This window comes from Manacus candei, unplaced genomic scaffold (genome assembly GCF_025592945.1).
Source record: "Manacus candei isolate 608988 ecotype Guabito, Panama unplaced genomic scaffold, ASM2559294v1 h1tg000257l, whole genome shotgun sequence".
NCBI lineage: Eukaryota > Metazoa > Chordata > Aves > Passeriformes > Pipridae > Manacus > Manacus candei.
Genome location: NW_026138305.1, coordinates 108,711 through 252,889, shown reverse-complemented (window position 1 = coordinate 252,889; position 144,179 = coordinate 108,711). Strand labels below are relative to the sequence as shown.

General features: G+C 44.4%; 2 protein-coding genes across 10 annotated transcripts in view; one reads left to right on the top strand and one right to left on the bottom strand.

The window, feature by feature from the left end:
* Positions 1 to 16,045, top strand: part of KCNJ15 (potassium inwardly rectifying channel subfamily J member 15) — a 24,107-nt gene extending 8,062 nt beyond the window's left edge. For 2 of the 6 annotated variants that reach the window (XM_051775153.1, XM_051775150.1), the window contains exon 2: positions 13,932 to 16,045. In XM_051775153.1, coding sequence (XP_051631113.1) covers positions 13,948 to 15,078 — 1,131 coding nt within the window. In that variant the 5' untranslated portion in view covers positions 13,932 to 13,947 and the 3' untranslated portion in view covers positions 15,079 to 16,045. Of the gene's footprint in view, positions 1 to 2,956; positions 3,083 to 8,483; positions 9,723 to 11,523; positions 11,837 to 13,292; positions 13,559 to 13,931 lie in introns of those variants that run through there. The other 4 variants (XM_051775151.1, XM_051775152.1, XM_051775154.1 and 1 more) reach the window with 4 other exon arrangements.
* Positions 16,046 to 52,657: 36,612 nt separating this feature from the next.
* On the bottom strand, positions 52,658 to 118,066 carry ERG (ETS transcription factor ERG). 4 transcript variants are annotated; one of them, XM_051775157.1, is made up of 10 exons: positions 117,926 to 118,066; positions 86,317 to 86,534; positions 71,177 to 71,328; positions 68,011 to 68,214; positions 66,963 to 67,043; positions 64,977 to 65,048; positions 59,425 to 59,493; positions 59,030 to 59,086; positions 57,124 to 57,171; positions 52,658 to 54,168 (listed from the first exon to the last, which is right to left on the bottom strand). In XM_051775157.1, exons 1-10 carry the CDS (start codon positions 117,941 to 117,943, stop codon positions 53,648 to 53,650), a joined length of 1,440 nt encoding a protein of 479 aa, XP_051631117.1. In that variant the 5' UTR covers positions 117,944 to 118,066; the 3' UTR covers positions 52,658 to 53,647. The 4 variants fall into 4 exon arrangements, with proteins under 4 accessions (XP_051631117.1, XP_051631116.1, XP_051631119.1 ...); XM_051775156.1 differs by lacking the exon at positions 117,926 to 118,066 and adding an exon at positions 86,731 to 87,119; XM_051775159.1 differs by lacking the exon at positions 66,963 to 67,043.
* Positions 118,067 to 144,179: the final 26,113 nt, after the last annotated feature.

Genomic DNA, 144,179 nt, shown 5'->3' with positions numbered 1-144,179 from the left:
AATGAAGGGGAAAATAAAATGGTCGAAAAAGCAGATAGGAAAGAAGATTTTCACCCTGGAAGTCTGAGGGATTTGGCCATGGGACAGATGAGAAGGACTCTGAGCAGGAGGTGCACTGGGAAATGGTTAATTATTAAATTGAAGCTCTGGACTTGAAGAAAGCTGCCTACAGACGAGTCATGCAGCAAGTGGAAGTGCTTTTTAGAAAGAAAGTGCTTTTCCTTTGGGAAAGGCTGGGCTTGACAACGAGTCACCAGAACTGGGAATGAAGGAGTTTTCTGCTTTGTCTTTAAGGTGCCACCTGACTGGTGGAGTGACAGTCTCTGGACTTTCAGAAATGTCACTTATCTTAACCCCATCTGAAATGTGCTGCTGCAATTTGAGATAGTCAGGGTCCTGCTCAGCTACTTTTTGCAACCACTTATCTTTAGCAATTACCTACAAAATACCAATTCCTTTCAACAGCACTAAAATAGAACATAAACAGCACTAAAACAACATAGAAAGGTCTGCTAGTTACACATTTCCCATCAAGGGTGGTTTTCCATGAAAATGGAGGCTCGATTAAATTAAATATTACAGGAAAAATACAGAGGGTTAGAGATCAAAAAGGTTGATATTTTTTCCACTGAAAAAATGATCTCTTGTGGGTGATGTACTTGATTTCCTCATAGCCCAGTTATTCTTTGTGCCTTGGACTCCTCAGCCAGGCTGTATTTCCACTGATGGATCGAGCCTTATTACAGAAAGTAATTGGGGAACGGTGGTATTTCTTATTCCCATAAATCAGGCTGCTTGGAAAACATCAAAGCGACTCGTGAAATTCATGGCATCTGTAAAACTTACCAAAAAAAAAAAAAAAAAAAAAAAGAGGAGGAAGAAGTTGCTGAATGTTGTAGAACCTTAAAAATAAATTCGCGGCGTTTTCTGGACGTCGTCGGAAAAATCTCCTCGGCAGAGCAGGAACAATGTTCTATTCAGTCTAATCACCCCAGTGATCAAAGCTAGACCTTCCCAAGCTCCCAACTGCACAAGATTGCAGGGATGACATGGGATCATAAAGGAACAGCCATAAAGATAAGGTGTGTGTAAATAAACAGGCAAAACAGCCCCCTTTGAGCATAAGGAAACGCAGCAACTTTGAAAAACAGCGTGAGATTTTCTCTTGTTGGGGGCCCATCATCTCTGTTTTTATGGAGATTCCCAAGAAACTGTAAGACAAAGAGAAATGATGAGGGAATTGCACAGTTATGTCCCCAAATCCCAACAAATCCCAGGACAGGCTCTGTTCTCTGAGTGTCACTTGTCACCGAACCAGGAAACTCGTGTGGCCTCTACAGCTCCAGAAGGCTCAGATCGTTCATCCAAAAAGCTTTATGGACTGAAAATGCAGGTTTGGATGGAAGATCTAATGAATCCATGGGAATTTGGTAGGGCAGCTCAGACTGAAAAAGCCTTGAAAACAAACTTGAAGGGTAAAAAATTTTCCATGTTGACTTTGTGGAAGCGAAATGTCGCGATCGGTCGCTTCGAGGCACGTTTTGTTCCTCACCTGATTTAAATTAGACCCACACATATATCTCTGGAAACATCAAAGCAAAATGAAAGGTTTGGTTTTGGTTTGAACTAACAGCCAGAATTACCCTTGTTGTTTTTTTTTTTTTTAATTTTGCCAGAAAGAAAAAGTTGAAACTTTTTTTTTTTTTTTTTTTTTTTGCTTTTGTTTTGTTTGTTTTGATATTTCTGGTTTGGCCAGAAAAATCCAAAAATATTGATGTGCACCAGTACATTCTTGCTATTTCCTCCCTTTCAGAAGCCACAGTCTCTGCAGTAGACTGAGGGGTCTGTGTCATGGAAATTGGCAGGGATCAAGCAATTTGGGAGAGCAATGAGGAAAAACAAATATTCTTTTCCCTCTGATTCCTTAGGAGTTTATCTGGAAGACACACAATCCTGGGCTGTGTGACCTCCCAGTCAAGAAACTCAGGAAACAGCTTCTTCTTAAAAATATATATATTATTATTCTGATTTTTGCACATGTGTGAGTGACAACAAGCTTCTGTACAGTGTGAGCATTTTGCTGATGGAAAGGATAAATAATTAACCCAGCACATTTTAATTTCCATCACCTAAGAGGGAAGGGATACAAACCAGCCCAGGGCTCTAAATCCATGGGTTAATTTCAGCTTAACTTGGCAGGTGAACAGAGGCTTCAGAAATTATGTCCCAACAAGCTCCACGAAACTGGGGAGCTCTGGAAGTCAGAGAGGATTTATTAATTCCCTCACTGAGAAGAGGAAATCAAGGGGGACCGGCCTTAACAAGACATCAGAGAATCCCCACAGAGGCAAGGGCAAGGAAAAGGGTTTGGATGGAATTTTTGTGCTGTTACAGCCCTGGGGGTCACCCTGGAGGTGCCAGAACAGGAGGGAACAGCGTTTTGGTGGCTCTTCCCTCATGTCCTGAGGGCTCCTGCCACCCCATGAGCCACACAGCAACCCTGTGGGAGGGAAGGTGGAATTCCAGCAGCCTTCCCTCTGCCAGGCTGCTCTGGGGAACAACAGGAGCCCTTTGTTCTTGTCCACCACCTCTCACACAGTCCAAGGCCAGGTTGGATGGAGCTTGGAGCAACCTGGTCCCGTGGAAGGTGTCCCTGCCCATGGCAAGGGGGTGGAACTGGATGATCTTTAAGGTCCCTTCCAACCCAAACCATTCTGTGACTCTATGAAGCTGCTGGTAGCCTAAAATACCCTGTTAAAGGGAGCAGGGAGCAGCTGAAAACTGTAATTTTCACTTAAAACTCCCCAATGATTCTCCCCATTAATCTTTGATTTTCTTCCATTCCTCTCCTAAAATACCAATGCACTCAGGAGTGCTAAGTAGTTCCCATAAAAAGAATGGAATTCTACCAACCAGAAGTTTTTGCTTTTTAATTATTAATTTTTAAATCTCCTTCGCACTCCACAGTTGCAGCTCAGAGTCCCAAGCAAAGCACTGGGGCTTGGACCCCGTGCACCTCAGGAACAGAGAGTTCTCATGGACAACACTGGGATTCTTTCCTGTTCCTACTCTGAAATAACAGGTATAACTAAATTCCTCCTCCTGCTCCAGGGGGTTCTCCCCTTAAAATGTGCAGAAGCAGAAAAAAGGGCATTTTTCCATTTGTTGCAAGGAGAGCCTGAAAGCTTGGCACACAAGTGAGCCATGTCCTGGAATTTGGGTGGGTCTAGGAAAAAGCACAGACCTCAGTGGAAAACATATACTGGGGTGTGTGTGTGCATGTGTGAGAAAAAGCCTTTTAAACCTTAAATTAACCACATCCATGGATTGGTCAGGAACAAAAGAAAAAAAAAAAAGGAGAAAAGTGCCCTGAAATAAAACCCTTGGGCAGCACTGAGGATCAGCAACCCTACACCAACTGGAAAGTGCCACTGGTGGTTTTAGTTCATCCCTGATCACCTCAAAGAGGCAGGTGGAAGGCCCTGGTTTATATATTACTCCAGAATTTAGTGGGTTTTAGGACCCCCCATGACCATTTCTGTCCTTCCTGGAGCTGTGGCCACTATCCATGAGGCTGGTGAGGAGACAGTGCTTGGGTGGGACAGGAGTAGGGCCAGGGATGGAGAAGAGGATGGGGACAAGCTGTGTAAGGGCACATAAATATTTGCCTGTGAGATACCACATGCCCTGATTTTGTTGGGCACCATTGAATTTTCTTTCCAGCATTTGAAAGTTTTAACGCTCTGTTTTTGTTAAGTAGCTCCCAGACATTTGTTTGAGATGAAGCTGAGTTTGATCTCTGTTTATCAGACCTGGACAATCAAGGGAAATGGTGCTTCATGCAATTTGTAGTGCAGAGAAAACAGTAGGAATGGACATTTTTGAAGCTGTTGTGTCCCTCAAAGAGAATACTGGGCCCACCCTCTAATTCACAGTAGAGTAATTCATTATAAAAAATAATTAAGTTATCTACATATGTCCCTGCTGTGCCAGCAGCATCACCTGTGCTTTGCCTAAGAGAGAAAGACATTCACTTTAAAAATAATTCAGATTTGGGTGAGGGAAGTGGATTTTTCCTCTCCCATTTAGCTAGGGTGGAAGAAGAGTTGCTTTTTGAAAACATTTTGCACAGCATGAACTTGTTCACACAGGCAGGGCAATTCTTCATAACCAAATAACTTCCTGAGGAAAATCAGCTTGTAACAAGTTTTAAGATGACGACAAAACCATCCTTCTCCCTTGGAAATGTGCTTTGTAGGATTGCAAAGATCACCAGTCCAAACTCACTGCTGTGTCCTGGCCATGCAGAGAAGACAAAAATTTGGCTTATTTAGCATTTAGCTCTGTATTTATCATTACTCTACCTGCGTGAAGCACAAATCAGCTGCACCACACAGGTAAGAGAGACCCAGAAACTCTCAGAGGAAAAGCTTTACTACTGTAACAACATCCATCTTCCTGCTGGGTCAGGGTGTGCTGTTTTAGATTTGATTCTTTCTACATTAGGAATAGATGAACAAAAGATTACCAATACTCAGACCTTGAAAGAAAATTATTTTTTTCCCTTGACAGCTTCCTGGCCTTTTGCAACCCTACCATTACTTTCAATACTATTGAGGTTTTTAGATATTTCAAAGGCCTAGGAATTTAAATATTTTTTATTTTTTTTTTTTTGGTGGAAGCTTCTTTTCATAGCCTGGTATTTCAGCTTTGAGATGTGGCTGCACAGGAATGGAAAATCAGGAGCACGTTTCTCTCTGCAGTGTTTGTGAATATGCACACACAGAGGGATATTTGTGGGGGACTAAAGCCATTCTTCATGAGTCTGTGGTGTGGGCTAAAGGAGAGCTGTGATTTATGGGAAATGTGGAGGGAACACATCCAAAATTGTGCCTGACACCCCAGAGGGAGCCTCACCCCCCAGCCACACCTACCCCGAGCTCTGAGAGCCCTGGTGTGCAATGACTAATTAAAGAACAAACCCCAACTTGACTGGGATGCAGGGTGATGAATTGACATCACAAAGGGTAATTAAAAAGGGTAATTAACTGTATTTGTACCACAGGGTTGGTAGAAAAGCGGGAGGTGATGCCCCTGAGACAAGGCTGGTGCTGGGACCTGGTGCCTGATGTGGGGTTTGAGGCTTCGGGGGATTTGTCGCCCAAGAAAATAGAGGCACAAACCACTCTGAACGGCCTGGAATATCCCATTGCTGCCTGATAAACATCTTTCATCTCCCAGCTGTGGGAGCTGAGAAAGAGGGAGAAGAAGTAGCCCTGGGGAAGACAAGTTGCAGCTGTTTTAGCCAGATTTTGTGAACTGCAGCGAAGTGCTAACTTTTCTCCCTGCCTCTTGCATAACCATGACTAGGCACTGCTATTCATTTCCAGCCACCTGCTGGCAATTTAAATTAAAAATCTAGAGGAAGTGTCTAGTTTGGGGTTTGTTTGATTGCTTGTTTTTAAGCAAAACCAGATTTTTCTTAGACCGAGGAATGAATTTTGGAGGGGAAAAAAAAAAGCAAACAAACAAGAAAAGAAACTGGGGAAGTTTTCTGTCCCACTAACACTTCTTCAGGTCTGAAGCAAAAGCAGCAGATTTCAAATCAGCTGGAGGTTGGCAAATCAGTGGCTCTGAGTTTAACTTTATTATTATTATTATTATTTTTATTACTACTACTACTATTATTCAGTGGCAGAGTAGGTGTCTGCCAGATTAGGAAGTGATGGGTGAGTTCTGGGAAGATTAAAAACAGGGTACTGTCATTTACCTGCTGTGAAATAAAGGAAAGCAAGGACACAGCCAAACTCCAGTGAGCAGGGGCTGACAGTCTCAACAAGATTATCATGGAATAATGGAATAGTTTGGGTTGGAAGGGACCTTAAAATCATCCAATACCAACCCCTCAACTTTCCTCTAGACCAGGATACTCAGGGCTCCACTCAACCTGTCCTTGGACACTTCCAGGGATCCAAGGGCAGCCACAGCTTCTCTGGGTAACCTGTGCCAGGGCCTCCCCACCCTTCCCAATATTTAGACTCAAACTTCTATCCTTCAACTTAAGGGCATTCTCCCTTTTCCTATCACTCCATGTGAAAAGTCCCTCTCCAGCCACCTTTTAGGCACTGGGAAGCTATTTTGAGGTGTTCCTTAGGCATTCCCAGTCACAGGTTTGTTCTCTGGTGACCTGGGAGGGGATTCCCCTCCCTATGAACTTTGTGAGGCTCAACAACCTGAGCAGTAAATGCCTTCAGACTCATTATTTTCCATATTGGTACCTCATGAAGCTGCCACCATGTGACTAAAACACCAGAAGGAAACACAGTTGTCCCTCTCTTGGGTACAGAAACACGAAACTCTTGGCACATGAGCTGGGGCAGGCAGATTATAGACAGGTGACTTATACCAGGCAGCACATAAAGAGCCATAAAGTGAGGTAAAATATGGCTTTTGAGGCAAACCCCCTCAACCCTCTTGAGCCCCAGCCCTGAAATCAGAGACAGGAGCAGCAGTGCAGCCTCTCTGGTTGGAGCTGTGTTCTGGAGAGGTGGCCTGTCCAGGCTCTGGGATGGGGAAGGCAGCAGGAGCTGTGTGAAAACACACTCCCACAGCAATTGGAGCAGCTGGCTGGCAAAGGGCCTGCTCCCAAAAAAGGAATTAAGTACTTAAGCAGGACTTAGGTAGGCCTTAGTTGACTAAGTGAAAAAGTATTCTGCAGAAAATCCCTGCCCAGCTCGTGTTCCGTGCTGGAATGTGTACAGGTGCCTTCCTTTCTGACCCTCATTCTGCTGGATGCCCAAGAGCTCCGTGTTTGGGCTTGTCACAGAACACCCTGCACAACACCAAAGGGATTGGTTTATCTCATGGCCAAGTAAGGAGAGCCAAAAATGAGGCATTCCTTGGCTTGCCTTCAGTCTTCTCCCAATATATCCCCTGATCCTCTTCTCCACCTCCCTCCTGCAGAGCAAGGCTCCCTGATCCATGTGGCTGCTGCCTCTTGTGTTCCCAAATCTGATCATTGGAGGAGGTGGAGGTGAGGCTCCTCCCCCAGTCCGAGGCTTTTTTCCCAAATTTCCACCCTTGCAAGGGAGTTCACTGATAAGGAACTGGGAAGATGGGGAGGAGAGACCTTGCACTTCCTAATGAAGCTGCATCACTGCATGGATGAGGATTTATAAGGTCAGAAAGCAGGAAGGCTTTGACATTACTCTATGAATGGGATGTTGTGGTGCTCATGGAGAGTGAGACCTTCAGTCTCTGCACCAAAACATGCTGATGTGTTCACACTCTGTGTTCCTGAAGCAAGAGACACCAAAACTGCCTGAACACGGAGGCAGAAACATCTCCAGGCATTTTTTCTTGGCTTTTATTTTGGAAATGGCTGTTTTGTTTTGACTGACACATTAAAGTGTGTTCACCTGTGATCAGCCTCAAGGAAAACTTCAGCCCAAAGGGGTGAAGTTCTGCAAAATTTGAAATCATTGAAAATAAGAGTCCTCCCTGCCCATGGCAGAGGGGTTGGAACTAGATGATCTTTAAGTTCCCTTCCAACCCAAACCATTCTGTGGTTCTATGATTTTATGATATAATGGAGAGGTCAGGAATAGGTGCTGTGACCCTACACTGAGATATTTGTTGAACATAAACCAGTAATCTTGAGAGAAACAGCTCTGCTGCCACCACTACACACTTGTCTGGTGGTGGTGTAAGCACAACTAGTTTGGATCTTTGGATTCACAGAGGGTGGGAAAGAGGAGAAGAACAGGATGCAAAGCAAAATGGGGGAAAACAGGATAATGAGAGATACTGTTGTGGAAAAGAGAAAGACCTCAGGGAGAAGGAAGGACAGGATTTAGCTACTGAAAGCCCCCACAGGTATTCTGGCAGGGAAGAGTGAAGAAATTGTGGTAGTGACTGCAAAACAGGACAACATTAGGCTTTAAGCTCTCTGAAGGTCTAGTCCTGGCTTTATATAGGGAAAAGACATCACTGCCATCCTCCCTTAGCTCAGTTCCTTCTCTGAGGTGTTGCTGAGATGTTTAATGTTCCCACAACAGGCCAAAAATGTAACTGAAAGTGGAAGTGCAGGGTACGAGCTTGTTAAGCTTCATGCAACAATAAATGTCCCTTTCAGCCTTGCAGAGCAGTTCTGGCATCCAATTTCCCAGAAACAGAGAGGACAGGATTTCAGGAGTCTGTTTAGACTTGCCCAGGTAGAAAGAGCCAGGCATGGTTTGCACAGCAGGAATGAGGAAAGGGTAAGAGGGTGGGAAGAGCATCACAGCACAGGCAGGTTTAAAATGTTTAACTGTGCTCCCAAGGTGTTTGAAAAGAGTTTGGAGCAACAATACACCAGCAAGGGAGACATTCAGAAGGATTTCATGTTGCCTGCCCTACTGAAGAAAAGCCATTTGTTAAAATAAAAAAGCAGGGCAGGTTTCTGGGGAACCTATTTTTTTTATTTTTTTTTTTCCAACAGTGTTGTGTAAACCATATTACTGAACACAAAAAGGAGAGTTTCAGAAAGTGAGGAGCTTATTTACTTCTTCCTGGAAGAAGCCTTTGGTGTCCTTGAAGGTTCCTGGACTGAAGGTTGTGCATGGCCAAGTCCCCTGTTTGTCCACAGAGCTCAGGGTGGATGCTGGAGGGCAGGTTTTTGGAAGGGTGGATGCTCACTTGTGGTGTGTCAGCTGCTCAGACACTTGCAGGATGTGCTTTTTCTCCACTTGGAGGCCTGATCCAGAGATCTGGAAAATCACTGGGAGCTTCTCCATCGGCTTTGAGTCATCTTTTGCCTTCTCTCTGCCTTCTTGGTTGTTTTCCTGTTTCTTCACATCAGTGTAGCTTCCAAGGCTCCTCTGTGTAAATAAATAATTACTGCAAAGCTTTACACCCTACCCTGGGGAACAACAAGATTCCCATACAAATATCCCCCAGAAAGGGACATTTGTACACCACAAGACTTCTCCAGCTTTAATTATTCTTCCATGCCCAGATATCAGCAGGGATGAAGATGGATTTGGGTTTTCACTTCCTTTAACGCTGCTCTGCAAAGAGTTGTTGCCTTGGCAAAGCATCCTTTTGCAGCCTCTGCTTCCCTCCCTCTGCCCCTGCTCCCTTTGTATTCCACAACTCAGCCAGGGAGCAGGATTTTGCCTGTTGACAGTTGTACAGCATAACCTGGTGCTCAGCCCAGGGGGAGGAGAGGAGGATGTTCATGCTAGGCAGAGCACTGAGAATTCAGGAGGGACTTTTGTAACCTACTGAACCACGGCAGACCTAGGAAAGATCTGAAGATTATGCAGTTCTTTTCCATGTTTTCTTTCCTCACCCCTGCTCTCTCTCTTTTTTTTTTTCTTTTTTTTTTTCCTTTTTTTTTTTTTTCTTGCTAATGATTTTTGCCAGTTGAAAAAACAATTCAAGTTGTGCCCCCGTCTCAGAGTGGCAGTGAAGCATGCCTGAGGATTTGCTCCAGTGGCAAAGCAGATCTGATTGGGAAAAAAAGCAAACAGCAGAGGCCATTCGAGCAAGTCATGCTCCTGAACCCTTTCAGTCAGTGGTGGCTGCCAAAAGAGGTCTTGCACAAGCAAATCTGGCTTCATGCAGGAGGAACATTTTTGCATGTATGCAAGCTGGCTCTGACTCCCTGATAATGTGGTCTCTGGAAGCAGTGTTAATGTGCTTCTTAGATCCCTGGCTGCTGGAATTACCTTAATATCAAGGTATTCATGGTTTGGTATGTAGCTTTATGTTTTATTGACTTTGTCTGCACTGAACTCCCTGACGAGCATATGCTCTGCTGGGGAGTCACCTCTGGCTGTTCCAAAGGGCTGGTGAGGAAAGGAGGTAATTCATAGGGCATTAGAATGCTAAACAAGTCTGAGATGATTGTATTTTCTTCCCTCTTGAAGTATGTTTCCTTAACTGTACTTCAAATCACTTTTATTTGCAGCTACACTTTGATTTACAGTAACAAAAAAATAATTTATCAGTGTAAAATCAGCTAGGGAACAGACAGTAGGTGTTCTTTTAATTTAAAAATGGATGTTATATTATTATTCAGCCTTGTTTGCTTATATTAGCTTACTGTGCTAGACATGCTTTATGATTTAGAGTGACTATAAACCAAACAAACCGAAGTGTTTTGGCAGAGGTGCTGGGCTTGGCTGTCAGGGCAAAGAGTCTGAGGTCCCTCTATGAAATATAAGATGGGAAATGGCAATGTAGGTGTTGTAACATGTTTTTTTACACACAGAGACACTCATGAATCATTTATTGCGGGATATAGGACTGGTCACTTCACTCAGGAAGCAGTGGGGAAGTGGGGGCAGGGGAAAATCCTCCTCTGAAGCCCTTATTTATTTATTTTTTTTCCATGGATGGTTTCATAAGAGTTTCTCCCCCTGACAGTGGTAAGGGAGGGGAGCAGGGGCAGCACTGCCACTGTGACAGATCCTCCTCTCTTCCCATATCAGTGGGAAGGGAAGGGAAGCATTTCTGCAGGGAAAGGAAACCAAGATGAATTTCCCCGGGGAGGAAAAGAGTACTAGAGGAATTCAGGATCACACAGGAAAAAGTGATGCAAGAGGAAAAAAGAAAAAAAGAAAAAAAAAAAAGAAGGAAGCAAATCAACATAAAAAAAGTACCCAATGACCAAAAAAAGCACCAGAAATTGGCTGGGATCCATTTCAGGAAATCTCTGTAAAGCTCAGTAACTTTGTCACATAGAGAAATCCAAATGATGGGAGGAGGCAGAGGATGATGGGGGAGCTCTGATCCAGCCTCTTTCATCTATATTAGACTCCAAAATGCTCCACCACGCTGACCTCACACGTGGAGATCAACATTACACACAGGGACAGCAGGGAGGGACAGAGAGAACTTGTGACTTGTGAATGGAAACACAACCTGGAGTGTGACAGACACACCAAAGCTTCTCTTCTCAGGTTAAACCTGAAAGGGCAAGTTTTGCAGCTGTCCCCCTCTGTGCTGGTGTAGCCCAGGGAAGACACTGTGCCCTGCAGCTCCCTCACTGCCTCCCATCTTCTGGGGGGGGAACTCTTCTGCCACGGCATTTTGGTGTCATATCTGTGGTATCAGGTGTCCTCCAGCAGGTCTGGGAATGTGGCAGGATGCAGTGGCAGGATTTGCTCCATTTGGGGCTCCTGGACAGGGAACAACGTGTTCCAGGGCAGAGAAGAGACAGGGGCAAGAGAGACTCTTAGCAGGCCCTTACGTGGGTTGAACCTTGTTCTTTACTGTGAGGGAGGTGAGACACTGGAACAAGTTGCCCAGAGAAGCTGTGGCTGCCCCATCCTTGGAAATGTTCAAGGCTGGACAGGGCTTGGAGCAACCTGGTCTGGTGGAAGGTGTCCCTGCCCATGGCAGGGGGTGGGACTGGATGATCTCTGAGGTCCCTTCCAACCCAAACCATTCTATAACTGTGGTTGTTCCCACCTCACTCTGGCTGCTCCAGGTGACATCTGGTCGTGTCACCCATCTCCCAGATGTGAGGAGCCCTTGTGAGGATCTCTCATCAGTGTGTGGACCCAGCTGGTGCTGCAAATGAAGAGTGTGGTGCTTGTTTTACCAAGCTTGGCACACGGTGGAAGTATCCGAGGGGTAGAACTGCTGTCCCCACCCTATCCACTGCATCCCAAACGCATATTCCCACCACTCGTGCAGTAAACAGTGTCTGTGGAGCCCTGTCCCTGCCCCCCCAGCTGGAGCCCACCAGCAGGAGCCCCGAGGAGGGAGGTGGAGCCTTGGCTGTCTCCGTCCCTGTGGAGGAGGAGCTGGCAGCCCTGGGGAGTTGCTCCCAGGAGCAGGAGTCCAGGTAGGCTGAGCAAGGGGGTGGGATGGGGATGTGTGTCCAGCACTGGATGAGAGAGGCCAGCCATCTCCTGGCCTGGAACTTTGTGGCAGGGAAACTTGTTCTGGCGACGTGGAATTCATGGCTGAGGGGAACTGTGCTTGAGAGGGAGAAGTGAACTTATTTCAGGACAAAGTTTTCCATATGTTTTTCATCCATGTCTTATCCAGGGTGAGGCTTGGTGAGGGGAACGGAGCCTCTTCCTTAAGCATTTCCCTGACAGGTTTCCCACTGCAGGTTGCACGTATTTATTGCACACTGGCAGCAGTGTTTGACTCTGGGTTTGCCTAAAGAGCAGTTGCATGTATAGCCCTTCCCACCCCCTGCCCTCCCACCCCAACCCCCATCCCAGCCCCCCCCCCGTTTCCTCCCGTTGTTCTTTTTCGGATCACTTGAAGGTTTTTTCCTGTTTATTATCCGGACATGCTGTGCACTGTGTGTTGTTTGACTGTCACATAAGGAATCTCCTACTGAGATCATGGATGCATTCCTTTCTTTTATATATATATATATATATATACATATGTATATTTATATATACACATGGCAATGGTTCCTAAGCTATGGAAGAGAAATGCTGGTGATTAAACCAAAACTGGAAGGAGTTACAGTTGTTAATGGGAGCTAAGTTTAATTACCCTTTCCCAGAAAACCTGCAACAGTGTGATGATATAGTCCCAAACAAAAATTCTCCTTAATTGACATAACAGGAAAGTAACTTCAGTGAGCAATTATGCTGATGTCCTGGGCTGGCACATGTGTGTGCCACAAATATATCTTGTACTTCCTGCAAAATTCTTTTAAGTAGCTATAAGGAAGACATTATTTTTTTCCTTTTTTCTTTTTTTTTTTTTTTTTTTTCAGTGGCTCACGAGAACTAATCACTTACTTGAGGCTCTTTTTGAGGAAAACAATGGAACAAAACAATGCCTTTTTGTAAGACCTGCCAAAGCACAAAGGATGCATGGGATGTTTTTTTTCTTTGTTGCTTTTGTCAGCAGGAAGTTTTGTTGTTGGAAACGACTATAACATGCACTGTCCTTGCTCTACGTAATCGCTGTCTGGTCCTGCAAGCCGGGTCTTGTTAAGCTGCCTCATCCAACTGGCACAGGCACCGCTCTGCTTCACTCTGTGGGCTTTGCTCAGCCCGGAGTGTCCTCACACTTAACGCTCCACCCGGGCTGATGCACAATAAACAAACTTCAGGACTCGGGTGGTCCAATGATTGCTGGGTTTGAGCAGGTCAGGGCCCACCTTCAGAACGCTGACTTTATGAATTGCCTCCTTTTTATGTTTTTGGGTTTTTTTTGTTTTTTTTTTTTAGCTTAAAGTCGCGGTGCTGTGCAGCGCGAGCGGCTTCAAAGGGTCGCATTCAGGTGTAAATGCTCCTTTCCAAAGCTCGACTTTGATGTGCTCAGGTCTGCTTTGTTTCCCTCTAGGTTAGTTGTAGGTTCGTGTAACAAAAGAGCCAGATCCGACTGAGTAAATCACTTGTGGAAGTTAATTGTTCACAGTGAAAGCTGGTCTGGCTCATTCTGCCTCCGTCGCAGGAAGAGACAGAGGTGGTGCTGGATCTGCTCTCTGAACCCAGCCTTGACGCGATTTTAACTCTGATCAGATGTCTCTCTTCAGGGCATTAAAGAAAACCTGCTCACTAATCAAAAAGAGCCTCTTCTCTAGAGAAACGTAAGGAAAAAAAAAATTATTTAATGCCTTTTACAGAAATAAAGGACTAATGTAAAAGTTCAGCTCTGTCGAATTTCTTTTGCAGGCTGTCATAAACAGAAACCTTCTCCACGCTTGGCAGTCAGCAGAACCAAAAAATGATTTTTTTTTTTTTCTTCCTGGATTACAAAAAAAAAAAATAAATAAATAAAAAAAATCAAATTATTTGCAATGTCAGATACTGTATGATGCTAACTCTGCACTCCAGCTGTTTTTATTCACTGTGTGCTGTGTTTAGATCGTGTTTGTGCCTTCGCTCCATCAAATGGTTTTTAAGGATCAGCTGTGGGCTTCGGCTTGGTTGAGTAACAGTCTTCTTTTGCTCTCTCCTCAGGACTGAAGCAGTGAGAATGGAACCCACGAAGATCAACATGTCCCGTGTCCCTCTGGTGAACGGGGGCATCGACTCTGCCATGCTCAAGGCGCACAAGCCCCGGGTGATGTCCAAAAGCGGCCACAGCAACGTGCGCATCGACAAAGTCGACGGCATTTACCTGCTCTACCTCCAGGACCTGTGGACTACAGTGATAGACATGAAGTGGAGGTACAAACTCACCTTGTTTGCTGCTACTTTTGTCATGACCTGGTTCCTCTTCGGGGTTATCTACTACGCCATCGCGTTCCTCCACGGCGATTTGGAGATGAACAAGTTCCCCCCGAAGCGCGAGCCGTGCGTCAAGAACGTGGACTCTCTGACTGGGGCTTTCCTCTTCTCCCTGGAGTCACAGACAACCATTGGCTATGGGTTCCGTTTCATTACAGAGGAGTGCCCCCACGCCATCTTCTTGCTCGTGGCCCAGCTGGTCATCACCACCCTGATTGAAATCTTCATCACAGGTACCTTTCTGGCCAAAATCGCGAGACCTAAAAAAAGGGCAGAGACCATTAAATTCAGCCACTGTGCCGTCATTACTAAGCACAACGGAGAACTTTGCCTGGTGATCAGAGTGGCAAACATGAGGAAGAGCCTCCTGATACAGTGTCAGCTGTCTGGGAAGCTCCTCCAGACATACGAAACCAAAGAAGGGGAGAGGATCCTGCTGAACCAAGCCAGTGTCAAATTCAACGTTGACTCCTCCTCGGAGAGTCCGTTTCTCATTTTGCCTTTAACCTTCTACCACATTTTGGATGAGAGCAGCCCCTTGAGAGACCTGACACCTCAGAATCTCAAGGAGAAGGACTTTGAGCTCGTGGTGCTCCTGAATGCCACGGTGGAGTCCACCAGTGCTGTCTGCCAGAGCAGGACTTCCTACATCCCCGAGGAGATCCACTGGGGCTACGAGTTCGTGCCTGTGGTTTCCCTCTCTCCAAATGGAAAGTACGTTGCGGATTTCAGCCAGTTCGAGAAGATCAGGAGGAGCACAGATTCTACTTTTTACAGCATGGACTCTGAAAAGCAAAAACTAGAGGAGAAATACAGGCAGGAGGATCAGATGGAGAGGGAACTGAGAACAATGTTGTTACAGCAGAGCAATGTTTGATTGAATGGACAAACTATTCTGATCAATCCTTTTTGCAAACTGAAAAAAGACCCATACTCTGTGCTGTATGTCTGCCATGAAACCAGCAGGGGAGTCCTTTTTTAGCTTTGGTGCACAGTAAATCAATCCCTTTGGCCGAGTGGTTAATCAATTATTTTTTAATTAGGCAGGATTTCTCTGTGCACCATCACGACTTAGCAAAGTCGGATTTTTGCTAAGTCTGTGCCTTCTGCCACCACTAAAAGCAGACACAGCACTTTCCTTTTGGAAAGTGAAACTGGATGCACTGTGCTGATTCCTCCAAATATTTATTTGTCGTGGTTTTACTGTGAACATGCACTCGCAGAGACGGCACACAGCACTGCTCCTTTAAAATACCTATATTTAAAATGTATATTCTTGTACCAGGCATTGCCTCCCGGGGGATTCCCGGCACTGAGAGTAAGTTGAGCGGAAGAGAAAAGCGGTTGGATGTGGGAAGAGCCTGCAGGGAGGGGTTAAAATCCTTAAATCTTGAAGGAGGGTGACAGAGTAGTGCTGGGTGGTGAGGAAGAGAACTCGCTCTCTGTCTCTGCTGCTCACAGCTTGTTTAGTGATTGTTTTATGATCACTCACTTTTTTAACCTTGCTGATGCCTGATTTATATATAATAGCAAAACATGAGGGAGATAAGGGCAAGATGCACAGAATCACAACAGTGATCAACTAAGGTTACAGCTGGCTTTGAGACACCTGTTTTTTATCCAGTGTAAATAGTTTGTAGCAGCAGCATAACAATACAGTTCTACAGATTGCTTGCTTTGCTATGGACCATATTTAATTCTGGTTAAAAGAAAGCTGTGTAACGTCTGTAGACAATATTTACTTTTTTTTTTCTGGCAACCATAAAGGACAAGCATTCCTTTCATCCATTTCATTTTTTTTGGTCTAACTAAAACCATTCCATTAATAAAGGAATTAAATTCGAGCAGTTCCTGATGTCTTTGTGGCGTGGGGAGAGGTTGTAGAACCTCAGAGGTGCTGAAAGGGTGCTTGGTGCAGGTATTTGCATGTGACACAAAGCCTGGGGACTCTGCAGGTCACCTGCAGTGGTCACATTGCAGGTGGAAAACCAGGGAGCAGTGGTGTCCATGTAGTAAGTCTGTTATTATGGGTCAGCTTTTTAAAGGGACTTTGAAATAATTTCTGGCTCATATCATTTTGGCAGCTTTCTGAGTTCTAGAGATTTTTCTCCCCTAAAGCTTTGGCAAGACAAAGATGTTTTTAGTGCAAGGTCTGGGTCTTAGGACCAGGTCTTGGCCTGAGAGCCACCAAGACCAGCATGAGAGAGCAGGGGATGTGGAACTAGATGATCTTTAAGGTCCTTTCCAACCCAAAACATTCAGTGCTTCAATGATTTTTGACATCATTACACTTGGCAATACTGTGCTGAGCTTCCCAGCACCGTGTGGCCTGGTGGGATGAAGTCCTACAGTCTGCCATACAATATTCTATACAATAAATAAATCCAGTTTGCAGCAGAAAGAGGCTAAAGTTGAGAACAGAGGTGCCCCTGGCACCAGGAAGGCATGTCAAGAAGAAAGGAGCACACACTGCAGGAGTCTGTGGGTGTCTGTGTGCAGAGGGGTGATGGGGGTGGTAAGGGGGGCTTGAGAGGATTAAAACTACTCATTTATGTAAGTGAGGAGCTCTCCTGTGTGAGAAATCAAACACAGAATCATAGAATGGTTTGGGTTGGAAGGAACATTAAAGATTATCCAGTGCCACCCCCTGCCATGGGCAGGGACACCTTCCACTTGCCCAAGTTGCTCCAAGCCCCGTCCAACCTGGCCTTGGACACTTCCAGGGATCCAGGGGCAGCCAAAAACCTCTCTGGGTGACCCGAGCAACACCCAAGTTCTTATTTGAAGAGAGACTTAATCCAAGAAGGTTCCCTACTCACCACAACAGGAGCAAGGTTTCCCAAACCACTGTAACTGCAGGGCCTGGCAGCATTTGTGGAATGACTTTCCAGGTGGTGTTACCTGGTATTTCCAGGTGGTTGTCAGACAGGATTCCATTTTTATCACATATGGAGGATGTCAGTGTTTAAATTATTGGTTGTTAATTTTCAGTTTTCCATCAGAAAAACCAAAGAACCCAAAGAACGCTGCTTTGGGATGCTGAGGTGAAAGTGTGTCTTAACCCTTCCTCTGCCAAGCTTGTTTTAAAAATCAAACACTCCAATTCTTTCTTATCCAGGCAAGGACTCAGATCATTCCTAAAACAATTGTCACAGTTGTCTGTTGGCTGTAAAACAATTCACCTACAGCAAGTGAGCTGGTTATTCTCCAGAAATCCCTGCTGTTGGGCTGATCCCTTTGCACAGCATCCCAAAGTTCAGTCACTGTGCTCTCAAGGCCATTCCAGTCATTAGTTATCCTGAAGAAAAAGCATCTTAAGCAAAAAGCCTTGGGAAAGAAAACATCACAGAAGTTATTTTCTCTGAACTTTTGGTCCTGCAAGGAAAAGAGAAAAAAGAGGAGACTGAGAAGAGGAAGAGAAGAAAGGAGAGAGGAGGGGAGGGGAAGGGAGAGAAGGGGAAAGGAGGGGAGAGGAGAGGCAGAGAAGGAGAGGAGAGGAAGAGGAGGGGGAGAGGAGAGGGAGAGGAGAGGGAGAGGGAAAGATAGCTCTTTCTCCATAAAAAGAAAGAAGAAAATTTTCTTTACAATTATCTGAAAGAAGGTTGTAGTGAGAGTGGGGAGTCGGGCTCTTCTGCCATATCCCAAGGGAAAGGATGAGAGGAAACGGCCTTAAATTGTACCAGGGCAGGTTCAGATTAGGGATTAGAAGAAAAATTTCCCTGCAGGATTGTTCAGGCATTGGAATAAGTGTCCCAGGGAGGTGGTGGAGTCACTGTCTCTGGAAGTGTTCCAGAGGAGTCTGGATGTGGCCCCTGGGGACGTGGTTGAGGGGTGATTGTGGTGGTGCTGGGTGATGGTGTGACTGGATGAACTTGAAGGTCTCTTCCAACCTTGGTGATTCTGTGATTTTGGAAATCTTTGGCAAAACCAAGACAAACCTACACCAGGTAGTGAGAGAGTGTACAGTAGCATTATATACACACATCAGTATAATATTTATTAATTTCAGCTTAGGAAAACAGCCTTACTCTGCAGGAAGCTGAAGTTTTCCATCCTGCTTTCATGAAAGTGTTACTTCCATGACTGTCCCTTCAAGCTGGGAAGAGCAGCAGTGGAACAACTCAACTGCAAAGTGTTGAACTGCAGCAGAAAAATGTCCTAACATGTGGATCTGACCTGGATCACCAGCAAACCAAAACCTCTCACTGCCTGGGGCAGCTCCTCTGGTTGTGTGAACACGGCTCTGGGGATTTACTGAGGACTGGCAGGATGGGGAGCCAAAAAGCAAAACTTTGGTGGCCATCCCAAAACTACCTCACCCAGGAGCAAGGACTGTCCTGCCCAAGTGGTGATTGAGGGGTGTGAGACCCTTCTTGTCTGTCACCTGCTTGTCCTGAGGGTGTTGGGGCAGAGCACCCACAGTTCCAGCAGGTTGGATCCCTGCACAACTGGCAGCAGCACCTTCTCATCCTGCTCCCCATCCCAAAAATGGAGGGTACCACTTGAGGAACCACTGTCCTTCAAAATGTACTAACTTTTTTGAAGCAATTTAAATCAAACCCTAATCTAAAAATTTCAGTAGTGGGATCCCATGTCCCTGTGCCAACTGGAATATCTCTGTCAAGTAAACCCTCCATTCCAGTCGCTTTCTAGAAGTCAGACTTTTTAAAAATCCAATCATTCACTCTTTAAAATTTACTGCAGGATGTGACATATTTAGGCTGCTTTTATTTGTGAGTTATCAGTGAGCAGAGCATTTTTAGAGTAGTTTTAGTTGTCTGGACTTGTACAGCAGACAGCTGAGTGGGGACTTATTTCAGCTCGTGGATGTTTCTGAATAATTTGCCTTGGCTTGAATAATTCATTGTTCTCATTTTTTTTTTCTTTCTTTGTTTTCTTTGTTTTGGTGGGAGTTTTTTCTGTGGAGGTAGGTGTTTGAAGAAGCATAATTTCACTTGCTGTTGCTTCCTTGCAGAGGCTGCAGGCTGCCTGTGCCGGAGTCAAATCCATCAATCCTTCACTAGTGTTTCACTTCATCTTCCAAATGGATGACAATGTCTGTGGAGAGCCAAGAATTCGACAGGGGGGACGCAGTGGTCTCCAGAAAAACGTGGTTCTCTAATTTTCTGAATAAAATCAGGAGGGCAAATAGCTATTAAGTCTAAAATCCACTGGGGGAGGGAATGCAAACTGGGAAAACAGAGGGAAAAAAAACCCAAAACATGCACAGTTATGCCCATCCATATGACTGAACATTTGCTACTTCCATAGGATGCCAGGTTAAAAAAAAGCCACCTCAACTCTCTCAGATTTGCTGGGATGACTCAAAGAACTGGGAAAAGGGAATGCAAGCTCTGTATTTGAGCAAATGTTCCTGATGACTCCTGCATGTGTTTGCTCGGTGTCAGTCTGATGACAGCCCGATCTTGTGAGAGAACAGGTAAGATTCTGCGATGACTCCATCAAATCCCTGATGGAGAGAAGTTTAAAGAAGCTCAGTGTGTGCTCCAGCTCTTGCTTATTCCTTGTTATTATTCTGATGGGCTGCAAAGCAGTCGTGTCCTGGTCACCCTGATGTTGCTGGGATTACATGAATAAAGGAATGTTCCCCTGACCTGCCTGGTCAGCCTTCAGCAGATATTCTCTGCAGATATTAGATTACCAGAGCAAAGCCCTCTTAATGCAATAGGTGCTGCTTGAACATCCTGTACCTACATGGTTTGAAAGGGCTTTTGGAGCATTTCCAGGGTGCCATATATTCCCCCAGAGTTTGAAGTTGCTTTGTCCTGTGTTAGGACATGGTAGAGAGAGAAAGTAATTCCACGAGTAGCACAACTTGCATGTGATCTTTGCATCTCCTCTTAACAATAAATTCCACAGTGGTCACTGTGCACTTCCCCATGTCATGTGTGTTGAATTCATTCCTTCTTTACCGAGGGTTTATCCAGACAAACCAGGACATGCTGGCTGACACCAGTTATGCTGAGAGGAGGAAAGTGTTTAAAGACGTAGGATTTTTGACATTTTGCCCTGAGTTTTCCACCGTGGACAAAGACCTGCTCTACCTGTCTGCTCCTCTGCTCTGCCCAAGGTCCTCCATCCCATGGCAGAATGGAGCATTGCCTGGCACTGCCAAGGCTCCAGTTGAGATCCAAATGTGTGGAAGGCTCTGATGGAAGAGTGTTGGTGTGAAGATCCAGCTCTGTGGAGCTGTTTTGGTGACTTTCACACTGAACAAAAGTGTGGCAGTGAACAAAACATGGCAGTTTTGAAGTAGTAGTTTATGTTGCAAGCAAGGCATTATTGAAGTTAAATAAGTGTTTCAGAACTAGCATTATCATGCACATATTTTGAAATACCTGGTACAATATTTGTAAGTACAACTCTAGCACATGACAGGAGTTTTTAGAGCACGGGCTGAATTCCTATTGCTTTCTGGCCAATACTAATTTTAACCTTGTGCATAAGATTAATATGCATGTAATTAATAGATGAGTGACAAAAAAAGAGGAAGAAGGCAAACAGAAAGAGATTTCTTCAAACGTTGTCTTAGGACTGTTGGAACATATTTCTATCATTGTTTTGATTTAATTTTTATTACTGTGGTAATAAAAAGGGTGCAGCAACACGAAGCTTTCTCCGCTCACCCTCACTGTATATCTGCTCTGTCTTGGGAACACTCCAACCTCACATTAAGACCCACTGAGTCCGAGTTTCTACACATCAAAAAGGGCTGAGGGAAGGATTTAAAAGAGGTCAGATGGCTCCAGAACTCATTAATGGCTTTTCCAGTACAAATTGTTCACCTCCTATAGACCTATTTCAATGTTTTTTCCCTTCTCTTGTTCATATCAAGCATCTAATTATCCAATGTTGGTTAGGATCATAATTTATTTATCTTTCCTTTGCAACAGAGATACAGACTTGAATCATAAGCAGAGTATGATTTCACTTAACGACTGCGGTTGAGCAACGATCTTCAAGTTGGGTAATTGTTATTCGTTTTTTACTCGATGAAATTGGTAAAATGCTCTGTGAAATGTGCCCTTTGCTGTGCTCCAAAATAAGAAAGGTCTCAAAATAAACATCAAAGTCCAAGATCTGGGATGAATTAGGTGATTCATGCTAAATGACCAATCTCGCCAGTTATCGGAAAGAAAACTCAGAGGTTTATTTTCAGGGGGGGGAAAAAAAGCATCATAAATGTTGTCCTGCTGGTAGACAAAGCTCAGAAAGAACAATGTATATGTCAGGGTGGTTCTTCATTGCAAAGCTGCAGACATTGAGGTGCTTTCCTGTGAGAAACACAGGCTTAAGCAAAGTTTGCTTCCCAAAATGTGCCCGGCTGATAATTGTGTGACGGAATCACTGCCTTCAGTCTCAGAGCAGCACCATCAGGTGTCTGGGGAAGGTCAGAATGGAGGCTAAGCGTAATTCCCAATGAAATCCCCAATTTCTTCTTTCCTCCTTCTCCTTCCTGCTCTTTCCCATGGATACATCTTTGTCACGCTCTGTAACCAAGCGCCCTGAAAGAGCAGTGGGTGACAAAAGGCAGCCCCACGAACTCTGTATGAACACGAAGCATCTCTAAAAGCTGCAGATTTGGGTGCATATTTTGACAAAAAAAAATCAAGGAAAATGCTTTCCAAAAGACAGGCAAGAAAGAGAGGAAGAAATAAATATCTTCCCTAAGTGTGTGGCACTTCAGAACTGAAGTGCCACTCCAAATAAGTTGCACTTCAGTGTAAGGCAAATTGTGTTTTCTCTCTAGAAAATTGCCCTAAACCCATTTTTTTACTTATTCCTGGGTGAGTAGGATAGCTGATGTTTTCTCCTTCAAGCAGAGTGCTTGAGAGCTTGAAAGACACTCAAAACTAATGTTTGGAGAACCAGAAATGCTTGAACCTTCTGTTATGTTGGAGAAAAGTTTACTCAGCTGCAAAATGTCTATTAATGGAACCCTGATTGCTTAACCCAGGCAATTTTATTTAGACCAACCTCACAAACCCAGGCAAATCTTTCATTCTGAGGGGAAATAAGCAGGCTGAATTTATCCCCTGATAGACTTCTTCCATTCCCCACTTCTCCAGAAAAATGAGAGCTTGTCTTCACGTGGAGTTATTCCAGCAAAATCATTCAACAACTCCAAGTAACTCAGCCCAGAGTGACAGCACATGTGGATTCTGGGAGACTGGAATGTGGGTGTCTTTCCCTGCATTGACTTCACCGACTTTCATGACCAATTCTGTCAGAAATAAAACAGAAATAATCACATTGCCACATGACTTGCTCCATTTTACCACTCTCCCACTCTAAATTTACGACTCCTCTTAGTCCAGATGCATTTATTTGCATGTGCAGACAAGCCCCAGACTGCGAGGAATGGCTCCAGTTTCGCTCATGGAAGTGGTCCTTCCCAGGAATTCTTTCTGGGTGTTAATGTCACTGAAATCCAGAGGCCAAATTCTTGGCTCCAAGGGTCCCTTTCCTGCAGCATCCTGGCGTTGCAAAGAGGCCCTAAAGCTGATCCAACCATCCAGCTGAACTTTTTCTCTGGCACAGGGAGAAGGATCATCAACACCAGGCTATTTCCACTGGAAAAATGAGCTTCATTTTGCTCAAGAAACGAATGAGCTGCAATGAAATTTTACAACCCCCATAATAAGCCCATTATCAAGATGTGACAAAAAAAAAAGAAAAAAAGCTTTAAACTTCCAGTAGTTTCATGCTCACCCAGAGGAATTGCAGCCAGCTCTCATTCTGTTTTGTGATGTTCAGTTGGTGTCAGATACAGGTTTGTTTAAACATTATATTTTACAACCCTAAATTTGGCTTTTTAGCTGGAATTTGAACTTAGACTTCATCGCTAATCCACGGTCAGTGACTGAGCTGGTGTTTCACAAGTTTGCCTGTGGACTTTTCATGTGTTGGAAGTGCCTATTTTTAAACCTGCCATCTGATACCACCAGCCCATTACCAAATAGTCAGCTCATACCTGAATACAGCTGCTAAATAATAGTAAATCTGCCCGCTTTGCTTTTGCTCCTCTTTAGAACAGGAGGTTTTTGAGCGCTTCATTAAAGCAGTCAAGGTGATTTACTGTCATTCTCCTTCATAGCTGTGGCACAGAATAGCCAAAAAAAGCAGGGGGAACAGAGCAGGTCAAAGCTGGAGGTGTCAATCCCTGGTGTCAAAGCTGGAGACCTGAGTTTTACTTCAGGGAGGTCACAGTTAGGTCACATTAGGCATGTAAACATTTTTTAATATGTTTGATGCCACCTCAGAAATGGCATGTGGCAGATTTTCCGTCTCCTCCAGGAGGCAGTTCAGTCTCACACTGGTGTTTGTTCTTTGAGACAAACAGTGTTACTGGCACAACTTTTGTTCCCTTTCTCAGTTCCCTTGGTCAGCCCATTCCTGCCTGCTGGGATTTCCTCTCTGGTTATTTTTCCATGTGTCTGCTCAGTCTCCATCTCTCCTTGGCCTCCTTCTCTATCAAACACTTGTGCTGAGGCGGACAAGTGAAAATTCATTTGCTCCCTCAGCCTGTCAGTGGAAAAGATGGATGGCTGCTGCTGAGACCTGTGGCTCGGTCTCCAGATCCAGGATGGACAGGACAGGTCATGTATCTCACTGAGAGCCACCCCTGGGATGCAGCCTGAACCTGTCCAGAGGTGCCACTTGAGGCATCCCACGAATAACCGGGAAGTGGAGCCTCTGAGGGGCTTTGTGTTTCATAGAATCATGGAATGCTTTGGGTTGGGAGAGACCTTAAAGTTCATCTCGTTTCAACCCCCTGCCATGGGCAGGGACACCTTCCATAGACTGGGTTGCTTCACCCCCCTGGCCTTGAACATTTCCAGGGATGAGGCAGCTGCAGCTTCTCTGGGCAACATTTTCCAGTGTTTCACCATCGGGTTTTTTTTACTTTCTCTGCATTTATTTAGCTGTGTGATGACTGGAGCCACTGCATTGCTCACATGAACTTTCTCTACCCAGGTTGGACAGTGTTTGAGAAGAGCAAATCCAGCAACTTAATGCTTCTAAACAGCAGTTAAAATGCACGATCTCGTCCTCCTTCTAACTAACTTCTGCCAGAGAGCTTTCTTGGGAATATTATGTTCACAGCTAGGTCTGGGAAACAGACAGCTGGTGCAGGGCAAGAATATGTTCAGTTATAACCACATCTCTTCTGATGAAGCTTCATCTAAAATACTTTCCATTTCCAGGCAGCTACTGAGCGATTTGAGGGGGTGATGGAATAACATTCTAGAAGGGTTGAAAGTGCAAACAAACTGAGGGGCTGGCACTAAATGGAAATATTCTAAATGTGAAGAGCCCAGCTCCAAATGAGGGTTTGGGTTACAGAAATAGAGTGTTTGCTGCTGGGGATGCATTTCCAGTCCCACTCCTTGGTCACTGCGTGTCACAACACTGAATATGTATGGACAGGGTGAGCTGTAGCACAACTAATTCAGCTGCTGGCAAAACATAGCAGACCACACATGACCCAAAGTCCCTTGAAGTCAAGGGACCTTTCCATTGACTCCCAGGGACTCTGGGTCCATGCTGCAGTGATGGTGAGCCAAGCTCACTGCTGGAAAAAGTGATGGCAACTCCATGGAAGCAAATGTGGCTGTGTTTTCTTGTGCCAACAGTGAATGTGGCCTATAAACTTTATTCTGCAGTGATCAGAGGCTGCATAATTCATCCAGTGGCTCATAAGGTAATTAAATTTTCATGGCCATCAGCATATCAGCCATGTAATGTACCCAATTATGTTCTGACTGTGTGAAATAGTTCTTTTCCACAATCATTTATTTAAATGCTCCCACTTTCTTGCTGTTGTTGTTGAAGCCATCATGGTTTGCTCACTCTCCTTATCTAAAACGCTGCCTAATCTCTGAAGCTTTCCCTTTCACACAGTGGCAACGTAATAAAATTGAGTGTGTCATTATGAGTCTGGTTTTCATTTACCCAGAGTGTTGATAGAGGAGAAATGAAATCACATGACTTGGAAAAAAGAGCAGGGTGGAAATAACTCTGGACATTACCAGTTCTAGTAAATGCAGCAATAATTCTGAGCTGGCTCAGCACTGGCCATTTTCAGCTCAGGCTTTTGAATTCAGAGGAGACCTTCAAAGCATTGCATTTTGTCTTCTCTTTGCCAGAAGGTCTTGGGCATTAATCCCTCGCTCAGCAATAGATGCAAGAAAGCCATGGAGACTGTAATGGCAACATTTGTGATCATAAGACCACACAGACAAAAATAATAAATAGGAGAGCAAAATGGAGTATTTCTGGTATTTCTCCCCCTTTCTGCTGTTTTATTTAAGTCCAAAGGCTGATTGCTTGTTTTATTGGATTTTTTCACATTAGCAACCCGACAAATGACCATCATCTGTGGACTGTGGCAAACAAAATGCTCCACAGCCTTCCATCTCTTTTTGGCCAGCTGAATGAATAGCCTTAATCCAGATAACAGATGTCAAGTAAGGTATAGTTTTTTATGAACACATAAAAAATATATGAAAATGATTTACTTTACATTCTGGCAAGGGAAGGCAGTGAATGTAATCAGGGTCCCCAGAGCACTTACAAACCTTATCCTAATATGTGTCTGGGCAGGAGGAATTTTGTGGTAGTGCAGAAAAATGGCACTTAGAGGGAAGCAGAGGAACATTGCACCATTTCACTCTTGTTCTTATAAGCACCAAGGAGGAGGAAAAACCCTATTAAAAATGCTTATTGCACCTGCCTCCTTCTTCAGTCTGGAGATTTCTTTGCCTTCGGGGAGCAACCACCCCTCAAACAGTTAATCTGGCATTTGGCACATCCAAGGGCTCTGTGGTGGAGGAAGGAACAAGTCAGTGATGGGTGGAAATCTCTGATAACACCAACAAAAAGGTGACCCCTGTTGCTTTTCGTAAACACGATCATCAGCAGGCTGGTAACAATCTACCAGCTGCCTGAGGAGCCATGGAGAGTGATTAGTTTAATTAATACCGAGGCTTTTATCAGAAAGGAATGATTCAGCCCAGCAATTCCTCATTCATGTCTTCACGAAGGGGAAGGCACAAATTCCAGCATCATTTCCTCTTCTTCCCATTGTTTGCACAGTTGGGCTTTGATTGTGTCCTGGGTATTGCGCTGCCCCGGAACTGAGTTTGCTGGAATATCAGAGTGAGAAATGCTTCTCTTTCAGAAAGGAAAATGCTTTCAGCCTGTTAAGAGCCTTCACAACTGCATTTTTAGTATTATCAGTGTATCCCAGGAGGGTTTTAGGTTGGGGAGGTTCACAATTCAGGATGAAATCTGTCTCACGTGTCTCCTGTGTGGTGAACTGTGCTGTCAACATTTCTGTCACCCATGGGGTGGGTACCCACATGGACAACCTGCCATGAGGTGGGCTGGGTGTGATGGTCACTCCTCCAGGAGCACAAAGAATGGGAACAAAGGGGTGGACATGGTACTGGATGTAATTTAAACCATGCTACAGGAGATGGACACTGAGTCTCCCTCAATATAGGTTGGGATTGGAGCATTGGCATAATCATACTGTCCTAGGACAGTTGGGGTTGGAAGGAACCCTAAAGATCATCTAGTAATAACCCTCCTGCCATGGGCAGGGACACCTTCCACTAGCCCATGTTGCTCCAAGCCCCATCCATCCTGGACTTGGACACTTCCAGGGAGTGCCCACGTGCAGTGTTTTGCTGGCTGATGTCACATGGGTGATTTAAGCCCCTCAAGCACATTTTGGAATTTGTGACCTGGTGGTTTGGTGCACGTGTGGTCTCTTGCTACTGGCCCCTCCATTTCACACCACCCTCCCCTCTTCAATCACAGTCAGTTCTCCACTGGTCTTATTATTTTGCTCCAAGGGCAAGCCCTACATCACCCTGGCTTTGACAGCAGCAGTAATCAGTTTTTGGGCTGAGTGCAGCTCTCACAAGCCTTTGTAACAGCAGTGTGATGAGCCCAGTGACCTCCTGTCTGCTTAAGGAAAGCCCCCCGAGCACAGAGCAGAATTGGGAAATATTTTTCGTGCCTGTGACAAGTCTGTAGGAATTCTTAATCTGCAGCTCCCCCACAGCTGCAGGCACCCCTCCAAAATGGGGCTGTCTTGAGGTATTTATAACGTGTCTGTCACCAGGGTAGCCAAGCACCACGTGGGAAGCAGCACCCAGGTTTGCAGCTGATGCAGCTCGTCATGGTTGTGTCTCTCTCCCAGGTTCCCCACCCAGGCATTCACTCCAAAAGGGCTTGTTCCAAATGTTTGCTTCCTCGTGGGAAGAGTGGGCAAGCCTGGCATCTGCTGCCCTGCAGTGCAGCATCCCCTCCACAGAAAAAAGGCTTCTAAACAGGGCTTTAATTTTTATGTTTGAGAGTTTGGGCTATCACGCAGCAGACTTTGGATGCTACAGCAAACAGGCACATTTAACTGAAGAGTATTTCTCCAGCTCTCCAAATTAACTTTCAATGCCTAAATCTACTGATCTTGGCAGGTGAATACTATGCAAAGATCACAAACCACTGTAGAGCCTTGCACTTGATCCTACAAAGCCATGAATAGCTTTCCTCTCTAATCTCCTTTCTGACCAATTCCAAAGGTACTTCAACCTGAACTAACTCTCTAACAGCCTAATCAGCCATTTCCTTTTCATTTTGTCTGCAGTTTTCATCCCTTCCTTGTGTTCTGCCCAGTATTTACCTGGAGGAGAGTAATCTTATCTGAGAGGTGAAGTTGCTGCTCTTCAAAGTAAATATGCAGCTTGGACTGGTGGTAAATCACCTGATAAAGGAAAATCACTCCCAGGCAGTTCTGGTCTGATCCAGATCTGACCAAGGTAAAGGTAAAGACCCAGGATTCCAGAAAGCAGCCAAGGAATTTGAACATTTGTGCTGTCTAATTGGAATATATTTCTGAAACAAAGTCACCCAGCGCTTCCCAAACCAAACTCCACTGCTTTTCATAAGCACTTGCACGTCTGAAGTTTGACAGTTTTGCCAAATATGTTTGGGGAAAAAACACTCGGGGGGGAATTTAGATGCAAACAGGTGAGAATTCAGGGCCCCATGCCCACCCAGCCAGACCCTCACCACTCCCTTGTGGGGTTCAGGCACAGGGACTCGCTGAGCTCCAGTGGCTGGGGAAAGCCTTTTGTGGAAGTCTGAGCAGGACTGGAGTTTTCACACACTTTGGTGAATGTTCACAGGGCAAATTCTCCCAGAGGCAGACAATCCAAAGGCTGGGAATTTCGGACAGGAATTGCTGACGCTCCATTTCTCCTTTAGCTCCCTCAGGTTTCAAACTTGGAGAAAACAGATCTTCGGGGTCTAAAGCAGCCCCTCCAGTGCTCCCTTTCAGCTCTGCCTCATTTGCTGAACCCTGGAGTTCCAGGAGGTTACAGACACAGATTCCATTGCTGATTTCCCATGTTTTCCCTAGAGAGCAGCCTTGTTGACTTCCAAGGTATTGCCCACAAAGCAAACAACTGCTCCCACTCCTCTGGCCCCCACCAGCCCCGTGCCGTGCTTGCTTTGCCCACACTCTGCTCCACAGAGACTATCACAAAACCATGGAAAATTCCAAAATTTGCCTTTGGAATTCCTGCGTGTTTTGAGCAGGGGAAGGGGCTGGGTCTGCATCCAGATTAAGTTTAGATTTGGTTTGTGGCTCGAAGCTGACCCGGGACTGGAGTTCACGTTCATAATTGAGGAATGGAAAACTCCTGGGTTTGTCTGATGAGGATTCTTACCCAAACAGCTGCTGTCATCAGATTTGGGGCTCACATGAAACAGAGCAGGACATGGAGTATCCCCTCAGCATCCATTAATTTCCATGGTATGACCAGAAGACCAGCAGTCAAACCCTAAAACCAGGCTATGTGAGCCTTATGATTTTCTAATTCTTTGCTGAACAGTACCCACTAAAATGAGTTTGCTTGTGGGGATCAAACCCCTGGATATGCAAAAGTTATTGTGACTTCTGAACTCCTTGTGATGCCCAGACTATGCCTAGGACTGGGATTTGTCCTAATCTTGCTGGGGGGGGTGGTCTTCCACTGCTACATCTGACACACACTCACAGAGAAGATGAAGTCCTCAAAACTACTGAGGGTGGCATCTCTCCTAGCTTACAGAAGAAACATTTTGGCAAGAACAGCACCACCTGTCCCCAGGCCAGCAGAGTCAGATGAAATATGAATCAGGTCCTCCTGGCTGATGTGCTCCAGCACTGCTAGAAACAAACTGTTTGCTCTTTTATCAGTGCAGCACACAGCACCAGTTTTCCATTCATGCCACTGTTGATCCAAAAGGGAAAGAAGCCAAACCTTTCACTTTTCCACTGTTGTTAAAGCACAAGCATTTTATTTGGAGACTCTGAGAACATAATTGTTTAGAGTCTTAAGTAAGATTTCTGTGCTGCCAAAGATATCCATTCAGAAACCACAGATCAGCCCACTAAAGTTCTTAAGACAGGCATAAACATCATGAGACCTTAAACTAAACAAAACAAAAAAATTCCTTCTTTCTTTCTTCTTTCTTTCTTTCTTTCTTTCTCTTTCTTTCTTTCTTTCTTTCCTTTTCTTTCTTTTTCTTTCTTTCTTTCTTTCCTTCTTTCTTTCTTTCTCTCTTTCTCTCGTTCTTTCTTTCTCTCCTTCTTTCTTTCTTCCCTTCTTTCCCTCTTTTCCTCATTCTCTCTTTTCCTCTCTCTTTCTCTCTCTTGTTCTGCCTTCCTCCTATTTCCCTCTTATTCTCCACTTCTCTCTCTTTCTCCAGTATTAATACTCTAAAGCTTTACTCTGGACCATTCCAAGTAAGGAAACTTGTTTTCTAGTGGAAGCTGAGACTCAGCTATAACCACCTGACTCTAGGACATGAAGTTTTTACAAAACGACCCCCAAATATTGGGAGACTTCTAGTGCCATTACAAGAACCTGCCACATTTACCCGCCCTAAGAGCTCCACATAACTTAGAGAGCTAACAAAATTCAGCTTCACGCCATTTATTTCATTTATTTTTGAGCCATATCTGGTGAGAGCAATTTTGTGGCTGTTTTTATTATTTGTTGTCTATATTAGAGTAAAACCTACAGGCTGTGGTCAAATTCAGGATACTGGTAGACTGAGAACCTCAAAAGCTCTTAAAAGATGAGATGAACAAAGGGAGGAAGAACTGAGAGATTCTCTCTCCCTCCCCCTCCCCAGAGAGACACTGTGTGGCACAAGGGATGCAATGACTTTCCCACGCTGCCTCAGGAAGTCCCTGGCAGAGCCCAAAACTGAACCTGGGTGCTGATTTCCAGATTTGCCTCACTTGCAAATCCTTCCTATCAACCCAAAGCCAAAGGGATGAGAGCAGCAACACTCAGACAGCAATGAGAGGGTCCCTGTTGAGGTGTTCCCAGGGCATTTGTGCAGCACAGACCCTGCCAGGTGAGCTGGGACCCGAGGGTGACTTCAGGACTTGTCCTTACACACAGCACAGGGCAGCACCAGCATGTGACCTGCAGCACTCAGTCATTTCCATCCTCTCTGCACCCTCCAAGGTGGCTCATTTTGGCCCAAGAGGAAATTAAGACATGAGTGGCTTTGCTTAGTGTAGCATGACAGGAACAAAGGAACAAAGTTCTTGAAAGTCAACACATTACTGAGGAATATCTCAGACCTGGCAGGAATATCTCTTTGATTAAAGAAAAATTTGTTTGCCTCTAAACTTTCTGTATTTTAAGGAATCTGTTTGATTATCAGGACACAGGCTGGGGATGTTGAACTGTTTTCCACATACCTGGGAAACTATCTAATGCAAATAGACTTTATGACCCCTCAACTACATATTATTACGTAATAAACTTAATGACTTTATGAAGGTTATTAAGAGAAACTGTATGAGCTGTCTCAGGGTCCAGGGATAGGTATTGCATGTTTTAGTATAAATTATTCTGCTGAAAGTAAAAAGGGGGAAGTAACCTTCCAGTTTTCTGGGTAAGGTGATTTAAGGTCACATCAAAAGATAGCAAGTAGTGCTGTTGGGTTCAGAGGTCTAGTCTCCAGTGCATTGAAAATTATATATTAGTGGAGCTTGGGATCAAAAGATTATGGAACTAAAACTCTTTTCTGGTGGGAGGTAAGAGGGTGGGTGAGCACAAGCAAGTGATGGGTTTGTTTTTGTGAAGGAGGAGAATGGGATGGGCTTCCCTGGGAGCAGGGAAGGGCCAAGCCTTAGGAATGGACTAGAATCAGGATTTCTGTTGTTTCTTTCATCTGGGGTGGATTTGACTTAAGGAAAAGTCGTTGGCTTTGCAGGTTGTGCTTGTTAGTGACGAGCACCATCATTGGGATCAAAGTCAGAGTGGCCAAGGTAAAACAAGCCCAGCTGGCCTGAGGGATATGGGCAGTGCAGAAAGTGCCTCAAACTGCAGCTGGCAGTGCCTGGGGAGACCTGGGGGACCTGGAGAGATCTGGGGGACCTGGAGGGATATGGAAGTCCTGGGACATGGGAGCTCTCCCCCAGCACAGGTTGATCTGAGGGCTAAAATGTGAGGGAGGGGTTCAGAGAGCCTGTGGGTCTCTCTGGATCAGAGAGGTTGTTCATTTGCCAACTCTGGCTATGACGGGGCTGTCCTGAAAAGTATTCCTCTTCTGGAAGCACCTCACGGGCCAAAACATTCTCCTTGTTGCCCTGTGTCCCAACAGGGTGCTGCCCCTGCCAGGGCAGCTCTGGGGGCTGTGCTGGTCCCTGTCCCATGAGGGCTGTGGCTGGGCCTTGGCAGGGGCACAGCTTCACCAGCTGCCCCTCACCTCTCCACCTCTCCACCACCATCACCACTCACACGGTTCTGTGTCTTGAAAGAAGAAGGAAGGCTTGCTGTTTATTTTGGATGGCCTTCACACCTTTGTTTTGTTACTGCAGGTCACACACAAAGGACGACCTTTGTCAGCTTTCCTCTGATCCCTGCTCAGATATGTTTCCGGGGCTGATGCCAACCTGGCTGGCTGCAAATGCAGGTGCCTTCTCCTTCCTGCTCTGCTCCGTCCTTTCCCAAGTAAAATAAATTATTTACAGCAGCCTTTGCCTTTGTGGCATCGTTGAATTTTGTAAGAGGGCTCCTGTTTGAAGGCCAAATCACGCTGCCCTGTGGACATGTTCCCTGGACTTTGATGGCAGCTACAGTTATGTAGTTTGGTTTTATGTGTAAATGGGCAGATACTTTAAAAGCCTGTTCAATTCTCCTAGAAAGGCTCTGTAGGAGTTGGCATAGGCCAGCTGACAGAGGGCAGGGCGTCCTGTGTGCTCACATTTGTGAGCTGGGGGGAATCACAGGATCATAGAATGGCCTGGGTTGGAAGGGATCTTAAAGATCATCTCATTACAACCCCCTACCATGGGCAGGGACACCTTCCAATAGACCAGGCTGCTCCAAGCCCCATCCAACCTGGCCTTGGACACTTCCAGGGATCCAGGGGCAGCCACAGCTTCTCTGGGCAACCTGGACAGGGCCTCCCCACCCTCACAGGGAAGATTTTCTTCCTAATATCCCATCTAACCCTACTCTCTGGCAGTCTGAAGCCATTCCCCCTTGTGCTGTCACCTCCCCAGTGGCCTGGTGCAGATCACACACCTCCCCAGGCTGAGCTCTGCAGGCACCATCTCGGTGTTGTTTTATGTGTTTCAAAGACTGGGGTGGCCCAGGAAAAGAATGAAACACAAATGCATCTCCAGCAATTTGATGATGTGTCCTCGACCTCCAGCACCACCGAGGCTTTTTCATTCTACATCTCCATTCCACAGGAGGGTAATTACACCCCTTTTCCATTTTGTCCTGACAGAGCACTGGCATTTCCCAGAGGAGCATCAAACCAACAAAAGGTGCCAGATTGTTGCCTGTTTTTTCCTTAACATTTACATTTTGTTTAACAGGTCTTTGAGGTGCCCCAGTGATGGATAAACTTTGTTGTTCTTCAGACCAGATGGGCAGGTATAACCAGGGAAAAGCACAATTTCTGACCTAGAGCCAAAGTGGAGGGTGAAGGTGGTGCTGGTTGGCCAAGGGCAGCAGTTGGAAGAGTTTGCAGCTCAATGTCATCAATAACTTCCCCCATAAATTTAGTATTCTTCTGTTCAGGAGAAAATCGAACTTTGAAAGCTGCTCCTGTACCATGAAATCATCTGCCCACAGGAGCTTTGGGCTGTCTCAGCCCTTTGTCACCCTCTAACCCACACACAAAGAGGAACGAGGATGTTGAAAAAACAAAGTGCATCCTAAAAACCCTGAAAGCACTAAATCCACACGCAACACTGCACAAGTAATTTTTCCTCTGGGAAAGGAAAACCAAACCACATGCACCATATACTTATCATGTGCTATAATATACTCCCGGAGTCATATACAGCTCCTGAGAAGATAAAAGCAGTATAATAACAATAATAATAATAATAATAATAATCCCCAAACTATGGATAGTAGAACAGCCTGACCAACACTGTTCACTGAATTTGGAGAGACATTTCTATTAAGCTGAAGTAGGAATGGGTGAGATGCACAGGGAGGTATTTCTGGGCTGGTGTTTTTGTTTGGTGGGTTTTTTTTTTAATCTGAGTGGGAATCAAACAGCCAAAAGGAAAAGCTGAATAAGAGGGCACAGGTGAGAAGCAAGTCACACACACACACACAAACACACAGTAAAGCTCATGGTCTTTGAAGCAGGGGTTAAAATAAAAAATCTCACGGGGCTCAGGACCTCCCTGAGGCTCAGTGCAGCCTGGGCACCAGAAAGAGAGAGGGCTCAGGGATAGGGGCTTCCTGCTCCTCCAAGGCAACAGGATGAGAGTCCCAGCACGGCCCCGTGCATTCCCCAAGCCCAGATAATGTCACCACTGCAGCCACTGAGCCCTCCCATTTCCTTCAGAGAATAAACACCTCTGCTTCCTCTTGATTCTCCCAACAGATATTTGGCAAGGGAGCTTCTCAATTTCCTCATGAGAGATGAAGAAAAGTCGAGGTTTTTCCCAGTTGCGCAAATTTCCCCCCCACTCCCCCCGATTATAACCTTGGCATGCAGCAAGAAATGATTTCCTCTTTCATCAGTGAAACCTTTGCACAAGCCTCCCCTGGCTCCTCAGCTGGCAGGAAAGACACAGGAGAGGGCACAGCATGCTCTGGGTCAGTGCAGCCTTATCAGTACCTAAATATAATCAGCAGGAGGATATTTCTTGGCATTTATGCCATTCACGCTCTCGGTGACTCCACAGCAATTTCTTGCATCCCACCTTCGCTCACCTCTCACCCCTTCTCCAAAAGACTGGGACACAGAGACTTTCCAAGGCCTTTGCCACACCAAACATAGAGCATTTTTCCAGTAAAGCTTGCAGAGTGAAGGACAACCGGCCGGTGGGAATCACTGTAAGTCATCAGCATCACTCTTCCCTTCAGCTTGTGCAGTCCTTGTGCAAGGAAATAATTCAGTGCCTCATTTCCCTCTTTTTCTGGGCAGTGAGGGCCATGTCAGCTCTCTGAGAGTTGCTCTGGTGCAGGTCTCAGCCTCAGGGCTGTGACTCTGCTGTGACAACTCGTTGCTGGGTGATGCACCTGCAGTTCGATTTTCGGGCCCCTCACCATCTCCCAGAGTGAGAGAAGGACTCCACTTCACGAATAGCAAGGACAGGATGCTGAGCAGTTTTTAGCCTTTTGTGTATTGAATCCCTGCTCTGCACAATGGCATGTTTAGGACCTCGCAGTCCCTCGGGAGGAAAACACACCGGAGGAAGCATTTCCTGCCATGGGCTGTGGACAGCTGGTGTTGAAAGAGGGCAGGAGGCTATTTTGGGGGAGTTTTGGTAATATTATTTTGGTCCTCCTGTCAACAGCATCAATGGTTACCATAACACAAGTGCAGGGACAGATCAAAGGGAGAAGGTGATGGTAGTGAAGGGCCTCAGCTTAAAATATGTATACCAAGCAGGTATCTCCACTCAAATCTTGTCATCCTCAGACAGGGTGGGCTGTCCCTCACCTAAAAATCATGTTTTCTGAGTAAGGATGGACATGATGAGCACAAAAATGCCACAAATTCTCATTAACATAACACCATGCATGGGCTATGTCTCTGAAGAGCTGTGATAGCTGTGGAGGGGTCACAGTGACAATGTAGAAGAAAGAGTATGGCGTGAAGTCAAGCCTCTTATACAAACCCTGGAAGTGTCCAAAGCCAGGTTGGGTAAGACCTTGAGCAACCTGGTCTAGTGGGAGGTGTCCCTGCCCATGGCAGAGGGGTTGGGATGAGATGATCTTTAAGGTCCCTTCCAACCCTTAACATTCTCTGGTTCTCTGATTCTGTAATTCTGTGGTTCTATTTCTGTGGTTCAGTCAGCTCCTAACAGAGAAAGGATTTCATGGGCCTTGTGAAATGAGGACAAATGGGAATAATAGGGTCAGGATTAGGATGACTCTGGCAATGTTCTGGAAAAACAGGACCCTTTCAGTAAGTAGTACGAGTATGAGAGGAAGGAACAAAGGAGTGGGGAAACAAACTCATCTGCTGAGCTCTGAGGGCAACAGAACTGCAACAGCCAGAGATGGGAGAGCTACTCAGCTGGGAAATCTGATAGATCTGAAAAGAAATATTAGTTTCCATTAACTGGTGAGAAAATGTTTTATTATACTGAGGAAACCAAAAGGGGATTAATCTCGTACAACTGCATGGTTCTAGCCAGTAACTGCCTCCACAAAACCCAGGGCACAACTTAAACTGGGTTTAATGGATGTTACTGAAGCAGTAACATCACCTGTTTTGGGGAGAAAGAATTAGAAATAAAGGTGATGTAAATATGAAGAAAAAAATAAAATAACTTTGAACAATCATAGAGTTTCCACGAGTGGAACTGGCTGAAAAAATATCTAACACAAGGGTATAAATAAAAAAAAACTATTTTAATTGACCAAATATTTTGTTGAATTCCTATCAAATTCAGTGGACTACTTCAACCAGAAAGGGCTGAGAAGACAAAATATTTAACTTCCAGATCCTCAAACAAAAATATTTGGTTTTCCACTTTGAATTCAAGGGTAGCTTTCCAAAATAAATCTCTGTATAAATATATCTTTAAGATTAAGGCAGGTGGGCGAGTGTTTATCCCTGAAGCCATTTGTTTGCAGCTTGGGGCAGCTTTGCTGGAGATGCAGAAGGACATTTCTCCCAAGAGCTCCTGCCCAAACCCCTGGCATGTCACGCTCCACATTTCGCAGGAACAGCTGCACAGGCTCCTTTTGTCCATCCATCCCCTGGCATCGTGACTGTCATCACTTCTGGTGGCTTCAGCTGACACAATGAACTGTTCAACACAGATGGGACTGTCCTTTGTGTTGCTGGTGGGCTCATCCATGACTGCTCCAGCACATCCCCAACCCTGAAGGTGTCCAAGGAAGGACTGGACGTGGCACTCAGTGTTCTGGGCTGGGGGACAAGGTGGGGATCAGTCAAAGGTTGGACTCAATGCCTTTGGAAGCCTTTTCCAGCCTTATTGATTGTGTGATTCTGTGATTCTGTCAGACCACAGTTCTCCAGGTACATAATTTCCCTGTAGCACAAGGCATGTTGCCTTTACTCCTTTTCTTCGTAACGCTTCCTTTACTATTAAAAATAAATTTAAAAAAAAATTAAAATAATAGGCAGCAAGCTGAATGTTTACTCAATTACTGGTCAAGAGTTGGCTCCCGTGGAAATGTTGGCTGAAGGCACTGCTGTGAAACACAGTCCCTTCTAGGAGAGTGCCAGAAAGCCAAGGGGCAGGTGGCAGCTCTTGAACAATAGTCAATTAGACTTTTTAGGCAAATATTTGCTCATGTGTCCAGACAATAATGTCTTGTGGAAATGTGTTTGCACAATGTCCTTGACAAAGGCTCATCTATTAACCTGGGACACAATTGGGTACAGCTCTGGAACAGCGTTTAACACATGGACCTCTCAGCTCGAGCGACAACAAAACGTCACTGGTCCAACTCTGGACAAAATAATCAGCCCAAACCACCTTTATATGGGGGGGGGTAAAAGCCTCCTAAATGGGATTTGCTTTTAACCTATAAAAGCATCCAGTCTGTGCTGGGATCTGTGACTCAGTTCCCATAATTTCGGTGTGCTTCCAGTTCAGCCTTGGCCAGGTCCCTCAGGAATGGAGTTCCCAAAGGTCCTGCAGGGCACCCACCTCGTGCAGTGCCACCACAGGGGAGCTTTGCCTGTGCCCAGTGCTGCTGGGAACCCAGTGGTTGTCCCAACATGGCACTGCCACCAAGCTCATGCAGGAACCACAAGGAGTATCCAGCTTTGCTTGGCACCACAATGATCCCTGATCTTCCTGAGAGCCACTGAGGGTCATCCTTGTTCCTCCTCAACCTGGATGGGGGTGGAAACTATGAAGGACAAGGCCCATCTCAGCTCAAAAAGCACCTTCTATGGAGCTGGTGCTGCTAGTTCCAGTCCTTCTGCAGATGGCAGGGAGAGCAGAGCCTCATTTTTAGGCCCCAAAGGGATTTTTGGGTGGTATATGGGGTGTTACAGTGCCATGTGGCTGATAAGCATGTACTAACAAATAATAGTTTAGCCCAATAGTGCCCAAACTTGAAATGGGGACTGCTGAATTTTCTGTATTGCCCTCTGGTTTTGGGCTGGCACAAAATGAACGGGGGTGGCAGCCAGAAGCATTTGGAAAGTGCCGGTTTAGCCCTTTGAGTTGCAAATAATCATTCACAAGCTGCTGCTCTTCCCCTCCCCAGAATTCCTTAATGTGCACCAGTATCTTCTGAATGTTTTGGCTGAAAACGTTCCAGCCTCTGCTTTGCTCACCACATGTTCACCTCATCTTGATGGTGATTCAGTATCCACGAGGTGTGTGAGTCACCTCGGGGATGTGGGATTGTTTCTTATTCCCTGACTGACGTGTGGGCACTTTTACAGGGGAGAACATAATATTTGCTGTAGACAGTAAACAGATAAGGCAACTAAAGAGCAACAAACACAGTAGTGGCTGAACTTTGACAGAAAAAAAACACACATTTGTGCTAAAACTAATGAAAGTGAGAGAATTCCTGTGGTTCTTTTGGGATATTGATGAAAAATTAAGAACCTGTTCCTCTAGTGTCAAGCTCATTGCAGGAATAACTGGATGAAATCTTGAGGCTTGTGCTGCTGAAGGAGATCAGGTAAGACAAGCAACTGGTCCCTGCTGACCTCAAAACCGAACCCAGGAGGGACAACAAACTAAACTTACCTTGTTTTTTCATAAAAAATATTCCTGACCCAATTGTTCAGGCTTTGCCCCTCCTGATGGATGACAAAAAATCTCCAATTCCTACTACAGCACTCCTGACAGTGAAATCACACTCACAACCATTTCACTGTGATCATTATCTTACCCCTCTTTCCGTCCCCAAGGTTATTGTTTTCCTGTATCATTTCAATGCTTATATTTCCACAGATTTTAAAAGCTCAAACTCTGAAAAACCTCTTTCACGTGCTAAAAGAAACTTTATTCTTCTGGAAAGGTAAGCTCAGGTTTACATTGTGAGCACCACAGAAGGAGACACTTAAGGAGCACCAGTTGTGATGGATTGTGCTGAAAGACTGACTTAGTCACTATAATATGTCACTTTTTCTTCCTTTTCAGTTCTTCTTGTGTTATAAAGCAAAGCCTTGACTGGAGGCACATTTGGCTCTCCTGTGATGTCCCAATTTTGACCACTAATGCATATAATTGAAGACAGTTTAAGAAGTAGGTATGTATCAAACACCAGGGCTTTAACACCAGGTTTAAATTGCATTGAATGTTTCTTGGGGTTGTGGCTGAGTGACCCAAACTGCTGAAGTGGCTCAAGACCACAGAGTTCAGGACAGGTTAGCAGGAGTTCATGTGCCTAATCCATGGTGTCATGAAAGAAATCCTTCCAAAAGTTGTTGTTCTGACCCTGAGGATGCTGCTGACACGTGTTTTGATGAAAAGAAAATCATCTATTCAAAAGAGGGAAAAAAAAATCATGCTTTGAACAGCCATATTCAATGCCTATCACAGAATCTCAGGATCATTTAGGCTGGAAAAATCCTCCCGGATCATCGAGTCCCCCCTGTGCCCCATCCCCACCTTGTCCCCCAGCCCAGAGCACTGAGTGCCACGGCCAGGCCTTCCTGGGACACCTCCACGGATGGGAACTCCAAACCTCCCTGGGCAGCCCCTGCCAAGGCCTGACCACCCTTTCCAGCAGGAAATTCCTCCTCATGTCCAACCTGAGCCTCCCCTGGCACAGCTGGAGGCCGTTCCCTCTCCTCCTGTCCCTTGTTCCCTGGCAGCAGAGCCCGACCCCCCCCCGGCTCCCCCCTCCTGTCAGGGGGTTGCAGAGCCAGAAGGTCCCCCCTGAGCCTCCTTTTCTCCAGGCTGAGCCCCCCCAGCTCCCTCAGCCCCTCCTGCTGCTCCAGCCCCTTCCTCAGCTCCGTTCCCTTCCCTGCACACGCTCCAGCCCCTCCATGTCTTTGTTGAAATGAGGGGCCCAGAACTGGACACAACCCTCGAGATGTGGCCTCACCAGTACCCAGCATAGGAGGGCAATCCCTGCCCTGGTCCTGCTGCCGCTCTATTTCTGCTGCAGACTCCTGAAGAAGCAGCTAAAACACATCCTCTGTTAATCACCGCTCTCCAGAAGACGCATTTCACACCATGGCTACAGAAACCAGGGCGCACACACAAAGGCAAAAAATATTCGTTCCTCTGGGCCAAAAGCTGCTTTCAGTTACACCCAAGAAACCACATGAAAGCCTCGTGCCTGTGGAGGTGCCAAGGCCTCCTCAAAGCACCGCGTCCCATTCGCTGCCGCTGACATCAGCGAGCACGGCAGGCACCCACAGCTCCCCGGGGCAGCCCAGCACTTGCCAGATCAAGGAATCATGGAATCAGTGCCGCTGGAAAAGGCCTCTAAGATGAAGAACCGATGCTCTGGTATGGCAACAGGCACATGTTGAATTCTGCACCCGTGGGTGCACCCTGCAGATGTTGGTATGAGCTGGGCTTGCGCTTACAGGCTTCGGGAAAACAGCCCCTGTGGCAGAGCTAGACTCAACCCATGGAGTATTTTGGCACTGGATGTTGGCTCCTGTCCTTTGGGGATGATTAATTTTGGTAATTAGCTTTGCTTTCTCTGCAGTTTCTGGGCAGTGATGCTGTTAATGGAAGCGGGCGGCGGAGGAGCGGAACCGGGGTGGGAACGGCTGGAAAAACAGCTGAGCACCTCTCTGCGTCCTGACCCGGCACCACACGGCTCCTTCAGACCCTGGCGCCTCTGGAGACGAGGCTGCAAACATGCCCCGTCCTGCCAAACCCCAGGACGAGCCTAAAATATGCTCCGAGCAGGATCTCCGGCAAAGAGGGATCGCGCTGACCCATCGCTCCATCTAGTGACAGCACATCCTACAACACCCAGATCCCCCGCGCCCATCCCTTTGCTTCCATCCTAAATAAACGGTCTTTACACAGTGCATCTCCACCATCAGGGGCTGCTTGGTAAAGCGTTTCGTTGTTGTTCGTTGGGGTTTTTTTGGGGGGGTTGGTTTGGTTTTGGCCGGGGTTTTCACAGTTTAGAAAAGGCAGCAAGTTGCTGCCCTCCAAAGGGGCTATGGATGAATCCTGTCCTCCAGAAGGGTTATGGAGGAATCCAGAAGGCCCACAGGTTATTCCAGCCCTCCAGAAGGGCTACAGGTGAATCCACCCTGGAGCAGTCCTCTCCTCCAAGTCTGTGCTGTACTTTACTATTTAATCAGTAGTTGTGCTGTAACACAAAATGGTGTTTTGTAGACTACTGGACAGACCCAGAGACAAGAGTAGGAAAAGTGTAGAGCAAAAGGAGTGGGACATGTAGATCCCTGTTAAAATAGGATAATGGTCAGGGGCAGCAACATGCTCAAGATACCTCCAAGCTCCTGTACTTTGAAGAATATCTGCATTGCCAGAACATCATTTTCCCAGGTTTGCCATGAGGACTTTTCAGATCAAGGCTAAGTAGAGTCTTCAGCTGCCTTTCACACTCTTATTTTTAATCACTTTTTAGCCCTGGTAACACCTGGGGGGGGGAAAGCCCTTTTGGCTGCTAACAGTAGGAATTACTGTATGATGGCCTCTGGTCCCCAAAAAATTGGAAGCACGTGGGAATCAGAGATCCTTTTTTCATTTCTGACATCAACATTTGTAAAAAAAAAAAAGAGCTTTTTGCAAAAAGCATCACTGCTGAACTTGCTGTTGTTAGTAAACACTGTTTTCTTGGGCAATTGTGGGATCCAACAGTCCTTGGAGATTGTGAAGCTCCCCAGGTAGGTGAGTTGCTCCCTTTATTATTCACAAGGTGCTCCCTTCATTATTAAATGTAGTCCCTTTCAGCCAGGGAGTTCTGCTGTCTTCAAAAACCCTTCATCTGCACACTTTTAATTTCTTTTCATTTGTAGAGCTATGATCCCATCACTTTCTTTAATGAAGAGCAAAATTCCAGCTCTTCAGGTGATAGCTCTATTAGAGATGTTAATGAATACAAGAAGTCAATTATCTTGGAATGGGGATTGTTTTTCAGGCAAAAACTGATTGCTTTGCTGACAGATAAAAAGCTTTCTTCAATATGTTATAGAAATTGCAAGGAAAAATAATCTCACCAAAAGACACTTTCATTAGTTTTATTCTTTTAATCACGGAAATATTTCTATAATTATCATTATGTAGAAATATTCCCATTAAAAAAACCCCCTTAAAACCCAGTCTAAATTACCAGGCAAGCTCTCTATTCATAGGTTTATGGACTGTGTTGCTCAAATGAAAAAATAATTAACTTCTGAGTAAAAATCCTAATGATGTCGATTTTGCTATAGTAGATAATGTCAACATGCAAGGAAATTCATTCCAATATTGCATATTTGTTTTTCCCATTGCCTTAGAAATGAAACATGGGATGTAAAGGGGAGGGAGGAGGAATATTTTCATCCTAGCAAAGGAATCCCCTCCTGCTACACACTCTGAGCAGGTGGAAACTTGTTTTTCCCTCTGCTGTTGTTGCCCAAAACCTTGATCCCGACCTGCCCAGGGGAGTATGCTCTGGAGGGGCCATCCCTTGGCTATGGGGTGAGGCAAGGACAGTGCTGGTGGCATTCCTCACAGATTAAATATATTCAGGGTGCTGAGTGGTTCACTTTTGGTGAATCCTAGTGCCATCTTTTGGGGGAAATAGGAACATGCCTTGACCAGCAAATCCGACCTGACACATTAGAGGAGAGCAGCTAAGAGTGGCTCTGGGGAGCACTGGGCTGGGGGCCACTTGTTCTGGGGTGAGCACAGTGACCCCCCACTGTCCCCCACAGCACAGGGACCTGCTGAGGGGACAGCAAAAGTGCAGAATGTTTCCAGAAGGAGCAAGAGGTGCACCTGCAGCACAGTAAAAAGGCACCATAAAGTCAGGCAGGGGCACTGACTGTCCTTTTCAGCCCCTGCTGACTGCATGTCCCTCCTTCAGCTTCCCTGGGGGGATCAGGGTCAGCACCACAGCCTGATCCAGGCTGGAAAAAGGGCACAGCCCAGACCTTCAAACAGAAACTTCAGGGTACAGGGAACATCCTGAAATGTCCTGTGCCTTTGACTCTCACCAGCCACAAAACTGGAAAGGGATTTTTACAACCTGTGTTGTAAAAACATCCCTCAAAACACCTCTTATAAACCACCTGGTACAGCTCTGCAGAGGACCAGTGTGGGGATCAAGAGATGGTGATGAGGAGACTTTACCTGGGATCACTGGGGGCATGGGAACTGCACACACCTGTGGGAACACACTCCCCCTTCTGCTGGCACCTGAGGGAAGCCCTGAGCTGAGTTTGAGGGTGCCCAGCCCTCCCTCTGCAGCTGCAGGGAGAGGGGGGACAGGGAAGGGGGGCACACAGGGATGCTTGGATCAGTGCCTGCAAAAACCCCAACCCAGAGGTTTTCACCCTGAGATGAACCTTCACTGTAAGAGAAGTGCAGTGGCCATATGGGATGAGAAAGCAGGAGGGTTTGACTTGGTGTCCCTTGGCACAGCCTGTGCTGGCAGCCTACAGAACTTCTGCCCACAGCCCAGACATGCCAAATGCCAGCGTGGCCACGACAGTGGGCTTGGTCCCAGCCTGGCAGCCTCCCTTGTCCCCTGCTCTGCAGGAGCACAAGCAGAGGAGCCCCAGTCCAACCTTGGCACACTGACACCAGGAACACGTGGGTTTCACAGTGCAGTGGGTTTGTGTAGTTAAATCACAGAGTCACCAAAGTTGGAAGAGACCTTCAGGGTCATCCAGTGCTACCCTCAGCCAGCACCACTACAATCACCCCTAATCCATGTCCCCAGGGGCCACATCCAGGCACCTCTGGAACACTCCCAGACACAGGGGCTCCATCACCTCCCTGGGACACTGATTCCAATGCCCAACCACTCTTGAAGGGAAAATTTTTTTCCTAATCTCTGATCTGAACCTGCCCTGGTGCAGTTTGAGGCCATTTCCTCTTGTCCTTTCCCTTGGGAATGGCAGCAGAGCCCGACCCCCCTCCCTGCCCCCTCCTGTCAGGGAGTTGGGGAGAGCAATGAGGTCCCCCCTGAGCCTCCTCTTCTCCAGATAAACCCCCCCAGCTCCCTCAGCTGCTCCTCACAGGACATGTTCTCCAGACCCTTCCACAGTTCTGTTCCCTTCTCTGGACACGCTTCAGCCCCTCAATGTCCTATTTGAAGTGAGGGGCCCAGAACCGGACACAGGATTTGAGATGCAGCCTGACCAGTGCCCAGTAGAGAAGGACAATCACTTCCCTGGTCCTGCTGGCCACATTATTCTTGATACAGGCCAAGATGATATTGGCCTTTTGGCCAACTGGGCACACTGCTGGCTCACATCCAGCCAGCTGTCAACACTCATTCACATACCAGCTTCTGTACTTTTGTAAACAGATTTGTTGTTTTACTTGCTGAATAGAAAAATGCCTGGTCCCTTCCACACCCACAGCTCCATGAGCAACTTTGGGTGTGGGGGCTGGTCAGTTGGGAGTTGACTGATCTCGTCAACAGGATGAGAGGACAGAGCCTCAAGTTGTACCAGGGGAGGCTCAGGTTGGACAGGAGGAGGATTTTCTTGCTGGAAAGGGTGGTCAGGCCTTGGCAGGGGCTGCCCAGGGAGGTTTGGAGTGCCCAGCCCTGGAGGTGTCCCAGGAAGGCCTGGCCGTGGCACTCAGTGCTCTGGGCTGGGGGACAAAGGAGCCATCGGGCACAGGTTGGACTACGTTTTGCCAGATATTTTGGCTGAATACAGCTGCTTTACCTCCTCCAATTTTTCTACTTTTCCACTGTGCCAAAACTGGGGGATAAACACATGTCAGACCCCAATGACTCTGTAAATAATTCTGCCCCTCTGCCCCCTCAGGTGAGACCCCCCCTGCAGAGCTGCTCCAGCCCTGGGGAACAGCCCAGCAAGGACATGGAGCTGCTGGAGAGAGGCCAGAGGAGGCACCAAGAGGATCCCAGGGCTGGAGCAGCTCTGCTGGGAGGAAAGGTTGGGAGAGCTGGGATTGTTCAGCCTGGAGAAGAGAAGCTTTGGAGTGACCTGATGGTGGCCTTGCAGGGCCTGAAGGAGCTACAAGAAAGATGAAGAGAGACTATTTCCAAGGGCCTGGAATGATGAGAGAAGGGGGAATGGCTTCAAATTGAAAGAGAGAGGAGTTAGATTGGATATTAGGAAGAAATCCTTCCCTGTGAGGGTGGGGAGGCCCTGGCCCAGGTTACCCACAGAAGCTGTGGCTGCCCCTGGATCCCTGGAAGTGTCCAAGGCCAGGCTGGATGTGGCTTGGAGCAACCTGGTCTAGTGGAAGGTGTCCCTGCCTAGGGCAAGGGGGTGGGACTGGATGATCTTCAAGGTCCTTTCCAACTCAAACCATTTTATGACTCTATTATAATTATAATTAAAACCCAACAAATGTTTTTGAGACATAGATGATTGAGCCACAAACCAAATGCCTCAGCTTTTGGGCAAAGAAGGAAAATAAAACCTTTCCTTTTGTGATAAAACCTTTCACTTTTATCTGCACTGAGTAGGAAAAGGAAAAGGAGAGCATGTTAGATTTGGCACCTGGCAGGAGACACACACAGTATGAATGAAACTTCCCTGCTTTTTGTTACACAATTAAAATCACGAGAGCGAACAAAACCATTTGCAGAGTGCTAAGCCAGCACTTTGTACAGCTTCTGACAAAACAACAGAGATGTATGGTCTGATGCTTTTATACAGTCTAGGATGACTGATTACACACTACACATTTAGCACTGCAATACATCTAATTGTTGAGGTAAGTGGTTAAAGAAATGAAAAATGCCTGTTAGCTCATTTTGCACAGCTCTCACCAGCCATTGGAACTGGATATTACATTCCCAGTGCAAACTGCCAGCATTGGCAGGGCTATTTTACAGCTGTTCAGTCTGCATTGTAATGAAGTCGTGACATGAAATGTTTGTGGAAATTGTAATGAAATGTTAGCTGAAAATATATTAAAGTGGTAAGTGTGGAAAGAGAAATGAAGTCTAACATTTACAAACTCCGCTGTCTCCTGGGCTCAGCTGTTGCTGACCTGCCTTTCCTATTGAATTGCACCTCACAGTTGCTCTCTAGCAACTCCTCTGGGCTCAGTACTTTGAATTAAACCTGACCTTATTTTCTTTTTAAGGCTGTTTTTTGGTTCTCCAGAACCTCTACATTCCCAAGGGGTTACGCTCTTCCTTTTTTCCACTTTCATCTCTTTTTCTGCAAACCTCCTGATGTCCAGTGGCTGTTTTCTCCCCCCTTGCCTTAGATCCATCTTTCACTTTCCAAGCCTATACAGGAGAATAACCTGTTCGGGTTTCCCTGGGTATTGGAGCCTTCCTGGCATCCCCTGACCACCTGCAATTTCCCTTTCCATAAGAGTGAGCTGGGCTAAATCATCCTCCTGGATTGTTGCCCTCACTGTGTCAACCCATGGTCTGATATTCCGGTTGGATTTCTGTTTACTGACAACTCAGATCTGATCTCATCTCACCATCATCAAATCAGGTCTAACACTCAGCACCAAGTAACCCCTGCAAGGATGTCCTAAAGTTCCCCTTCTATCCCCTTCCATCCCCTTCCATAAATTGCTAATAAGGGGCTCTGTCATGACATTTTTCCTACCTCTCTGACAGCATTTCAGCACTCTTTTTCTTCTTCTTTACCTCTTGATTTTGGCCTCCTTCTCCTATTTTTCCTTCCCCTTTCCAAGCCCAACTGATAATAACTCTTTCATTTCCACACATCCTTAGTTGTATGTCCCTTCTCCCGCCATCTCCTCCACTTTAATCTTCCAGGAACAGCCAAAGTAACAACCTTTATTTTCACACCTGTTTAGAGAACCAAGCCCTGCCCTGCTCCAAAGGCTGTGTGCCACTTGCTTTAGTCTTCATTTGCCATTTTTTTTTCTTTGGAAATTTGTGGTGGGACCTTTACAACTTATGACCATGCAGAGACACCTGGAACTTTTCCATAGTTGTAACCAGCAGCCATGCAGGGAAACAACAGACACTCCAGTCCCTTGGGAGCCAGGCTATGAGCTGTCTATCTGTGCCAGGATATGAGCCCATCCCAACGTCCAACCACCTTCTACACATTTCCTGGATTTATCCTCAGACCACTCTAGAATTAAAAAAACCCAAAAATTCCATGCTCCCTCCTTGAAGAAAGAGCTGAATGGAAAATGTTCAGCCAGCCTTGGTAGAAAATACAGAATTTTCCAGCATTTATTAGCCTTGTGTATTTAAAGACACGAGCACTTCAAAGCAGCTTCTGTTAGTCATGATCTGTATTTACCACATCCAGCACAATGGGATCAGACTCATGGCTGGGTCATCTGAATGCCATTCTCATCCCAGGAAACTGAAATATCTTGATGTACCAGACAAATGTTTCTGGGAACAGCGCAGGGACATTTTTCAACCGTGAAACAAATCGATGTTTTGACTTTCCCCTTTTTTTTTTTCTCCTTGTGTTTTGACTACGCTGATGCAGGTGAACATGCTCCTCCCCAACCCACAGGGGAAAAGGGAGATTATTTTTAAAGTTTGCCAGTTCAGTGGTCACTGTGGTTGCACACTGGAGAGCTTCACAAGCCCTCCAGCTCTTCTCCAGGAGGGTGGAGGAACGTGCTTTTTGAAGCTCTCTATCATCCCTGGCAATCCTGTGCCCATCTACAGGGTTGTTTCATGACACAAACCAGTAATTTGAAAAAAAAATACGTGAAAGAATCGAGTAAAAGGTGCGCCTAAAATTTAAAACTTGCCTTTATTGTCCTCTTAGGGCTGCTTTGAAGCCTAAAAGTGCCACGGCAATCTTTTAGCCCAAGTGCTTGTGCCTGTTTTAAGAATCCGTTTTAGTATCTGGATGTGGCACTTGGGGACATGGATTAGGGGTGATTATGGTGGTGCTGGGCTGATGGTGGGACTGGATGATCATGAAGGTCTCTTCCAGCCTCGATGATTCCAAGCTGGTGGAACTATTACAGTCAACAGTTTGGAAAAACCTTCCCAGTGGTCTGCTGGTGGAAAGACCTGAGGAAAGGAGGATTTTCAGTTCATGAGAAAGAAACTCCAAACAAAGAAAAGCATGAAAGTCCATCTTCTAGCTGCTCAAGCTGCTCACCTTTCAGTCAAGTGAGAATATAAGAAGATCATGGCTGGGGAGAGAAGCACAGACTCCAGTGGGATGGAGATGGCAGCCAGAGAAGTCCTACATGGTAATAGTTTAGACAGAAGGAGACATCAGGCCTGGTCATGTGAAGAAACAGGGATAAAAAGGGGGGAAAAAAGGGAAAAAGAAGAAAGAGGGCCCATTAACAATTATCAGAGAAGAAGAGGGATAGGTCTGTGAAGTGGAATATGTCTAAGCTTGGCAAACTCCCAGTCCAAGGGAGCGTGATAACAGTCTACAAATATTTGGAAAGCTGTAAACATTGAGGCAGGCAAGGAACTCTGGAGTGTGATGCATGGGGAGTGCAATCAGATGAAGCTGCAAAATACAAAAGCAGCAGGAAAGCAACAAAAAAAAAAAAAAAACCCTTTGACAATGAGATGTATCATCTTCTGTGTCACGGGAATGGGTGGAAATACCCTGGAGTTGAGACCTTTTCAAATGAGAAGAAGGTTCAGGAAATATCAGTAAGTGTACAATTGAAAATACTTCTGTTTTACTGAGGAAGATGGATGGGGTTTCCCAAGAAGAATTTCTCACTGCTTCTAGGATTGTGCATTGAAAACTATTCTGTTCCTTATTCTTATAAAATATATGCAAACCGATACTCTGGTATACAACACAAAAATTTTCTGAGCCTGGTTTTGAGGAGTCCTCACTCCACTGATTCAAAAGTACATCTCAGGGGTAATTTCTGGCTTAACCCCCCCTGTTTTATTAGTTTTCTTGAAAATATGTGCCCTTTTAAACAATGATGGGAAGGGACCATACAAGAAAGGAGGGGAGGGATTTTTTTACAAGAGAATGTAGTGACAGGACAAGGGGGAATGGCTTCAAACTGACAGAGAGTAGGGTTAGAAGAAATTCCTCCCTGTGAGAGTGCTGAGGCCCTGGCTCAGGTTGCCCAGAGAAGCTGTGGCTGCCCCTGGGTTCCTGGAAGTGTTGTAGGCCAGGTTGGATGGGTTTGGAGCAACCTGGGCTAGTGGAAGGTGTCCCTGCCCATGGCAGGGGGGTGGAACTGGATGATCTTTAAGGTCCTTTCCAACCCAAACCATTCTGTGATTCTGTGATTGAATTTTGCAACAATTTTCCACATTCCAGTTGGCCTATTACCCTCATTACCCAGCTCAAAGTTCTTCAGTCCAGGCTCACACCGGGTCACACATCTGATGATGTCTCAGCTGCTGATGCCTCCAAGGAGTGGTCATCCCACCCATGGGACAGCAGTGGAGCAAAGACACTTTGGGTTTTGCAGCTGAAGCCTGAAAACAAGCAGGGAGCCAGGACAGCCTTCTGAGGAGCCTCATGTGCTTCCCAAAAGTTTAACTCAAGCTTACTGAGCTTTCATAGTCGTGTTTGACCTCACCGTTCCCAACACAGCAAGGGATGGGACAGCTCCAGTCAGGGGAACAGAAGAAGAAATATCTTTACCAAGAAAACACAAGGGAGGGGTTTTTTTCCACCACATGTCTGGGTTACCTGTCCCTCATTAAAGGGTTTGTCTTGCTGGTGGTCAACAAGGTCCCAAGGAATAGCTACTGTCCAATGTGAGCATCCATGGTAGCTCCTCATCTCCTTAAGTAAGGTCCCAGGATCTGCTGTGAAGGTATCCAAATGCTCCCACTGCCCACCAGATAGGGAACAAAGCATTTGTGTCACATCAGGATTGCTTCAGGAGGCAGGTAGAATTCAGTCACGAATTAACTGAACACTTCGGAGGAATGAGGATGAGACTGTTCTCAGGGCCATTCCACTGATGTGCCCAAAACTTGAGAAGATGGCACAGAAAAAGATCATGGGATGACTAATCATATAATACAGGCAAAATGTTTCGTTGTTTGTTTTTTACCTTTCTGTAATGCATCTGTAATTAAAAATTTATTTTAAAATTACATCTCAGCAGGTGTGAGAAACAGTCTGAGACAGAAGAGTTTGCAGAAGAAAGTCTAAATCACTGGTGATCCCTGTGTTTCTATGGGCAGTTTAAAAGGCATGTGGGATTTGAGGTATCCAACGTGGGCTCTTGGGAATGTGAGAAGTGCTGCAATAAGGTTTGAAACTTGACTGACAACTGACTTTAAAAGAAGTCCTGATTTAAATAAAGGGCCAAAGTTGTCAACATGACAAACTTGTACAAATGTACACTTATCAGAGCCATGCTGTCCATGCATCCAGGTACCTAAATGGCAAAGAGAATGTTCAGCCACATCTTGGGGTCTGTCTGAGCCTCACGTGAACATCTCTCATGGGGTGGACATGGAGTTTCTCAGCTTCCCTGAGAATTTTGGCTGTGCTGGGCCCATCCATAGTCATGGACTGAACTGGGAAACAACTCCTAAAACTCTGGCCTTGCTCTGGTCTTTCTGGCTCCCAGCAGCAGCACCAGACTGGGCAGTGAGAGCAGAGACACTGCCATGGATCTGTGTTGGTTCTGTCAGTGCCCTGAGGCACCAGGTTGGTCCTTGACATCCAGAGGGAAGAGACCATGGGGTGGCTGCTCCCTGGGATAGGGAGACCCTAAAAGTAGTCCTGATGTAGCAGCAGGACTCTTCATTCACTCTTTTAATCTCCATCATTCACTCTTTTAATCCTCAGAGTTGCAATATCCAGGTTTTCCAAGGCTCCTGGTAAGCTGTGAGCTGGTCCTGGAGAAAGGTGTAGCTCTAATTCACCGGTGACCTTCCCGTGTCCTACTGCAGGATTTTGTTCTTCATCATGAGGGGACTCCATCAGGCCACCTGCTGGGACTCCACCCCTGTACCAGGGTTTAGATCCTTCCTTCCAATGTCAGGATCCTGTTCCCATTGCCAGGTAACACAGGCTGGAAATCCTGCAGGCAGCTCTGTGAGCAGTGGGGATGCCTTGGAGGCCTCTGGGCACGTCATCTCCAATCCAAACAAAAATGGTTGCTTTATCTGGATTTTTAAGTGCTCAATTAAGAGTTGGTTAAAAAATACACATCATTTTGAGTTTGGGGTTGGAAGCACACATGAAGCAGACAGTGAGGCATCTGTAGATGTATTTCCACTGAAAGGCAAATTATTTATTCTCATTGTCACATGTAGGTGTGCCTGCCATAACTTTCTAAAATCGTGGGTGACTAACCTTTTCCAAGACTTCTTTTTTTTTTTCTATTATTTTTAAGAGATATAGACTTACAGTGCTTACTTCCCAGATGATCACAAGGTCTCACACATCAGTAACACAATCCTGTGCTTATAAAGTGCCACCAAGACACCCCGTAACATGACAGCTTGGCAAGTTGGCTCCCATTGCACAGTGCTCCCCAAAATGGATCTGCTGCAAAACCTGAAACCACACCCATTTTGTCAGAAAAAAAAAAAAAAAAGAGAGAAAAGAGCAGCAAAAAGGAGGGATCCAGAGGTCTGAGCTGTCTGGGGTCTCTGCAGTAAACACTCATAAATGTCAGTGCTGATTTTCCAAACTGGTCCTTCAGATGGTGTTGCAAAAAAAATGGAGCCATGCCACGAGGCACCAGATGGAGTTTTTTGGGGCCCAGGGTACAGTGTGGGAAGCCTGTAAAGATGGAAGAGTAAAAAAAAAAAAAAAAATCCTGCCCTTTGTAAGCAGCCAGGTTGGACTGCAATAACAAATTAATGAGCTACCATACACTCCATTCTAAAGTGAGGAATAATGGAAATTATTCGTTATTCACTTTATTTACTAATGATGATACAGTCTGTGTTAAGAGCAAGGGGGTCTGCTAATTCAGCATATTCAGTAGGAAGATACATCTCAGGCTGAGATTTTGCAGCATAATTTGATGGCAACAAAAGATAATTTCTCAGTATCAATATCCTTCCTTAGAGGCCTCTTTTAGACTTCACTTTCCACCTTGGCCATGGAGCTGTCAAAGAACTGGGCGTGCTTGCAATCCCTGGGCAAAAGAAGCTCAGGACAGGAATGGCAAGGCACTGTTAAAGAAGGGCTGCAAGTGTTTTGGTAGAATTTTCTGGAAAAGAAGAAAAGCATGTGCCCACTTTGAACTTTGGCTGTTTGGCCCTACATTTCCAAGACTGCCAGATTTCCCAAACCAAAACTCCTGGCTTATTCTGAGCAGCAGATCTGATGAGGGCGCCAGGCACTAAAAATGCAAATACAAATGCAAACCACAGTGTCAATCTGAATTGCCATGCTAGGCCAAGCTTATTTTATTACATACATTCTGCATTCTAAGTACTAATAATGTTCATAATGTAAACATTAAAGCATACAGAGTTAAAATTCAAGGCCACGATAGTTCGGTTTTTATTCGATTGTCCTTTTTTTTGGTTTTTGTGTGTGTGTTTGTGTGTGTGTGTGTGTGTGTGTGTGTGTGTCTTTGGTTGGCCGAGATCAACTCGTAGTGTATAAATGCATAAGTTATATAATAATTATATAAAAAGGAAAAAAAAAAATAACATTGACTTGTATACTTCACTCTGACAAACGCACAGCGTTCGCGACTCGATAAGAAAAACTGGCGCCCGCCTCACAAAAATACTTAGGTGATTTCTGATCTTGGTTGTCTCTTGCTTTAACCACTAGAAAACAAAGCTCCCTTAGCAGTGATGAGGTTCTAACCGGTAACTTTTAAATATCAGACACAATTCCAGTTTTGTTTCTTTTTTTACCAAAAAAAAAAAAAAGAGAGAGAGATGCGTGTTCTGATTTCTGAATTCTTCTGCTTTTCCCTTTTCCTGCCTTTTTTTTTTTTTTTACTAGGAAATCAAGTCTGTTCCACCTGAAATACTGGGAATGGTATAATACTGAGCAATACGTTTCACAAGTCCAAACAAGTGTTTCTTCACAGTCCCCAACGCTACTGAGTTTTTCAGTCTTTTCAGTCTCTGCTGGTGAAGAAGTTTCTTTTCTCCCATTCTCACCACCTTCATCCCTCCCCTTCTCCTTCCTGCTTCCTCTGTCAGGTACAGGCCTCTGATCTACAATCATACACTCGCCCTTCAGCACATTCTCATTTCCAATGTTTGGCTCAGGGTTCCTGCAATACTGTCAAGGAATCTGAAAGTTTGGGTTGTCTTCACAGTTTGAGTAGCTGATTCCCTCCAATGAATGGAACTCATTCGCTTTTAAGTAAAACAATGCAGCTATTTTCCAAATCAGCTTCCACATTAACCAGTCTCTTCTGTTGATATGTTTCTATTTTTTAAATACAGACAGGTGTGGTTTTTTTCCTTTTTTTTTTCCCTTTTCCCTCCTCTTTTTTAATGATCCATATATTGTATGTTAGGTCACTATAGACTTATCCTTATATTGCTGTAGTATAGTCCCAGTTTTGCACTAGCAAGGTATCAAACTTTACACATAAGCTTATCAACTTTTTAAGACCACCAGCTTCCGTAGGTTTTCCTTATCATTTCATGCTTTCACCTACAATAGTCTATTGTTGTTTGGTCCACAGAGTCGATGCCCATATACATTACATTTTAGTATCTTAATACTTCTTGGATATTTCCTTTAAATCCCTACTACAAAGAGTCTTTTTGACATCTATTTTTAAAATGGTTTTTTTCCCAGCCAAACCTTCCCTTGTCTCTTTAGGCACTTTGAATTCGGGTACTCCCACAGAGTTCGCTGCGATTCCTTCATCCCAGCGAGAAGTGTCTTTGCTTTTTCTGGAGTTTCTTTTCCCCCACCCCACCCCACGTTTAGTAGTAGGTGCCAAGATGAGAAGGCATATGAGCAGCTGGCAGCCTGGTGTTGGGGTAGATCCCTCCAGTTGGCGAATTCCAGTAGGGAGTCGGGGCGGCGAAAAAGCTCGACGATGTCACGGGCAAAGCAGGGGGGTGGGGAGCTACAAAGTTCATCTTCTGAGGGTGCGCGTGGTAGGAGCTCATGTAGGGGAGGTCTGACGGATATTTGTACATGGAGGACTCCGGGGGGTGAGGCTGGAGGGCCTGGGCGATGCCGTGGAAGTCGAATTTGTAGGCGTAGCGCTTGCCATGGACCTTGGTCATGATGTTTTTGTCGTAGTAGTAGCGGAGGGCGCGGCTGAGTTTGTCATAGTTCATGTTGGGTTTGCTCTTCCGCTCGCCCCAGCGCCGGGCGACCTCATCGGGGTCCGTCATCTTGAACTCCCCGTTGGTGCCCTCCCAGGTGATGCAGTTGGAGTTGGAGCTGTCCGAGAGGAGCTCCAGCAGGAACTGCCATAGCTGGATCTGCCCGCTCCCTGCACCGAGAAACAAAGCAGAAATGTCAGGGCTGGCGACGAACAACGGCAAGACATCAATTCTTCTGTCTCTCACAGAGGACCCCACTAGGAAATGTTGCAATGCTGGTTCCTAATTCTCACCCTTAACCATTCCCCCCTTCTCCCAGGACTGCCTCACGAAATCCTAAAGAGCAGGGATAATTGTTATGTGTCATGTTTTCCCTCATGTGAGTGGCAGAATGCCATTAGACGGAGGTTTAATTGTTACCTAATGTCACTCAGTGCAGACAATTGATGGGGAAATAATCCAGCGCTCATTTAGGAAACTAATCTCTAAAGTTCAGGACAAACAGCTTTCACTTGCGTAACATTTTCGCTTGTTCTCACAGCATTATGTTGCAACTAAATGTTCCCTGCTATGGAATGAGCCCCCACAAAATGGAGAAGTTTAGAGAGAGCTGAGCTGGTGCCAAACCATATCACCCATTTGCAGCGTTTGGGGAAATGCAGAACGGAAACTTATTAGCTTGCTGTTGCACTGCATACAACCAGAGGGCAAAACACTTGCAAGAACAGTGAAAAGGTCCATAAAATACATTCCTTGTCATCATTCTGCTTCATTAAATGAGTTTGAGTTAAATTTTAGGTTAAGACTCAAAATGCTGCCGTCGCGTTTTTCTCGCTCTCTGCCAATTTAATCTCGAAATCAAAATAATCAATCCGCTGTAAACTTTGCAAAATCGAGCCAGAGCGACAAAATTTGACCGTTTTGGACAATTGAAAGTAGGTTTCAAAGGGCCTTGCCACTGATACTGTGAAAAGCTTAGCGTTTCTTAACAAAGCAGCACTGAAATGATGCAAAATCGAGCCGAAGCAGCTTGCAGGGTAATCTGTTTCACAAGCACAGTGTCAGCAGAATTTGCCAACCAGCCTGGATGTGCTAATTCTAAGTACATCCCTGACCAGGAATCGGTTTGGTTTCTTTTTTTTTTATTCCCCCAAACCAGCTTTATGGGTACAATAAACAAACTTTTCTTTAGAGAGCTCATAGTAGCCATTACAATATCAAGCTAGAGCAGCATCTGAAATCCACTGGCAGTTTATACTTCAGTGTAACTGAAACCCGTCTTCGTTTCAATGATATTTATCCAAACTGTCCTTAATGAATTTCTTCTGTTCCATTAACATGCGTTAGATAAACAAACAAACAGAAGAATCCGTGGTATGAGCGAGGCATGCAAGATTTAATGCACGAAACATAACAAGGGGATTAGCCTTTGAAAATCAATAAACAGTTCAGCACCGGACAAAACACAAATTTTTTGAATAAGCAATCCAACACATGTTCTAACATAAACACTTGCCTTCCAAATGTAATATATAGTCCTATGAAAATAAATGGTTGCTGTCAATTTCCTTTTAATGAGAGAGTAATTCCACCAATTCATAAACACACAAAACGTGGTAAAGCGCGGGAACGATGGCGTGTAGAAATTCCATATCCAAATGTTAAAAAAGCATCCCAATCCAGATCATGTGAATGTCATCCACAGTAATGAAGTCTACCAAATGGACACTTGATAAAAGTTTTAAAAGCCATGATTTATGGACAAATTAAAGGGATGTAGGCCCCCATTTCCAGTTAAGACCAGTGTTATCTGGAAACCCACCGCCCCAGGCCATTTGGAAAATCCTGTTCTTAACACTTATTTAATTCCTTTCCTCTGCTACACAAAGCTGTTCAGAAAGTCAGCTAATCTAGAACTGGGCTTGATGTCACTCGGGATAAAGTGAAAGGAAAGGGATCAGTATTTTGGCAATTTGAGGCCTTGAAAAGCTGTGTGATTGTTGTAAAAAGAAACACTGTCACTGGGGGTTGAGGAGAACGTGGAATGAGAAATTCTGTGCCCTGTGACTGTTCAAGAAGGGAAATAGGAAGTGGAACACACAGTGTCAATCCTTTGTGGCAGATTATGATGCTGATTATGGTGCTGTACAGCCACAGAGTGTCCTGTGGACTCGGGGCAGCTCCAGTGAAATCCACACAATTCCCAACCAGAGCTAATAATTTATCCAGAAAGTCCCTTGTCTTTAGTGAAAACATTATGGTCAAAGGTTGGACTCGATGATCTCAGAGGTCTTTTCCAACCTAAATGATTCTATGACTCTATTCTACGCTACAAGTCCCTGTCCATGATTCACCTCATTGCCGCCTTCAAGTGGGAGAATATTTTGGAAGTGTTTAACCCAGCTATTCTTTGCAAATACATTATGCTTTTCTGGTTGTTTTTTTTTCCTATATATTTCTGCTGGCTTGGGTTACTCATCCCAAAATTTTGTATTTGTCAAGGCCAGTATGGGACTGTGCTGTGGGTTAACAGGATCTAGGACACATATGATGCAGATTGGTAAGAGACTCGTTCCCTTCTGGAGGGGTAACTGGAGGCCAGATGGGGTATCTTAATAAAATCCTGATGTTTAGGCAACTGGAGTGAACTCCAGCTTCAAAGGCTGGACTTGATGGTCTTGGAGGTCTTTTCCAACCTTAATGATTCCATGATTCCTGTTGATATGAGGAGCTCAAATACCTCTAATGAGGTACTCAGCTGACCGAGTGTAACCATCTACTCCTGAATGATTTGAACAGTTCTCTACAGAGAGCTAGATTAAGTGTATCTCCAGTGAATATCATGGGAAATCAGATGCCCAGCTGACATCCAGACACCCAAATTAAGGTACATGAGTTTCTGTTTCAGTCTGTGACCTCAGTCCCACCCTTGTGTAACTTAGAAACCTAATTTCTGCAACCCACTGGGTAGCATCAGCTCCCACTGGGTAACATCAGCTCCCACTGAGTCACACTGAGGAGTGGTAAAATCAACCACATCACCTCCCAGGTGTGGTCTGAAAGCTCAAATGGGGACACTAAGAATGAAGAGAATTCCTCCTAAATCAGCAGAAACCCCTTCTCACCTGGATTTGCAAGTCGGCTGCTGGTCGGTCCAAGTATCTGATAAGGATCTACAAAATTGTGAAAGAAAGATTTAAAATCATGTAACATTTTTAACATTTTAAACATTTTTGAACCTTGCATGGGACAGTGTGTGCTGCCTGATGGGACAGCAGGTCCAACACCCAAGCAGTTCCTCTCTCTGCATCACAATATTTGCATGTGTTCTGTTCAAACCCGGCATGCAAGGACACACATTTGGCTTTTGGAGTGTATCAGTGTGCACAAGTCTGTATTCAGGATGCCAGGGCCCACAGGCACAGCTGGGAATGGGGTGAGAGTCACCTCCAAATAGGACAGTGGCCTCTTTTCTTGTGAGGTCACATTTGTGGGCTGCTCTTCCTGTGTCAAAAGAGGTTCCAGGAGAGGGCTGAGAGTGGCATGGCTGGACCCTGGAAATGTGGATGGGTCAGCATGAGGAATGTCCTCATGGAAAGGGTTGTCAGGCATTGGCAGGGGCTGCCCAGGGAGGTGGTGGAGTCCCCATCCCTGGAGGTGTCCAAGGAAGGACTGGACATGGCACTCAGTGCTCTGGGCTGGGGGACAAGGTGGGGATTGGTCACAGGCTGGATTCAATGGCCCTGGAGATCTTTTCCAATCTAAATGATTCCATGATTCTTCTTTGTCACTGGAATCCAGTGAGGGATCCCACACAGAGGAACCCAACCAGGGTTTCCAAAAGAGCCTGTGAAGGCCACACAATGCCCGTAGCACCTCAATATTTTCCTCAAGGAATTCCCTCTGGGAATGAAAACTTACTTTGGCCTGAAGTAGGGCAGGAAAAAGGGAAAGCTGTGACAGCAGCACAAAAGCCTGGAGACCCTCATTGCCATCCCTGTCCCTGGGGCTGCCTTGGCTCTGGGTGGCTGCTCTCAAACAGCCGTGGGTTTTACAGCCAGGAGGACAATCAGGTTACATTCCTTATACATTTAAATAACCTGTGCACCTCTCACACAGCCATTAAATGGTCCTAAGGAGTTACATAAATCATCAGTGCATTTCTAGAATGACTCTCGTGGTCGGAAGGCCAGGTTAGATAAAACAATGTTTGGGCAAAAAAATCAGTGTAATCCTTCCCAGGCAGTGTGTGCACAAGCTAATGAGATGTAGTCATGTGCACAGTCTTATTTAGCTATAACAAAAACCAGAATAATGATTTGAAATCCATGTGATAAAAACTGGCTCAGAGTCTTCTGAGCTAAGAATATCCTCTAAATCTCTTTTATTTCCTCCTCCTAACCTTTTACTTTTAACAAAAGCCATAACAGACTCAAAATCTCTGTAGTGCTTTCCAGCTACCTGTGCAAAACATACTAAGGGATTACATCCTACACCATGGATTTGCTGCTTTGAAAACACAAAAGGCACCCATTTTTCAAACCACCAGTTTACAAACTCATAAACTTCTACTTTCTCCTCAGTTTCCCAATAGACTGAGAATCCCTCTGATATTCCTGTTGTATTCCAGGAGCCAAATTCAAATAAGTTTCTGTTTGCTGTAAACTATTTTCATTTCTTTGCTTATGCACATTTTCCAGCTGCTGGCATTTCAGCTACTGGGGTCTTTTGACATCCTCTCCTTCCACCCTTGTGGCTAAATTGTGCACAGGGACTTTTTTTAGAAGAATTTTCACCCTGCAAGGCTGTCACTGCCTTTAAGCACCACTAAAAGCAACTTTTAGGGGCCAAGGGAACCTTCATCTCAGATCCAGCTGTAGAACCAACTCATACTCATCTGGGGTTTTAGTGGTCACCAGCTGGGGATCTCATTAGTGGTCTGAACCAGAGGATGCAGGTGAGAACTTTCCTTCTCATCTTGTTCAACAAACCCATCACACCCAGGCACAATTCAAACAAAATGACACCCACCTAACTGAGGACGTTGGTCTTCTGTTTTGGGAACTGTTGAGGATGATGGCTGAGTAGCTGAAAATGGAAAAGAAACCCCATGTAGTTATTTTTTCCAGTTAGGAAGTCGGTCACCAGACCTACGAGAGGCCGGGAGCTCCTGCTGCTCACCACTCCATGATGGACACAAAAGGATTTAAGCTTTACAAGACTAAATGGTGATGGACTTCATGGACTTTGTGGACTTTAGGGAAGGCTGTGGTTGCCCAGTGACACAACCCAGTACTTCCCATACACTGCTAACAGGATTTCCAGCCAATGCACAGGTAAAAACCCTCCAGAGCTGAGTGCTGAGCAACTGACAGTTCATTTTGGAGTCTAATCCAGGTTGCCCCAGATGTGCAAATGCTTTTTACCTTTTGACTGAGGACTGGGGTGGGTGTGACTCGTCCATGCTGATCTCCTGGCTTGCTCATAAGGCAAATCTGTGGAGGAAAAAGACATTTATTCATGCAGATAAGGCACAAAGTGCTTATGTCCATAAAGGGCATGTTTCTAGGGGGCTCTGGATTTGAAAAATCACTGAACCAGGAAGGATATTCCTTGTTTAAACCTTTATCATCTTTATTGTCTCTAAAAATAACAGCACCACCTTGCCCTCTGCATTGCTCTTTAGAGGTGCCTGTTCTTCTTAGAAGTCCAAACTGCACTGAAATAGCTGCTATAAACAATATTTAGAGGATATACAGAGTTCATCACTTCCAAAGACTCAGAATACTCCCTTCAGTCCTCTTCCTCAGCCCAGGACAACAAGGAACGACAAACACTGATATAATGAATAATCCGTGTTAGAGTCTTGCAGGAAAAGTCCCCCAAGAGGTCAGAGCTGATTTTGTGCATAAAATTCCCTCCCAATTTCAGCATCTAAGTATTTCCTTTTAAGAAGATGGGCTTTAGTTGATTTATTCCTTTCTGTTTCTTGGGACAAGCTCCTTAATTTAATTTACCCTTCTTTCAGTTGCTCATTACTTCTATTTTATTTAAATGCTTTGGAATAAAAAAAAAATGAAGAAACTAAAGCACAAAAGTTTTCTTCAGAAAGTAAATGTAGTAAATTCAAATGTTTGCTTTACTCTTTGAAATCTTTGCAGTTTCCTGTGCTTTTCCATGGCTGACTTTAAGACATCAGTTAAAACTGCTGCCAAAATCTGAGACTTAAGTAGCCTACCCAGGACCTCAGGAAGGCAGCAGTGCCCACCTGGTGAACTAAGTTGGCGTGGATGTCTTGGTTCTTATCACTGCTTTATTTAGGAATTTATGTTTGGAAATTAAACCAGTTGGGAAGCAAAGAAACAGCCACAGGCCGGCTCTGGGCAAGGCAGATGTATCTGCCCATTTCCAAGCACTACGAGAAGAAATATTGAATGGAAATAAAGTGCAATGTGAAATTCCCAAGCAAAACACCTTCAATTTATTAATCTGTTTGGCTAAAGGGTGTAAACTGGCACTCCCAGTACTGCCACCTCCCAGAATCTCACACTTCAAAACCTTTGCTTTTACTGAGATATGTAATTTATCTTCATATTGCATTTTCAAAACTAGTGATCTTGTACCCCTGATTTCTTGAGAACTATTCCACAGCCTTGTCTTTCAGAAATAAGATGAACTGTACAAGTGCACAGTACTGCTGTGCAGGTGAATCACTGTACAGTGCAGATGTCCTGACCAGGTGGAGATCACCACTGCTATTAACATTTTAATCAAAGACATCTCATATTTTTTTCCTCCAGCTCTTCCATTCCGTGTCCAGAAAGACACTGTGCAACACTTCTCCTTCCCTTTCCCTTCCCTTTCCCTTTCTCCTTCCCCTTCCCTTTTCCCTTCCCCCTTCCCCCTTCCGCCTTTTTCCTTCCCCTTCCCTTTTCCCTTCCCCCTTCCCCCCTCCCCCTTCCCCCTTTTCCCTTCCCTTCCCTTCCCCTTCTCCTTCCCCTTCGCCTTCCCCTTCCCCTTCCCAAACCTTCCCCTTCCCCTTTCCCTTCCCCTTTCCCCCTTCCCCTTCCCCTTCCCCTTTCCTCCTTCCCCTTTCCCCCTTTCCCTTCCCCTTTCCTCCTTCCCCTTTCCCCCTTCCCCTTCCCCTTCCCCAACCTTCCCCTTCCCCTTCCCCTTCCCCTTCCCCTTCCCCTTCCCCTTCCCCTTCCCCTTCCCCTTCCCCTTCCCTTTCCCCTTCCCTTTCCCCTTCCCCTTCCCCTTCCCCTTCCCCTTCCCCTTCCCCTTCCCTTTCCCTTTCCCCTTCCCCTTCCCCTTTCCTCCTTCCCCTTTTCCCCTTCCCCTTCCCCTTCCCTCTTCTCCTCTTCCCTCCCTTTTCCTCCTTTTCCCTCTTTCTCCTCTCTTTTCCCCTCTTTCTCTTCTCTTTGTCCTATTCTTGGGTCTCCAAATTCTTAGACCCTGTGCCCTGAGGGGACTCTGTGACACCACGTGCCTGTACCTGGTGCCACTTGCAGCCTCGAAATACATTTGGTACAAATTTAGTACCGTGAGAAAAATGTTTTGCCTTTTAACTCAACACACCATAAGATGATTTTTTTTTTTTGTTTACTACACCCTCCCCATGGGAAGAAGAATCCAGTTATCAGCCCTTCTTGAAATAGTGCAAAATTCCAACTTCACTCTTAGTTCAGTGCCATGCCTTGATAAACACGTTGTTGCTCTAGATAAGAAGAGCTGTTCTTGTCCATGAGATATTAGTACAACGTGTGCTTATCCTGGAAAGATCTTTTCTGGGAATGCTCCCGTTTGGTGAGACATGTAGACAAACCCACACCAGGTCTCACTGAGCTCCCAATAGGCCTCCTTGTATTAATTATTTTCTGAAACTTCATGTTCTGTTGTAAAGGTGACTGAAGAAATTCTCCTTTTTTTTTTTGACTGCAGCTCATGGCAAGCCCTGCTCATTTCCCATTTTCTATTGTGGTGCCTTAACAATGACAATGCTTAATTGCTTTCTCCAGAATTGCAGCCTAGAATCTGGCTAACTCCCACTGGGCATTATTTATTCCCCCCTCCTCATTTTTGACCTTTTTCATGTCATCAAGTGACTGTCCCCAGGGCCTGCTGTTGCTCTCACACGAACAGTGTTTTGTTATGGAAAAGCTTCTTTGCAGTCTGGTTGAAATGTGACATTTAACTAAAAGGAAAGCCACAGGATAAGCCAACAAAAGAGTTTCTTGAAAGAAAACTGAATTTCTGCAAAAAGCATTTTTTCCTTCTGCGCAAAAATTCTGACTTTGAGGATGTCTGCCCACTCTCAATTGGAAAAGATAAAATAAAATAATGTTTCCAAGATCACAGGATAGTTTTTTTGTAGAAAACATTCAGTTAGGACACACTGCTCTGCACAGAAGAACAGAGACACCATGTATCCAAACTGCAATTCCCACAGGTAGTTGTGTAAAAACAGAAAGATGCTGGAGTAAAGCTTTTTGTTTTATTTGTCATTTTAAACACGGGTTAGATAAAAAAGTTGAAATGAAGGAGTTCATATGTGGTTTACAACCTTTTCCTTCATAACAAAATAGTATTTTACTCTTCCATCAAAGCCAGAATGAAACAAATATTGAAATCATAGAACTTCTCGTGGGATAAGAAGTCCAGTTTTCGTTCAGTCCAGTGAAAAATACCATAAAATAGACTTATTCCAGCCTATTTCCTGCAGGACACCCAGGTCCCTCTGGTCTTATGTTACATGTTCGTGTCCCTTGGGAACTCCTGAGAGTTTTGGGCATCAGGATTTACATGGCATAGTTGGTAATTGTTTCTATAACTATATTTTGTCTTCTTAATCATAATCATGGCAACATTCCCCCATGCCACTCAAAGCTCCTGGGTCCTCCTATAACCTGTGTTATTGCTTTAACATTTCATGAAAATATCTGATTTTTTTTGGAATATTCTTTCTTCTAACACTGAGCCTAAGCAGGTACCCTGGGACACTCCTTATTTAGATAATTGTATCGTGTTCCCTCAACCCCAGACCTTGATTTCAATAATTTCAAACATTTCTATCTCTCAACGTGCTCGGAAGTTTTTCCACATTCCCATGGCTTTCCCTTTTTAATTCTGCAAATAGCCTTTTTAATAAGGGATGATTCACCAGCTTTCCATGCAAGGCTACTCTGCTGGTTTATTTTATGGCACAGTCAGATTTCCCACATGATCCTCCACCGTGTTTCTTCATTTGTTCACTTTTTTTTCACTAGGGCAGTGGCTGTCACTGTGCCAGAAATAGAGATGACTACATTGAGTTGTTCTTTCATGAGTGAAGAGGGCTAATTTGAAGTCAGCAAAATATGCAAATAGCTTGTGTCTTTATTTATCAACTTGTATTTTCAGCTGTTAACATATGGCCAAGCCATTTCTCTCTAATGAGCTTCCTGGGTGCCTGCACAGGGATCCTCTCTGCTTTTAGGTAATGACAAAATTATAGAATTATAGAAATATTGGGTTGGAAGGGACCTTGAAGATCATCCAGTTCCACCCCCTGCCAGGGCCAGGGACACCTTCCACCAGACCAGGTTGCTCCATGCCCTGTCCAACCTGGCCTTGGACACTTCCAGGGACCCAGGGGCTTCTCTGGGCAACCTGGGCCAGGGCCTCCCCACCCTCACATGGAAGAATTTCTTCCCAATATCCCATCTAACCCTACTCTCTGTCAGTTTGAAGCCATTCCTCCTTGTCCTGCCACTCCAGGCCCTTGGAAATCTCTCTCTCCATCTTCCTTGCAGGTTCCCTTCAGGCACTGGAAGTCCACAATTAAGTCACCCTAAAGCCTTTTTATTCACTACTGCAGACAAATAAATGCAGCAGAAGAGCTTGTTCTCCAACAACCTGAGCAGGGTGGATTTGAACCCATAATGGCCTGGCAGTGGTTTCTTTATCTTATCTTTATCTTTTTTAATTATCAATTAACAAATCTACAGACATGCATATATACAAGTATAAAAGTGTATATAAAATACTTTCTTGTATACATCATCCTGATTATACCCAAGAGCATAGATAAAATATTTGCTATCCAAATCCCCCTGGTTTTAAGGCAAAAATGTATCTTTTCACAAGAGCTTAGTCAATTCAAGTGCATGTCCCTTCAGAACACTTGGGTTTATGGCCCTGGCTCAGTAATGGATTTCCTTTAACTTTAATATTTTGCTGCAACTCCTCTTGATGTCTCATAGTACTTTGCACTCATTATTAGTAAAGCAAATGTCCAGATTAGGCATTTTTCCAGAATTTCTTGTGGTGAATTGGTAATATAAAGAAAAATTTGAGCTTCCTAGCCACGTCCTCACGTTCTTTAATTATTTCCTTTAGCTTTTCACAACCAGCACATCCACAATAAACTCTTGTGGGCTTTAAACATTTGAGCAAGAAGTGCTTTCTTATGTTTCGATTTTTCTGATTTAAATCTCTTAAACTCCCAGTCAGATGTTGTGGGGTTTGCCTGCCTCAAACATAAATAAAAAACAGATAGCAGGAGAAACATGTATCCTGCAGTTTTAGAGTGTTTTTACCCTATATACTTCAAATAGGATTATAGAAGAGGGAAATTTTGTCTCATTTTACAAACACAGAACTTAAGCACAGTGAAAAGTGATTGTGCTGGGACAATGCAGCAGAAAAACTGAACAGAGCTCAGTTCTCATTCTCTGGTGCTTTAGACAGTAAATAAAGTTGTTTAAAAGCAGAGATAGGTGGAAGAAACAGACTTATTAAACTGCTCTATTTAATCAACTCACTCTACACAATTATATAAACACACATATATAATACAAGTATATAATATATGTGTGTGTATTCAAAATACAGCCCAATATTTATGAAAAAAAGAGAATTAAAGGAGAAAAAGAATGAGGTACTTCAAGAGGTGAAAAGAGTAACATCACAGCATACAAAAGGTGGTCATTGTTCATACCTGGCCTGGTTGTAATTCTTTGTGTTGCTTCTGGATAAACTGATGTATTTGGAAAAATAAAAGTGGCACCTCCTAAAGAGAGAGAAGATGAAATAACACCTAAAGATTCATTTCCACAGCCCCTAAACCCACTGATATTTTCCCTCCTGTGTCTGAATAAAGACTATGAGTAACTAATTTCTCTCTTAGGACTGTTATACATAAAAATTCATTCTGGAAGTCTTTACACCCATATAAATCCATTCAAATAACTGGATAAAACTCTGCAAAAATCTGTTTTAAGGAAGGACAGTGAAGTTCAGAAATCCCTTCTCCCTTCATCACAACCACCTCCACCTGGGCTTTGTATGTTCTGAAATAAAACTTCTTTGCCATTCCCTAAACAGGTTCATATTTTCAAACAGGGACTTTTTGGGTCAGGTCCCCAGAAATTTCATTATCTTTCATTAGTTGAAAAATTAGAAATGCTGAACTTGATGTAGAAAATAGTCCCTCACATATCTCAGGCACTGAAATTGCCCCAACTACCCCAATGGGCTCCTCATGACCCTCTCCAGGAACCTGAAAAGGGTCATAAGGAATTGTGTAATTATTGTTGACTTCAAGAATCATTTCTTTCTAACTCTTTTTATCCACTGAAAATTTCCCTGTGCTGATGATGAGCATTCCCACTCCCAATGGTAGAGATGCAGACAATCTTATTTTGGTGAAATGAATGTCCAACTATCATTGTCAGTGCACATATACAGAAAAAGATAACACACAGAACTGCTGAACAACACTTGGATATCTCTGTGTATGGAAGCTGCCTGGCAAATTAGAATCTGAAAAGCCAGAGATGGAAAAGTCCATCTATTTTTAAAAAGGACTTCAGTCTTATTCCAAACCACATCAAAATAAATGGAATTTGCTTTTTTGTTGCCTTTGGTGGGGTTTGCAGCAGGACTACAACCCACAGTAGGGCTTTGTGTTTGCCACTATGGCTGGTGGCAAACCTCTATTCTCAGGGAGAGATCTTTAATCCAGTGAATTTTGCTGGAAAACTCACTCAAAGTGAAAAACTAAATAAAGCATTGCAATCCAAGTCTTGTTTTCTTTTTCTTTTGCATTATCCTCTGTATTATCTTTTTCATTTCTCATAAAGGATTGTTATTTCTGGTCACTGTAGGTAACTAATACCCTCAGGCATGATCATGCAATATTCCAAACATCTTTAGTCAGCATGTATAACATACTGTATGTACAGTTCCATGCCATCCTCTGTTGCACAACTGTTAAAGTGTATTCTGAATTATTCACATAAATATTTTAAGCCACATTCTGGAAGACAGATGCTTTTGAGGCATGTGTCATTCTCCTACCTACACTCAACAGTTTTCTGGGCCAAATCAACAGAAAGGTGAATATCAACAAAAATTGTTTTACATCCAGATCATACTTAGTGGAGATTACAACACCAAACTTAGTGGAATTTCCAGCTCACATAGCTAGAAAATGAGATAAGCTAACTGCCTAAATAGCAATTGTATTGATTACTACAATATTTGCTGCATGGGTGGAGACATCCCCATTCACCAGAGCCCAAAGCACTCAGGCAAGTGCTGAAGCACTTTTGAGCTCCAACAGGTTTCTAGGGACCTGTGGAGTAGATCTGACAGTACAGTGAGACAGAATAAGAAAAAAAAGTCCTCAGATAAAAGGATAAAAGGCCCCAAACCTCCAGTTTATTATGAGTGAGGGACCCCCTTCTCTTGCAGGACACAAGAAATTACCAGCAAGGAGACCATTTTTGTACCATCTGGCCCTGTGTGATCCCACCTGCTCTCCGTGTGTCTGTGCATAAAACTCACACACACAGCAAGGAGAGGATCCACTTGTCTCCCTCCTGGATTTACCACTTCCATTTTTTTTAGCAAGCAACCCATAAAGAGGAATCCTGTGCTTTTCCAAGATGCCCTATAGCAATGGGAGCAGTGCCAGCATTACCTGTGTTTCTAGCATGCATTAACCGTGGAGAGTTTTGTAAGGCCTTATCAACATCATCTGAAGTCAAATGTGGAAGAGGAGCTACAAAACAAAACAAAAAGCAACACCAAAATGTAAAAAAAAAAATCTGTGAATTATCTTTTTTTTAAACCATATTTTTTTTCCCCTGACAGGACTGTCTGAATGCGAGTCTGTCCAGAGTTCCAACCTGCACTTTGGAGGGAGGGGTGTTTGCTACAGCTTAAACCAGGGCATTCATTTATTCAATTTATTCCACATTATGAATGCACAATATTTCTGAACTGGTTTCCTGGCAGTGTGCGTGTGGAGGAGACTGCACCGCACTGGTGTTGCAATGATGGTTGTTGTTTTTTATTCTAAAAACCATCTTCATTTTAACTTCTCAAAATTTTCCTCAAGCTTAGGTGAAAACCCTCGTCCCTTCTTTCCCTTTGAAATGCTAACCATGCACCACAATCAATTTGCATTTGGACTCCAGGGACTGTTCCTTTTTTTTTTTTCCCATGAATTTACAGAATTTTAATTCAATTCAGTTAAATCTCCCTGATCCTATTCAGAGGGCAGCAAACTGCTGCCAGTCCTTCGAATCATGCCTGGAATTCACTTTATGAATCAATGTTTGCGCTCTTGTTTAGCATCCTCATCATTAAAATGGAAAGAAATGAGTATGTGACCAGAAAAAACATTAGCACTGAATCCCATATGATTTTCTCCCTACATGATGCTGATGAATACGCTGATGAATACGCTGAATTTCAGCTTGATTTTCCTCTGAGATGGATACACAGAAAGATTCCCTGACTCTTTTCCTTCGATGGACGTGAGCGACAGCCAACTGAAATTAATGGGAATCTTTCCATCAGACTCAAAAGGCCTTGGATCACGTTCCCTACTGTGTTCTTAGGAACAGCAACATCTGCACACCCAGTTAAGTCATCCACAAAGTTATCCACACCACGAAATCTAAGACTGGCATCAACCACAGACCGACCGCAGGCTCTACCACGGTGACAGAGAACTGGCTTACTCTCTCTGAGGTAGTGTAGGTGTGACAGGAGGATGTCTGCATTGTAGCTTGGGGTGAGCCTCTGGAAGTCATCTTTGGTCATTTTGCAGAGCTCCTTCCCATCGATGTTCTGGAACAACAAGATGTCCACGTCCGGGAGCCCGTACTCCTTCACCGCCCACTCCAGCCACTGGCGCACATGGTCTGTGCTCCATAACGTGGGATCTGGGGGTGGCACAAACCACAAAAATCAAGGAGAGAAGAGTGAGTGTTGATGCACTGGACCAGTGCAAAATAAATGTAGGCACAGACAAACTGGAGACACCTTAACCCCCTGTTTATTGACTGCTGGAGGTGCACAAGGAATTAATTCGGCGTGTTGAGTGCAAGAGTGAATAACTGCCTGTGGAAAACTGCTAGGGAAGAGCTGTGAGCTCTGAGTGTTACCAACAAGCCCTGAGCTCATTCTCTCATTTATTTCTCCCATACCATTAGTTTTATCCACTGATTAACAGATTGTTCTGGAACAAGATGTCCACACCTGGAAGGTCGTAACTCCTCTGCCCATTCCAGTCTCAAGGGATAATAACTGTCTGTGGAAAACTGATAGGGAAGAGCTGTGAGCTGAGTGTTAACAAAACCTCTGCTGCTGAATGAGCTCCTCCTCTCATTTAGTTCTTCTGTCTCATAAGTTTTACCCAAAGATTAATAGAGGTTTCTGACCCACCAACAGCTCTGCAACTCATAGCTGAACAATTTTCAAAGCTCCCTGTTGAATCTGTGTCTTTATTCAAGTGAAATTTCCACTCATGTCAGACCTACACTTTCTTGGGTGTAGGTTAAGTAAGCACTCACAGATTTGACCAGTTATTTCATAAACTAGGGTAATATCCTAACTAATATTAAAACATTTCACATTTTCTTTCCTGGATGCTGTGTTGTACTGGAGTACATTGCTACACCTGCCTGGGTTTTTGCTTAATACCTGCAGTACTGGCAAAACCATCTGGGGAAAAAAAAAAACAAAACAAGAACCAGTCCAGATTTGCAGCAAAATGTTTTTGAATTAATCCTTAATTTTAACTCTTTCCCCCCCTCTAAACTCCTCCTTTTCCATTTCTCTTCCATTTTACTTTTCGCTGTTCTTGAGTAAGGACCCGACATCATGAAGACCCCTCAGGACCTTTAGTGAACCTCCCCACAACAGGAGACAGCTCCTTACATGAACAATATATACTTTGTGCAGAGAAAAGTATTAAAGCCAAGGGGAAAAGAAATTTTCAAGAGTTTCTGCCTTCCCACCTAAAAGACTCAGTGATTCTGTGACATCCTGAAGACTGAGAATGGAGCACATGGAGGTCCATTGTCTGCTGTCCAAGACATGGAAGTCTGTAGAAGGGCTGGGACCTGGATGATAACTTAAATAGCTTTTCTATACCTTAACTTCAGTGCCATTCCCTCTCTTCTGACTCTTCAGGTTGGTCTGAAAGAGGTGGAGACCTCTTTCCACAGGGAATACCGAGAGACTCTCATGTTGTTACTCACTCCTAATCCTTCATCCCTTAGTGCCTCCCTTTTTCTAATGCTTCTCTCAGCATTTTAAGCCTTGGGCTTCTCTGTTCTCTGCATTTCAGCAAAAACACTTAAAAGAATACCTCCATCTGGTATTAAACATGTAGCAAACTAGAGGGGTGCAAGTCTGGTGGTAAATCTGGGGTGTGGATGGGACTGGCCACACCTACAGCAGAGAATTCTGACAACTACTTCAGTTTGGTTTGAAGTAAACAGCCAAACACCAGGAGGTTTATCAAAACATTTTGATGATGCCCATAATTTTTAATTCTTCCTGTTTATGATAATTAGAATAAGAAAGTTGCCACAGCTGAAGTATGACTTTTTCATTTATGAATGTTGCCACATGAACTGCACATTGCCTATGCAGTAATCAAAACCTACTGATTTATACCCATTTATTTCTTCCAGTGACCCCAAAATAGTGACTGTGACATTCCTTGAATGTCACTCAAATTGACCTCGAAACACACCTCCAGGAATAGGAATACACTAGGAAAAAAATACCTTGCCGAGCTAAGGGTTGCTAAAAGACTAAAAAATGCCAAACACCAGGAAGACAAATATTTTAGAAGAATATTTAAATGTCATGTATTTCAGTGTGGTCTCCTTCCAGTTGGCAGGACACTCATTATTCAGTGCATCACTCTTCTGTCTTCAGGACAGAATTGACAATACCATTGCAGAGGACACTGCAACAGATTTGTCCACACCTATCTTGACAAATAACTGAAATAATCACAGCTTGCAAAATTGGCCACAGTCAGTACTCTTGCACGTCTTAGCAACCGAAAAACTGTAAGAATGTTAAGCAACAGAGCAGAGGCAGCAATATTTCAGATAGGCACATCTCTGCTGGGGAGGAACTAGCAGCAAAACATTCCCTCCTGCTTGCAGGTGTTGTGTTTATCCAGTGTGCATCCAGTGGTTTATCAACAACCACATATGGCATGATGGCCTCTGATTTTGGAAATGGGTCTGCTAATTATTTTGCAAACCAGACTTCCAGCAGAGGTTTGTTTGGAGGGCAAGAAATGAATGTGCCTTCTTGGCCCATTAACTGCTGGATCCCACAGCCAAGCCTGCCAAGGCTAACCAGGAATTTCTCAACTGGGCTCTTACATTGCAGTGGAGTTGTCAGTTTGCTTATTAAAATGTTTTACACTGCCTAAACTCAGGGGAGACAACCCAGATAAAAGGCTTTGGATGCCCTGGTGGATTGTGCTTTTCGTGTGCTGAGGGTGGTTTGGTATTTGGATTTCATGTGCTGCAGTGATCCTTTCTCCCACACAGGCTGCACCCAGCTAGTCCATGGTCCAGGAAATGTAAGTGGCTCTTTTGCCCACTTTAGGGTGAAATCCTCCAAAAGGAGCTGGAGAAGTCAGATAAGATCTGAGTGCCTGTCATCAGCCAGTCCTGCTGCTGAATTGATAAGAATAGGTTGAGGAGGTGGCTTTGCTGAGATACTTCTCATCTCATTCTCTCAATAACCCTGGGAAATTACTGCTCTTTTCTTCCTGATTGCCACTTTTGTCCAAATCTCCTTAAATAATCTTAGTAAATTTGAGGGAAATGCAATTTTTTCAGCTTGAAATTTTCAAGCAGGGGGTCTCACCTGCTGGCACGATGACTCTTCGTTCGTTGGTGGTCATGTTTGGGGGTGGAACGTGCTTCTCTTCCATGTAGTTTCCATAGTTCATCCCAACACTGTCTGAGCCGCTGACCATCTTCCCTCCTTTTGCCACGCTGCAGTCATCAGGAGAATTCCTAGACAGAGAGGAAAGGTGTGCTTCTATTATTATTCCAATCCCTATTACTGCTGTTAGCAAAGAATCACCCTGAATGAAATGGAAAAACAGGACTTGGGCTGTCCCTGGAAAACTCAGTATCTGCCACCCAGTGACTCTGCTGATTCCTTCACTCAGTGGACCACGTATTTATGTCTCCAAAACTACAAACACTAATGATTTACTCCCAGAGACCAACACAGAATTGAGGCTTGTCCATGAGCTTCCTCAGCCTGGTGGCTGCATTTCTCCCTCCAAACACCTCACAGGCAACTCAGCAAACACAGAGCTGCACCTAATGCAAATTTTCTGAGGGAAAACTATTATTAGTTGCCATTGTCCAAGCAGTCCAAGGCTTGGACAGCTTCCCATCTCTGCTGCCATCGTTGTTTCACGTGGGCCAGGCTCAGCTGCTCTTTATGCCATGCAATGTCACACTTTTCCACGTGTGGCTCCCAGAAAAGGAACATTTGCCAAAGCCACAATTCCAAATACCACACACACGACTGGAAAAACCTTTCAGCTCCCGACCAGCCCAGTCTCCATGGCACTGTAGTCAAGGAATGGAAACCTGCAGAGGATCTGCAACCAGACACCTCTTTAATTTTGGCTCTGCCTTCTGAATAGAGCCTTTAGGTTTAACATCCCACGGGGGGCTCCCTAATGGCATTTTAATTGCATCACAGTTTTCTTTCTGGCAGACACAAGACATATTTGTCCCTTAATTTAATGTCTACAACGTGTTTCATCAGGGAGAGAAAAACTGTTACGAAAATCAAAACAAAGAACACAGCCATGGGGAATACCTGGAAATGTAAAGGGGCTGCTTGGCAAGGGAAGGAGGGTGTCAGCTGGGTTTGGGGTTTTTTAGTGATACTTCATTACTGACAAGTTTTCTTTTAGTCCTACCATTTCACTCCTGAAACTGTACTATGGGCTTACTAAACAAGCAGAAAGTCACAGAATCACAGAATCCTAGAACCATGGAATGGTTTGGGTTGGAAGGGACCTTAAAGATCATCCAGTCACACTCCCTGCCATGGGCAGGGACACCTTCCACTAGACCAGGTTGCTCCAAGCTCCATCCAGTCTGGCCTTGGACACTTCCAGGGATCCAGAGGTAGCCACAGCTTCTCTGGGCAACCTGTTCCAGGGCCTCCCCACACTCATAGCCAAGAATTTCTTCCTAATATTCAATCTAACCCTGCTCTCCTTCAGCTCAAGGCCATTCCCCCTCGTCCTGTCACTCCAGGCCCTATAGGAAAGTCCCTTTTCAACTTTCTTGTAGCTCCTTTAGGCACTGGAAGGTGCTCCAAGGTCTCCCTGGAGCCTTCTCCAGACTGAACAATCCCAAATCTCTCGCCTTGTCTCCATAGCAGAGGTGCTCCAGCCCTGGGATTAATTTAGTGGCCTCCTCTGGACTCTAAGTCAGCTTCTGATGCTTCATTTGCTTCCAATTAATTTTCAGTCTAGAGAACCAAGAGACTCTCCAAGACCCAGACTGCTGAAAGTGCTTTTCATGATCTGCCCTGTAAAATGTGTTTAACACAGATCCTCTTGCTTTCCCCAGCTTGGAAATTCCATTGGAAATCCTTGCAAGCAGCAATGTCACTGTGAGCCCACCAGTGGTCAGAACACACGTCTTCCCAGAAGGGTTTTGCTATTGTTTGAGGGCAAAAGAGGGAAAATAATGTATAGTTTGGATCAACATCTGTCCAACACACAACAAAAGGGTGTGGCAGATATTTTATCCCATTCCCAGGTGACTCAGTTGACTGCTCAGCACTACCATGGCTCGGGAAGTAATGCAATTATAATTCTCACACATGTGCTTTAAAGAAAGTAACCAGGACTTGGAAAGGTGAGAAGACTTCCTGAAAATCTTTGATACTAAAATTACATTTTATATATATATATATCAGGTTTTTTCTATGCAGTGTTTCTACTAATTTTACCCCTTAATGTATGTATATAAAAGAAAATTTAAATGCTGATGGCTTTCAGTTTAAAAATAAAATATATTCATATTCCATATGAAATGTGCCTTGTGTAAAGGCCCTGAAACTGCTCTGTCAGCCACAGGGCTGAATAACAACCACAAGGAAGATACAGTCAGCACCTGCCCTTGAGAGGTGGGGAATTCAGCCTTTCCTCTCACAACCAGAGCACTTGGGCACTACTCTCCCAGGTTTAATTTTGCTCTCCTACTACACACCACTAATTATAATCCTGGGCTGTAGCTATTTCTGTCTAAGCAGAGCTGAGCAAAACAAAGCAACGTTTTCTTTTGGACATAAAACGTTGAAAGAGAGCTTTTGTGACGGTTCCTTGGGACCAAAACGTTGGATTTTTCTATTTACTTTAATAAAGAGAAATGGCATGTATGCATAAGTGAGTCTGCACACTAAATCATGTGTATTAGGAAACATCCTCCTCCTCCTGCCCTTAGACCTGTGCAGATGTGCACCATGACTTCCAAAAGCAATTATGGTACAAAGAACTATTTGGCCCATTCACTGACTTTTTAGGGATGTTTTGGGGAAATGGAGAGCCAGGAGCATCCTTTAATCTAACTGGCATAGTTATTTTTTATTGTGGTTTTTTTTTTTTCTGGGAACAGTAACTTGGGATACAGGGACCCCAAAGTCTTTCTGCTGATGTGAAATATCCCATTGGCACAGCCCACACCATTTCTAGGGGCAATTGTGCATGAAAAACACTCTTGTAAACACTGAACAGCAAATGATGTGAAAGATCCAGTAGCACACAACTTCTGGCAACCTGACAGGGCTTCTGAGATGGTTTTCTGATCTGAATATAAACACACAGGGGTGGGGGAGAAGATCATAAATAAGTCATAACTTTTCATCAAGATCCAGAAGCAGATGGTCAAGAGCTCACTGGGTGGACAAGCAAATCTCCCATTCATCAAATCTCCCAAGACCAAGCTTAACTTTGAGCACTTAAGCAGCTCCATGGGACCAACAGGACTACTCAGATACTTCAAACTGAGTGTGGGCTCAAAACCACTGAGCCAGGGCTTAGTTCAACTGCCTGGAACGGACTTCCACAGTACAGAAAGCAAAACTGAAAATGCAAACAGACATTAGAAAATGGTATTTCTAGTGCCCAGAACAACAAGAGAGTGATTGTCTACAAAGGGTTGTTGTTTTTTTTTTAGGACTTTCTGTGAGTCTGCTTTATTTCTGAGCCACCAGGGTGGAAAAGCAGCTTTTGGAAAGCATGCCCGGTGTAAAAGGTGCAGCTTTGCAGTGATTCATCCTCAGCTCCGGGTCTGAAATGAAACACAAGATGTTTTTCTTTGCAGCTGCATGTTATTCTTACCCTTTGTAAATATACTGTGTTACACCTGGAATTTACACGAAAAACATTTAAAAACCGAAAAAGAGGGAAGGCTTCAGACAATCATGGCACCCAAGAACAGTCCAGGCCTGAGCTGATTCAGCTCTGATTGCTGATAAATGCCTGTTGAGAAAGTATTTCCTCACAGGGCCTTGGACCTGGAAGCCTCACCTTTATGCAGGGTCACTTAAAATTGAGCTGATTTGATGGTTAAATTTATCACCCACTCCTACTGAAGTTTACTGGAGTTTTGCCAGCCACTGACTCTGATGAAAGCAGATGTAAGTTCATAAATAAGTGTATGAAACACATTTTTTCCTCTTCACTATGCTACTATTTTCCCCATGTGACAGAGAACACCTGTGTTGTGTTAAAATGCAAGGTATCAGAGAAATACAGATTAAGAATCAGCAAAATTCTGCCTGATCTCTGTGACATTCCTACAATACAAACTCCTCTCTTTAATATTTCTGAAGTTCACAGAGAAATAAATGAAAAAAAATTGTATTGTCCAAATATCTATGTCTTTACAAATTTATTTAATTATCCAAGCTTGGATAACTTTCTTACTTATAGAAAAGGGGTCTCAGGAGGGTAGAAAAGTGTAAGGATATCTCTGAACAGCTTTCCATGCATGGTCTCCATGTGAGGTCAGAGGACAGGCTGAGCTACCAGAACTTTCCTTCTGGATAAAGATTGATCTCCACCTCTTCTCTGTCACTGTCATTTTGCAATGCCAGTGATCAGAGGAAAAGGGGAATGACCCCAGCAGGGCTGTGATGCCCCCACCCCATCCTTATGTACAAGAGGGAGAGCTCCACAAACCAACTCCCTCCCACGACTTGGGCCAGCATATTCAAATTTATATTTAGCAAAAATGACATCCTGCAAAGGTCAGCTCATACTGAGAGGATTGCAAAGCATGTTCAGGCTCATCTCCACTCACTGCAGCTACTGAAGCTGTGGTGGATTTGGTCAGTGCTTCCTTCCCAGAACTGTTCGTCACTGAAAAAGTGGCCTATGAAGAGAAAACCCCAAACTTCTCTGAGATTTCTTACTTAGAGGTAAGTAGTGATTTCTTACTTACACTGGGGACAACCCAACCCTCCCTGGGGAGAAGGAGCCTGTGCTTCCCAGCCACTGGAGCAGGAGCAGGGATGCACCAGCAGCTTTGCAAGGCCTGGGAGCTGCTTCCCTGGCACCCGGGGTGATCTCCACGGGTACTAAGGGAGACTCTGAAAGGAGTTTCCAGAGGGGATATTAGAGACCCCAACACTTGCCATAGAATCACAGAATCATAGAAATGTTGGGTTGGAAGGAACTCTAAAGATCATCCAGTCCCACCCCCTGCCAGGGGCAGGGACACCTTCCACTAGACCAGGTTGCTCCAAGCCCCGTCCAACCTGGCTTTGGACACTTCCAGGGATCCAGGGGCAGCCACAGCTTCTCTGGGCAACCTGTGCCAGGGCCTCCCCACCCTCACAACCAAGAATTTCTTCCCAATATCCCACCTAACCCTGCTGTTTTTCAGTTTGAAGTCATTCCCCCTTGTCCTGTCACTCCAGGCCCTTGCAAATAGTTTCTCTTCATCTTTCTTATCGTCTCCTTCAGGCCCTGCAAGGCCACAATCAAGTCACCCCAAAGCCTTCTCTTCTCCAGGCTGAACAATCCCAGCTCTCCCAGTCTTTCCTCCCAGCAGAGCTGCTCCAGCCCTGGGATCCTCTTGGTGCCTCCTCTGGACTCTCTCCAGCTGCTCTGGTAGCTCAGTGTCCACCACACACACTCATCCCCCACCACCTGGACATGGATGCTCGGCATCTTCTGTGCACACACCAGGCAGAGCCCTGCACATGCACCAAACCCTCTGCTCCTGGGCAGGCACCTGGCCTTAAGAATGCTGCCTGGGGTGCTCACACAGGCTCCTGCCCAACTGCTCAGTGAACCAGGCTGGGGAGCTGCTTACCCAGCAAGTACTTAAATAAGTAAGGAAATGGGTGGGTGGGTAAGTAACTCAGTGCTTAGTTAAAACCTGAGTCACTCCCCCACCTGTGTGTGGTGGCTGTGGGAAGGGGATACTTCCCCTCAGGAAAGGGGATGGTCAAAGTGGGAAAAAGCTGCTGAGGCCTGTGAAAGGGAGGGAAGCCCTCCCCTGTGGAAGGATGCACACCAGTGGCTTAAAGTGATGCTGAAGCCACGGTGACAAGCTGCTTATATTTGCTATATGGCATCAAAAGTAGGACTAAGAAGATAGAAGAAAAGAAAAAAAAATATAAACAAGATATATAAATTCTTTACAGACAGGGTGATTAGATACTGGAACTAGATATTGGAATGGGCTGCCCAGGGAGGTGTTGGAGTCCCCATCCCTGGAGGTGTCCAAGGAAGGATTGGCCATGGCACTCAGTGCTCTGGGCTGGGGGACAACGTGGAGGTTGGGCACAGGTTGGAGCTCATGATCTCAGAGGTCTTTTCCAACCTAAATCATTCTGGGATTCTGTGAAAAACCAAGTCCTCCTAGGGCCACTCAGTCATGGCAGAGCACTGAGCTCTGGCAGAGCTCCACATGGGCAGTGGCAACCCCAAAAGGGTTCAGCAGCCCCAACAGACCATGGCAATGGAGAGGCTGGGGCTGGGGCAGCCCCACGTGAACACAACCCTGCAGCACCCAAAACACGGGGATTAATCACTGTGTGGGGTGCCCTGTACTCGGTAGGTGCTCAGGGTTACACGGGGCTGTCCCAGGGGTCACCTGGAAATGTCACCTGGAGGTGCCTCTGGTTCCTTTCCCTAGTGAAAGAAGAAAGCCACCACCACACGCCAACACACACAACGCCCTTGGCTTTCCGCAGGCGAAACGGGAGGTGCACATTTATCGAGCTGCTCATGTTCATTTCCAATCAAACAACAACTTCGACTAAATCAATCTTTTCTTTTTCTATTCTCTTCCCCTTCGCTTTCCCTGGCTATCCTGCAGCCCACAGCTGCTCCAAGCCTTAAGGCCATCATGGCAAATTAAGGCAGTCAGCATCTGGCTCACTAGAGGCCAGTCAAGCTATAAATATTACCAGCCTGGCTCTTTGTGTTCACAGTGTGGGGAAACAGCTGGTTTAAGTTTGACTGCACGTTGTCATTTCTCCATTAGCGCAAACACTTCAATATTTCTTACGTGTCAGGTTGGAGTGAAGAAAGGGAAAGAGGGGAAGGGGGTCACGAAAAGCCAAAGCTAAGAAATGATGTTCTGTATATATACATAATTTACAATTAGATTGCTGCCTGGGAGAAGGCTGAGGTCTGACATGGTGATAGCTAGGCCAAAGCCACAACGACTTCCCAGTTGGCCTATAACTTTCAGGACCTATTTTCTCTTGTTTTTCTTTTATTATTTTTATAGAAATTCTATTATAATGGTAACAGATTACATTTCTCAAATTGTATTTCATTTCAAGAGCTTGTAAGACTGTTGTATTTGTGGTTTCGTGAAATATGAAATACAGGGAGACGGGGCCCTTCCCAAACCACATGTGCCTTCTTTTGTGGGCAGGGATCATATAGAAAGTTAGTAAAGTAGTATGCCAGGCATAAACAGAAGTGACATCCTGTATGGAAACCATAATCCCCTGTGTCTGTGGAATGTCTGCTGATTTTCATGACTAACTTTATCGGGCTGTGAGGCAGACGGGTGCAAAATGGTAAAGCCAATGATCAGCCCCTTTTCTTACCTTCTGTTTTGTCTCAAAAAGCTGTTCCCAAACTTTAAATACTGAACAGCCCCACTGATGTTGCCCTGATCAAAATAAAACACCTATTAATGAAGGGGGAGAGGAGTCAGAGACAACCTGACTGTGTCATGCCAGCCAGGGGGGACACCACAACCCCCAGCTCTAAATACTGCAGACACAGTGAATCCTCTACTGGAAATCAAGAAGTAATGATGCCAATAGTCCTAAAAAATGACAGTGATCGCAGCTCTTGTGGAGTCATCGGTCATTATTTGAAGCCTATTTTTGTATTTCACTTTGCCTGAAATTCGGTGGCCAATCCAAAATGTATCCATGCCAATTCTGAATGAGCCCATTTGTCCCAGAGTGGAAAGTTCCTTAGCCAGCACCTGCCAGCCCAGTACCCCCCAAAAAGTTGCAAAAGAAAAAAAAAATAGTTATAGTATCAGTGAGCTGAGTTTGTTTTTCTCTTTGGCAACATGTTTGCCTCAAGGATGGAGCCAAACCATGCACACACACACACATAAGTGCTGGTGTTAAGCTCGTGGGTTTTCAGAGCAAACAGGAACTTCTCGGAGCAGTCACACACGGAGAAGATCCTGAATTTGCAGTTTTTCCAGTTTGGTTGGCAGCCACTCCACCAGCCACCCAGTCAGTGGGAAAGAAGATTATCAGCCTGAGATAACTGATGTCTTTTTACCCAAGATTATGGGAAAAACATTACTTTACACAGGCAGCTCCAATAAGTGCATTAGGAAAGGCCTGCTCTTAAGACAGATCTCCGTGGACTGACGTAGGGGCTGACTCAAGCCCTACTGGAGACTGAGGAGAGAGTCCCATGGACTGCAGTGGGGTTTGGACCATGCCTGCTGTTTAGTCTGAGCTGAGGTTTCCCAGGAATGCCAGGGCTGCATGCCGGTGGCGCACCACCAGATGTGGAAGGGATGGCGCCGCGTCCCCGCCGCAGGGTTGTGCTCCAGGGGCGGAAAAAGCCATGCCCTCGAAAAACAAGTGATGTCAGGGGGATTGCTGCAGCTCAGCCCTGTTTGTCCACATGCTGGACACTCGCAAGGTGGGTGTCAGGAGGGTGGTGCCAGGCTCCTCTCGGCGGTGCCCAGAGACAGGACGAGGAGCAACGGCCGCAAACTAAAACACGAGAAGTTCCACCTCAACATGAGGGAGAACTTATTTCCCAGGAAGGTGAAGAGCATTGGAACAGCAGCCCAGGGAGGGTGTGGAGTCTCCTCCTCTGGGCAGCTGTTCCATTGTTCTTCACTCTCCATGGAAAGAAGTTCGTCCTCATGTTGAAGCTTCCTCAAGCTCTTGATATTCCAAACCCACCTGGACACTCTCCTGTGTCACCTGCTCCAGGTGACCCTGCCTTGGCAGGGGAGTTGGACTGGATGATGTCCAGAGGTCCCTTCCACCCCTGACAATTCTGTGATTCGGGGATTCTCTGAAAGTTTGCAAATGCTCCAACTTGGTCCATCCATATCCAACCACAGGCTGGAATGTGATGCAGATCCCACCAGCCTGGATCCTGGGAGCAGGATGGCTCTGCTGTGGTGGGAATTCAGAGCTCCACATGGATGACTGCACCCTCCTCAGTGCCCAAGCACAGCAGCTGTCACACATCCAGACTGTGCAAGGTATCTCGAGCGCTGCCTATTCTGATTTGCTGGCTTGGATAGCACAAAATAGCTACTCCTTAGAAGACTTTACATCAAGGGGAAAATTAAAAAAACTCCAACAAGAAAACTCGAGGTCACTCTGTGCTCTGAAAACTCCTTCTGTGTGCTAGATGTGCTCAACCCAGCCAGTACAGAGGCCCTTTGATGAAAATTCAGGCAAAGAAAAAATGATGTTTCCCAAAAGAGCCAGCACAAAAGATCTATTAAGTGATAATTTCACCCTCAAATGGTTTTCAAGCAACAATTGGTAGCACTTAAATCAACATTTTGAACATTATTAAATCTTAAGGGCAACTAATTATTTCTGGCATTTCTTTAAAACTCCTGTGATCAGCCAAGCTGATGTTGGAAAGCTTCTACTGTGCTTTCACTGCAGTTCACTTTTAAAATACCTCCTCAGTGAAATCATCACGCTGCAAATGAAATCTGAATAAGACTCTGTGTTTCACTTCAGCCTGCCTTAAAATAAAAATGGATTATCTACCAGTTAATGTGGTTATTCCAAGCTACCTTTGTACAGTGCCACTCCTGGGCACGGTAGAGCCCCATGGGCGAGTGTATTCCGAGATTGCTGGACAATCCATGGATTTAAATGTTGTTTAAGCAGCACCCAGGTCCTCCTGAGAGCATTTTCACAGGAGTGGATTTCTCCCTAAATGCATAACATGAATTGTGGCAGAATTGCTCGTGCTTAATTTGATAAAATGTGTAAAGAATGATAAACAGAACAATAAATAACGGTGTGGCACATGCGACCTACAGATTTATATATATGTATAAATATATATAAAATATATATAAATAAATAAATATATATAAAACCCTATAACAGGGTGAATCTTTTGGTCTGACTCAAAAGCAATAAATAGCAGGAAACACTATTATTACATTCAGGTGAAAGATTGACTCTATGGGGGCACAAAAGGTCTCATTAGATTTATGTACCTGGGAGAAATGTAATGGCTGTACCTACATAATATATTTAAAGAAACTCAATTTGATACCACCTGTGACAATCTGCATTATTTATGCAACAACAGCAAGGTAAATGACAGCTTTAATTTAAACTTTTCAGGCTTTATTTAATTTAAGGTGGGCCCTCAGGCTGTATTTTCTGGTGGGTTTAGCTCTAAAAATGCTGTTATTGTTAAAGAAAACTGGGTAGCTAATCCCTCTGAAAATAACCCTTTAATTTTACTCTAATGGTATTTTTTTTGGTATTCACAGGAATGCCAGTTATGTTTTGAGGTTTAATGTAAGGCAATAACAGGTAAAGTATATGTGGGAAAAGTCCTACCAGACAAGCACATTTTTATTCTTAATTGTGGACGTCTAAAGGGTTCAGCGCGCTCCTAAAGTTTTACACCCTCTCCCAGATGACAGAATACATGGCCAGGAAATAAAGTGAGAAGGGAGAGCTGGACAGCAAATATTGCCATTTTAACTCCTCCCTGCTCACCCCTTTGTGGGGTCTCATACCCTACTTTGCATCCTCTTTACGCCGAATTATTCAGACCCAGGTGCCCAGCAAGACAATTCCAGAGGATACACTCTGGAGATCCTCCAGGTGGCACTTCCATGGCTCAGCAAAGTGATGTCATAGTTTAGACTCCTTTAGGACCACCCAGATTTTAAAATGGGTATGAACAGAGCAGGTACAGCTTTACTAAAAATGAAAAGCGGCTCCGAGCGCTCCGGCTCCTGCACGTGTTAATTTTCAACATAGGAAGTATTTTTTAACAACTGAGCATTTCATTTAAAGCAACAAATTTATGCACTGCAAAAGAGCAGGGTGGGGAAACCTCCTGCAGAAAAGAAAAATGCAAAGTGACCTACAGAATCACAGGGTACCACCAGTCTGGTACACGTTTTTTTTTCCCTAAAACTGGCTGGAATTTCACAGACTAGGAAGATTCCAATCCCCAAAGTGTAATAACACCCTACATATGACATACACACGTGCCTGTGAGTTTTAGAAGTGCCACAACACCTTTATTTTTGTTACTTGGCAGTGCTAGTTCTCCATTAGAAGTGTATTATTTAAGATCTATATTTTCAGGCACGAGTTAGGCTTTATAAAATAATAGTTCTTTGATGAAATAAATGTTATTTTTTTAACTATAATAATATTTTTTATTATTTTTGTGCATAGTATAAACATATATACGCACACAATTTTTTTGTTGTTGTTGTTCTGTTAATCTTTTTCTTTTTTGGTAGCTTGTAAGCAAATTTTTTTGTTTCTTTTTCAGCAAGTGTCATGTCTTAGGAACTGTAGTGAAGTATGAAATTTCTTCGTCCCAGGTAGGAGCTCTTTCAACAGGGGAGGCTGTCAAATCCAAGATTAATAAAAAACCCCCTGCTTTCAGGGTTGCAGGTTATTTTTAATTCAATATAGAAAGAATTACATTGCATCCCATTATATTTTCTTTAGGAAATCAATGTTCTGAGCAAAACCATTCTGCAGTTCAGAGCAGTAATTTGTACAACCTCTTCCAGAGCCACTGCTGAGCTGTTCATTTCCCAGTGGTGGCCACATTAAAAACCTCTGAGTGATGCTGTTCAGAGCAAAATTAAGAACCTATTCTTCATGTGCTGCTCAGCTGATTGGCACTAAACTCCAAATGATGGAGTAGGTAGATCTAATGCTATTTATTTTTAGAGAGGAGACACATAAAATTGCTTCTTTTCATCTCTTTACTTCTGCAGTGGTGGTAAATGTGATCAGGGTGGTGCAAAAGTGTGTCCTGGGGTTCCTTGGAAACTCCTGGGGTGTCTCATCTTTGTAACAACAGTTCTGCTGGAAAGGTCTGAATCAAAATTATGCCCCATGACTAAGTGAAGAAGTTTCACTTAAAGACAATTCCCCAGTGTTCAGATTATGCATCCTTGCAGAAGTAGATGCCTGTTCTGCTTGCAACAGTGCAGATCACAGAAACATAGAATGGTTTGGGTTGGAAGACACCTTAAAGATTATCCCATTCCGCCCCCTGCCATGGGCAGGGACACCTTCCACTAGACCAGGTTGCTCCAAGCCCCATCCAACCTGGCCTTGGGCACTTGCAGGGATTCAGGGGCAGCCACAGCTTCTCTGGGCAACCTGGGCCAGGGCCTCACCACCCTCACAGGGAAGAATTTCTTCCTAATATCTGATCTCACCCTGCTGTCTTTCAGTGTGAAGCCATTCTCCCCTTGTCCTGTCACTCCAGATCCTGATGAAGAGCCCCTCTCCACATGCACAGGGACTTTACACAGACAGTGTAGACACCTCTGCAGGAAAGGCAGACAGCCCTGTCCACAAAGGGCAATTCTGGCAGCTGAAACCAGCAGCAGCTCCTGTCTGCTGGCTCTGCAGGGAGCCAGAGTATCACCCTGAGTGATTCAACACACTAACAGAAAATAGCATAAAGGAAAGGGAATTACAGAATCATAGAATATTCTGAGTTGGGAGGGACCCTCAAGGATCATCCAAGTCCATCTCCTGGCCCTGCCCAGGACACCCCCACAATCCTCCCTGCCCCTGAGAGTGTTGTCCAAACCCTCCTGGAGCTCTGGCAGCTTTGGGGCTGTGCCCACTGCCCTGGGGAGCCTGGGCAGTGCCCACCACCCTCTGGGGGAAGAACCTTGTCCTGAGATCCACCCTGAGCCTGCCCTGTCCCAGCTCCAGCCCTTCCCTGGGTCCTGTCCCTGCTTCCAGAGAGCAGAGGTCAGAGCTGCCCCTCAGGAGGAGCTGCAGACCCTGATGAGCTCTGCCCTCAGTGTCCTCTGCTCCAGCTGGACAAGCCAAGTGCCCTCAGCTGCATCTTGTCTGGTCCCTCTGAACCCTTCATTGTCTTCACAGCCTCCTTTGGATGCTCTCTAACAGCTTCATCTCTTATAATGTGACACTGCATTACCTTGGTAGACATTATGCAGATAAATCCAAACAGCCTGTTTAATTCAGGGTTTCTGAATGCTTATCCATCCCTGGGAAGTATTTTGAGCTCACATACAGAAGGTGAACACACTTAAAATGGGGAGATATGGGCAGCAAACCTCCACCCCAACCCAAGCACATGCCCCCAAGCCTCCAGGCTGTAAAACAGGCTGAATGTGGGCCTGCCCTGCCCTAAAGTCAGGGTGTCTCAGGGTACCTGGCTCTCCCTGCACCATGCAAGTCCCTGCAGGAGTCAGAGGATTTAGTGCCTGCAGATGTCTGTTCCCAAATCAGGGCTCCTACCAGTCCCTAGTAGTTTGAGGATGCTGGTGTGGGACAACAGGTTTTCCACACCGAGCCCTCACCCGCAGGTTATGTGGGTTTGCCTGAGACTCAGTTTAACTGATCTGACTCTGGGCACACATTTTGGGTTTGGTAGGGGTCCTGACCTCTTAAATCAAACTATAACCCTTACCAGGGTTGCTAACAAGGACTAGGCAGGACAAGGTTTCAGTTAATAAAAGGTGGTATTACTGCCCATGATTTTGTCCTTTAAACCACATCAGCAACAGCCAAATTCCTGTGATGCACAAACTGAGCTCTAATATTCAGTCTAGTTATGCATTTCAGGAATCCCAGACAGCAAATTCAGGATTCTGGCTTGACTGCTTTTAAAGTGTGATTGTCCAACAACTCCAAATGGATCTGTGCCATCTCAACTCTTCTTTAAGATCTGGGATATGTCAAAGCAGGAGTCTCTCTATGACTGACATGAATTATGAATTATTACCACTAATTACAAATTATTACCACTAATCACAAATTATTACCACTAATCTCAGAAACAATCAACACCAATTATCTACTCTGATGCACTTTATGGAATTTACACTAAGGAAAACTGGGATCAGTTTGCTTACACAAATATTTAAGAGGCAATTTTAGGAAGCAGGTAAGACTGGTTTTGAATCAATAGTCCATTTGCTTAGCATAAAAAAAAAAAGACACTGATATAAAGACACTTGAAATTCTGAATAAGCAGGCTTACAAGAACACTTCCTCTAATTCTTTAAAACTTCAACTCACCGTTTCTTTCCACGTATCTCAAATCTTTGACTATTCACTGGAAATTCTGATTTGGCTTCAGCACAACTTCCATTTTTACCAGTGAAGAGGTGTGATAAGCTGCCAAACCACTTTGCCCATCAACACAGCAAGTGTGAACAGTGACCACAGAGCCCATGGCTGAGGTTTTTCTAAACAACTGGTGCTGGGAGATGAGATGAGAACGCAGCTGTTGGTGACACAGAGATGTGAAGCACAGCCCTCACTGGTACATCACCACCAGTTGTGAGCAACTGACTCTCTGGACCTTTGCCCTTCAGCAACACCAAAGGAAAACTGTTTCGACAGCGAGGCATTTTAAACAGGAAAACTCTTGTTTGGATAGTTTCCTTGAAAAAAAAAAAAATCTCCATTGTGTTTTTTCAGATGGCCCAGAGAGTGCTCCTAAGCTTGGGGAAGCTGCTGATTGACACCCAAAAATTCACTGTATTACTCTTTCAGCCTAATCAATACAATTCTCTTTCATAGTGACATTCATAAAAGAAGTCCTGAGGCAACAGTTAATTCACAGACACACTGTGGATACTGCCAGCTGAGCTGAGTAATTTCTTTTCCTGTTCCTTCCTACTCCCCTCCCTCCCTCCATACATGTTGTTTCTTCAGCATGAATTCTTCTTAAATACAACTCCAGTTTTTGGCACTGTGTTTACAGTAAATATAAAAGCAAAGATCAAGAGTTTACTCCCCCTGCCATTACAAGATTTATTTTTCTTTTATTCCTATGCTTCTCTGGTTATTTTTAGAGCAAAGGCAACTGCACAAATTACTGCATTTGACAACTTCCACCGAGTGTTAGATCACACACCCCACGCCCTGGATGGATCAGCGGTGCTGCTCCAGCCTACAGCAAACCCTCATTTTATTAACTTCAAATACGTGCTCTTTCAAAGCAAGTTCACATCCGAAAATTAGCCACAGTCAGAGGAGACACAGAAGTCTTGCACAAGCTCATGAGAAGACTGTGCCTGTAGCAACTTTTAAGAGCTCCTAACACCTGAACAGGGTTGGGTGGTGTGATGAGGAGACCTGCAGCCTTCTGGGATGGCAGCTGATGGCCAGGTGCCACCTGGGGCATCTAAAACGGGGCCAGATTCACAGATTTAGAAAACTGAGCTACACCCATCCCATGAAAAAGCGTTCTTGAGCCTCGTTACCTTGACCCATTAACCTGGTTGGGGTTACACTCCATCTTGATGGTGACTCTGGCCGGGGGCTGTGACAACCAGTCCTGCTGGGGGACACGTGGGCTCATCTTTGAGGTCTGCCCATATTCACTGGAGGAGGAGGCCGTCATCTCTGTCTTGGCGAGGTGGGGTGATCCGTAGGCACACTCGAACAGGGACTGGTCTTCGCTCACCACTGATAACGCTTCCTGCAAACAGGAGAAGGGTCAGTGGGACCACGTTTCAGAGCAGGCATTACAATATTCCCCCAGGAAAAGGGGCTTGTCCCTCGCACGAGGAGATGAAGTCATCACTTGTTTATTGCTTTTTAGGCCCACGAGTTCTGATGGAGGTGAGGGCCCCTGGGGACAGACATGTTGCCAGCTCTCCCCTGGGGAGACTCACCCCACCAGTGGCTGAGTTGATGGGCAAACACACACCACCAAACATTTGGGAACAGTGGCCAGGAGCTGGGAGGGAGCAGAGGGCAGGATGGGCAGCAAAGCCCGGGTCTGTGGAGTCCCAGGTAGTGATGCAGAGGGCCAGATCTGCCAGGGGTGCAGACAAACCACTGCTTTAACTGCCCCTGAAGGAGCGACCCAAAGCTAGGCCTTGCTGACTCCCTGGGAGCTCCCCTTCCTTCCTCTGGGACACAGGCCAGGTCCTCTCTGGACCAGGAGCTGAGACATCTGGGCACAACCTCTGATCCAGGGACCTCGCCCTGTCTACCAGCATCCACCACCAGCTTCAGCAGAGATGCCCACTCCCAGCCCTGAGAGGATACAGTGCCCACCAGTCACTTCTCTCTCTCTCGTGTCAACCCTTCCTGGCTGGGCATCCTGCTCTGGAGCTGTGGAAAGGGCTTCCCCAGACCCTTTCCCTCACCACAGTGGTTATGTCCTTTGAGGGCAGCAGGGCTCACCAGGCCCCTTGGTGATGGGGCTGCTGCCATCACCTCTGGTTGGGGACCAGACAGACTCCAGAGGGAGGGAATGTAATCCTCTATCCCCAGTGCCATGCATCCATGCTGGCACCAATTCCTTCCCTGTGCTATCATGGTGATGCCTGGGCCAGGCTTGGGCTGGTGGTGAGTCTACCACATCCATCAGGAAGCTGTGGGAAGAGCTGAAACTCCTGAGGGGACACATCCTGCCTGAGATGAGGCTCCCTGGCCACGAGAACTGGTCCAGGCTCCCCCACGCCTGCTGTCCCAGCAGTGCACAGGCTCAGGGGGCACCCCTGAAAAGCAAGCTTCCAAGGAAAGCACCCCTCTCCAGGGGCTACTTAGGGTGACCATGGTGCTTGAGGGTGTACACTGGAAGGGGCTGCCCAGGGAGGTGGTGGAGTCCCCATCCCTGGAGATGTCCAAGGAACGACTGGACGGGGCACTCAGTGCTCTGGTTGACAAGGTCGCAGGTTGGACCTGGTGATCTCGGAGGGCTTTTCCAGCCTAAATGACTCTGTGATCCTGTGAGATGGACAGGAAGCACAGCACGACTCCCTCCTCCCAGCCTGGTAGTGAGGCAGGGATGGAGCAGGGGGTGCAGCCCAGCACCTCCCTCCTCACCACACGGCCCTTGCCAGCAGCCAGGGAACAAACCCCAGCCCTGGGCTGGTGAGGAGGCTCAGTGTGCAGCCCATGAGATGACAGCAGCCGTGGAGGAGGCCAGCTGGCAGTGGCTGGAGGTGCAGGGGCCAAGGATGGGGGTGAGGAGGGGAGCCCGAGCCAGATTTTGGGGCAGGGTGCTCCGTGAACGACCCCACCCTCCCGAGGCAGCGTGTGTGGGCTGTGCTGCTGCCAGATCTGCTGCTGATGGCCCACAGGAGGACAATAAAACCGTGTGGCCCTGTCAGCAGAGGATGGTGGAGAAGGGAGAGAGAAAAGACACGGAGTCCTCCAGCTGTCTGCAGGCTCCCACCCTCTCTGCCTGCTGGAAGAGGGCTCTGCACAAGCTCCAGCAGTCACATGCTGCTCTAAAAATCAGCAGTTGTATTTGTTCATTTTAAGGCACATGGTGAGACTCTTGGGGGTGTCCTGTGAGGGGCTAAGAGTTGGACTCGATGATCCTGGTGGGTCCCTTCCAACCAAGGATGTGATTCTGTGTTTCTACTTCTATCATTCCTTTTATCCACCTGGTTTGTGAGCCCTCAGGGTGCACTCTGTTAATATTCATACTTTGCTCTGCAACTGCAAAGGTGGGAACATCGGTTTCTGCTTCTTACTGCTCATGAAAATTGAGATCCTTCCTTTAATATCTGAACTTGGGGAATGGGATCTCAAGCAGCCAAGCCACTGAGAGACTTGTGATTGAATCACCAAGTGCAGGCAGTGATCTGCACCATCTCATTGCTGATTTTCAGATGGCATTTGAGTGCAAAGATCACCACCAGGGTATCACCACTGAGTCCCCAGTTGCTTCCTTGCTCTACACACCCACCAATCTGCACCCCACTACCAGACTGATGCCTCTTGGGTTTCTGGTGATGTAAACGTGGTTCTGTGAGACAAAAAGGATACCAGAATAACACCTCTCTCCTTTTTGCCATGCCTCTCGTGCTCCTCTGGGTCTCTGATCTGCCAGAAACCTCTGCTGTTGGTGGTCTGAAGCTTTTCTGATGAACCATTTCTGGGAAATTTCTGCAGACCAAGAGGTGGGAGGAGGTGGCTCCCCCAAAGATTCCTCCCTGGCTACACTGTGCTGAGAGACAGCAGGGAGCTTGCTGTGCTTGGGTAGGAAAGTAGCAGGGATCATATCACAAGTCCTAGAGAAAGAAAATGTAACACTAGAAGAAAATAAAAAGCTCCTTCTCAGCAGTCCATCAGAGTTTTCACGAAAAAAAACCCAACCAAAATTAAATATATGTATTCACAAACAGAGCCTGGCCAGGTGGTCACAATGCATCCCACACCTCAAACTATCTAATCCACACTTTCCTCTTTTCTGCTCCACTGTACAGCAAACACATGAGCCAAAAAACATCTAACAAAAAGTTAATTTTGGAAGAGGGAGCGCCAGCAAATACATGAAAATGTGAATTATACAGGAGAAAGCAAATACAAGATTGCAAATATAACAGAGTATTACTTTACTTTCTAAGCCATTTATTAATACTTTTCAAAACAAGCATCAAACTATATAATACATTTCTCATTCTCCCACACACAAGTGAAACAAAGCGAATTCTGCTTCCTATTAAAGAGGAGTGCACCTGATAAAAATTAATGAATACTTAGGGTAAGTATAAATGTAAACACACATGAAAAAATATGGGTTTTCTAATTATTGGCATTTCTAATGACCACAAATATTGCTTGTGATATGGATGCCTATTATGCTGCAAAAAGAGGGAAAGTCCACACATTTTAACTTCCTGAGGAGGACAGAAAATGCTTGAAATATGAGCCCAATTACTAAATGCTGTGCAAATACCTACAACTATGGCAAAAACAAGACACACATAAACAAACCCAAGGGACGGGCTTAAACTTTTAAGACATTTCAGAGGAAAAATTCCTGGTTATTCACGGACAAAGAAAGCTCAGTGTGCTTGCTGGGGTTTTGTTCTGGTTTAATAGCACTCATCTGTACTCCATCCTTATCAGTCAGTGCTCGTTGACAGGGCTGTGAAGGCTCTGGAGGAATAACTGAGTTCCTGCCAGCTTTGTGTGCTCTTGGGTTGGTCCTCATGTGGAAGCCTCATTAATGTGCACTCTATAACAGTGAGTAGCTCTGATATTTCACTCCAAGTCCTCACTGATCTTTGCTGTGCCGTTTTTAAGGACAGTAGGACACGTATCCCCCCCTCCCTTGAGCACGTTATAAAAGCTGAACTGGCCAGCTAAGCCTTTAAAACATGTTGAGGAGTCAGCATAAATAAAGAATGTAGTCTAAACTGGGATTAGCCTTACTTCCTCTTTAACCACCTTTTCTCTCTTCTCACACCTAAATGAGATTGAGAGTTCGGAGTGAGAAATATGGAAAATAGGTTTAACATCTCTTCTACCCCTCCTGTGAGCCAGGACTCAGGCAGTTACACTGACTGTCCTCTCCTCCAAACGCAACCAGGACCATTGATTGTCAACGTACAGCAACCACTACAGATGATATTTGTGGTCCTTGCATATCCTCACACACAGGGAAAAAAGTCCTCTGCAACTCAGGGATGGGAGCTGAGTGTCCAGGATTGCAACTGCTGCCTTTCTTCCTCTCAGTGATCTCAAATTACAGAATCCCAGAATGGTTTGGGTTGGAAGGGACCTTGAAGATCATCCAGTTCCCACCCCCCACTAGCCCAGGTTGCTCCAAGCCCCGTCTAACCTGGCCTTGGACACTTCCAGGGATCCAGGGGCAGCCACAGCTTCTCTGAGCAACCTGTGCCAGGGCCTCTCCACCCTCACAGGGAAGAATTTCTTCCTAATATCCAGTCTAACCCCGCCCTCCTTCAGCTTAAGGCCATTCTCTTTTGTCCTATCACTCCATGCCCTTTTGAAAAGTCCTTTTCCAACCTTCTTGTAGCCCGTTTAGGCACTGGAAGGTGCTCTAAGGTTTCCCTGGAGCCCTCTTCTCCAGGATGAACAGCCCCAGCCCTCCCAGCCTGTCTACTTAAAAGGTGAGGATTTCTGGCCCAGGCTTTTCTGAGTCGACTGACCCTGCAAGACACGGTGATGCTGAACACTCAGAACTCAAAACAGCCTGATATAACCTCATGTGAAACTCATCCTGTGGGAAAGCATAGAAACAGCATCAAGAAATATGAAGCATTTCTCAGCTCTGCAGGAATGGCTGACAAGTGGCATAATTTCGGGTCTTCAAACGTGAGCTCTGAAAGGAAGGTTCTAACAGCAAACTGCTGCACTGAAACAGCTCAGAGAAAGCAGTTGTGGGTATTTCTTCCTTGAATACAGGGACTTAGAACTGTGTTTTCTGCTCTAATTGCACATGCAAAAGCTCCTGGACCAAACAGAATATAAAAATTGTCAGAATTCACAGTCATGAAAAACAGCGGCATGGCCTGGCCACGTAGAAATGTAAACAAAACTATTAACACTGACAATGTTTGGCAAGGCTTTATTACATATGGATGCCAGTTCTATTTCTAGTAAAGGCTTTTCATTACTCATTCACATCTTAATCCTTTTTTTTTCTCATCCATATTAATGCTGTTTCTGGGGCAGTTTGGCAACATCAAGCCACAAGTGGGATAAAACAGTGTAAACATTAACATTACCAAAGAGATGCGTTATAGGGTTCTTTCATTTTTGACAAGTTATGTATCTCTGTAACAACAATTTTAGTAGTGATTGGATCATTTTCCTGGATTTCACATGGCAATAACATGCCCTCAGGACAGCTCAGAAACAAAACCTTTCATTTCTAGTAACCACTGCCTAAAGTGATATGAAGAAAGCAACACACACAATTTATGCCAGCAGGTGAGAAAGGTAATTCATGCAAATCTGTGAAGCAGAGTTGTTGGCATCTGAGGCCAACACTGAACACAAATTTTCTTTATTTCATCTTCCCTTTCCTCTCATGACATCACCAGCAAGACAAACAAACAAAAAAAATCCCCTGTTCCTTCATCAAGACTTTTATTTTATAATCACTTGTACCGTGCAAAACCTGGCTTCTCCCTTGGACTTTCTGTACTAATGATAAAAGAACAAAATGATTTCTCTCTTTGGTTTTGACTTATGCTTCGCTGATAAGTTTTTTAAAATAGAAAAAGAATAACAGACTGACAAATTTGTAGAACAATAGGTACAGCAACGCCTTTAAAGTAGGCATAAAGTCATTAGGACAAAGGTGTTTACTTAATCAAATGCAAGATTACTTGGCCTGGAAGCAAGAAGTTACAGGAAATGTGATTGAAGTAGTTCCCATCATGAGAAGTATATGCAAGCTGCCCTGTCCTTTAACTGCAATGTCAGGAACTAAGGACAAAGACTTTTTTTACTGAAGCTTGATCAAAATTAAGAAATGGCTAAAAAAGGCAATAAGGTGTGGGGTTGTGCAGCATAATTTGCTTGTGCAGAGGGATCTTGGGGGAAAATACAGCAGCAGGATGTTAAAATACTTTGGAGGCCATTCTAACCCAAGGGTTTTAAATTGAAAACTGTTGGGCTTTTTTTTTTCATGGGCAATGTTTTAAACTGAGTTTACATTAGGAAGAAATTCTTGGTTGTGAGGGTGGAGAGGCCCTGGCACAGGTTGCCCAGAGAAGCTGTGGCTGCCCCTGGATCCCTGGAAGTGTCCAAGGCCAGGCTGGAAGGGGCTTGGAGCAACCTGGTCTAGTGGAAGGTGTCCCTTCCCATGGAAGTTGCCCCTGCCCATGGCAGGGGGTGGAACTAGATGATCTTTAAGGTCCCTTCCAATTCAAACCACTCTGTGACTCTATGATTTTATGATCCCAAAATATTCAGCTCTGTTTTTTCTTCATTCTTTCAGATTTTTCCATGGTTTACTGCTCGATCCCCATAAAAGAAAAGGTTTAGTAGACCTTTTTGTCTATCCAAAATCTACCAAGTGATTTCCCGCTCAAGAAAAAAAAAAAATGCTTCAAGAACTTTCAAAGTCAAGAACTTACTGGGTAACACTGTCAAAATCCGAGCAGCCAATATCACACAGTATGATGAGAAATGCTGTCCACAAACCAGCAGGATACTGGGCAAGAAATGCACATCAAGAAGAGGATGCATGAAGAGACACAAATACAGCAACGACCCTGGTTGTGCATTGAGATGGTACAGATACAAAAATGAACTTATTGCTTGGAGAGTCAGCACTCAGGACTCCAAATGAACCTGTTACCCTTGACTTACAACAGCTGCAATTAAAAACTTTTAATTAGCTTTGCCATGTGTCCACTTTTGACACACGGTTTTTTAATATTTCTCCTCATTAACGTAAACAACTTTTACTTCTTCCCTAATCTGAATTTCACAGTAAACAAGCACAAGCTCAGAGCTCCACGCAGCCACAAGTTCAGACACGGGCTGCTTCCCATCACTTCTCACACGTCTGCGGTCGGTCAGAGAAATTAATTCTCCGTTCCACGAAGAATTCTGACATCCTGAGACTCATTTTCATCTTAAATTAGACCAAAAGCTGTTATAAGAAAACTTTCACCCAACTGTTTATTAAAAGGACGGATTGTAACGCGCTGGCGTGTGTTTCGCAGATGTTACAGCTTTCTAATAAACGCATTTGGAGAGGACCTGTTTTTTTCTGAGGGAAGATTGTTCTGATTAAGACCATGCAATTAGGCCTGTAAGCGTTTCCATGCTTTTTTGCACTCATTATCCTTTGTATACTCGATGACATTTGTTACTGAGGTTGTTTAAATGGGATTACACACGACTGTTACTGAGAGAAGGAACAGGTGGCAGCGTGGAGGAGAGCACACAGCGCACACCTTGACCAAGCCTGCTTGCTACTCTCTGTTCTTCCTCAGGCTGCATCTCCTGATGCTCTAGGAACTGTTTATCTGGAGAGAAAGCCTAATTCCAAACAGGCCAGGAATGTCATTTCCAGGCTGGAACAGCGAGCACACGCGAGGCTGGACACCAGAACCTCTCAGAGCAGCGGGCGGCCTTCCAGCCTGAAACCCTGCTCACGTCTGCAACAGGCACCACTGCACGATGGAACAAGCTGTGGCTGAGCTGCTTAAAGAGCTTCCAGCCTAAATTTGCAGCCCTGCTTTAAAGCCAAGTCTTTTGAGCCTTGGATTCATGGCATCCAGCAGGAATCGGTGGAATAAAAGACAAATGATTGATGTTTTAGCCTTGCTGGGGCGTATTAATCACTGTGCTCATACAACTCTCTCCTGACCATTTGCAAGAGGAGGATATTCAATACGGTGTGTGGAACATACTGGAAAAGGTTACTGCTCAAAATGCAGTCACCTGAGTCAGGAATTGCAATACACATCTGGAATATGTTTTCCTTCTAAATCTCCGAGCCTTGGATTCATTAGATCAGACAAAAATCCACATATTCTATTCATGAGAGAGTTCAGGAACAACAAAAAGCCTTGGCAAGTACAAGATAGGAAAGACAGATGTTGTCCTCACCTCCACCCATGAGAACCTGATTGCCAGTTCAGCAAACATCCCCCACCTCTTTGCAGGGAGCACTTGGATGGTCCCTGTTAACCCAAACACAGGCCTGGTGCTGCCCCTTATCAGCCATTTCACCTCTTGCTGAGGAAAACACAAGGATGTTTGGAGTGCCACTTGAAAAAAGGAATAATCAAGCATCCATCAAACCTGATGTTATGAAATTTCGGGCAAGGCTCATTTCTGGGAAGCAATAGCAGATGTCTGAGGCCTTATCCTGCAGGGTAAACCCTTCTCCTGACTTCACCAGGAACGTGAACAGAGGCCTCATGGCTAAGCCCAAAGGCTTAATATTTTATGCCTTGATGAACAAATTCTGAAATATTATAAATTCAAATGTAAACTGTGCTGCTTTATCACAATTTTTAATATACAAACCATCATTCCTGAAATGTTGACTAACCCTATTTTTGCCCAGGCTATTTCTGACATGTCCTATTATCACAAGGTAATATTTGTAGCATAAGGCATTCAAATCCAGGTCTCTAAGTGCTTCATAAAGTAAAAAATCATCGTTCCACTGTTGCAGATGGGGAAAATTTGGTTAAGAATTGCTAAAAAAGGGTCTTGGTTTAGCAAACATATCTCCATCATGCTGAGCTCTGTGCCCTATTGGGCATTACCCTGAATCTCACACACTGAGATTATCACACCAAGCAGAGCAACTTCCAGAGATCAGGAAACATCTGATTTAAAGAGCTGCCATTTCACAACGAATTGTTTCATCTGCAGCCTTTATCTGGCAGTAAAATGCAAATTAATAGTTTGACACCAAACCAGGAGTTAACAAATGGAAGTAGGGAACTCTTTTGTGCATGTCACATGCCCTGCACACCGTCAAAGTAACCCAGTGGGCTGGTACAAATACAGCAATGAAACCCTCCACCCTGCACCTGCTTGAATTTCAATGCCCAAGCGACTTCAAGCTGCTTGGAATCAGCTCTGTCCATGCAAAACCACCAAAGAACTGCACCTGCACCTCAGAATTCTCCTTCTGCACGAGCAGAGTGCTGGCAAATCACTCAAACACTGAGGCAACACCAGGTTTTATCAAGGGCACCGTCAGCTGAATGAAGAGGTGGCTGCAGGGCTGGAGCAGCACAACAATCAAAATACATATTCCTGAATGATTATGTCAACCCTTCCATCCCCAGTGCTAAGAACAATACAAAATATCCTGCAGATTGTATATTGTATGAGCATTTTTAAAGAAATTGTAGCTTTGTATGCTTATTTTAGCACTTCCATCCACGTAAAGAGCTCTTAACACTGAAGTCTGAATGACTATTTTTTTCAGTCAATACAATAGACTTTTCTTCCTTTTCATCTTGAGAGTATTGTCAATTATGGAGGACTTTGAAAGCTTGAAGTTTTTTCCTCCTCCAAGTTTGGCTGTTAACTTCTAGGGCTTCACAATACCTGGAAAATTGGGAAAACTTGGATATAAAACCCGAATTTCTGTCTCAGCCCAGGGCAAGCCTGTTGTTTTTCTAGTATAGGCCTACATCAATCTGAAGGAGCAGCCAACCTTCTACTTTGTTGAAAAATATGAACATCTGAGTGTTTTTCCAGCAATCTTTCAAGCAAATATTTGTTTGGCAAGACAGGTGGCAGGTTTGTAAAGTGGCCCAGAGCCCAAGTGGAGGGAACTGAGGGTGTACAACCACACCTGCTGTGAACTTTAGTTGATAGATCAAAATTATATTGGGAAAAGAGTCTTGGGAACAAAACAGTTGCCCAAAACAAGATATTGATCTCATTCAAGACCACCCTATCCTTTCTGTGTCTCCTCTTACAATCTTTTGCATCTTGGGTAGCCCCAGATGTTCAGCTGGGTTGTCTTCAAGAATTACTGTGTGTTAATCCCAGTTAGTCTCCTGTCCAGAATTAGAGGCTTTGCCTGTACCCAGTAACAAACCCTGGTATATTGGGTTTGGAAACTCTATTGAGAAAATTTTTAACATTTTTTTTTAGCATTATTCAAAAGCTTTTTGCAGTGTTATCACCAGGTGGTAACATTTGCAACTCTTTTTTCCTACCATCCAAGCAAAAGCTACAAAAAGATTGTACAGTACATTTATACTTAGTTTAATATTTGTTCAGTGGTGGGTTGACCCACCACTTATATATTTTTATATTTAATTACATATTCCCATTTTATATATATATATATATATATATATATATGCATAAGTATATGTACAGACACACATTTTTAGATAATCCCACCCTCAATCTCTGAACAAATTTTAAAGTAAAAATAATTCAGGCATTAAAATACTTTTATCTAGGGCACACTATGGATCAAGGACAAGCTCACCAGCACAGTGATTAAAAATAAAAACATACAGGAAGGAATGAAGAGATTTTTACTGTCATTATATCGATGAAAAAGTTAAATACTAAGGGTAAAACTGAAAAACAGTACCCAAGTTAGTTTCTTTTCCACTGACCCTTAGGTTTTTATGAATGCCTGACAGCATTAGGGGAAATAACACTTGGATGGTGGCCACCAACTGAACTTCTCAGTGACCCATCACTTCCCTGCAGTGTCTCTGCGTGTGGTGGTTGGGCACGTGCACACACGAGCAGGATGAGTGGATCACTCACCTTCTGCTTGGAAAGACTGCAGTCCCAGGGGAATTTTAGCTCCAAATATTAGCTAACCCAAAGAAGTCACAGGAGAACCACAGGTTGCCCACTGGGTGTGTTAAATGTTGCATCCACCCAGCAGCCAGGAATGGGAATCGGCCCAGGGAGAGGGAGCGGGATGTGCTCTTGGGCATCTGCAGAGTTGCTGTCCTGCAGCTCAGGCTCCTCCTGAGGGACTTCTTAGAGCTGGAGATCCTCCTGCCTGCTGCACTAGGCTGGCCAGGTCTCAGGTGCTGCCCTGTGTTCACCTCCATGCATATTTAAAACCCTCACCTTCCCATTTAGAGAGCACTTGCCACACTCAGCACTTACTATTTTCCTTGCTTGATCTTTTGGCAAATGCTGCTCCAACCATCTTTATTTATATGGATGTCTTTATTCACTTCCAAATGTATTTGTCTTGATGTAATTCTCCCCTGTGAGGGTGGGGAGGCCCTGGCACAGGTTGCCCAGAGAAGTTGTGGCTGCCCCTGGATCCCTGGAAGTGTCCAAGGCCAGGCTGGACAAGGCTTGGAGCAACCCGGGATTGTGGAAGTTGGCTTGGATGATGATCTTTAAGGTCCCTTTCAACATAAACCACTCTATGATTCTATATTTTGTACTGACTACCCCACGTTAAATAACTGGAATTAAAAGGCAAATTTCTATTGCTGTTTAAAACATTCCCTACCTTAACAGTGCTCCCCCTTTCTCCACAACACTGGAGCAGAAAATCTTGTGTTTACATTATTGTCCCTTCCTTTTCCTCAGACACCTTTTATTCTGGATCCTCCATGTATACATTGACTATATACATACACAGCATTATATGCTTCTCATGGTATTCCCCATTTTACAAGCATATGGAATCTTGCTTGGATGGGTAATCTTTCTAAATTCAGAATGAACTTTCCAAATATGCCCACTGTGTATGTAAAATATGACTTCCTGTCACGATAACCTTTCCAGTGTATAGCCCAGCATACTTTCCTATAATTGTTTATAAGGAATACTTGATTCATACTTCTGCACACGTTATTTTAGTCATCTGCCACAGAACATGACTAATGAAATTACTACAGGGTTGAATGTCACAGTATTAAGTAATTTCTGGGGGTGCAAAGAGCAACACATGAGACTGCTCATAAAATAGCAATAAAGTGTCTGCTTTTGTTTAAGGATATTTAACCTGCTCTGCTGAACCAGTAAAAATAAGGAGCTGTTTTAGCTCAAACATTAACCATGAGATCAAAGAGATTGGGATGGGTTTTGACATATTGCAGTTAAAGAAGTAGCCAGAGCAATGGATTGGAAGAAAAACGTTGTTTCATACCCATGATTGACAAAGGTTGGAGTGAATGTTCTTTGTTTCTCCCCAGATAAATCAAAACAGAACTATCCCAACAGGAATCCTTCAAATAACACAACAAACCCATTTGCTTTATGACAGTAAAAAAAAAAAAAAAATTAATCCAAACCTGTGGTTTTGCTTTTAAACTGAGTTCCTATTACTTTATTTAAGCAACAAATTTCTAAATAAAATCAGCAATCCAAACTTACAAAATATAAGCAGTAACTTCAGAAAATTTTCAACTGTTTCATTCTTTTCTCCGTTTTTTAGGAGATCTGCCTCACAAATTTAAACTTTCACCTCAAACCATTCTACTCTTCTATGAAATTGTGGCTCTGTGACCCTTCTCTCTGCTGAAACTCAGCCACAGCAGAAACAGGTTGTGGCCCATTTTTAACTTTACATGTGAAGAAGAAAAGGAAAATGCACATGTTGATATCTTTGATGTGGCAGCAAGAACAATCCTGCAGCTTTCCCCCGTGGTAATATTTCTTCCAAACTGCTGATTACCAGAGTTATCCCTCAAAAAGCAGGCCCTGCAGCTCTGGTGTTGACTCTGTTTTGCAATGGTATCAACATTAACTCTGGAAGGACATAAAAGATCATCTGCTGCCATTGATGAAAAGCGAGTTGGGAAAGTCAATGCAAATAAAGAGAATCTCAAGCCCAAAATTGTGAGATCTGCATTTACCATAGCAATAGAAACCATTAAGATGCTTTCCCCCACACCTCACTAATAAGGTCAAGTGTCTAACACACATTACTGTAGGAAATGAAGTTGGGAGGATGCAAAGGTTTAAGACGTGCTGAAAGAAAATATTTTGATTTACTTTCCTTTGGAGTGTATTGAAAAACAACCCCCAAAATGTCTTTATATACTGTAATCTAGGCCTTCAAACACACAAGAGAGGTAGAGAGGTCTGCAGCCTGTTTCTCTTTTATTGTTTCCCCAAACAAACCCATTTCCTACAAGCTGTTCCCATATCTTTTGTGCCACGTCCAGCTTCCCAGAAAAACAGCAGGAAAACAAAGTGTGAACTCAAAACAACCCATTTCCCCAGAACAATGTGCCATACCAAGGAGAGGGAGAGCTGGAGGGGAGGAAGGCTGAAGGGGAAGGGAGGAAGGGAGAGAGGGAAGGAGTGAAGCTGTTTTGATGCTGCCAAGGGACTTCAAGAAAAAAGGAAGGAGGAACTTTTAGAAGTCACAGTGGGGAAGAGCTGTGAGTTGTGTAACTGTAAATATGCAACAGGCAAGTTGCCAACTATTTCAAAGGATTTGAGGTTTCAAAATCGTCGAGGAGTCCAACTGATTTGTGCTCTGGGTTTGGAGCTTCCAGGAACACCTTTATATGTCTGAGAGCCAGAAACTACCATATCTTTTTATAGACTACTCGAACCATACTTGGTCATAATTTCAAGTTGAATCAGTAAGGAATGTAAACAGACACCATTTATGCTTCTCTGCAATCTAATAAAATGAAAGCACGGACTAAATAAAGCCAAATGATAGATGTCGTTCGGCAAGAAGGGAAAACCAGATGATCATGTTCATTTAGTTCCTGGCTGACCTGAGCAATCTCCAAAGCTCCTGCTAGTCAGTAAACCAAGAAAACCTACCCACTAAACTCCCACAGGAATAATGACACCACTCACTGAGAGACATGTGATAAAAGCCAATGATAAATGTCACCATGCCATTTCAAAATCCTCTTTCTCTATTGGGCTCGCAAAGGACATAAAAGCAGAAAAGGAGGAGTAAAAGTAAGAAAGGAACAAATTATATCAGCCTTTCTGTCCATGAGGATTACTCAAGTAAGAAAAACATAATTTTTAGAGTTAACACAACAACTGGAATGCTTTTCCCCAGATTGTGTCCTGGGCTGCACCAAAAGCACCGTGGGTAGGAGGTGGTGGTGGGGATTCTGCCGCTCTGCCCAGCTCTGGTGAGATCCCACCTGCAGAGCTACCTCCAGCTCTGGGGGACCCAAAATAAGAAGAACATGGAACTGTTGAAGAAGGTCCAGAGGAGCTCATGAAGATGATCCCAGGGCTGGAGCAGCTCTATGAGGAAAGCCTGGGAGAACTGGAATTGTTCAGCCTGGAGAAGAGAAGGCTTTGGGGTGACTTGATTGTGGCCTTCCAGGACCTGAAGGAGCTGACAAAAAAAATGGAGAGAGACTATTTCCAAGGGCTTGGAGTGACAGGACAAGGGGGAATGGCTTCAAACTGAAAAACAGCAGGGTTAGACTGGATGTTAGGAAGAAATTCTTCCCTGTGAGAGTGGGGAGGCCCTGACCCAGGTTGCCCAGAGAAGCTGTGGCTGCCCCTGGATCCCTGGAAGTGTCCAAGACCACATTGGACGGGGCTTGGAGCAACCTGGTCTAGTGGAAGGTGTCCCTGCCCATGGCGGGCAGGGGGGGAAACTGGATGACCTTTAAGGTGCCTTCCAACCCAAATCTTCTGTGAATCCATGAAATCAAGAATCTGACCAGCTTTGAAATCTTTGGGTAGGGAGGTGCTGCTTTTGCAGCGAAAAAAACAACGTGGTTCATTTCTTTTTTCTGTTGACAAAAGATGCAACCCCACAGATGTTGCAGTCACTGCAATTCAAACCCACGGTCCCAAACACAACAATGTGTCAGCAAGACCTGGCATGACCATGAAAGGTGTAGTCTACAGAGGAGGAGATGTGGTGCAACACTCATGTCACAATGTGCTGACTTCCTACTGTGGACTCGTATTAAACTGCCACAATACTGCTGCAAGAAGCACCTTTCAATAGTATTTACTAACCATGAATTTTATGCAGTCCTAGATGCAAGAAATAAATGGACACAGAACTAAGGGAAAGCATTAGATAAACCTTTCACTGAATGCTTGCAGCTGACAGAGACACAAGTTGAGAGAAACAGATACAAAGCACAAGTTAATTGTGTGACCAGCGTGACTGTCACAGTTGTGCCAGAGGTTATTTTTCAATTTGAACAAGTAGAAGATAATAAATAATGGAAGGCCACTATGAATGGCAAGTAGGAAGTGGAATGAAGGTGAAAAGACTGATGAAAGGGGAAGGAAAAGCAAAGATCCTGGAACAGTCTGGAATCAGATAAAACCATACGAGCGACTCATCCCTGTCCAGTCTCCTTCTGAAGCTGCTTGCTCTGGCTCTGCTCTGGCTGATCCCTCCCTGTGTTCCCAAGGAAACTGGAGGGATCTTTCCACCTTTAGATGCCCTTTGACTGACCAGGACTATACCTGGACCACACACTGGGGAGAACACGCAGGAGCAAACTGATGCAATATTGATGGTGCCCTCCCGTGCTCCCCAGAGGGCCCTGAACCCTCCCTGCCACAGGATGGGAAGGAATGAGGACTCTCATCCCTCGTGTGCACAATCCTCCAGCCCTACTGGAATGCTGGGGCTTGGTTTTGGCAATGTCAGGAGCTACCAAGAGCTGAGACAAGCCAAAGGCAACAGTAAGTGGGTAAGAGCACTAGACACGAGAGCAGGAAGGTGGGCTTGTTATGTCTTATTTTCCCTCTGAGAACCTGACAGCCTGAAGATTGGAATTTGACCAAGGAAAATCCTAGGCTTTACTTAATACATCATTCAGTTCAGCTGGAACACATCCAGTTAATGAGGCTTTTGGAGTTGTGGGGGGATTGATACACTGGCAAGTCAAGCAGGTAATTGTGATGCACAAGTACATGTAAGTGCCCAGCCTCAGATATCATGGAATCATGGAATGGTTTGGGTTGGAAAGGAGCTTAAAGATCATCCCATTCCTACTTCCTGCCATGGGCAGGGACACCTTCCACTAGCCCAGGCTGCTCCAAGCCCTGTCCAACCTGGCCTTGGACACTTCCAGGGATCCAGGGGCAGCCACAGCTTCTCTGGGCAACCTGTGCCAGGGCCTCCCCACCCTCACAGGGAAGAATTTTCTCTCAATATCCCACCTAACCCTGCCCTCTGTCAGTTTGAAGCCATTCCCCTTGTCCTGTCACTCCAGGCCCTTGGAAATAGCCTCTTTCCATCTTTATTTTCGTATCTATGTCTGAACTAAGCCTTTGTTCAAAGCACGGATTTCCCAAGACTGTAATTCCTCAACACAAACCCGTTGCTGAGGATTTCAAACACTACTTTTACCAAAAGAAAATTACGGTTCACTGCGAACTAATTTTGCTCCATCAGAGTTAACAGAAAAATGTAATTGTTTTTTATCAGGAGAATGCTGACTCTTCAGAATGTCTTTAAAATACATAAAAAGCTTTCTTATGAGATACTTCCAGTGAGACTGAAATCGAAAACAGATCTTTAGAAACCAACTCTTTTGTAAGAATATGGAAAACAGATCTAAGGTTTCAGTAAGATTTTTGCTTCCTCATGTTGAGTATTTCATCACTGACCAGGCATGTTTTAAAGCTGTTTATTACCCTCTGAAGCTTCAGGCTTCAGTCACAACTGTGGAGAAAATGTTTGTTAGAAACATTTAAAGTTCCTGCCACATCTTCTTGTATTCTACTTCTTTCTACAAACAGTTTTTGTGCACTGAGTACGCTAAATATTATATTCATAACATGCACAAATAATATTTTTAAATGAGTTAATTGAAAAGTCACTTCTTATTTACGCAGTTTTCAGAGTCCAGAGCTCCTGATTCTGGATTTCACTTAACATTCCTGAGGATATTTTCCTAACTTTTTTTTTTTTTTTTTTTTTTTAGCTGTCAGTGAAATCATCAATTCTTGCAATGAAAACCACACCACTCATTTTAAATCTTGGTAGCTAAAAGTTTTGCATTCCACACTGATCTTTTATACAAGCATTTCTATTGCCATAAGCAGGACTATTTGCAAATAAGAGCCTCTAATGGACAGATATTTCTTAAAGCACTGGAACGACTTCAGCAATAACTGAGCTTAGTGGCAGCCTGTGCAATTTTAACAGAATAATGTCCCATTTCGTGTCAGATTAAAAGCTCTTAAAGGTTATTAATTACAACAATTCTGTGGGAAATAGAAAAGCTCTGAAAATCACAACGGAAGTGTCTCAGGTGGGAACCTGAAAAAACCCAGCTGTTCCTGAAAATGCAGAGGGGGATTTTCAAGTCACAGCGAGGATCTGTGGATAGAGCTGAAAAATCTCCCTTTTGGTTCCCTGACCAAGTCATTGCCCATCAGATCATGCACAAAACTCGCTGTGATTCACTGCTACTACATCCCAGAGTCACTGGATCACCAAGGGTGGAAGAGACCTTCAGGATAACCCGGTGCCACCACCAGAATCACCCCTAAACCACGTCCCCAAGGGCCACATCCAGACAACTCTTGAACACTTCCAGAGATAGTGACTCCACCTCCTTCCTGAGCAACTTATTCAAGGCCTGAATACTCTGTCAGGGGAACATTTTCTAATATTTAACCTGAACCTCCCCTGGCACAAGTTGAGGCCATTTCCTCTCATCCTTTCACTCCAGACATGGCAGAAGAGCCCGACCCCCCCATCACTGCCTCCTCCTCTCAGGGAGTTGGAAACTCTTTGTTCCCTCTGGGGTTACAACACAGGAATTAAAAAAGGCAAAATGACCTGTCCAGCAACTACATGAGTAAAGAGCAGGCTGCTGATCACACAAAGAGGAAAATCTATGACTTTTTCCTGGCCTTATTTTTATTATTCAGAGGGAAAGATTTTCCCACATGAGCAAACTGCTCTTCTAAACATTTCAACAAGACCTGAAGTTGCAGAGTCAGGTGAACAGTGTTTCTGGTGGAAAGGGATGCAAGATGGTTTTGTGAAGATCACAGAATCATGGAAAGGCTTAGGGTGGGGTGGAAGGGACCTTAGAGATCATCCAGTCCCACCCCCTGCCATGGGCAGGGACACCTCCCACTAGCCAAGGGTCCTCCAAGCCCCGTCCAACCTGGCCTTGGACACTTCCAGGGATCCAGGGGCAGCCACAGCTTCTCTGAGTAACCTGGGCCAGGGCCCCACCACCCTCAAAGAGAAGAATTCCTTCCTAATATCCAATCCAACCCTACCCTCTTTCAGTTTAAAGCCATTCTCCCTTGTCCTGTCACCACCTGTCCTTGCAGAATGTCTCTCTCCAAGATGCAGGAGACAAAGAGTGAAATCAGCTCTATCCTTCAGAAACATTTGTTTAGAAGTTGAGGGTAACCAAGGATTAATAAAGCAAATAAACTGCAATCTGAGTGAAAAAGAAAAAAGAGAAAGAGATGAAGGAGTCCAAAATGAGATTAAAGACATGTAGAGAAGAAAAGAATATTAATGATTAAAAAAACAGGCTGAAGTTTGAGAGGGTGGAGGGTTCTGCAGGTGACTGGAGCACTGGGAAGGAATGAAATACAACAAATTCATGCAGGGAAACTGAGAAACTCAGAAGAAATTGAGGTCATATTTTGCATAGGACTTCTTTGTTTGCAAAGTTTGACTTTTTTTTAAGTTTTGGCCTCTGCTCTCCTTTGTTTGGCCATCTTCTCATTTATTTAAACAAGCCTGGTGACTGTAAATGGTCTCTGAAATACTGGGGGTTATAGTTTATACTCACTGTCATGAAAATTCAGAGTATAATGACTTTGTTTTTCTTTTCTGATAATGTCCCTGACAGTTTTGAGAACTCAAAAACTTTGTCCTCCTTAGGACACTTCATGACTCAAAGCACTTCCTTGCCAGATTTTGTTTTCCCACCTTTCACTTTGGGGTTGTTTTTTTCTTCCAGCACTGATTGACACTGATTATTATTGTTTCAATTGCTTATTCAAGAGTTAGAAAATTATTTTCAATCGAATTCCACTGGTCCTGCTTCCTCTCAGCATTCAGTTTTAGTGAAGAATTTCATTTTCAGCATCATCCCAGTCCTACTGAAACAGGATTTTAAAATAGTTAATTCTGAGGATTTATCAAGCTTCCTTTTTAACAACAGTAGCTGCCAACTTTCATGACCTTACTGAACCTCAGGTTCCTTTGGACCTAAATTTTACAGTCAGCTAAAAAATAAAGCTGTTAGTTTTCATTTCAGAGAAAGAAGTGTGATTTTCAAGGTTTAAAAGGCAGATAAGATGAACAATATAATATATATTATTACCTGAAATTCCATGGTTTTTAAGCTCATGTCACTATGAATTCTGAATATTTTTACTGACAAAAAGTATAATACTCTTTATTGTCACCTTAATTTCAGTATCACATCCCACTGCTTTCTACCTCCACCTCAAGACTTTCATACAGAACCTTTTGCAGCAATTTAACTTGTCTTATTCAACCTTCTGAATTTCTCCTCTTTTCACTAAGCAGTTGAGGGGGGAAAATATAAGGGAAAAAATGTCTTGGGGCTCACAGACACCCCACTTAATATTGAGTTTTCTCAAGCAAACTTGAGCCCCCTTAACTGATCCTCTGCAGCACCACAAAAGCCTTCAGGTTCCCTAAATTGCAATACTTGGAGAGCAAAATTCAACTAAGATACATAGAGATGCATCATCTTTACTTCTGATATTACAAAACTGGGATATTTTCAGATTTTCAAAATACGAGCTGAAGCTTTTGGCAGTCACTACACAGACAGTACATTTCTCCAACAGCTTTATTTCTTAACACTTTCAGGAGTGAGGTTTAATGCTGGACATCTGAAGGCAAGAAACCATGTGAATCCCAGCTCACAAACCTGAAACACCACCAGGAATGTGTTTGACTCGTTGTTTTTCATTAATTAAAAAGCGTACCTTAAAATTCCAGGTTACTGAGTGTTCATCAGAACCTTAAGCAGGGAACTTATTTTGTGTCAGATCTACTTGTGGGTTGAGGTAAAGACCTAAGCAGAAGTGACACCACAGGCAGCCCCTTAAGAAGCAGGTAAGCAGTGTCCAGGTGTTATACTGACTTCTGCAGGGTCTCTACCCTGGGCTGAGTTCAGCCCTGTTCCATGAAGTCTTCCAAGTTTTTCAGTCATGCCTTAGAAACAAAAAGTGCTTAAAACCAACGTGCTTTGGGTCTGTACCCTGGCTTTTAAGGAAAATCCTTTAGAACTACGGCCTTTTGTCAACGAAAACTGAAGGCTTCAAGTGGTCGTACAATTCAAGAAACTGCCCTTTAATTATTAAATATCACAATATTCTTGATAAAAATTGCGTGGGTCGGCAAGAATTGCATCCTCCAAGAAGCAGAGGAGGTTGACAGAGATTGAGGCCTCATAAAACCTCTACGAAAGTGGAAAACAGTATTATGAAGGGCCAAGCTCGGAAGAGAAACATACCTGAAAGTGAATTTGGTCTGGTCTGGGTTCTAAAAGGTCACATGAGGTGTGTGATGAAGGTGTGGGGGGAAAAAAACTAAATCTGAAGACAGTAAATAATGGAGACCTTCTTGCTCTCTAGAATTCCCTGAGAAGAGAGGGGGTCAGGGGGGACGGGCTCTGCTCCCAGGGAACAAGGGATAGGAGGAGAGGGAATGACCTCCAGCTGTGCCGGGGGAGGCTCAGGTTGGACATCAGGAGGAATTTCTTGCTGGAAAGGGTGGTCAGGCCTTGGCAGGGGCTGCCCAGGGAGGTTTGGAGTGCCCAGCCCTGGAGGTGTCCCAGGAAGGCCTGGCCGTGGCACTCAGTGCTCTGGGCTGGGGGACAAGGTGGGGATGGGGCACAGGGGGGACTTGATGCTCTTGGAGTTCTTTTCCAACCTTATGAGTCTGTGATTCTGTAATATTTAACACTCATGCTGATTGAACAGGATCTGGGCACCATTACAGGGAAAGTTCAAAGTCAGTAACCTACATGTACACGTTACAGATTGTGCTTTACTTCAAAAATTTTTAACATACATTTAAATGCCTTTTTTTTTTTTTTGTAAAAATGGTGTTGCAATTGTAAATCTATAACCTACAAGCAGTTTTGCAATTCGTAGTTCATTGCTAACCCATTTTGAACGCCTGCAGACGAAGCTTCCCATTCAAAGTGAGAAAACAAAAACAAAACCATCACAGAACCACAGAATGGCCTGGGTTGGAAAGGACCTTAAAGATCATCTCATTACAACCCCCTGCCATGGGCAGGGACACCTTCCACTAGACCAGGTTGCTCCAAGCCCCGTCCAACCTGGCCTTGGACACTTCCAGGGATCCAGGGGCAGCCACAGCTTCTCTGGGCAACCTGGGCCAGGGCCTCACCACCCTCACAGGGAAGATCATATTATTTTGCTCAACAAAGACTTCGATTAAGAAAAAGCAAGATCTCACCACTTTCAATTTCCTTTCCTTTTCCTAGAAAGGCAGAATTGTCAAGGAGGGGTTTTCTCACATCAGGTAAGTGGTGTAACAACACTTTCCAACTGTGAGCAAACATCCATCTCCAAAAATCCATCAGAATAGCACGGAGCACTTCTCAGTGAGTTTTTTCTCCCTGAGTAGAGGCAGCAGGAACTCTCAATTCGATCAGCATCTTGAAAAATCCAGCTCCTTATTCAAAGCTCTAAGCAGAGATTTAACAACCAAACCTTAGGGACTCTTTTCCTTAAAAAAAAAAAAAAAAAAGTTCAACCTGGTCCATTTAAAGACTTTCTACTAAACTTGCCTCCTTTGGCACAGAGTACCAATGATTTAGTTGGCATTGTAAAGATTTACTATGCACTTTTCCTATCTTATTAGAACCAGTCATGGAATTCACTCGCTTGAATTTCTTTGGCTCTGAGTGTGAACTGCTGAGGAGGATGACATCCAGAGGTTACATTCCTGTCTACCTTTCATTTCAGCTTTATAACTGCAGCAAGTAAATTTCCTTAAATCCCGTGGATTCTAAATCAAAGGAAAACGTATTTTTAATCTCACGAGTATTTAACAAAAAAAAAAAAAAAACAACCAAGAATTTAGCAGTAAGGTTATTAGAGAGCTTGATGATTGAAAGGAGACAAAAAAGAAAACTAAGAAATCCTCAAAAGCTTGTAGGTAGATGTTTTCTAACAAAACCTACTTTTTAATATAATTTATTAGCTCTGTTAAATGCTGATAAAACATAAATTAAAAATAAACTGCTTCAATAAAGGCCTTCAGGAGAATAACTAATACTCCTAACGACGCACACAAATTTATTCTTCTCACTATGTAGGAGCCCCAGGCATGGGAACAATGATGACTTTTTTTGCTGTGCACCCATCAGACAAGGTAATGATCTTTCTCTCTCTGTCCTTTTCCTATTTTTTTTGCCCCAAAAGAGAAGAAATAACATGATATTCTGATATTTCCATGGACATAAGTCTCCTCACTACTCAACCTGTCTAACCCTGTACATGTGCAGGCACCTCTGGCCTTACAGGTGTATAAAATTATAATTATATTATGATATAAGGCTGGATTTGCCTTATTAGTTTAATACAAAGCAAGGGAGGGATGTCATCTCTCCACTGAAGAGCCCAGTATGAGGAGGCCCCTTTGCACACCCCTAATCTAAACCATCAGGGGAACAGCTCAGATGCTTCCAGCCCAGCCCAGCTCCGTATGGTTTGATGGCTCACATCTCCAACAAGCATCCAGTGAATAACATGGAGCCTGAGACCCTCCACAGAGCCTGATTTTTTGGCTGGGGCAGCCCAGCCTGGCTCAAAGTTCACTGAAGTCAATGGAGAGACTCAACAGCATCGACAGGATGGAGCTGATCCCAAGCCAGGACAGGAAACTCTGAGGAAACATAAGAGCTTGCCCTGTTTGTTGCCTCGAATATTTGTTTCGTGTTTTGGAATTTACTGACTGAAGCTGCGTGGAAGAAACCTGGCAGGCAGAGACCTTTGCCAAGCTGTGTTATTTTGGTTGTCTCAGAACTCCTGAAATAAACCCCAAACTCCAGTGAGACTTTTGTGTTCGTGCCGTAGCCTCCTTGAACTCGGTTCATCCAACGGCTCAGGATGAGCCTGGACTGGCAGATCTGCTGCAGTCTTGGCTTGCAAGGCACTATTATGCTGAGAACATGATGTGCCTGGTTCTTCTCTCACTTCTCTCATACCTCTGTAGCCTGTTGGATATAATGGATCCAGTTCTGATTTATTCCGGCTTCGAGAAAGAGGAAAATTTAACAGGTTTCCTTAGAGCCCAAGACAAAACTCCCAAAGTTTGAGTGGTCACCATGATAAAAAGACATGGTTAAAAAAAAAAAAATTTTGGCTTAAAAAAGCATTAACTGAAGGCCTCACCCATCAGTAGACTGGACAGAAGCGTCCTGAGTTCTACATCTCATGAGTGACTACTCTGTCGACTAAAACTCACACCTAAATTAAGCCTTTGCAACCAAAAAAATACCACATTTGGAAGAGAACAGGAACGCCAAACAAGCCTGTGGATGGTTCAGCTGGAGCTCGTGTCCACCAGGAGGGTTAACACGAACGTTCCTGATTGTTTCTGTTGTTTATGAATCTCGACCTTCAGAGCAGCACTGAAATGTGCTGTCTCCTAAAGATGTTCCCCACCGATATGACACACACTTTGCATTGTTTCGCTGCACACAAGCATTAATATCCCAGAGGTAACCCACCCTTCTCTTAACGGCTGCTGACAGGTCCAATGGCTGAGCAAAAATCAGTTGAAGGAAAGGGAAGTCTTGTCGGAAATGAGATTAATCTTGTAACGAGTGTTCAGCCCTGATAACCCATCTGTGCAGAGAACTGCTTTAACTGGAGAGCAATTAACCTTCACCTGACAAGCTCTGTCCAACCGTTATAAACAACATTAAAGGCACAGGATCCCTCTCGTTTCCCCCCCCCCTCGTTTACGTAGACTAAACAATCAGGTTCTGGATTCCATGAAAACAGTGGATGTAACAGTGCCTCGATGACAAATAGCAGGGAAATTTAAAAAGGTAATGTCTGTGTGGAAATAATGTGAAAAATGTCTCTGGCCACCACTTTGAGTGAGCTGATCTGATTAGTAAAAAAGCAACAACTTTGAGCACTTCCAAGGGAATACCTCAGGCATGAGGAAAGCTGGTGGGAATACGCCAAAGACCAACAATAATAAAAATGTATGTGAGCAGATAAGAGCTGAGTGACCACATCTGAGGAACGCTGCTCTCAGGACCCAGTGTGCACTTCCCCAACACCCCTGTGAACCCAAAGCCAAGGGGCAACTTCCTGGAGCTTTCTCGCCCATGGCCTTGTGGAAGTTGCTTGTCAAAACTAACTCCCAACTTGCAGAACTGGGCTGTTGGGTCAGGTGCCCACAGGACCAGCCCTCCCGTCTGACAGCTGGTGCTTCCAGTGATGTCTGGCATCTTCCATGGTCTCTGGAAGGGTCTGTAAATCCATCTTGGATTCCCAGGCTGTTAGACCACCACATGAACATAGAGGAGATAACTGGACTTGGGTCTGCTCTTCCCAGACAAAAAGCTGTGATGTGTGTGAAGCCACAGCAGCAAAGCTCTACCCAATTATCCAGGGAAAGGCCACCATCCCAATCTCAGTCACAGTGGCAGAAACCTGGAATGACTCCAGGGGAATCACTGGCAAAACAACACAGAGAATTTGGGCTGAGTTCCTGAATAACTTGGGTGCAAGCCTGGCCCCAGTCAGGTCATACTTTTGCCTTCATTTTGCCCAACTTCACCCCAGGTTTCATAACTCCTCATTCATCCTATTGATGTGCCTGAAACCAATTACCTTGAAGTTACAATTAGCAATGGAGGTTTCTGTCTGTATTTACTTTCCCTCTGCTCCAGGTTTCTCTTTTTCCTAGCAGAAGTTCAAATATAGAGGTTAGTCACGGCTTTATTTCTCTTTACAGCGAGGCAAAAATCTCTGTTTCAGTCATTTTGGTTGAATATGGATACGTGGATTGCAAGAGATGGCCATGAATCTTTAAGATATCCAGAACATGCTCCGGACTATTTGTTGGAGAATTCCACCTCAAGTCCTAGAGAAATGTGTATTTTATTTGATGATACACACAAATAAGGATTCAGGCAACACAGAGTTGGAGGGAGGATGTTTGTTTTTCATCTGACAATGCTAATGGATTATGAAACATCCCAATTTCCAAATTATAAAATGCAGAGCTACTTTTCCTACCATTGCAGAGAAAAATCCTCTTATTTCACAGCCCAGGGTAACAGCATTGGTCTTAAAGTTATTACACAAACAGATGCACTGTGCTGTGGTTTAACTGTTTAAATAGTAACAGGTAGAGAATTACCTTCATATCAAACAAGAAGGGCTTAGATCTTTCCAGTGAATTAGATACTAACAGATAGGAAGTTCCTATTGAAAGCATTTCCTGTATTGGTAGTCCCTGATTTTGGCAACTTATCTGGGTAGGAAATGAATGCAGGAAGTATCTGTCTACAGACCCTTTATCATCAAGGTAATTGCTGTGGCAGCATTTTGCTGTTTATCAAGGTAATAAACATACGGTCTAAAAAAAGATGTTTTTCAAGTCTGAAGAATGCAGTTTAAAAAAAAAAAAAAAATCTTACAGGCACTGCAGTTGTGCAAAACCTTCCACAGAGAATTAACGTGCTGCTCCTTGTTTCTCTCATCACAGCTGCAATCAGGGATTTGCAAACAAAACATTCCCAGTCTCCTGGGTGTTTTGTTTTTTTTTTTCCCCTCATCTCTCTTAAACCAGGCAGGTAGTTTTAAAGAGCTCTGCCACTTCCCAAAAACAGTGACCCACCCCTTCCTGCAGGTATTTGCATATGCCCAGTCCTTGTCATCTGTTGGCAACACACACCTTTGACTAAGCAAGTCGGAGCCTTTCCTGGTGTGAGGAGGTTACCCAGCCTGGTGACACCACTTCCCACCCATCACTGGAGATCTACACTCCGTGTAAACATGCATTGCAAGTGGAAGACATCACATCCTAGGCATTCCTTCCACTCATTAATTCCCAAAATCCACCCTTCCAAAAGGCTATTTGCCTCGGGCACTGTGTGTGGACCAAATGAGTGACCACTTGGTGTGTCCTTCAGCCTTAAAAAAATCACTATTGCCCATCGGTCTTTTTTTTACCTCTGACAGTTCATTGACATTTTTAAGACAAATAATCGTCACGTTTATTCGTATTTGTCAAATTTATTCCTTTTTTCTTTGAAATAAATTCGATTTATGACAGGATAATTACCAGAAGTGGCAATCACTTGTTCACACACGGTAGTTACTAAACCCCATTCTGAATATTACTTGTTTATAACCCACTAATATCCCTTTCCAATCTCTTTAATAGGATGACTCTGTGCATGGTAAAAATTGGCAGTGCCTAAGGATGCATTACAAGAAGCAAGATCCTTGTGATCCAGGCTTGCAACATGAATCTCACCAGATTTCCTGAAACTTCTCCCTCTGTTCACTGTGATAAGCTGATTACAGGATTTACAGTTCTTGTAAGGGAGCAGGAATTAATTGAGGGACACAGAGTTATCCAGCCTAAGGCAGGCTTGGTTACAACATTTAAAATAATCCCTTTGACAACAAAGACACTTGAAAGAAAGGACTGTGACCTTTTTCATATATATTCTTCCAAGTTTTTTTATGTTTGTTGGTGTTTTCTATGCAAAAATTTCTTCCATAATACATAAATATCTATCCAAGACAGCAGGATGACTGATTATCTCTCAAAAGAAATTAATTTTTCAATAGTTAAAGATGAATCTGATAGAAATCACATTGTAGTCAATGAACTTGTTAACTTGAAGAGGTTTGGCACTGCATGTGATATTTTCTACTGTTATCGCCCTTATTTTGTTAAAATTGATAATACAAGCATTATTAATTTCAATACAATCAATAATACATCCCCAAATTTTCTTTTCTTATTTTTTTGCTGATTTTCAAATAATTCTGTTGGTTTGATTTAGAAACCTGCATAATAAAGGCTATTCCTTTTTTAAGTAAAACAGCATTATACATTTTTAGTGAATCACAAGCTGGCCCTCTGAAAATAAATAACCTCTTTTGGCATTTTGCAAAACTACTGTATTTGTCTTTCAGCAAGTCATTCTCCAAGAGCACTTGTTTCTTTTAACATTATTTCTGAAAGGCCTTTTGTAACTCGGGGAACTTGCTGAGAAACGTTTTGTTAAGGGATAATATAGTGCTTGTTAAGGAAAAACAAACAAAGCAACAAACTCAGACAGTCAAATATATGCATTTTCCAGCTGTTGTTCCTTGCCTGGGGACTTAGTTCTAGAAAGCAAACCCCTTATATTTCACTTCATTTTGGCATATGAAGACACAAACCAAATTGAGTTAAATGGCTGCTGATTAAAAGCAAAAGAAAACAGCACAAAAATCCCCCAGAATATGTTCTTCTGTTTCTATATGACTATTTCTGCCTTGAAATTGTACATTTGTACTTGAGTCAGAAATACCGTTTTACCTGGCAATAATTATGGGTCTGATTCTGCTGCCTTTATTGGAACAAAATCTTCATGGAATTGCTGGAGACTCTGAATTAAGGAGGGCAGGATCAGGATAAGGGGTTTAAAGCTCTCTTGATATTCCTGCTTCTGATTCACCTGAGCACTCAGGTGTGTTCCCTGCTTTAAGGGGGTTGCACCATATCAGGGGAAGTATTTACAGGCTTAAAACTAAATATACCATTGGCTCATTAATTGAGATGAGGGGGAAAAAAAAGATAATAACCTTTATAATTGTTTTAATGCAAGGAACAAATGTACAAATTACCGTATCAGCTCTGCTGGATTCAGTGCAGATGCAAACCTTTAAACAAAGACTTAAACATTTCCATATGCCAAGGACAGATTTATTTCTTAACTGTCTCCAGCTTTCCTTGGCTCCAGAAATATTTGAGGGAGTGCTTAGATTTTCTAAAAGAAAGTGAGAGAAAAGTAATACTAAAGAAAGAAGCACAGCACAGTATTCCTCGAAAATAAATCTTGCCCCTATATTCTGCTTTAATCAGCGTGTCCATACTCTTTCAAGCCTCAGAAACCACAAAGATTCTCCTGTCCTTTATCAAATACACAGACTTTTTCTCCCAGAAATCATAGATTCCACAGGAACAGCACAGTAGAAACCAATAATAAAAAGTGGACAAGAGTATAATTAGGTGTAAATTACAGTAAAAGAAATATCCACAAGTATAATTGATAAATCATTGTAAAGTCAAGATCACTTACTGAAGAGTTTTAATAAGAATAATTACACTGAAGAGTTTTAATAAGTAACCAAGGAGAAAAATATAACCAGGCTTGAACATGGCAAGGAAATAGAATTCCAGTTGCACTTTTCTATTTAATGTTCTTTCCTCCACTATAGGATAATGGGAAAAAAAAAAAAAAAACACAACAAAATGACCTTCAGGATAACTATTTTTACTTCATCCCAAGGTAACGCTTAAATAAGTTTTTGCTCCATTCTATTAAACAAAAAAAACCAAACCACCAAAAAAAAAAAAGACTGACACCTAATTCAGAATCATTTGATATGTTCTAAAATTGTATTTGCAGTAAAAGGGACACTTAGAGTTGTATTGATTTAAGAGTCTTTAGTTTCAGTGCTCTGCACACACAGCTTGTGCCAGAAGGAAACATGTCACCTTAGCACCGAAATCCTGGATCTTAAGAGACTTTCTGCACCTGAAAAACCGCATTTTCCCCTTCAAATGCCAAAAAAACGTAACAGTGAGATCAGCTGCACGTGCACCAGGTATTGGGATCAGAAATATCAGCCCCTTGACTGTACCAAACCCAAAATCCTTGGTGTGGGGGAACCTTTTTGCACCGTTCCCCTCTCCGCTGTTTCTCTCTCCAAAGCCGGCCCGCTCCCAGTCAAAGGGGGAAAAAAATCCCTGGCCCGAGCAAGGACAGTTGCCCTCACAGTGAGAAAATCGGGATTAACATTATCCATCCGTGTCAGTGCCTGGAAAAAAGGCATTTCTGCCTCCTCCTCCTTTTCAGGACAAACCTTCCACCGCAGCACTTTCCCCCTCACGGCGGAGAAGGGCCAGGGGGCAGCAGAAGGAGGGTGGGGGACAAGGAGAGATGTATCTCCTGGGAAAACCACACTTGTGATGTCAAACCCAGCACCAAAAATCTCACACAAGTGCTTGTCTTCACAGATACCAATTAACCCCAGTGAAGCCAGACTGATCCCTCAGGAATTACAAGTGTCCCACGGGTCTGTCTGCAAGTTTGGGATAAGGAAAGGATGAATCAGAAAATCTTACTGGAAGGCCACTTTTCCGTGTGTGTGTGTGCATTCCCAGAAATTTCTACCCAGTTGTGAACGAAAACATAATTCCATAACCATTCACAGCCTGATTTTGACATTTAAGGACTCCACAGCTTCACTAAAGAAGAGAGTGAATTCCCAGCACGGAGATCCCAGACAAGGCTCTCCACCTTCCATGACCACAACCCCTTGTATCCCAGTGTTGGGATAGCTGGGATACCCTTTGCCAGCAGAGAACACAAGCCATTATATTATATTAATTATATATATTTATATATTGAATATATATATATATATAGAAAAATATAACTGTTTAGCAAAAGTTAACAAACACCTGTTTGGCCTTCAGCTGGAATTTCCTTATTTCAGAAACCTCTCAGTTAAATGACTTCTCTATGAACTCCTTATAGAAGAGGAATTGAATCTCTTTGGACTGGCTTAGGGTCATGTCAGAGCAGATGTCCTGGATCTAGAGCACAAAGCACCTGTCATTTCTTCCCAGTCATTTTACCTTTTGCTCTTGCATAAATAAAATCCTTGCTTCAGCACATAAGGCCTTCCCAGCACCCTGGGCACCAAAACCCTCAACCTTTTGGGATGTCTTTCCCCCTGCAAGTTTCACACTCCAGATGAGGAGAGAGAAGTGCACGTTTTTCTACTCAGGAGGCTTTTCTGACTGCACTGCATTCCCAGGCTGGATAAAACATGGCTCTTCTCATCTCCCTAAGTGTCAGGTGAAGGTAAAATAATAACCATGAGGTATTATTTACAATCTTTTACCTTATTACCATTTTTTTTACCCAATTACAGTTCACCTAATACGAAACACTAAGAGAAATAAATAACAAGAGCTCCTCAAAATGCAAACACCATCCAAACTCATGGTGCCGTTATTTTTATAAGTAAATTTCCTATCAACATCAATAGTTTTTTCTGATTAATAGGTACAAAAAATGCAGTGCTACCACCCCAACACAGAGCCATTCTTTTAGCCAAAACTCAGCTCCCTGAACCTCAGGAACCACAGGGAATTTAGTTTCAGGAGCTACTTAGCATTTAACAGATACTCAGCAATGCAGAGGAGATCCAGACCTCTGTCTCTATTGATAGCCCCGTGAAAACATCAGTGATCACAGAAAGAAGAGGTTCATTAAGACTTTTTAATCACATTTGACTTCAGGCAAGGCTTTCAGATCTCAAAAACCATAACAAAAAAAAGCATCAAATGATCTCTAAAATATAAACAGCAAAGCAGAAGCTACTGGGAAATCCAAGTGCAGCTCCCCTGAGCCGACAGCCAGGCTATTCCATATCTCCTGCTGAATCTCTGGCATAATCAGAAAAGTGCAGAAACAGACAATACCACCAAGAAAACAAATACCTTGATCCCAAATCTGATAACACCTCGACCCCGAATCTGACAACACAACACCGCAGAGTCCTCCCTGAACATGCTCTTTATGTAAAATTAGTTTCACTATCACGAAATTACGGTTTTATTCTGCAATTAATCGCAGCTTATTGCTATGGCAGTAACTGCAACATAGAGAGAAGTAAAAACTAGACAGATACACATATGGATTTATTCAACTAAGTGGCACAACCCGAAAAACTCAGCAAAGCCAGTCTTAAAATAATAAAAAAATAAATTAACAAACCATGCACCGATGTCAAGTTAAACGCCAAGAAGAGAATTTTATTGTCCAAAGAAATTAAAGCAAAAAAAAAGAACACACCCAGGAGATCTTCCCACCACCATTAAAATAACATTCAGAAAGGTGCCCAGTAAAAGGATCAGGGTTTCTAGAAAAGCACATAATTAACACCTGCACGAGAGAGAAACAAGAGCTGGTGCCTCTCCTTCCCGCTCGCTCAAATTTGTCTCCCCATCCACAAGAGAAACATTTCAAAGTCTCCAAAAGCGCTCTTAGGGAACCCGCTTTTTCCTTCCAGTGCACACCCTCTCCCCTCCTGGCAGTCCACAAACACATCCAAGTTGTCCCAGTGATACCTCCAAGGAATTTCAGAAGCTCCCCTTTTTTTAAAAAAGGGCTTCGCATTTTTGCGATCCGCGGCACCGAAGAGTGAATTTCAAAAAAACCCAATTTTTTTTTGTCCGAGTTTGAAGTTTTTAAGCCTTGCGGATGGTTGGAGTAGGAAAAAGGAAATTTACTAGGCAGTACAAAGGAAATCTTGTTGTCCTCTATTGTGGCAGTGGGGGTGTTGCCCAATTCTAACTTATCTAGGTTGATAAAAGGAAACCAAAGAACACGCAAAAGTGACCAAAAAGCGCCGACAAAAAAAAAGGTGCCCCTTTCTTACCTTAATAGTGCTTGCCATAATGTGATCAAGATTATTGATCGCTAAATAATTTGCTAATAATAATTATTGCTTCGCTCTGACCAGAAAGAAGTTTTGATGAGGTTGTTTAGAGCGGATGAGATTGTGCTAACTCTGGGAAATGAAGTCAGCCAATGGCAGGAAGAGGTTTCTATTGGTCCTGGCCACCACAGCTCGAAGAAACAGGATATTTGGGAGTGAAGAGATAAGAGTCCTAAAACAATGTTGTTTTTCTTGATGATATGTGACTAAATTTTTTTAATTTTTTTTTTTTTTTTTTTTTTTTAAAAACAAAAAAGCCAATTGCCTGTGGCTGCCTGGGCAGGTGTGATGTGATGTGCAGTAAGTGTGACAGGCCACTTTGAGGCAGGATGCAGATGTCAGATGAAATGGGCCAAATTCAGCAGTAGTTTGATGCAGGCTGCTCACTGGGGAATTGTTGGTTCAGGGCCAAAGCCAGGCTGGGTATAAGGGGTGTAACTCCAAATATGTTAATGAAGTCTAGCCCTGCTTACACCACATCTATATTTGTCCATCAACCTCATTCCTGAATTCCTGAGCTATTGACACTCTCTGGCCTGTCTGATTGAGCACTTTTTTTCTTTTTTTCCTTAGAGAAGAATCAAGTAGATTGGAGACAAACAGCTTTTTGATGTGTCTTTCTTACTGAGGAAAGGAAGTCACAAAAAGACAAAAAGCAAATGCCATAAAGAGTCTTAAATCTTCCATGTTCTTCCCGTATTTCACAGCCCTGTCCATGCATGAGAAGGAGATGGTTTCACTGGCGATTCCCTTCCTGGTTAGAGTGTGATAGTCATTTTTTATTCGGTGTTATATTTTTATTTGTCTTTTTGTAGCACTTGGCAGTCACGGGGCACCTCAGAACTCTCAGCTGTGCAAACAAAGCACCGTCCCTGTCCCAGGCCTTTGCTCAGGAGTGCTGAGCTTGAAAGAAAAAATAAGTAAGAAAGGCAAAGTGCTTCCATAATACCAGCCAGTGTAAAATCCCACATGTAAAGAACCATCCAGGATCCAGAGCTGGTACAACCCTTTCGCTCTTAGGAGTCTCACAGCATTTTATGTTTTCATAGAAGACATAATCCCTGGTGTCAGGAGATTCTGAGCTTTCAGCTAGAAGAGAAAAGCTTGAAAATAGAACCCTTAAAAATGGAATGAAAAATGAAACCACGTCAGAATACATTATTTTTTTAAAACAAAACTTATAATTTTCAAAAGCTGGTCCTACTCTAACAGGTTTACAATTTCTCACTGCTCCTTGGAATAACATCCAACCATGGACAGTTAGAAGCACTGGGTAGATCATTCCAGCTGAGGAGGTCCTGCCCTCTGACCAGGGATTCTGGTATGATAAAAAGAACATGGAATAACGATGCCTTGGTGCAGCATTATTTAGTGGGAGCAGATGAGCTCTCCCTCTCCCAGTGCCTTCTCCTCCCGCTCCTTAGGAAAAACAAAAGGGAAATCAGAGCGTTGTTGTGTAGCTGGTGATGTCTGCTGGCACCCAACGTGCATTTTTTCCACACAAAGACAGCAGTAAATCCCAGTTTACTTTTCCCCCTCCTCTCCTGACCCGAAGGAAGGTGAAATGCACTTTACCAGACACACAGAGAGGACATGAAGTGCCGCCTGTTTGGCCCTCTGGAATTTGTCCTGCAGGTGCTGCTCCATCTCCCCCCAGGGCAGGGCAGGGGAAAGAAAGGCTCATCCACCCTCCCCTGCTCATGGGAATGGCTCTGCCACCCATCAGATCCCAGGAAATCCTTGTTTCCAGGTGCAGAGCTGGAAATCCCTGGATGCAACGGAGTGACACACAGAATCTTAAAATCGGTGTGGCTGGAAAACACCTCCCAGATCATCAAGTCCAACCTTTGGGACACAGGAGCACTACAGCTGGGATCTGGCAGAGCTGCCCCAGGGCAGCCCCTGTTCCAAGTTTGGCAGTGACACCCAGCTGAGCCTCTGTCCCAACTCATCTCCAGCTGCCTCACAATCCTTGGGGACCCACCACCCCCCCCAAAGGAGCTGAGTGAGCCTCCAGATCCCAACAGAGAGAGTGGGAATGGGAGAGCAGACACCCTGCTTTTCCCTCCCTGCTCTTGACCCCGAGGTGCCACAGGATCAACTCCCTGTTCAAGATCAGCTCAATTTTATATTCAATTTTATATTCACTTTAAGGAGCTCTGATTTCAGAGCAATCCAGAGCCAGCATTGCCATCCAATATTTTATATTCTCCATTAGTTGGTTCATATGGAAACCCAGTGTTGCACTGCTGAATGTCTTCTTGGAGCCTACACCCATTGAATTACGGTGCTCCTGCAGAGCAGGTAACTCCTGGTAACTTTCCTATTTCCAGTTACCAACAGTATGAAAAGAAAGCAATTTACAGTAACTGTGTTTCATGGGGATGTTGATTTCCTCCCTTTTCATCTCCAAACAATGAGCAAGACAGCCAAAAGATTAGAACCTTTTTCTTGACGTTTCAAAGCCTTGTATAATGTTTCAGTTGGGTGACTTCCACCCCAGTTAAGCCCATGATATTTTGGATTTTTTTTATTTTATTTTACTTAAACATACTGAGAGGCTGCAAGCATCAGTTCCAGCTCTCCAGTGGAGAGGATCTAACAAATTCATTCAGAAGTAGGTTTTAGTAATGATTCCTCTCCACCCCACCTCTATATAGACAAAGCTCCTCTTGGTTTATACAGGGATTTTGGAAGCATAAGGCACTGCTGAGCTCTATTATTATTATATAAGTTTTACAGAGCCCTCAGCCCGGTGAGGATTTTGCCATTTCAAACTGGCACAGGTTCTGTGCCAAAGAATTCAATGAAGTTTATTTGACTTTCAAACTAATACCCACAGGCAGATTTCTGAGTGCTTATGCTCGTGTTGATCCAATTGCAAGCAGAGCCTTGGTATTGTAAGGGAAGGAAAATATTGGGTTATCAAATCACCATCATCCAGTTGCAAAAGAAAAATAGTCCAGGCGCTCCTACTATTTTTCTCTTTTCTGATTTTTTTTTTTTTAAGTAGAAAGAAAAAACGGTTTTGTTATGTTAGGCAATTACATGTTATTGTCTGAAATAAGGCTGTGTGAGTGTGGAGAACCTGGTCAACAAGTGGAATAAAAGCACCAAAAAAGTACTAAAAATCCCCACAAGTCACCCCATGCTCCCCTCTTCATTTCTCTCTCTTTAAGCTGAAGGAGGGCAGGGTTAGATGGGATATTGGGAAGAAATTCTTCCCTGTGAGGGTGTGGAGGCCCTGGCACAGGTTACCCAGAGGAGCTGTGGCTGCCCCTGGATCCCTGGAAGTGTCCAAGGCCAGGTTGGATGGGGCTTGGAGCAACCTGGGCTAGTGGAAGGTGTCCATGCCCATGGCAGGGGGTGGCATTGGATGATCTCTAAGGTCCCTTCCAACCCAAACCATTCCATGAGTCTATAAAATACTTCCAGAAAGACCATTCCTTATGCTATTTGAAACACCACTGCTAACTCTAAAAAACAATCCTGTCCTTAGATTTTTTCATTTCATTTCCACTGGAGTGTAGGGATGTAGGAAGTACATTGCAATATTCCCTATGTAAACAGATTTATAATCCATCTTGCTGTCTGGGAGGTAAAACAAGAACTCTGCTCTAAGACTGGGCTGATCAAAAGAACAGAGGCACACTCTGCTATGTTAATAATATGACCTTCTTCCCTTCCACTGCACAAATTCCTCCGGGAAAATAATTGGGAAAACTGGAGACAGATTCACTTTATGTGTCATGCTTACTATTCACACACAGAGCGTCTGCAGATGTGGGTATAAAAGAAAAGAACAGAGAAAAAAAGTGAGTTCTTGTTCCTCCTACCAGCATTCCAGGTAAAAAGGAGGTTGTCCTCTAGGTAGAACCAGGTTAAAAATCCAAAAACTTGAGCAGGCAGAATAAAAGAATCTGCACTGCAGTTTTTGGAAGCAGATTTTAAGAAATCCAGGAATTATTGCTACTTCAGAGCATGTGAAGACACATCTGTAAAGGTCTCAATCCTCTAAAAAAAAAAAGTAGGATTTTGCTTAAATGTAGCTTACCAGGCCCTTCAGCAGGACAGTCTCCCTTTAATTCCCAGTTTTCCCATGGCTCTGATGAAAATATCAGGGAAATTCTGCCCTCCCCACAAAGAAAGCTCTCACAATTAGGATTTCACCAGGGGAACAAACGGAGGTGCTCAGGAGAAGAACTGAGTTTCACAACCCGCTCCAAGGCTGCAGCTCAGGGAGGATGGATTCTGGTCTCCTGCCCCCTGGAATGTTGTGCCTTTGGGGCTGCTGACGGGACCTCTTCCTTCCACAGCTTTGATGCAGCACCAGCTCTGAGGGGACAGGACAAAATCCACGCTGGGAACAATGGGGTTCAATTCCAGGGTGGGTTCATTCCCACTGGTCCATGGCTGGAAATGTGGAGATCAGCTCTGGGAGGAAGCACTATGACAGGAGTGGGGTGTTTGCTTCGCCCAAAATCCAAGTGGCAGCCTGCAGCCCATGCAAAGCCACGTAATTAACACTAATCATCACTGCCTGGCCACGTAATTAACACTAATTATCGCTGCCTGGCCACGGGGGCAGCGCAGCTCACAGCATCCTTCCCTCCAGCCCTGCTTCCAAGCTTTTGTGCCTGTCATTTCCCGCACTGCCAGGCCTTGCAGCACAGAGGAGGGAGATGTCCTGAACCCTTCCACATTCCCGGAGGGTGCCGAGGGCCGGGAATGCCCTGTGGGCAGCCCAGCCCAGCGGTCACTAGAGGGTGCTCCCTGCCCCTCGAACGGAGCTCGCCGGGCTGCGCTGCTCCCTCCAGCACCAGGCTCTTTCCCAAGCCAGCAATTAATCCTTTTATCAAAAAGAATACTTTAACAGAAGCAAAAAACGACATTTCTTCCTGCTTCAGTGGCACCCCCCCATTATTTTTGCACTCAGGGGTGGTTATGACTTAATGCCTTCCTGTTCTCCTGTCTTTGCTTCCCTTCATCACCCCTCTCGCTGCCCAATTAGTCCCTTCCCGTATTTTCCCCCATCCCCGCCCTCCTTTCTCTCACAGCAATGAATTCCCTCTCAAAGCTGAAAATTTGGGAGAGACTGGTTTGGGGACACCTTTTTTTTTTTTTTTTTTTTATATTTATTATTTTAACATTACTCCATGGGACAACAGCAGTCAAGAGTAGGTTGTTTTCCTACAGCCAAAGCTTTACAGAAAAGAAGTCTTGGAAGTTTTCAAAGTGAAAATCGAAGTACTTCATTTACTAACTCTTATCTATGACTCAAGCTATTTAAGCCTGTATCAGCCATAATATTTTTGGTGGCTACACCTGTTTGCCCATTTTTTCTGTTGTGATCATCTTTTGGAGACCACCTGTAGACTCTACATGAAACAAATACCACAAAAATGGGAAATAAAACAGGAATTCTAAGTGAATTGAATTGTCACAGTCAGTATTACATTGACACTGGAATTATTCTCAGTAGTACTTTGGAACAGGGAAGTGCTGACACTCATTTGCAGATAAGGAATTGAATCACTTTCTGCTGAAGTGGAATTCACTGCATTCAAACTTCAATGGTTTTCAATGTAGGTGTCAGAACTACTCTAGTTTTCCAAGACCTCTGCAGTTCCCAATAAAAATATCTTCATCACTTCATTCCATCTCACTTACAACCCTGTTTGAAAGTGGTGAGATGAATTGCACCTTTAAAGTAGTTCTTTCTCTCCATCACCTACAAAGTGAGCCTGTACTATACCCTGAGACACACAGCTTTTGGATAACTCTGCTTAGAGGAGCTGAATCTCACCTGAACTTGCCTTTCATTCTTCTTTAATTGTCCCATCTCTGAAATGTCAACACCAAATGCCAAAGGGGTGTTTGATAACACAGATTGATAATTAAAGTTAGCAATTCAGCTCAAAGTATGAATACAAAAACTCTTTGGTTTATGTTTAATATTAATTTAAAACTGGTTAAGTGACAATGATAACACAGGGCACACACATACACACACACAAACAAACCCCAAAATACCTCAAAAAAGCAACTGCCCTGCAAGGAAAAAAGAAGCAACTGTGAGGGCAAAGGCCAGCATTTTTTTCCTCACTTTCTTCCAAGTGTTTTTGATAATTTTAACTGAATTGCACAATAGTCTGAAGTGGTTATTGGACACTGTCCTTCATAGTCCTTCCTTCCCTAGACTGATGACCACTGCACACAGCAAATATATTTGGCATATTGGATTTCTACACCGTATTAGTGAGGCTGTTTCAGGATTTTCATCAAGAATGGAACCTATTAAAGTGTCTCTCACACTCTCCTGGCTTTTATAGCTTGCTTTGGAGCACTGAACACTCTTTTTTTTTTTTTTTTCCCCTCCACGACCAGGGAGTCTAGAGAAAATGCTTTAAACTGTTGTATTTGACCTTTCACCTCTGGGCTTTTGCCTAATCTGTAAATTTGAATAGGAGGTAGAGCTGTGCTTTTTGTTTTCCTCTCTCAGAGTAACCAGCTGAACTCCTTAAAGGACCAGACACGTATCTCAAATCGGGGCTCTCTCGATATTGTACTTCTTTGTTAGTGGCTGTGAACAAGAAACAGATGTGAAATGTCTATGTTTGAAACTTAGTGACCCAGAAAGACCAGGGCTAATCCAGATCATTCTTAATAACTGAAATCTGCCACCCTTTGACCACCTTGAGGCACAGGCACACACTGAGGAAGAACCCTACCCCCACCCCAGCAGACAGACAGACAGACAGACACAAAGAGAAACCCTCAGCACTGTTAAACACCTTTATGCTAATTATGAACTCAGATGTAGTCCAATATTTGAACAACAGCAAAAAAAATGGATTCTCCATCAATCTTCTTCCCCCACCATCAATCAGCCTCTTTCCGTTTAGGCAGCTCCCCCAAAGGTGAATTCTTCAGAGAGGAAACAACAGACATGCCAAAAAACCACTTTGTTCCACTTAGTTTGTCTCAAACACCGCCAGGTATCTCACATTATATTATTTTTTTAAGTGAAATCATTGCCCTGGTGCCACCCTGGGCTTGGGGTGACAGGGCACAGTTAGAAAAGCAACGGGGTGGGAGTTGATGGAGCAATGCACTGATTGGACACCTCCACGAACAATCTTCTCAGGGCAAAATGGTGAAGGCAAAATTCAGGTTGCAGGAGATGCCATTCCCATCAGTGCTTCCAAAAACTAAATGTTTGCTGCATATGGATATGGCAAAAATCAACTACTTCCACTGCACTGGCAACTTGTTTTTCTTTCATTTTCCTTTCCTTTTTCTGTCTAGGACAGAAGAACACATTTATCTCATCCTTTTAAATACTGAAACCATTAAACCAGCAATAATTAAAAAAAAAATATTTTGCAATAAGATTCAAAGAATCATTTGAAATTAAGCACTTGGGAAGTGTGTGAAGTTACATCTTCTAGGAATACTCCCAAGGCTAAGCTGTGTGGTCCAAAAGGGATAAGATTCCCACATATCTGTAACTGTCTGATATCTCTGGCTCTCTATAAGACCCTGTAACACCACATGCCTTGTGAGAAAAAAAAAATCATTGTCAACCAGTTATATGGTTTTATAATACTTAGTTATAAATTTAAATTAAAAATATTCATCACCTTGGATCTCTAAGGCTTGATGTCAAATATCAGGTATTTCCAACAGACAAGAAATGCCACGTTGTTAAAGTCCTACCTGATCTGATTTCCATATGATCACATTTCTTAAGCTCAGTACATCTGAGAGAAAGACATTTCCAACAGCTTACAAGAAAATCAGATTATTATCTTTAAAGTACTACAGTGAAATCAAAGGACTTGGCAACGATAAACCAAAATATTTTCTCTTGGGGAATAAATACACTGGCAAGAAAGAGCAAAGGAGTTCTCATTTACTTTAATGGATAAAAAACTGTAGGCATAAAATGCTTATCATTCAGGGGGGGAAAAAACACTGAATATAATTAATTGCCAAGTTAATTCTAACTCAGACTTTTTACAGAGCTGGGATTTGTCATGATCATCACAATCTTTTTACCCCTATCTAAAACACTTTGTAGTGTTCTGGGCAAACTGGAAATTCTGAGTTTCAAAGGGCTCTAAGCAGATCGTGTTACAAGGCACAAAAAGTCCTGTCCAATAACAAAAAATGAGCAGCAGTGGAAAAACGGAGGGAACCAATAATTGATAGGATTTAATGCATGATTTAAGGCCCGGGAAAGAATCCCTAAAGCCTTCTCCTACTGTGAAAGGCTTGCCAGACATGTGTGAAAAACTTGCTAAAACATGTGTGTTGAATTACCTTGGTGGCCTGTGACTTTCCCAACAACCACTCACAATTAGCCGGGATCCAGTAGGACAGGAGTGAAATGTTGTGTGCAGCATTATTCCCACAGAATGGGGCACTTGTTCTAAAAGGATCTGTGTTTTGGGCCAGGCCCTAGGAGATGCCAAACTCTTCCAGCCCCCTGGCACTCAAGTGCATGTTGTGTCTGCTGTTTCTTCTCTGTTTTCAACTGCATCAGCTAAAAGATGGATGTTTAAATTATCCCTTCATCTTTCAGGCTGGATCTGACTCTGAATGATTTGATCTTAACCCTTCTGGAGTTAGCCCAGAATGTTCCACGATGCAGAATGGTCAGGAGGCTCTTGTTTAAAACATTTTTACCTAAAGTGCCGCTGCATTTCCCCAAAAGGAGGAGTGGCATTGAGGCAGTTTGGTTTCCTTGGCCTTGCTGCCTCCTTCCTTCCCACTACCAAGGACTCCTGGTCTCACTCCTGCCACTCACAGACTGTGCAAGAACTCTGGGTCCCTGAGGGTTCCTGTGTGAGCAGCTGTGGCCAAATGCAAGGCAAAATGCACCTGGTGCAGGACAAAATGCTCCTCCTGCCCTTCCTTTGGTGGGCACAAAACCTCTTTCCCTCACCTCCCTCATCCCCACAGAAGGCTGATGAACTTTGAGCTGTCAAACCCTTCACTGTGAAACTCTGTTTTCCTGTGAAATATGGATAGGATCTCCTTGAGTTAAGCCAGTCCCAAACTGTCCCTCCAGTCAGATCTGTCCCCACACTGAATGACTGCCTTGATGGAGGGGTGATCCTCTTTTCACCCATAAATTGTAACCAACATCACAGTTCTAATTTAAAAACCAAGGCAATGAGGAAAGGCTGAGAGAATTGGGACTGTTCAGCCTGGAGGAGAGAAGCTTTGGGGTGACCTGATTGTGGCCTTCCAGGACCTGAAGGAGCTCCAAGAAAGATGGAGAGAGACTATTTCCGAGGGCTGGAGTGACAGGACAGAGAATGGCTTCAAAGTGACAGAGAGTAGAATCAGATTGGATATTAGGAAAAAATTCTTGGCTGTGAGGGTGGTGAGGCCCTGGCACAGGTTGCTCAGAGAAGCTGTGGCTGCCCCTGGATCCCTGGAAGTGTCCAAGGCCAGGTTGGACGGGGCTTGGAGGACCCTGGTCTAGTGGAAGGTGTTCCTGCCCATGGTAAAGAGTTGGAACAAGATCATTTTTAAGGTCCCTTCCAACCCGAGCCATTCTGGCTTGTAAATGACAAGTCAGTTATGATGAGAAGGTAGCAAAATTCTTACTCATGGCATTGTAATTTTTTTTTTAATGATCTGGCATTAAAAAGAAAAGGAAAAGGAAAAAGGAATAGGAAAGGAAAACCTAAAAAATTCTCCTTAAAGTAACCAAGATTTATGTTTTCTTCAAGTGTTAATATTTCTTAATTTTTCAGTTCTTTGTTTCAATAAAGGACACTACTGGTACCTGAGTTGTTGTCACTTAGCGACAACATTTTGCTTTTGATCTCATTTTGCTTTTGAAAATAACACCACAGATCCTGCAAAGAGTTTTATATGGGTTTATCTTTACACAACTGAACCCAACGTCCTCACCGAGTTCAGTGAAGGCTATGTAAAATATAAGGAACAAATTTAAGGATGTGGTTTTGCAGGTTTGGGACTTTATTTTTCTAATTTTTTCCTTTTTATGAGATGTTTCACTGCAGCTGTAACTAAGCCTGTAATTGTTCCCTCATACACCACAGGTGCAAATGCTTGAGGCCACCAGTTTGTATGTCCAATGCAGGTCAGTTAATTTTGAGATTCACCAGTGTCATCAGACACTCAGAGTTTTAGGAGACCTAGACCAGATGAAAAATATGCAGGCATTTTCAGAAAACATGGACTTTACTGTCTGATGTGGAAAACAGCCTTCAACAGACTTCTTTCAGACACGATATTGAATAGTCTTACCAAGACTATAGAAAATTGCCATTTGAAAACCAGTCCTGTATAGATGGATCAACCTTCCAACCCTCAGCTGCTGACACTAACAACAGTTCCAGTAGTTCCTAAGGAGTTATTCAGGCTAATTCTCCAACCAGCCACAGGTATTTAGGATGCTCAGGTGGTTTAACACCCCAGCACTCACACATGGGGCTTGTTCCCCTCCAAGGCCAAGCTGCAGTTCTTTCAAAGGCCTCTTCCCATATGCACCATTTCCATCACAGTGCAGTGAAACCCTATTTTTTTATGGGCAATGCAGTTATTTGCCAAAGAATGTGGTTTGGGGACAGCTGAAGACATCTGTAAGCTCAGGACAAACTTGCTGCACAGTTTTGGCCCACACAAAAATAAGAGGCAGGCTTTGGAAAACATCAGATGTTCCCTTGAACTGATATTTTTTAAGTGGTTTCAACCCTTGGTTTTTAAGGGAACTTGTCATGAAAGCAAAGGAAGGAAAAAAGCCGGATTCTTGGAGTTTTCAAGGAGGGAACCCCCCTCCTTTCTCCACAGTAGCCCAGCACTCGGATCACCTCATCCTTTGCCAGCAGCATTCAGCCCCCAGCTCAGACTCCCACTTGCTCCTCAATTGTCCTGTGGGAAGCAGGACAGAAGGAATTACAAGCACCTGAACTGCAATATATAACACTGGGTCAGATGCTTTCCTGGACCAGCAGCTTCAATCCTAAACTTCTCCCGGGTCCTGCAGAGCAGCAGCCCCAGATCTGGGGGTCGGGGGAGCTTTGTTTGCCCTTGGAATATGAACAACACACAGGAATAAAGTTCTAAAGGAATGCACTTCTCTCTAAGCTCTGTTTGTATAGGCTTTGCTCAAGCCAAGCATGTGCAGAACCAAAGCTGTGCATCTGCCAATATCACAAGTATGATCCAAGCAAGCCCATCGAGACACTGCCAGCCACACAGCTCCCTCCATGAGGAAAGAATTTGGGATGCATTATTTGACACAGAACCATATAATTGCAGCGTCAAAAATTAGAGTCAATGGCTCTAATCAACTGCCAAGAAGGGGGATATTTTTCTGGCTTGAGCTTCTAATAGAAAAATAATAAAAAAAAAAAATGCAAAAGTTACAGCAATTCTGACGTTACTGAGCTGTCATTCCAGAAATTTTCCTTTAAAGCAAAACTGCGGTGGATAACAAATAAAATGATGTGTGTTAGTTCAAGTAAGGTTGGAAAACACACATGGCTTTTTCAAGCTTCCTATACCAAGCAACAGAACTTTCTGCACTGTGAATATCCAGATTCATACATGGCCATTTATGTTATTACAAAAGTAGTTGAAACAGTTTACTCTTCAATTACAGTGATGATTTTAGCATGTCTGGCTCTTAACAAAATATTCAGCTGCCGTGGGTGAAGTTTCATTGGAAGGATTTTCTCCCTCAGGTTAATTTTTTTATTGTGTGGGGTGTCTTTTTTCCCTAGAGTTGTTTTTTTGTTTGTTTGTTTGTTTAGTTTAGTTATTTTAAATTATTCAACCATTTTTAAGCTGGAACACCTATAGATTAAAACAGACCTCATGCATTAAAGTGTCTTATGGAAATTATACACATAAATTCATGCTCTTTTGGGCTTCAGTCTCATTCATTACATGGTGATTCCCTGGGCAAGACACTGAAGGAATATCCTTCCCCAAATATTCAGAGTATACAGGGAAGGAAATGCAAAGAATGCAGTGGGGTGACAAAAATCTTTATGCAGTGGGTAAATTAGGCTGTGTAAAGCAGTCTGTTGTGGAGCAGGGCTTCACTGGGGGATGGTTTTTGAGGAGAACTGCTGACCAATGATATCAAAGCAGCAGACTGAAAAGTGAAGGAAACTTGTGGTTTCTTTTTGACTCCGAGATGAATTCTTTCATCAGATGAACCACTTCTGAAAGCATCCGGCGTGTCTGACATACCCGAGGGACAGCCAGGGTCTACTCGGGGGCAGCACATGCTGGGTCTGACTCAGGAGAACATCCTCACTCAGGAAGGACGTGAAATTTTAGGTTTCACTTTAAGCAGATGCTTAAACCCCACGAAAACTGGGGAATTTTAAGCTTAGCCTCAAAGTTAAGCACATACTTTGGCTACTTCCTTAATCCCAGATCAGGAGGTAGAAATGCATGTTGCTATTGGTGACTGCAGAAAGGAGTGGAAAACCCAAAAACCTTATATGGGGAGCTAATGAAATGTCAGTTATTATTGAGAAAGCTTCCAGAAAAATAGGAAGAAAACCTAAGTGAGCAGGACTAGAAGAAAAGAGGTCTCCTAGCCAGGATCACAAATATCATCCCTGCATGTAGCGTTAAAAGAGCAGCAGAGCAGAAACACCCTGTGCTGCCAGTGGGTGATTTGTGGGACAGATCTGATCACACCCATCAATCAACTGTTCCTTATTGCCCCTTTCACCTCTGAACAGAGACAAAAGGACTGTCACACTGCAGGCTGAGTCCCAAGCTGTGCTGAGCCCAGTGCCTCTGATATCTTGGGGCACTAGCACCTCTCCAGGTCTGGCCCTGGGAGTTACAGCTGGAGGCATGGATGATAGAAAAATACATCTCTGTTTCGTAAAAGTCAGGCCTGTAAATCAGAGCATTTTTCTGGAAAATGCTCAAACCTGGCACAGGTTTGTACAGAGTCACAGAATCATTTAGGTTGGAAAAGACCTCCAAGATTATCGAGTCCAGCCTGTGACTCATCACCACCTTGTGACCCAGACCAGAGCACTGAGCCCTCCAGCACTCTCAGAACTTCAAATGAAGTACTCAAGTGCATCCAAGTCAGCAGAAAAACGGGTTTGCCAGACTGCAACCACTTCAGGTCTGGTGACCAATGGCAGAGCTGGAAACTCGGGGAAGCATTCAGGTGAGTGGATGACTTCACAAAAATATGTCTGGATACGAAAACAGTCATTAGTTATTAGTCACTAGGGAATTACTCATTATGGAATGGCCTTATGCTGAAGGAGGGTAGGGTTAGATTAGATATTAGGAAGGAATCCTTCCCTGTGAGGGTGGTGAGGCCCTGGCACAGGTTGTCCAGAGAAGCTGTAGCTGCCCCTGGATCCCTGGAAGTGTCCAAGGCCAGGCTGGACAGGGTTTGGAGCAACCTGGGCTAGTGAAAGGTGTCCCTGCCCATGGCAGGGGGTTGGAATGAGATGATCTCTAAGGTCCCTTCCAACCCAAGCCATCTGTGATTCTATGGTGATTTATGGTGCACAAAACAGGCACAAGCCTAAAAGGGTCACTTAAGATTTCTTTTGCTGTAGAAGGCAAGTTGAGTGTAAAGAATCAACATCCAGCCCAGACCGCACGAGCAGAAACCCTCAGAGACCACTTCAAACCAGGTGTCAGGGCTGTCTGTGGGTTGCCCCACACCCAAGTGAAAATGAAGCCACCCAGGTGAGCACAAAACCAATGCTTGTCCTCCACCAGCTCTGCACAGGAGTTGTTGTTGACCCTGTGCCTTTTGGTGAAATCTGTGATGGCTTTATAGCAAGTCTAATGTAATAACAGGCAACCTAATGTCATATAAGCTGTTGGCTTCCTTGTGGGACTCCACTTCCATTAACATCAACTGGGAAGGATGTTACATGTTGTTCTCAGCTTCACTGGGTTCCCAGAGCTTTGTTTCAAGGAACAAGTTTTTTGTTTCAAGAACAAAGTGCAAAGATATTTGCCAGGATAAGCTGATGCTATTTTTTATCGAGTAAAATCAAATCAGAAAATAGTTTTTAAGGAATGATCACACTTTTCTTCTCCAAGTAAGCAGGAAAATGTCTCTAGTTTGCCAAGTGGGAAGAGATGCAATTAGCTGAGGAAAACAAGTACTACCAGGTTTTGAAGCAGCACAGCAAAGCATGAGCACAATAAGGACCAAGTTTGTACGAATAAACAGGATTCCCTGGCAAAGAACTGAAACTGGTGGTTAGCAAACCATTTTGGGAAATAATCATGGAAATGACTAAAATTTATTTTGAAGGATTTGCTAATGGGAAAATATATTTCTGTGCTGGCACAAGGACACAGACATGGTGAAAAAGTTAGGGCAAAGTTAATGGAGTAGAGCTTATAGTAAATATTCTGAAGAAAACACTGTTTGGAGGACGTAGCTTTTTGTATTACAATCTCCATTCCATTCAACCTCCAGGAAAGGTCATTGATTTAATCAAAAGCTTTTTTTTTTTCCCCCCCCTTTGGTTAGACTCCCAAATGCACATACCATCAAGATCTGGTGCACAGAAATAATTTGAAGCAAATCTTCTAAAAAAGGTTTTGAAGATGTTTGCCAGTAGAACATTGTGCCTCACAGCTATAATATCAGAAAAAGCCATTCCATTTAAATTAATATATTTGGCCAGACAGCTATATTAAAATTCTTGTTGTTTTTTCTGTTATAATGGTAGCCTGTGGTATGACTAGCCCCCTTCAAAAAATCTGTACAGTTATTGCCTTTCTCTTGCCTAGGGTGCATCATATGTTTTTGATTTTGATGAGCTGCCTCATTAAAACAAACACTTATGCAAAACAAAGGCCGTGTATCACAGGGCAGGGGATGTAACCCAGCTTTGAAGGCTGCAGCGCTTCAAAAAGCATCTTTCAAAGGGGAACTTCCGTCGACCCGGCTCCACTTGTGTTTAACATTTGTGGATGATGTCAGACACGCTCGGTGCTCGGCCCCTGCGAACAAGGAGGCTTCAAAAGCCACTCTGGCTGCAGCTGTGGAGCAGGCAAGTGCCTGCTGGTGGGATGGGAAAGGTAGGGCTTTCTCCCCACGTGTGTGTGTGTCCCCTGGGCCAGGCAGAGCAGCTGCAGTGCCCCCGAGCAGAGTTGGGTGCTCCAAGCTGGTGGTGCTGGACAGCTCCGCTTCTCCTCCGGGGCCACCTCCCAGAGGGCCCCCCACCTCTGCAGGTGCCCCCTCTCCCAGGGACACACCACTTCCAGAGCATCTTTGGAGGGAATCAGGACTGTGCTCTGCAGCAATAGTTTCTTCTGGTTCGTTTTCAGCAAAATTTAAGAGATTATTTTTGCCCTTAATGATGTGTGGTTCCCTCACACTGGAGGAGGAAACTCCCTCACTTCAAAAAAAAGGATGTTGAGGGGCTGGAGCATGTGCAGGGAAGGGCAAAAGAGCAGGTGAAGTGTCTGGAAAACATGTCCTGTGAGGAGCTCCTGGGGGAGCTGAGGGGGTTTATCTGGAGAAGAGGAGGCTCAGGGGGGACCTCATTGCTCTCCCCAACTCCCTGACAGGAGAGGGCAGGGAGGGGGGTCGGGCTCTGCTGCCATGTCCAAGGGAAAGGAGGAGAGGGAATGGCCTCAAACTGCACCAGGGGAGGCTCAGATTGGAGATCAGAAATTTTGTTTTCCCTGCAGGAGTGGTCAGGCCTTGGAATGAGTTGCCCAGGGAGGTGGTGGAGTCCCTGTCTCTGGAAGTGTCCCAGAGGTGTCTGGATGTGGCCCTTGGGGACGTGGATTAGGGGTGATTGTGGTGGTGCTGGGTGAGGGTGGCACTGGATGAGCTTGATGGTCTCTCCCAACCTTGATTATGTGATTCTGCAAAGGGAGTTTCAGATAAACAGCCTGAATTCAGACATTACAGATGTCTGAAGGTAGGTGAGATGAAGCCTACCAATAAAAAGCAAAGATATGACTTTGTGTGTACATTTTTATGGCTTTTCTTTAAAAAAAACCCCAAACCCTCAAATGCCAAGGTTAATGCTTTTCATCCAAATCTCTCAAGCTGTTTACACAACAAACTACATCACTACTACCAGCTTAACAAAGTTTATATCAACTTGATTTTGGAAGGTCATAAAAACATTACGAGATCTCAGTGATTACTGTGGTTTTATGTAATGTGTTTCTCAAGTTAATGTTTTTTCATTGTGTCAAAATACTTAGATAAATGTAGATACTGAAGCAAACATTTGCATACTTTAAAAAATGTTCAGTTTGGCGTTTCTGACACTGCACAAGCTCATTTCTACCCACTTATCTTTGAGATTTGATAACCACTGCTAGTAAAAATTCAGGAGAATTTCTTGCAAACTCCCTTAAAACGTAGCACAATTAGTTACCGTATTTATAACTCAGTACAGAAAAGAAATTACCAGCCTGTGCTACTGCATCAACCTTCTAAAATAACCATTGCTAATCTATATATTCTACAGTTGTAAAAATGTACACATTTTTAGTTCTTATGTGGCACATTTTGAAGTGACTGACATGAAAATATGACAAGACTGGTCTGTGCTGAAGGATGATTTCGGTGAGAGATGAGCACTGCTGGATTTCTTTCTGGCCTGTAGCTTAGATGGTTTCAATTACCCATTCACAAAATGCACTACAGGAAATGCAGGGACCAGACCAGTCATACACTTGGAGTACAGGTTTTTAAATCAACTTAGTGAATTCAGGCTGTAGCTTCCTCAAGACTATGAATGGATTGATGTCACGTGTGAGTTACTTCAGAGGACATACAAATATGTAGAAAATAATTCCATATTCATAGACAACTATGGAAGAAAAACAGACAATATTCAGAATTTGAATAGTTTGTTAAAACATATTCAAGCACTTTGCCTTAAGAGCTCTACTCACCAGTTTATCTTGTCATCTCCCTCTGGATGGCTCTATTATCTCCTTTTTTATTTTTTTAGTAGACTAATTATACTTAAAAGTGAGTATTTGATTTTCTTTTACAAAGCTAGCAACTAGACTTCAAAAAATGCATGCTGTTATCTAGCACTGCAGTCTGCCAAAATAAAATAGCAAGAAGTGATACAGTTCATAACCAATAAAAGTATATACACAGAGCTAAAAAAAAAGAGAGTGAGGGTTAAATCCTGTCTCTGCTGAAGCCAGAGAAGTTTTATCACTGTCTTCCTTAGAGCCTGCACTTCATCCCAGCTACTCATAACACTTCTCATATTTGATAGGGACCAATTTAAAGTGCTAAATAGCAGCCAAATTGCACGTGTGTGTGAGGGGGGGAAGATTTAAAAATGGCCTCAGTGTTGAAACTAAACTACTTCTGTCAGTATTGAAGTTTTTGGCCGACCAGGCTAAAGCCGATTTAAGCAGGGAAAATGTTTCTGCTTATGTTGGTTATCTGAAAGCTCCAAGCTGGTCAGACCAGCTCCTTCTGAAGTCATCTCCTAAATGGTGTTCAGGCTGCCCAGATTTAAAAAGGGTCACCAATCCACAGAACCAACCTTCACTCAGAAAATCAAGTTATGTGCCTGCATATTGGATTAAGATCTAGCTTCAGGTAGCAAAAAAAAAAAAAAAATGCCTCACATGAGTCTAAAAATGTTTACGTTGTGAAATATGGTTTTTTTTCATTTCCTGTTGGTAGAACCTTTACTGCAAAGTCCTGAACCTGAAGTCAAGCTCACAATGTCTGTGTCACTGTCCAGACAGAACTCACTGCAAGATTTAATCTTTGAGACTTGGTTCCCTTTGAAGCTGATCATCACAGAATAATTGAGAATAAAGACCTTCAGGATCACCCAGTGCCACCCTCACCCAGCACCACCACAGTCACCCCTAATCCATGATCCCAAGGGCCACATCCAGACACCTTTGGAACACTCCCAGACACAGGGACTCCACCACCTCCCTGGGACACTTATTCCAAGGCCTGAACACTCTGGCATTGGATTTTTTATTTTCTAATCTCTAATCTGAGCCTCCCCTGGTACAATTTGAGGCCATTCCCTCTCCTCCTTTCCCTTGGGAATGGCAGCAGAGCCCGACCCCCCTCCCTGCCCCCTCCTGTCAGGGAGTTGGGGAGAGCAATGAGGTCCCCCCTGAGCCTCCTCTTCTCCACATAAACCCCCCCAGTTCCCTCAGCTGCTCCTCACAGGACATTGCCACAAGGGGCACTGGGAATGGTTAAATCCAATCTTCTGGCTCCAGAAACTCCCCCACCAGGATGGGAAGTGTTCTCCCTGCCTTGCTGTCCACCATGTCCTAAGCATTCCTGTGACCCTGCTGTTTGAATGAAGTCCTGGAGAGGGCAAAATATGAGTTTATACACCCCTCTCATAAACAAGGGTGAGCAATCCAGTCCTGAGGAGAGTATTTTCCCCCCTAAAATGGTATAAGAGAGGAAGAGCTGTTTAAACTTAGGCAAATTCTGTAGACTGAACACGACTGTCCTTTGTTGTGAAATGTCACCACACTTAATTTAAGAATTGTGTCATTATTTTTCATTTTTTCTATTTCCTTGATAGCTTTGGAAGGTAATTCTTCTATATTACTTCAATTTTATTCCTTTCAGAGAGCACAACTCTTCAAAGCAGGGAAGTGTAACATGTTGTATTGCTTTCCTGACAGTGTGTTCAGTGATATATAGCTTTAAAACAGCGATTTCACATCCTCAGTCCCTTCTAAATAATTTACCTTTTTTTTGTTTAAAAAAAAAAAATATCCCTAGCATAAAGATATTTCTTATACAGTTTTGTTTTCAAATGCAAATATACAGATTGGAGAAGGAAATTGTGGTTATGCTTTGGAGTAATGCAGCCAACAGACTTTTTGAGAATGAATTGCTGATTTGCTACCTGAAAATGAAAGTCACTAAAAGGCATGTTGACAGCAATGAAAGGGATGTAATTACAGATTCCTTCCTTTCTTTTGAGGCACCTCTCCCTTCAAAAAACGTTTCCTCTGCTCCTGTCAGGGAAATATTTCAGGAAACTCCCTCACAGCTTATCTCGGGAAGAGGGAGGAATATGATGTGCTGCAGGTTATGCCTCCACGTGTGAAGCTGATCTTTGTCTCCCACATCCAAGTCAATTTTTAGCCAAAATTGTTTGCTGGCCTGGGGGGAATAATGGTTTCAAGTTAGAACCACATGCAGAGCAAGACAGATAGAAGAGATGCCACCCCCTACGAAGCCTCTCAGATGTCTGGCTCTGAAAAGAGCTTTCCCATTTCTACCACGCCAAAACCAGGAATATTTGCAGTGCTATTAGAGTCAGCACTTCCAAAACTGCCTTCTCATTAAAGTCTCTCATTCAAATAAATTTAAATGTCTTCTGTCTAAACCACATGACAGGGTGTAGCAGCGGGGCGAGGCGTGAGCTGGACTTCACCCAGCACAAAGGCAGCCTGGTTTGCTCATCAGGAGCACCAGCAGTACCCAGTAAAGTGTCTGAAATCACAAGCCCACTGTCCAGTATCCTGGAAAAAATGCTGTCAGACACCCTCTCTCCTCCACACAACTCCACCCACTGTGTCCCAGCCCTCGTTTTTATCGCGTTTTTCAGCAGGGCCCAGCTGACACCGTGGGAAGTCCTGCATGCCCAGATCCCAGTGTTCACATTAAACCTGCCTTGGACAGCCTCTACTTTAAGGCATGCACTTATAAGATCATGAGAATTTCCACCTCTTAAAAGACAAAGCCCATCATTTTGGAGCTGCTGTTTCCTCTCTGCAGCGTGAGGTTTCCCTCTGATGTAGAGGGCAACGTATGCCAGGCCCTAAGGCTCAGACTCGAACATCCCACACATTTTAAAGAGGGCCATGAGAAGAGAGTTTCCTTTCAAAAACTTTCACGGGGGAAAAAACCACTCATTTTATTTGTCTGCAGTGACAGTAGAAAGCTTTGATTTCTAGCTTTGGGCATCCAAGGGGGCCTTCTACTTCTCACCTCAGAAACTTTACCTGCCACCTGGCAGCTCTCTGCCTGTGTTAATTCATAAACTTACTCTCCTAAAGCATGTCTGAAGTGGGAAAATACTGCTGCCTCCTTTGCTGCTGGTGAGGTGCCATCTCCCCACTGCAGAGCAGCTGACTGAAGCAGAGGGATACCTCATGCCATGCTTGGGATGGAGCAGGAAATAGAGATGCTGAATCTGCCTGAAGATCAACAGAAGATCAACAAATGAGGTCACTTGACCCCGTTGGGGTCTGCAGCTTCCTCCCGGAGGGGAAGCTCCGACCTCTGCTCGCTGGGAGCAGGGACAGGACCCAGGGAAGGGCTGGAGCTGGGACAGGGCAGGCTCAGGGTGGATCTCAGGACAAGGTTCTTCCCCCAGAGGGTGGTGGGCACTGCCCAGGCTCCCCAGGGCAGTGGGCACGGCTCCAAGGCTGCCAGAGCTCCAGGAGCGTTTGGACAACGCTCTGAGGGACAGGGGGGAGTGTTGGGGTGTCCTGGGCAGGGCCAGGGCTTGGACTGGATGATCCTTGTGGGTTTCTTCCAACTCAGGATATTCCATGAAACTGAGGCCACCTGGGTTGTTACCTCCACCTGGTGTTGGCTATAGGGATAAGCCAGAAATCAAGCTGGTTTTTCTTCCCCTCATCCTGAAGTGAGAAAGGTGCAGAGCTTGCACCAGCTGCAGTTTATTCATATGTTGATTATTCACGCTGAGGACCTGGCCTCCCATGACCAATGTCATCAAAATACTGACAGTGTGCCAAATGTTCCCAGTTTTTCAGAAGTGCTGCAGACTCCTGTTACCTCTGAGTGGTTGACATGTTTTACCCCAGCACTGGCTCCACTTCAGTGATGAATGAAGTGACTCCTATAAAAATTGTCTGAAAAGCTCTCAGAGACTGCTTTGGGATAAAAGCTACACCATATGCTGCAAATAGCCAGGAATAATGTGCCTCCTTGTCAGGAAAAGCTAAAATCTGCAAGAGCCACAGGGATCCTTCCTAGGAATGATACCATCAACTCGAGTAATAGGGTTGTGCATTTGAATCTATTTTAAAGGGCATCTTTCTGGGGCAGAAAAAGAACAAAGACAGAATTATTTAATTTTTAGGCAGAGACAAGTAGACACAAGGTATTAAAACAAAATATTTCACTGAACTCCTAAACAAACAGGATTAAAGGTACTTTTAAAATTGTGTGCAATTCTACAAATGTCAGTGAAAGGAAAATTTACATACAAAAGTGAGTTTTGAAACTTTAAAAATTTGCAGTCCCGTGAGACACTTTTGCCCTCCTAACTACCACAGAGAACATAAAAAAAATAATAGTAATTTGTACGTCCAAATTGCTAATCCCTGGATCTCTGATACCTTTGACTGGGTGCTAAAACTACCCAAGATCCCAGTTTGAAACATATCTGGTAAAAACTTCTTTCCATCTGATCCACAGTTATAAAGTTTAAATTTTGTTTTAGAAGTTTAAGGAAACTCTTCAAGCCTGCGAATGCTCCCTTCCACTACAGAGTCAAGAAGCAGCAATGTATGCAAATCCTTCAGAGAGATTATCATTACCTTAACTGAGCTGCCTAAAAGTTCGACATCCAGGCTAAAATTTTTGCCTCTTTTGAAATCTACTTTTAAATGGGATTAAATACCCTCTGGATAGGCCTCATTTTCCCTTTGCTCTGGAGGCAGGTTTAGGTTTCAGGTGAGTTAGGTGAGATGAATCTTGATCCCAGTGACATAAAGTCCCTTTTCTTGTTGCTCAGCAACAGGAAAAGGAGTTATGATCATAAACCAAATCACAAGAAGTTCCACCTCAACACAAGCAATAAATCCTTTACACTGAGGGTGAAGAGCTCTGGAACAGCTGCCCAGGGAGGGCATGGAGTCTCCCTCTGGAGACATTCCAAATCCACCTTGACACAGTCCTGTGTCAACAGGTGACCCTGCCTGGGCAAGGGGGCTTGGACTGGATGAGCACCAGAGGTCCCTTCCAACCCCAACTATCCTGTGACTCTGTGAAAGTAATGAAGACATGTCATGTAAATCAGAGGAGGGATTCACAGCCCTTATCTGCAGGACATCAGGAAGACACAAATAATGGGATAGGCAAGGCAGAAAGCACATCCTACAAAGCACGTGGTACTGGGCAGCCAGCACCAGCCACACCAGCTCCCTGATCCAAGGGAACTCACAGAGCACTGGGATCTCACTGACATAAGTGAGGACAGGGCTTGGCACCCTCTGCACCAACTGATACTCATGGAAACTCTGAATGAAGCCCGTGGCAACTGCTTTATGTAGTTCTCCCAAGTGAAGATATATCTGGGAGAGCTGAGGAAACTGTAAATAGGAATTGGGTCATCCACATTCCCGTTTTAGATCCAGCTTAGCTGGGAAACAACCAGAAGTCGTCACCAGCAGACAGGTGTTTTTTTAGTGGTGGTTTTAGACCAGGCCACAGAAAACAAGATGTTGGCCTCACTTCAGGTTACACCCATGTATGGCTGCAAACCTTGGCAGTCTCCTCTGGAGAGGAGAAGGCTTTCTCGAGGGACAGAGACCAAACTATTCTCTCATCTTGCAAGTGAATGTTGAAGGCCATGCCTGGAGGCACCAGTGTAAAGGAAAGGGTGCTCATCCAGCTTCTTCCTGCTCCACACCATTCTCCCGGGCCAAAGGATCACCTGGGCTCACAGTCCCTTCCCAGTGCCCACCCCACGTGCAAATACAGACGTGATACCTGAGAAGAAACTTCACAGGCTTATACAACACCTTGCAGGGCCACAGCAAACCTTGAGGCTCCCTCAAGGCATTTTTCCAAGGACACCACTTTGACAATGTGCCCAGAGACCTTTAATGTTACAGCCACAGAACAAGAGATTTCCTTGGCCAGGAAGGAGTTAAGAGGTGGGTTTCTAATCAGTCACTGAGCACCAACTCTTCTGTATTTCTTTCTCATGTTCCATTTCTCTATTTCTGAAATCTCTCACCTGGGGCTGTTCAGCCTCCAGAGCAGACACTGAGAGGGGACCTCCCCCAGGTCTGTAGGGGCTGCAGGGAGGGGGCAGAGGATGGACCAGGCTCTGCTCGGGGGGGCCCAGCAATGGCACAAGAGGAACAGGCAGGAACTGATGCCCAGGAAGTTCCACCTGGACAGGAGGAAGAACTTCTTTGCTGGGCAGTGACCCAGCACTGAACAGATTGTCCAGAGAGGGTGTGGAGTCTCCTCACTGGGAATATTCCAGAACCCTCTGGACACAATCCCATGCCGTGTGCTCTGGGATGACCCTGCTGAAGCAGGGAGGTGGGATCAGATGATGTGGCCCCTTCCAGCCTGGCCCACTCCATGATTCTGTGTACTTCTCTCAATATAAGTTGGAAAATGAACATTTTTATACTGCAAGAGAAAATAAATGTAAGCCAGCAAAAAATATTTTGTACAGCTATCTCAAAAAACATACATTGACACCAAACTCTACCAAACCCACCAGCAGCAGCACTAGGAATGATTCCATGGAGGAGCAGTACCAGGACACACATTAATCCTGTATCTGCTCCAGTCAACAAGCTCGGTCACAAGCACAGAGACCCAACACAGCTGATTAGAGACTCCAAAAGCTGATTATGGTATTAATTACCACCACTGCCATTTGTCAGCCACTGCACCACATGGATCACTGGTTGGTCCAGGCAGAAGACAAATGAAACAGAAGCTCAGGACTTTCTGCAGAATAACTTCAAGAAAAGTTATCCAAGACAAAGGGTTGTCTCAGGATGCAAGTTCATATTTCACCATAAGTTAGAAACTGATAAGCAAAGAGTCAGAGACCAGGTTTCAGCATGGAAAGAGATTAATATGGTGTGTCTCAAAAGCAGTTTTCAGTATGTTTAATCACAGTGGTAGTTATTCAACGGCACATATTTTTTCACATTACTTTTGCAGATTGATTTGTCATAGCACAGTGCTTTCTACTGGGCTTGATGACACATTCTATATTTCCTTCAGCTTATCTTGAATAACCTAAAAAACCCATCAACATGGATATCATCTCCAATCTGGTTGGGGCCTCGCTTCCCATTTTCCAGTCCATTACTAAGCATATTAAATGCCAGATTAAGGATGTGATTGGAGACACCCCTGCTACTGATCTTGAGTGCCAGGCTGGAAAATTAATGTTAACTATGACTTTCTTGTTTTCTCTTTCCTATCCATTTCTAATGACTGACTGGATGTCACTTTTTCCTTCAACAAGAAAACTACTTGAGCTTTGTTTTTTTAAAAAACAAAACAAACTCATTATTTCAGATCCGCTGTTTGTGTGTGTGTGCATTCTAAAAAAACGTGGTACAAAAAAGACTTCCAATGTTCCTTTGGAAAATACATCCCACTTCATATCATTGATGTAGGAGCTGTATTTATAACTTTGCCATTGTTTATTATTGAGACTGGTTAGGTGTTATTTTTGCCCTGCAGAAAGGCCTGGAGGTGCTTCCCAGCACCGCTCTCATGTTTGTTTTCAAAACTAAGTACAAAGACTGTCACTCTTAAGTTCTCCACTTCCCTTGAGTCCATACACTTCTGTCGTGAGCAGCTCAGCCACTTCATTCTCCAAGCCTTTCCCAACTCCTGGATTAATACCATTAGGTCTGGGTAACTTGTTGCTATTTAATTTATCAGTTTGTTTCCAGCACCCCGTCTGTTGATCCTGGCAACGGAAGAAAAATGCTTTAAGGGCGCCTCTAGAGCAGATATCTAAAGCAAGTCACACACACATCCCTAAAAAAAATTCTCACTCCAGCAGCCAGAACTGGAGATTACAGCCTGGTTCATGGACATGAGCCACACCAAACCAAACAGGGGACCCAAATAACTCAGGTCTTTCTGCTGCTGAACTTACGGTACCACGTTAAACCTCTGTATAATTAGCACAATCCAAAGCAGATGTATTTTTTCTCCCAAATGGTAAATATTCATGAGCTTTATTCAGTTAAGGTGGCTGCTGCTCTGCTCCCAGCTGTGTGTGTGTGTGTGCCGGCACAGGGATTGCAGTGGCTGCCCTGAGGACAACGTGCTGCGGGCTCAAATATGAACCTGACCCACAATGCACAATCCCAGAAACATTCAGGTTGAAAAAGACTTCCAAGAACATCAGGTCCAACCAGTTCCCAATGCCCCCATTGTCCCTCAGCCCAGAGCACTGAGTGCCACATCCAGTCCTTCCTTGGACACCTCCAGGGATGAGACTGCACCACCTCCCTGGGCAGCCCCTTCCAATGCTTAGCAATCCTTTCCATGAAGAAAGTGTTTCTAAGGTCCAACCTGAGCCTCCCCTGGCACAGCTGGAAGCCATTCCCTCTCCTCCTGTCCCTTGTTCCCTGGCAGCAGAGCCTGACCCTCCCCGGCTCCCTCCTCCTGTCAGGGGGTTGCAGAGCCAGAAGGTCCCCCCTGAGCCTCCTTTTCTCCAGGCTGAGCCCCCCCAGCTCCCTCAGCCCCTCCTGCTGCTCCAGCCCCTTCCCAGCTCCATTCCCTTCCCTGCACGCGCTCCAGCCCCTCCAGGTCTCTCTTCCATGAGGTTCCAGACCTGGACACAGCCCTGGAGGTCCCTCAGCAGTGGCAGCACAGGGGACAATCCCTGTCCTGGGGCTGTGCCCACACTATCCCTGATCCAGCCCAGGTTCCATTGGCCTCTTGCCCCCCGGGCACACCCGGGCTCGTGTCCAACCACGAAGACCAAGAGCAGCCTGGGGAGACAGACAAACCAGAGAGAGGAGCTGACCTGCCAGCAGCCCCCTCACCCTTCTCCCCCCAGCCCAGCATTATTAGGGCCGCAATGGGATCCATGTGTGATCCCAGCCCACATGTGCTCCGTGCTTCCTGCGCTCCCAGCCCTGCCGGGGCCGGGGTTTTAAATGACAGCATTTTATTTATATTTCTGCCGCCAGGGGCCCCACCAAGGCTTTGCTAATTCTGGACACCTGCAAGGTCCGTGAAGGGAGCAGCCAGTCGGCACTGGGGCGAGAGGGAGGAAAAGCACCGGGAACAGGGAAGAGCAATCCCAAGGATGGGAGTGCTGGGAGCAAGGAGAGAGCTGCTCCCTTCGTTTGTCCTGGAGTATACACTGATATTTTTTCAGACCAGCCCCAAACCTCATTAAGTTTGGGGTTTGTTTGAGGTCCCCTGTCTCGTGGAGGATGT

Excerpts from the sequence above, each read along its gene's own strand:
- ERG (XM_051775156.1), bottom strand. The coding sequence starts at position 86,775 with ATGTTTGGTGGTGTGTGTTTGCCCATCAACTCAGCCACTGGTGGG. Across the intron at positions 67,044-68,010 it reads CCTACACTACCTCAGAGAGA|CTCCTCTTCCACATTTGACT; the intron begins GTAAGCCAGTTC and ends TTTGTTTTGTAG. Across the intron at positions 59,087-59,424 it reads CCCCAGTCCTCAGTCAAAAG|CTACTCAGCCATCATCCTCA; the intron begins GTAAAAAGCATT and ends TTCCATTTTCAG.